General features: G+C 31.7%; 8 protein-coding genes across 8 annotated transcripts in view; 2 read left to right on the plus strand and 6 right to left on the minus strand.

The window, feature by feature from the left end:
- LOTGIDRAFT_107463 (hypothetical protein) overlaps window positions 1-6,527 on the minus strand; it is a gene marked incomplete at both ends in the record, with an annotated part of 6,642 nt that extends 115 nt beyond the window's left edge. The window contains 7 exons of the mRNA XM_009063990.1: window positions 1-10; window positions 839-889; window positions 1,367-1,445; window positions 1,741-1,822; window positions 2,218-2,292; window positions 3,899-4,085; window positions 6,389-6,527. The exon at window positions 1-10 is cut by the window's left edge and continues 115 nt beyond it. Of these exons, the coding sequence (XP_009062238.1) occupies window positions 1-10; window positions 839-889; window positions 1,367-1,445; window positions 1,741-1,822; window positions 2,218-2,292; window positions 3,899-4,085; window positions 6,389-6,527 (623 nt within the window). The remainder of the gene's footprint in view (window positions 11-838; window positions 890-1,366; window positions 1,446-1,740; window positions 1,823-2,217; window positions 2,293-3,898; window positions 4,086-6,388) is intronic.
- A 9,949-nt stretch (window positions 6,528-16,476) lies between these two features.
- Window positions 16,477-20,209, plus strand: LOTGIDRAFT_154793 (hypothetical protein; the record flags this gene model as incomplete). Its single annotated transcript, XM_009063991.1, has 2 exons — window positions 16,477-16,559; window positions 17,251-20,209. The coding sequence occupies 2 exons, from the start codon at window positions 16,477-16,479 to the stop codon at window positions 20,207-20,209; spliced, it is 3,042 nt and encodes a 1,013-aa protein (XP_009062239.1).
- Window positions 20,210-21,055: 846 nt separating this feature from the next.
- On the plus strand, window positions 21,056-22,872 carry LOTGIDRAFT_97242 (hypothetical protein; the record flags this gene model as incomplete). Its single annotated transcript, XM_009063992.1, has 3 exons — window positions 21,056-21,200; window positions 21,801-21,898; window positions 22,627-22,872. Coding segments are annotated over 3 exons (489 nt in total), but the record flags the coding sequence as incomplete, so codon positions are not given.
- Window positions 22,873-27,476: 4,604 nt separating this feature from the next.
- On the minus strand, window positions 27,477-32,899 carry LOTGIDRAFT_154795 (hypothetical protein; the record flags this gene model as incomplete). The annotated part of the gene is made up of 7 exons (XM_009063993.1): window positions 27,477-27,632; window positions 27,885-27,962; window positions 28,344-28,464; window positions 28,789-28,945; window positions 29,858-30,019; window positions 30,431-30,463; window positions 32,716-32,899. The coding sequence occupies 7 exons, from the start codon at window positions 32,897-32,899 to the stop codon at window positions 27,477-27,479; spliced, it is 891 nt and encodes a 296-aa protein (XP_009062241.1).
- A 4,268-nt stretch (window positions 32,900-37,167) lies between these two features.
- Window positions 37,168-57,056, minus strand: LOTGIDRAFT_107445 (hypothetical protein; the record flags this gene model as incomplete). The annotated part of the gene is made up of 9 exons (XM_009063994.1): window positions 37,168-37,260; window positions 39,287-39,328; window positions 39,748-39,854; window positions 40,193-40,304; window positions 40,634-40,690; window positions 41,173-41,212; window positions 41,467-41,636; window positions 43,117-43,259; window positions 56,927-57,056. The coding sequence occupies 9 exons, from the start codon at window positions 57,054-57,056 to the stop codon at window positions 37,168-37,170; spliced, it is 894 nt and encodes a 297-aa protein (XP_009062242.1).
- Window positions 57,057-59,622: 2,566 nt separating this feature from the next.
- Window positions 59,623-67,961, minus strand: LOTGIDRAFT_107140 (hypothetical protein; the record flags this gene model as incomplete). Its single annotated transcript, XM_009063995.1, has 15 exons — window positions 59,623-59,775; window positions 60,204-60,359; window positions 61,668-61,800; window positions 62,017-62,099; window positions 62,716-62,903; window positions 63,412-63,527; window positions 63,907-64,032; window positions 64,192-64,265; window positions 64,549-64,649; window positions 65,052-65,187; window positions 65,749-65,883; window positions 66,207-66,470; window positions 66,954-67,075; window positions 67,349-67,439; window positions 67,704-67,961. 15 exons carry the CDS (start codon window positions 67,959-67,961, stop codon window positions 59,623-59,625), a joined length of 2,136 nt encoding a protein of 711 aa, XP_009062243.1.
- Window positions 67,962-75,213: 7,252 nt separating this feature from the next.
- Window positions 75,214-76,843, minus strand: LOTGIDRAFT_154799 (hypothetical protein; the record flags this gene model as incomplete). The annotated part of the gene is made up of 4 exons (XM_009063996.1): window positions 75,214-75,293; window positions 75,549-75,704; window positions 75,970-76,187; window positions 76,755-76,843. 4 exons carry the CDS (start codon window positions 76,841-76,843, stop codon window positions 75,214-75,216), a joined length of 543 nt encoding a protein of 180 aa, XP_009062244.1.
- A 13,594-nt stretch (window positions 76,844-90,437) lies between these two features.
- On the minus strand, window positions 90,438-109,568 carry LOTGIDRAFT_154800 (hypothetical protein; the record flags this gene model as incomplete). The annotated part of the gene is made up of 7 exons (XM_009063997.1): window positions 90,438-90,814; window positions 93,642-93,812; window positions 96,863-96,924; window positions 98,096-98,157; window positions 98,401-98,541; window positions 103,227-103,491; window positions 109,321-109,568. The coding sequence occupies 7 exons, from the start codon at window positions 109,566-109,568 to the stop codon at window positions 90,438-90,440; spliced, it is 1,326 nt and encodes a 441-aa protein (XP_009062245.1).
- Between the last annotated feature and the right edge of the window lie 34,611 nt (window positions 109,569-144,179).

A 144,179-nucleotide genomic window follows, 5' to 3' on the forward strand; every position in this document is an offset into this window, starting at 1 on the left:
CCAATGTTAGCTACAAATATTATCAATATAATTCAAATTTTTCCATTTTTTTTATTATTTTGAACATTCATGTATACAACATTATCATACACTTGCAGATGTAAAGTCGATTTGATCAATAACCATCTGTTATCCTTGTAAAGAACAGTAGTATCTCTCTTTCTTTATAGCCATTAGTCAGTCTTTCCACAAAATCAACAATTGGATACAAATTTTCTTACTATTCACAATAATCAAGTTCAAATTTCGCTTCATTATAAAAACGAAAAAAGAAAGTGAAAGTAGACTAGATCTTACCATCAACTTCCTGTCTGTTGAGAATATCAGAAGCTACCACATCTACCTCTAGTTCACATGTACTATGTCTTTCTACATCTTCTTCTAAATATAGATCTCTGGAATACAACAAAACTTTGTATTAGAATAAGTCAAAGTACATCTTAAGTTAGTTAAGTTTGTTATTTAACCCTTATTTCCAGCTCTAGCCGTCATGTATTTATTTCATTTTTATATGTTCACAGTTCCAGATAATCTCCGTAAATTAGAAATATGTTGGACTCCTGGTAAATAACTAATAGAGATATCCCTGTACCATAATATCTAACAGAGAAATCTCAGTACTATATATCTAACAGAGAAATCTCAATACTATAAAATCTAACAGAAAAATCTCAATACTATAATATCTAACAGAGAAATCTCAGTACTATAATCTAACAGAGAAATCTCAGTACTGTAAAATCTAACAGAGAAATCTCAATACTATAATATCCAACAGAGAAATAGCTACATGATAATATCTAAAGTTAAAATCCCTGTGTAATAATATCTTACAGACGAAATCCCTCTATCATATATCTTAACAGAGATATCATTAATAACAAAAATCCTCTACCATAATATTTAACAGAGAAAATCTTACTGATCGATCTATAAACCATTATAACAGAGAAATCCCTGTATCATAAAAAACACAGAAAACCTTTACCTACCTGTTAATATTGTAAGGAAGCCAGTGCCGTGAAGTTGGTGTATTGATGGTAGAGTTTTCTAACAAGGAATCAGATGATACAGAGTCAGGTGTATTGCTTACTTCTTCTTCTCCTTCTCCTTCTAAAATAACCAAATATTCTAGAGTTATAACTGAAGTGTGGTAATCATAGACAAAGAGGAGTTGAAGGACACATGCTTCTTTTTTAATGCATTGAGTTAACAGATAACATTGTTGTATGTCAAGTGGGGGATCCAAATCTCCAGGAATCTAATCAATGATTTTTGCTGTTACATCCTGTTGTCTTTAATGTGTTTCCATGTTCATTATAACCTTACATCAGCTATATTCTATTTCATCAAATTGAATAATTACCTTTAATATTTCTGTGACGAAATTTAACAGCCGCTACATTGATCATGTTCATTCCATACAGATTGAAGTCTATAAATAGCTGAAATTTTTTTTTTTTTATAAGATATATATATGACCACAGATGGCTTGTTAAAATATATATAGATATACTACATAGTGTCATAGTACAAACTTTATATATATGCTATATGAGTTTATGTGAAATTCAATCTAATTAAAACAAGATTATAAATTCATTTCATTTTTTGTTATTCAGATATATTTTTATTACTAATTGTAACTATCAATTAACAAGTTTTCTACTACCGTTCCTGAAGCAGGATATCCCTCTCAATGTATATAATATATTTTGATATTTTGATAGTATAACCTACCTGTAATTGATATGGTATATGTGATTCATGAGGTTGAAATGATTTATTCATTACAGCTCCCCCTAAAAGCAGATCAGCAGCTCTGGAAAAATAGAAATAAAATTATTTTGAATATTTGCTTATCTGAATAAGACAATCATTTTAGGTTATAAGTAATAATTCAACAATTTACTCCTTGATTCCTTTTCAGGATTATTTTCCATAAAATAAGGCAGAAATCTTTGTCAACATGAAAAGACCCAAAATCTATTAATGTTGACAAATGTCTGTGCATCACCTGGGTGGATGTAAAGCCAATTAAGAAACATAATAAATGGAATTCTAAAATTCAATCTAAATATTGACTATATATCAAAATCATCTGAATCTGTCTTCCCTTTATCAGCAAATTTGTTCCCTTCAGACAGTATCCAGTATACAGTACCCTTTCTGACACAGTGTCAATTAGCTTCAAAGTTCACAAGACAGCAGACTTACTTTTTAACAGAGAAAGGATTGTACAGATAAATCTTCATAAAGGCTTCTTCTTTATGGTGATATCCATACATTGGTCTGTAATAGAATTTTTATAATTGTAGCACGACAGACAAAGAAAAGAAATATACCACTTGTGCATTTAAAAAGATAGCTTGCCAGGCAAGGTAACATATGCCCACTGGCAGCTGTCAGAAATGATTAAACAGTCTTTAGTGACTACAGGGTTGCACAATATAGCTAATAGAGTGAAAGTCGATAGATCATCATGAAAATCAATAGGGATCATCTTCATAATGACATTGACACACAAAATAAAAATCAAAAGAATCTGTAAAAAATTGTAGCCTGTAGAGTGAGCACGAGTTGCACAATATAGCTAATAGAGAAAAACGTCAAGTCAGACACGATATTTCGGTGAAAAATTATCCGTTCATCACGAAAATCAATAGGGATCATCTTCATAATGACATTGACACACAAAATAAAAATCAAAAGAATCTGTAAAAAATTGTAGCCTGTAGAGTGAGCATGAGTTGCACAATATAACTAATAGAGTAAAACGTCAAGTCAGACACGATATTTCGGTGAAAAATTATCCGTTCATCACGAAAATCAATAGGGATCATCTTCATAATGACATTGACACACAAAATAAAAATTAAAGAATCTGTAAAAAATTGTAGCCTGTAGAGTGAGCACGAGTTGATCGACGGGGTGATTACAATATACGCCCATCTTACGTGTGGGCGTATAAAAAGTGACATTTTGGATTAAGAAGTTATCAAACACCCACAGATCTTACAGAGATTGTAAAGAGGTTTTCTAATTTTTGTATGTGTATGGTACATTCCACTAAAAGTAAGTGTTTTATAACATTACTATTGCAAGAGCTGCTATTGAGAATGGAACGATGCAAATTGTTAACATCAATGGCCCTGATACACACAAACATTTTAGAATACCTCTTTACAATACTATTAAAGAGTACGAAGTTGTTTAAGACTACCACACCTAAGTAATTAATTGAAACAATTTAAACCTCACTATTAACATAAAGAAAATGTTATTGTCTGACAACAGATGGAGATTAATTTTTTTTCCTCAAAAACAAATATGTTTACATCTGTACTATTGAGTTAATGTCATTCAGGTTCATTCCATAATAACCTAAGTTTTAATGAGATTTAGCTAAAGGTACCATCACACTATAGTGATCACCAGTTATGTAATGGTGCGAGAAAATAATAAACTGAGTTGCGGGATGCGGTGGGGAATCATGGCCACTTTCTTCACAATTCACAAATAGTAATTGCTATGGTGTGATAGGTTGCTAATACAATGTTTGCAAAGTGGTTGTTGCTAATAAACTAGTCAATAACAATTCTAATCAAAGCCATTCATATATATAAAGCCTGTAAAGATGTTAGGAAATCAGCTAATAAGTATGTTAGAGTAGGACACTAGTTTAAAAATGTCTCATTTCTAGCTTTGGTAGTTTTGTGGGACTTAACAATATTTGACTTTGTGCATACATGCTATTCAGCACTACAAATAACTACAGTTTTACTTTCTAGAATTTTGATCAGAACATGAATAGTCTAAACAGATGGCAAAGGATATTGACTTGGTGCTATATAAATATGCCATTTATTGAGAGTAAAAATGAAATTCCAATACTTACATGCCAGATACCAAAGATATCTTAAAAACATGTTGAAAATTAGCCTTTGCCATTCCATTTCCTACATTTAATGCCTTGTCTAGACTTGCTGCAAACTGTTTCATATACCGTTCTTCAGGATGAGTTCCATCAAATGGTACATATAGATATGGAAACACACCATGTACGTGCATGCATGTTTTCTGACCTGAAAATCAAAGAATACCTATCTATGATAAACAAACATTTTCCCAAGACAATATTTTAAAAATAATGTTTTTATCGTGTAAAATGTAAGTAATCAATTTTAATTTAGTCCAAAATAAATTCATCACAAAATTTATTACACGCACTACTTAAATATTCACTGATGCAAAACTAAAATTGTATATGAACCTGTCATAAAAATATTTCAAAATTCAATAGCCATGTTGCTGAATGAATTATAAATTTTCAATAACCAATAATTTAATCAACATATGAACTATATGGAGACAGCTAGTATATAAAAACTAGTATGTAGGATGATATATAGAACACCAGTTTAATATAGATAATTCAATAATTGACACAATATATCTTCCAAGTCCAATGCTCAGAAGATTAGATCAATTAGCCTGTTCTTTTATAAGAGATAGAGATGTTCAATTATTCATTTTCAGAAATAGTTAAGACTGCAGTGTAATGGAGAAAAATGCTTCACTTTTGAAACGATAAACCAACTTTAGTGTCTTTTTTTTCAATGTTTTTTTTATAGCACCAAGATCACTCTTCGACTAGTTTTAACTTGGATTTCACTAGGTGCAACATTTGTGGTAGAGATAAATTTCTACTTAAATTAGTCAACAATTAATAGACAGACAGTTCCAGAGAAATTTCAAAATGTAGTTTCTTACTAGTAGTATCTTAATATGGAAGTTTTCCTGAGTTATATAATGTAATCTGTTAGTATTCTTATTATTCTCAATAAGTAAAAGACTATAAAAATACTGTTGACCGACTATTGAAGTCTAGCTAACAATATATAAACTATATACAATATACACATTGTCATACACTTGTTCAAATACAACTATTGATTTTACTTTACACACAGTTCATTATTATCTTTTATCATTAACACTTTTAAAGAGAGGGATGATGATATGGTTGATTTACCAATCTTTTTTCATTTTCAATTTGAACACATTATTTTCATAATTGAGGCGATTGTTATTTTCATATTTTTCAAATTTTGGACACAGTATGTTTATTATTGACATGTTTGATATTTCAATGTTTCAAATTTTTTGAGTGTTATTCTCATTTTGGATACATTATTTTTATAATTGGATGCATTTTTTTCCAAATCGGACATGATTGATATTTCATATTGGACGTGTTTGTTATTTTCACTTGGACAAATTATTTCCTAGAATAGTATTGGTTACTAACATTGAGTACTCGAAGATGCTGATGTACAGGATGTGTTCTGTTAACTATTTGTGTATCAAAAGTCAGTCTTATTAAAGAGATTGAAGTAAAATATCGGGTATGCGTCCCTTGAATTTGATGTTCTATGTATTAGAACTTAGATAAAAAAAAGACTGATCTAAGTTTGAATCAAATATTGATAAGTTCTATTATTCATAAAAAAAAAAACATTTTTGTACCATCTTTTAAAAAGGAATAATAGATCAAAGAAACAATTTAGTAACATCTCTATTCCTTTAAAACATGTACTGTAGACCCAAAGAACCGAATAATCGCTTATCGATTCACCTCATAAAAAGATGTGGTCCAATGAAACATGTATATGATAAACAAAGTATAACATGATGTTCACAGTGCTAATTATTGACTGGTTTATTTAAATTATTAATAGGTACTAATATTTTTAAATATTATTGAGCCGTGCAATAATAGAGACTAATAACCCTGCTAGGTACATAACCCTGAAACAAATAGACTAAAACATCCGTAATATTGATTTTTTAAATACATATATCGAACTCTTTATATGTTACTATGTCATTATTATTTGTCATCTTGATTATCTTTTGTTGTAAAAACATCATTTGTTAAGCCTGAAGGCAAGGTTATTGAAAATAAATAGAAGATCAGAATAGAATTCTGCAGAGTTACAGATAATGTCACAGTATAGTCTAATATGATTGTAAACTTGTAGCAAGTAAAAACTTATTGGCCAAAAACTTACAAAAGTAAAAGTTTGTCATAGACTGTCAAATTCAAAAGAATTTTAAACAATCTATTTGGAATGATACAAGCCTTGAAAAAAAACAAACTTTGAATACTTTTATGGGGATCCCTTCTTTATACACAGCATAATATCATGGCATTAGCATTGAAGGTTCCTCCTTTCTACAATGGCATATATGCCCCATAGCATTGCATTAGCAGGGGTTTCTCCTTATTACGAAGCTTATTTGCTCCTCAGCATAGCCTTGGCATTGAAGAAATTTGTTGGAATATTTTAAAATTTCACAAAGAAGGAAAAGGAAAGTAGTTTACCTGCAGGTGTTGATCCAAATATCCTTAATATTGGAACTTTCTTGACCTCTGTCCCTCTGAACTCTGACCGGGTGACATCTAGTCCAGGAATAGGCGTGGCTAAATAATGATCTGTTGTCACTATGCGCAAGGAAAACATGTTGAAATATCAGTCACTGATTGGTTAACAACCAAATAATAATTCTATACTACATTTTTGCATCTGAAAAATATAAAAAAAACACATCAATATAGCTTTGGTCAAAGAGTCAATATATTTTTATGATGAATCGTAATATATAAGATTCTAAGCTATGTTATCTTCACAATGTCAAGTTTTTATGCACTTTGGCTAATTACTAATACCTTGACTTCAATAGACAACTTTCTTGTATTACAAATTTTTTTTGAATGCAGTGATTTGAGTGGATTGTAAAATATAAAATACAGGAATTTACAGGTCTTAAAAGAAAATCTGTAATCACTCAGCCTAATGTTTACTGTCTTTATGATGTGAGCTCTAAATGGCTTTATTTGTGTACAATCCAATCTAATCTATACATTGTATGACACATGAATGTTGGCTTCAAGGTATAAGCTAAAGGGCACAATAGCTTTACATTATGAAGATGAAGCAATGTGGGCTCATATGATTGGTAGGCTATTTTTTGGACCAAACGTACTTTAGTCTCAGAAACTCGAATTTTTAAGCTGAGCCAATAAGTAATAGTGTTCACAGCTCACAGTCGAAATTTGAGCCTTCAAATCCATGTGTGTCCAGAATTATCTGCGTTTGAATGTTAAAATGACGATGCATCAATTTAAGATACTCTGTGATATATAGAAAAGACATATATAGAAATAATGAGTAAAATTCATAGTTTGAAGTATTTTTAAAGGAATTATGTGATTTTTTTTACATTTCTAGTACTTTTGAAAACTAATTAACAAATTAGTTACAAGTACTTAAAAGCTTTTAAAAACTTTAATTATAGATTTTGAAAAAAATAAACCATAAGTACTAAAGATCCGAAACCCAAATCAAGATCTGAAATCTATTTGTTCCAAACTCTTACTGCTGCAATTTGGATAACACCTCTGCCAATCATAAAAAAAACATAAACAAAATAAAATCATAATGAAAACAATGGGACAAGTTGCTAGACACATTCATCTTGCCATTAACATTTCTGATTGACACATTTACAGATATGAAAAAAAATCCAAAAATTCATTGCCCCTAGAAAATACCCATAATAGAAACGAAATAATTATGAAAAGAGACAAGACAACATAATGTCAAGGACACACTAAAAAAGTAACAATTATAAATAGGTCAGTTAAGGTGACCCACATATAAACAATGTCAGGTAAAGGTATGGCTTTATCTACCTGTTACAGAGAGATAAGTTTTAATGTTATATATAAACACTGTTTCACAGTATGTAAACCCATAGACTGATGATTATCATATTAAACAACTTCATGACAACTATTTACAACCATGTTTCAACAATTTACATTATAGCAATTTGGTAACTACTGACAACAATGTTTCAATAATTTGAATTATGTCAACTATTTACAACAATGTTTCAACTTTTTCCCCAAATTACATAATGGGAATTACTTAAAGGGACAATCTGCTTTTTTTTGTAGGTTGAAATTTGTTTTTGCTCAAATTTGTGAATACTATACACAATCCTTTAAGGACTAATATGGAGGTCAGAGCCGATGTTTATCATTTTCATTTTTCCCTATGAAATTCTTTTCCCATCTCAATATTGTCTTATTATCATTGTGGTTCTATAAAATTAGCGCTGGGTATCGTCAATGCCGCGATGCGAATCGTGATACAAGGGTCACGATAGAATACATACCGTAATATGGATGAAAATTAACATTATATCTTAAAAGATTCTATATATATTAATTCATAACTTTATAACTGCGATATTTGGTAATATAGTTGATAGAAGTGGTTAGAGTCTACTGTCTAATAAAAAGTTTCTAACAATTTCAGTGAAAAAAATGTTTTATCACAAGCTAACTTATAAATATCCCCACTTTTTAATGGAATGAGAGGTAGCATCAAGTATCGATACATGACCTCACGATACGATATGCGTATCGCACTACTACAAATCCTGGAAAGAAATGCTTAAGCAGCGACAAATATTTGATTCTTCAAAACATTCTCATTTGAAAGGTATTCAACTGCCATGCTTCTGTACATTTCAGAGACAAACCACCCAAGTTCAGGTTACATCCCAATTACATGTATTCCCACTCAATATTTATCTATATCGCAGATACTAAACTGTCTGTATCATGTGACATGACTCTCATCAAATGTCAACTGGTGTCAATCAGTTTAAATCCATGAATGAAATAAAACTTGAGATACTATTAATTATTCATGGGTCTCTTTCACTATAACAATTACTCTAGACTTTGAAGTCTATGTTAGAAGTCGTACAAATTTCCATTTCAACACACTAGCTTCAATATAATAAACACTGCTTTAACCCTGTGAAAGTGCCTTCTGTTGAAGAGTAACTTGTTTCCTTTCAACCAACCTAATCTCTAGTATTCTACTATTACAGAGCACCTGATACCACTGTATGACTATGATATAAAATTAGTCAATCTTTTCAGATAATCAAATTTGTTTCTCAATACAACCTAATATTTTTTTTCAAGGGGAAAAGATAACATTTATCTGTCTGAGTGTAAGTCTCATATACTTACAGTTTTAACCAGTATAAAATATTGACATGGTCTTTCCTTGCTTAATCATGTCACGGGAGAGCATAATACCTTGCTTTATATACAAGTATTAAGTCTAATTCTTACTCCCACAGTGCTGTTTTTATATCACTTCCTGTCATGATGACATGACATCATTCAAAACAGTGCCAGACGTCATATTTCACACATTTGTCATGACCTTTATTGATGTTCCATCTTTTTTACTATCTAATTCCTTTTATGGAATAAACAATATAATGACCAAATTATGATGCTAGCTAGACATAGGTTTAAAACCATTTATTTTCATTATGAATTATGATTTTTATAAATTTTGATAAAGTTTTAAATTAAAAGGTTGCATTTTTCAACCTTTTATACTGCTGTATAGTCTGAAGTCTTTATATAATACTTTCAAATAATAAAAGTTTGCTGCATGTGTATCGAAACCAGTAGAAGTCTAAGAGTGGAGTTAATACATGATGAACACTGTCACTCTGTCAATATTTAGTAGGAAAAGCTATCTCCTAAAGTTTATTGTATTGTGATAGACAGGTATGATCTGAATTAAAGTGTGCTAATTTTCTTGTCTGGAATAACTGACAGCTGTCTATCAAAACAGTTTATAGTAGGATTTTTTTCAATGATTGATTGCATCAATAGTTCTAGGTTTTTTGAAGGTAACAGTGAGTCGTCTTCTAAAACTGCCGTGCATTGAAAAATGTACAATATTCGACTCATCGAACTTCATCTACAATAAGAGACGCATAAATAATATATTCCATTCATCAGTTAGTCCAGAAAACCCCTTATTTTGAAATGAATTTGAAACCCAAGTAATACTTTTTTTATTTCTTTATAATTTTTGTCATGAAAAACCTGAAAAATATCCCAAAAATCACAAATGATAAAAAATTCTTGAATCACATAAAAGAACTCAATCCAATGTGATTGGAAATATAATTCAAATCAATGGCCTAACCTTCACAATCAGAATTTAAATTTTTAAGAAATTACCTTTTCATTGAATTTTTACCTTTTCTCACAGAACATTTTTCCTTAATATTCCACAAACAAATAACACAGACCTGACAAAATCAAATATCACAACATCTTGCTCTCACCTGCATTTGAAACTTTAATAGATAAGTAAGAAATGGGGTCAATATATATCTTAAAGACAGCTGATAGGAAGATTTCACTATCTATTGGTTTGTACTCGTTTCGCTCTGACATGTCCTACTATGAAGGAAGGTAACTTCTATCTGACCACAATGAATTTCCTTTTTTTCTGTCATGTAAAAGTTTTAGAACTAATATTTTCAAATGCATGAACATTTGTTTAAGAATGTCTTCCATTTAAAATATAAGATTTTAATGATTTTAAATTTTCTCACACTTCAATCATCGAATTTTGTTTTGACTTTCAAACTGAAAATTCATGATTTCACTTAATAAAATTTTTATAGGTTTACATTTCAATTTGATGCCAAAATAATCAACAAAATGTGATTCTGGAAAATAATTTGGTCAGACAATTAACAAATATGTCTGTACACATCACAATATCAAGCTTATAATCCAAAGACATACAAGATAACTCTGCTTGACAACATTGTGATAATATATCGAAATAATCTGAATAAAGCAAAATTTCAATATTTTGATACATTGAATTAAAAAATCATTTTAATTAAATGAATAAAGGTACCAAATATCAAAATTCTAAACATTATAAATATATATATAGTCCCATCATTCATATACATAGTCTGACAAATTCAATAGAAAGATCAATTTACATTGCCACTATCTTTCAGAACAAGTAAGTGCTTTTAGTTCAAATTTTTCACAAACTTATCTCGAAATTATGACATTTCAAAACTTAAATACCGATAGCAGAAATTTACTGGCTAAACAGAACTTGAACAAGAAAAATCAATACCTATATTACGGTCATAAAAATCAGTAGTAAATAATATTATATGTGTATGATTGTGAGAATAGGTCCACATTTCAATATAGAAACAGATATACTATATAAACAATTGATAGATAAACTAGAAAATAGTCATCCAAACAATCATCATAATATGTAAATGGAAGTAAAAAAGGAGTGGATTTTTTTCCTGCCTGATTGGTTTAATGATGATGGGCAATGCCATGCAAAGTAAAGCATGGGACATTTACAGTTATCCAAGGGTCTTTAAAGTGCATAGCCAATTGGATGTCTAAATTCCTATATTCCGAATCAAATTAAATCTCAAAGTACATCTGTGTCCATTCTTGCCTTGACCTTAGAACTAAAGGTCAATTCATCAGATACATTAATCAATCAAGTAACAGACATGATTTGAATGAAGACAATCTGAATTCTAGAAAATTGACCATCTAATATATAGCGTCAACTGCCATTTGATAATCTGAAAAGATCCTGAATCTTTCAATACTGGTAATTTGAAAAAATACCAATAATCAAAAATTTTTACTTGACAGACAGAAATGAAATGAATTGAGTTTTTCGTCCTACACTAGGCAGCAAGAGAACTCCACAGACAGGAATTTTGGACAAAAGAATACGAGCTGAACACACCATTCAAACTAAACATGGCCTTTTTTATAAAAAAAAAAAAAAATCTTTAATGATTTAGATTCAAGATGTATTATCTATAACAGTAGAAGTTTTACTAGAACAATAAAAACAGTCAATAGTTCAAACAATGGTTCTATTACTATCTATTATTATGCTGGAACTAGAATGATAAGCTTATAATACGTTAACAGAGACCTTCCACAGTTCTTTCAAGTAAGATCAATGCCTTGTCAATTTAACAAATCAGCTTTAGATATTTTTTCAAAACTTTTCTAGATTTTCAGCTCAGAACTGGGATAAGAAACAATTCTTTGATTCTAACAAGAGGTTAGTCAAGTGTAGAAGGGTAAGAGCACTTGATCACCTATCTTCAATAAGTTTAAGAGACAGATAAACCATTTTGGAGGGTTGATTTGAGTCTTCAGAAGTACGGTACTAGAAATGCACTAAAATCACATAATTCTTATTTCTATACATGTTTTTTCCCTATATGACAGTGTCTCAAGACAAGACTTTCAAACGCGGATAATTCTGGACATACATGGATTTGAAGGCTCAAATTTTGACGGTAAGCTTTTAACACTATTACTGATTGGCTTAGCTAAAACATTCCCGTTTTAACACTTGAACTACATAACATGATTTTATGATGTCTTAATAATTGTATTAGTTATGACTAATTGTCCAATTATCTACCGGCAGATCAGATAAAAGATAGCTTGCCAGGCAAGGTAATATACGCCCACTGGCAGCTTTGATTTTGAATAAAAATATTTAGCAGTACAGTAACAATCGCCAGTATGAAATATTCAACATTCAGTCATACACTTCTTTTGAACTCTTTAGCGCAATACTAATATTGAGTATGAGTTATTGCCCTTGTTCTTGAAAATGTGTTCAATTTTTAGCTGGTGAAAACTCTAAAAGGCAAATATTCAATCTTCAGCTAAATTTGAAAGCATTTTCAAGAACAAGGGCAATAGCTCATACTAAATATTTTTCGATTCTTCTGATTTTCAATAGGGTTCATCCTTGGGTGATTACAAACACTCATGCCAAGTTTCGTTGAAATCCATCAAGAATTGTCCCTTCTGGAATGTTTACGAGGTAAAAATTGAACGCGTTTTCAAGAACAAGGGCAATAACTTATACTAAATATTTTTTGGTTCTTCTGATTTTCAATAGGGTTCATCCTTGAGTGGTTACGAACACTCATACCATGTTTAGTCAAAAACCGTCATTTCATATGGGGCGTATAAAAAGGAAATCAAAGCTTTCAGGTTGGGGAAAATTCTTAAATATGCCACAGCAAAATGTGTCAATCACCAAAGATGATTATGAAAGTCATGGCAATCTTGGTGTAACCAAAAACATGCTCATTTTTTGTTGTCCCCATTTGGTTAAGTTTCTCACTCAATCACATTCTCATAAAAAGATTGTATCAAGTCTATAGTTATTTTCAAAGCCATATTCCAATGAATAGTTTTATTTCAAGAATGGTTGCTGCATCAGTGATTTATTTTATAACATTAAAAATCTAAATATCCCCGGCAATAACTTTGTCAACATGATTTAGTGTATTGAAATCCCACTTTTCCATTTAATGCAAATAAAAAACAACATAGTTTTATCTTGTCAAGTTTCTGTCACAACTAGAATGACTTTAAAAGGTAATGCTACGAAAAAAAAAATATATAGAGTTTTAGTCCTTCAAGTTTCTGAAAGCTATAGAATTAAGTCTTTCAGTCAAGTCACATCACATCCTTATACTAATTTTATTGACTAATGAGTACCAATTAACTAGTTCATTAACTAATTATCCACAACTTCAAAACATAAGTCATCAATTGATGTGATCAATACAAGTATCTATCGTATTAACAGATTATTGATTTGTCACATTTCTCAAAATCAAATTCATGTTTTATTACAAGTGGTTATTTAACTAGAAATAAATGTTTGTTTTCTAATTCAGCTGTGACAAATTAAAATGCTGTAAAATAGTTTGCTGTCATGTAGACTTGATTTGAATAGACAGGAATTAAATTTCAATATAGTGATTGACCAACTCTTACGATCTTTTTATGTTAAGTTTTTGTGAATAAGTCCCCTAGGCAGTATAATATTAACTATAATATATAATTTTTGAAGGGGCACATTCACCATTCATTTGAACAATCGTACCTTAGTCTCAGAAATAGATTTTAGTTAGCTAAGCCAATCAGTAATAGTGTTCACAACTCATCATTGAAATTTGAGCATTTAAATCCATGTGTGTCCAGAATTATCTGTGTTAGAAAGTTAAAAAGACAAAAGAGAAATTCCTAATTTAAGATATTTTTGAATGATTTATGCAATTTCCGTACAATTTCTAGTACTGGTACTTCTGAAGACTATTTACACATATAGTAATTTAATATATTCAAGACACAAATCAAGCCCCGAAAATAGCGAATCTGCCCCTTTCATTTAAATAATAAAGATAACACCTGACCTGTTAAATACACTAGGAAAATACCATATCTATTTTAGATAGATAGAATTTTAAAAAATCAATCAAGTGTAATCAATAGTCAATACCTGATAGACAGCCTATACATATTGACCTAGACAAAAATGACTGTTGCCTTGTATTGTCCACAGCTGCTCAATTCAACATTGACTTATTATAATAGTTATGGTACCGATTTTCTGAATGAATAATTTTGTGTGACAAATCAATAAACTAGCTTATTTAAACTAAAATAATTATATCTAACTGTCAAATTATGCATCCTATAAAACTAGATTTCCTCAACAAACACAAGTACATCTTCGGCTGTACACCTCAACCAGTCAACATAGCCACCATCTTGGCCCAAGATGGAATGGGCCAAGAGTTGGCATAAGACCAGATTGTGTACCTTGCAGGTGAGTTTCTTAATTGCATTGTAAATGATCACCAACTGGCTACCTGACTAAGCTATCCAACTATCCTTAATATACCACCTAATCACATACTGGTAAATGTCAATCAAACGATGTTCAGTCAACTCGTCAACAGTTAACCCAGCGACAAACCTGGATATATCTCAGCAACAACCAATTAGAAGACAACTCATCTACGCATGTTAAAGTTAACGTTTTGTTTATATTTATTAAAAATAAACTGATAAAGAATCTACTGTTCGTTGAACCTCTGTAGGCCTACATTCCTCTGCATAATATACATTAGCTTGGATAAGCTTATTTACCAATAACTGCACAAGTGTGTAATATAAAGCTCAATTTATTCTTTCACAAAAAGAAGTCCTTTTCAGGCAGTATGATCTATCGTTCGGAGTACTGGTACAAACCAAAAAGTAAAAGAAGAATAACTTCAGAAACACCCAAACTGGACCAGGCAGAATGGCGCCACCTTCAATCATTGCTTCTCTTAAACAGATTTAAAAAATGTTTTTGTCACCTAATGTATCTATTGATGGGTTAGTTGACAGTTTTAAACTAGTTGTGGAATCAGCGTATGTTATTGTTTCAACAAATCCGTATATTTAATTATAATAGATACCTACTAAATTAGAGGAGAGTTAATAAAAGTAATTAAATTTTTATTACTGTGTAAATCTTTAGGCAGCGTATATATGTAATGTATCACGTAAATAAGGCAACACATGTTTTGATAGATTTAATTGATACAGCATCACATAAATCTCTCAATTATTCAATCAACACAGGCAGGTAGATAATCAGACCCAGTAACCTGTGATGGGAATAGGAATCGATTGCTTCTGATCATATGATAAACTTTTCTGTTGATGAGTTCTCTGATAAAACTTTGTTGTCAATGTCGTCTGGTATTCAATCCAAATTATCACTGACTTTGGCGACTAAGCTACCATTGCTAAAAAGCTAACCACCTAGTAGACCACTGCCGAACTTGCAACCAATTAGGCTATACACTACCAGTAAGGCAATGATCTACAATATTAAGCCACCTAGCAGACGACACCCTACTTGCAGTCTACTAGGCTGTTCTACTACCATTCCTACAGTACTAATCCACCCAGCAGAGTGATGTAATATTCATAAGGATTTAGTCATCACGTTACATAATATTGGTGACAAAACAATAATCATTTGGCCTATATAATGCTGACCAAAAAGCAACATGAAAAGTAGTTAATGATGACATTGATAAAAAATCTCATTTCCAAATATTTTAAATTAAAAGTGAAAAAAATATTCCTAGACTTTCATTTTCTGACCCAATTGACCTACACATTGTTATTTAAAGCCATATGTTTCTATGTAATTTTGATATTAGTCATTTTGAGTGAATTGGAATATGATAGTAGAAGAGATTCATGTGATTGAATTTAAATGTAATAGACAATTTTTCATTCATTACTTTCTCAGTCTGTCAAATTTGTTATTTTATGACAGTGTCAGTACCTAAGATTAAAAAATAAGACAGAACCAGTTACAATATCAACTGTTAGTACCCTATATAAGGATGACCTAGCCCAATGCAATGTGTTCATTCTTTATCAGAGACGTCAGGTTTAATTTAGGATTAAACAATTAATGCAGACTTCTCCACAACAGATAAGAGAAAACAAGACTCATTTCTCATTTTGATGGGTCATATTTCATTTTACTATAACTGGTCGCCTCAGATCACAGCTAATATCGCATCATCTACGGGTTAAAATTACATAAAATATACATAAATACATACCACGAAGTCACTTGCATCGATCAATTATTGTGTGAAACGTATTAGAAGATGAAAACATCAAAAATTGTCAATAAAATATCGTATAACAGGTTCACTTCCCAAGCAGGTCAACTAACACCATCTACCGGAAAGTAAACAGCCTAAGGGCAAATAAAATGTAGTTGTCTCCCTTATACTGTAACTCACGGAATCTACTTATGTAGTCGTTTATGATTACGAGTCAAGTCGCTGTTGATTTCTGTAGGCATAATGGAATCATGACGGGAAAGCTTATCCTCTCCAAAATGAATTATCTATCATATTTGCAAATTTTGCATACTACATACTCGAGGCTATATCTTATTAAGTAACTGTCAAAATGGGTAGCCTACTGGGCATGATAATCTTGACAGAAAAGCGCGGGAAACGGACGTGGCACCCTACAAACCTTCGTGTCACATAAATAATTATTCGTTTAGAACACTTGAAGAATTGATGGTAAGAAGCAACAAATCTCTTGTGTATATCATGTTTCTGAAGAATACGAAAAGATTGCACATACATTGGCTAGCTTAGAACCAGGCCTGGAACTAGGCTCCCTGAGAACGACTGTGAACCACATCAGACAGTTTGAAGACCTAACCGATTTCATAACCACACCAACTAATCCTAAATTAATCTGACAAATAAACCTGATAAGATTCAGCAATGTTCTGAACTGACTATCTGTAAGCCTAAGAGTCTGTTTGGCATTTTTGATGTGCATCGCAGTATTATAGTGAAGGCCTCGGCTGTAACCCATCTCCAAATCTCAATCTTAAATGTGTATGGATTTGTTTTCAGGATGATGACAGACTTATCTGTACCAAATACTTTCATTGAACAAGCTGATAACACAATTCCTGTTGACCTATCTCTCACAGCTGAAAACTTAGAAATGGGCGATTGGTATACGTACTTGTATATGGAACAAGAAGCACATAAGTTGGCACATCAGGACTATCACGTGGCACTTAATACTCAATGCGTTGTGTGTCATTCCCTTTTCTCCACAAAGACGATTGCAAGAGAACATTTTGATGATCATCACGGAGGACAATTATTTGAATGTCGTTTCTGTCGCTTGACTTTTGTCCTGGAATGTAACCTTCAGCAACATAATGAATTGCATCATAGTATCAAGCTCAACAATTGTTCTGGGATTCTTCCTGAAAAAGGCTTAAAGGCTTCACCGCTAGAGGAAATTGTGGAAAGTCTCATTGACGATGCAGTAGATACCACTTTAAAGCGAAATAATGGAATTTTAAATCAAAAGGGAATGTCTTTAGAAGAAATTGATTGTAATAATAATTGTGTAAACGAAATGGAATTTAACGTTACAGTTACGAATGAACAAATGAATGCTTCAGAAACCACCCGCGGCAACGAAGATCGAGCCCCAAATGATCAATGTGAAAATGAACCAGTCATTTCAACCGTTGTAACAGAGGAAAGAGAATTAAAATTTAAGGAGAACCAACTAAAAATGGCAGGAAAAGAATCTAAACATTGTGGGAATATTCACTACAGAAGTCTTTACATTCAAAGACACAGTAAAAATCTCAAAAAACTTAAAGATGTCATACTGAAACGTTCTTCAGCTGAGAGAAGGGATACTATATCTATAGGCTTGCAAGGGGAGAATGGCAAAACTGGTAAGAATACCCAAAACACAAATGTGGCTCAAACTGGAATCAAGGAAACGATTCTCGAAAGCATTAAAACAACTGATCGTAATGCCAATAAACTCGAACAAGACGAAAGGGGGACAGAACCATCAACTTTTGGGAGTAGATCTGTAGCTACTATTGAAGTAGGAATCAAATCCCAAAAGACTCCCAATGATGACAAGATCCTAACAAAGAAACAGATAGAAAACGAACACCCCGAGAACAAAAAAGAGAATGTGACTGTAGAAAGCACGCCTTCCCCAGAAACTATAAGTGCAGATGCTTTTGTAAGACAGGGTACCAAAGGACCCCTTGACAAAGACATGGTCAAAGACTCAACAGTTTCAAGAGAGTCTAATTCTGAAGATGGTCGACTATGGTGTATACACTGTAATATCTCATTCAAGACTACCCAAACCTTGCGAAAACATACTTTATATTCCTTATTTCACAAAATGAACACAAACGAAGAACCTTTGGAAAGAGAAATCTGCTACGACTGTGCATCAACATTTGCCAACAAGAAGAATCTTCTTAAGCACAAACGACTCACATGTTACTTCCGAAATAAAAATCGGGAAACATCTCACCAAATCCATTTACCCGAGGTATGTGATGTTGACAGGAATGTCCATTTTACTGAGACTCCAGAGAAACCAACATCAGACACAAAAACCTCAGCGTGGAAGCTTATAGAGATGAATAAAATTAAGGATGAACCTTGTAAAAGGAATAAGAGACAGAACAATACTTCTGTTCAGCCTACCAATTCGGTGGAGAATCTTGCCAAATGGGACAAGAATCCACCCTGTGGGAAAAACAGTGACCATGATAATACTCATATTCAAAACAATGATCGAACGGCAAAGAATATCGTAGATTATATTCCAAAAGCTAATGTAACTGAAGGTCAAGTTTCTGGATCTAAACCATCACATGAAACGCTTCACGATTCATTATTAATTGGTCAGTCTGTTATCATGATAGAAGATCGTAAGCAAACAGTCCAAAATCATATAGGCCTACCTACAGAAGCTGTACCCGAATATTATGAAAAGGGAGTTATGGACTTCAACGCAGACACAACAATCGAACCTGGAACAAGTTCCTTTGACGATTCGACAATAACATTGGATTCAAACCTTTCAATTAAACTTTCAGGTATTGCAGGCCAGACGAAAACCACCAACAAGAAACAGAAGTACACTCCAACAGCGTGTGACGGTTGTGGTTCAACATTTTCTTCGCGCAAAAGTTGTAAAAGACATATTTTGAACAGTTGTCCGTTCTATAGAAGAGTAAGAAAACTAAACCCCGAAAACAATGAGCAAGTTATCAAAATAGTAGACCCAAGAAAATCAACGAAGCGTCCCTCCTGTGGTATAGCATCAGCCTCAGCGGAGAAGATGCCAAAGTTGCAGATAACTTGCAAAGATTGTGGGAAACGGTTTTCTCACAAAAGCAAATACCGAAAGCACGCAAGAAAACACAGAGACCTTCCTAAGCTCCTATCAGAGTTTTCAAAAGAAGCTAGTCTTGCAAATATGCCCTCAATAAAAGGGCATGATACATTGGTGACGAAACAAAACGATTCTTGCAATAAAGCGTCTGTTATCCTCAAAAAAATCTTTCAATGCTCCAAATGCTGTCGATATTTTCTTACAGAATATGCATTGAAAATACACTGGGAGAGATTTTGCTGCAGCAACAAGATCCATTGTCCTGCTTCGACTCCATCATTCATTGTGCCCAAAAATGCCAACAGTTTATTTGAATATAGTAAATTTCATGTTACGGTCAAGTGCTGCATTTGTTTGAAGTTATTTGCAACTAGAACGGAGTGCTATCGACATTTGTCAACTACCCATAGATTGAGTAGAAGGAAGGCGATTGCGTTAGAAAGAGAGTACCTCGGGCAACAAATTCGGCTTAATTACGATCTCATGATGAACAAGAAAAGGAGCAGTGTATCGGGTGCCAATATCATTCCAGCTGTAAATTTGGGCCTGCGTTGGAAATTGGAGGCAATTGATTTCTCAGATGCTGCTCTCGGGATTAATCCATATAATCTCAATCGTCAAGGTTTAGTTTAGATTACATAATATATAGATTCGTCTAATCTGAAAGCTACCACTGCTTGTATCATTTTAGCAGGTTTTCGTCAATGACTACAGATAACTAGATCACAGCTGTATTATGATCTATATGTGAGCATTTGAAATGATCGGAAATGAACACGTGTTACTATTTATGTGGATTGTGGAAATGACTAAGAGAAATTTTTTAAACGTGGAAAATCCTTGTTGCAGATCAGATTCGTAGAAATCTTGAAAAAGAAGCCACATTCAACAAGTTTACGTAGCAAATAGGCTATATTACAATATATTCAATTATTTTATTCCTATATTTTTGGTTATTATGAAAGCCTTTAAAAAAAAATTGCCATTGGCATAATTTTTGTTTTGTTGCAAAGTTTGTTTTAATGTGTACGAATTTGTTGATAATTTATGTTGTGTTATCTTATTTAGTGATTATATTAAATTATTTATTGAAACACCAACATGTTCAGTGCAGATCAACACATTGGCAATATAGTCCTGAGTGGCGTAGCAGAGTATTCATTGGAAGGGGGGGGGGGGCTAGGCCTAGCCGCGTTGGAGGGTCAGGGAAAATTTGGAAGGCGGAGAATGCATCTAACGCGATATAGGTAGTGAAAGTAGAATAATTTTTCATTAATATGGTTACAAATTTCTATATAAAACTCTATGGTTCCGTCCTATCTCTTCTGAATCAGAAGTTAGGGAAATTAGGCTGATCAGTTTGCTTAAAGAACGTCTTGTTAATCGCGTCTAATGGGGAGAGTTGTCTACCTTATCTCAAGGTGAAGCATGGACGTTATATGTTGTCATTGATTATGTAAAAAGTGAATTTACTTCATCATGGGGATATTGTGGTCCAAAACGTCTAAGGGGTTGAAGAATGTCAACGCTTACCACCGAGCACATAAGGTTGTAAATCAAGAAAAACCGAAAATTGCACCAAGACATCCCAGAACTAAGAAACTGTTAGAAGAGTTTGCAACAGGTTTGTTTTTTGGTTTGGTCGACTCCGACACTTCACAATCACATTCACATACATAATTATATTTCATTTAATGTGTAATTGGAATAAGAAAAGACATACTTGTTAATTATAGTCTAAGCAGAAAGGTGAACATTTACTCTCCGACTACAATGTTTTGGCGATCTTTTCTGTAACAATTGAAAAATCAATTGTAAAATACTATTGAGACTTGCACTTAGTAGAGTCTTTGATTGTCTTTTGGTTGATGAAAATGTTAACCCTAGGAGAAGTTCTTATTTGTAAACATGATATTAGGGAGGGAAGAGTAAAAATAAAATGTAATGTAAAATCAATGAACCTAAATTTCTATGAACCTGAGACATTCTAACTAAGACAAATTATGTACAGTGGAAAGTGTTATTTTGAAAATGTATGAAATAAGAAAAAATATTTCATTTCATAAGTTCAATTTAGTGAGTTCAGTTTAGTTTATAGTAGTTAAAAACTATCCTTGACTCTTTCAAGTATTCTTTTTGGAACTGTGCATATCACAGCACAAGCACCTGGTTCTTTAACATAACAATGATTTTATAATAGTAGTATTATGTTTATAAATTTCAGAAAACCCTCAGATTTTAAATGACCAGCAGGTAAAAAATGTTGGTTTATTGGAGAAGTTAAAAGATGTAAAGGTTGATTCATATGGCCCACCTGCTGAGGTACCGTAAATTTTTCTGAATAGATAACCTTTTTTCTATAATAGAAATAGACAACAGGATAAGAATGTTGTTACTCAAATAGCCTGCTTTGGTGAGCCTGCTTTGGTGTCTGCAGACTCTTGCATGAGACTTAGTACTTGGGCTGGGTATCCATTACCAAATTGTGATTGATTAAAGAAATTGAGAAACCCTGTAAATACTAAATCAAAAACATGCCAGATTCTTAATTTCATGGGTTATTCTTGCTTTGATTGGTTAATATAGTTTACTGTGGGTAAGACATGTGCTGAAGGGAACTTCTGTTGAAGAGATTACTACTTGTTAACTGTGAAGAAACAAGTGATTATGAAATTTGATAATCAACAATCGAAATTATAAATTCATAGCAATGATAATCGATTTTTTGATTATTTTACCCTGCCCTACTTAGTACCTACTGAAGTTTGATATAGTAGTACGTAGTCTCAGGGCAGAGAAAGTTAAAAGCACTCATCCACAATGTTTCATATATGCTAAAGTCACAAGTTCCTCACAAGTTATGAAGTGGTTTAAATTTACTTTTACCAGCTGCTAGAGTTCAGGATTTTGTATTCACTTTACTGAACTTGTCTGCAATATGAGACAATATCTGTTAACGAATGTTAACTTGTCATCTACAACCACCCTGTATTATAAAATATGTTTCACAAGTTTTACATGTTTTTCAATTGCTGTACATTTCATTTCAGATCAAATCGGCTCGAAAATTACCTGAAACTAGAAGTGCACTAAAAGATTATGAATATGGCATAAGAGAACCGGATAAAATTCCTGAAGGAAAAGTTACTTTAAGACTAGTGCATAAAATGCTCATTGCTTACCAAGTATCCCCAGATGAACAAACTATTTCGAAACTTTCCAAAGAATATAAATTGGATGAGAAAACTTTACAGCAAGTTTTGGTTCATTTTAAGGCAATGAATTTACATATACCTGCAAAGTATTTAGAAAAGGACCCCAAAATGTTGGAAGCTTTTAATCAAGGGAATGTTTTACCATTAGACAAGTCAGACTCTGTTTCAGAACGTTTGAAACTGACACAAAATATGAACCGAGAGATCTCAAACGATCAAAATACTAAGTGATATAGATCTATTTAGGTTTATAAAGTGCATTTATTTGGATTGTGTGATATATGTTCTTTTGTGAACCAAGAAAAAATTGAATAGTGAAAAAGGAATCCTAACATTAGCTAAACTGGATCCCTGTATCACTTAATGCTCCAGGGTAAAGCTTTACATTGAATGGCAAACAGTTTTAAGCATCTGAAAAAAAAAACACAAAAATCTACAAACTGATAAAATCATGCTCACATGCTGCCAATATCATTCATTCTGATGTTACAAATGCAGATAGTAGACTGTCTTAATATAATAATGATAGTGATATAACAGTGCAAGGCAAAGTCTTTTACTGTATCAACAAATTTGGTATCAAAATCATAAACGGGTGTTTATTGCATGTCAAATTTCTTTCTAGTTTTGGATCCTTTATCATAGAAAAGGGAAGGATTCTAATTTTGTGGTGTGGAAGTATATGCAAATATGACAAAACCTTTACAAATGTAATGCATTTTATGTATAATAAATTTGAAAATATATTTTATGATGTACATTTCATTAAGATTTGTGTAGATGTCAGACTGTAGTTCTATCTATGGGAGCCAGTTTATATCATGATGCTTGGTTACATTGAATAACGGTTCATCGTTGATAACTTCTTATGGAAGTGGGCATAAAAAAGCGTTTTATTCGTCACTATTCCAATCTATCTGGCTGTAAATGGGTACAGAAATACCAGTACCCAACAGTTAGCTGAGGACCAGGTGGTATCTGACCCAATTGGCTGTCCCAATTGTTCAGGCACCTAATATCCTGTATCACAGCCATTCATTAAAATATGAACAATGGATATTTTTTCAGTTTCAGCACTTCTGGACAGCTAAACACTGCAAAGATTGAGATATGTTTTATATTTTTATTCTTCATTAAGTGATATATCTTATACATCTGACGTTACTGGCTACCTCTCAATTTATTAACCAATCACAGAAGCCCTTTTCTGTTGTTTCAATGTCCTGATTCTAATACTGAACATTTTAAATCCCTAAATAGTCTAGAGTTCAAAGGTCAGGTTCAAAATACCTTTTATAAATTCACTGTACTTTGCTTTCAGAATTTAGGATGAATTAATTGCATATCTTAAGCTTTTCCATATTTGAAATTCCAATATTCTAACAAATCCATCACCTTAATCTAGAAGCTGCTCAAATTTTTGCCTTCACCAATAATTGAATTCCACTAATGTAATTTCAAGCCTGACCTATGAAATAAAATATCCTAGAGAACAATATATATATATATAATAGAAGAAATAGTGAGAGATTAAATGAATATAGCTAGATCTAGGTATGCATAATACTGGTGTATATCTTCTTAGTTTATTGACTCAATCTAGACTTGCTGGAGACATTTCCTGAAAATTATTGGGTAAATATCATGCAGAACATTAAATCTTGGAAAACTGGAAACTTAAATAAAATCTGATCAAGATCTAGTTCCAAAATTTAGTCTATATCTCCAGCTTTTGACTTTATTTTACTTTTTGCTCATCATCAAATGTTGGAAATTTAATCTCAGCAATTTCCCAGATCATCACTGCATTGCACATAAACTTTACAAATATACACCAATACAGTATAATTTTTAATCAAGATTATTTTTGATTCTTGCTACCTCTATTCACAGAAACAGATTTTAACAATAATAAGCACTTTCATCATGCAATTATGACAAATATTTTACTATATACACTTTTATACACAATTCATCTTATTACCAGAAAAACCTGCCAAAATTTACCACATATTCTTAATTCTTCAAGACGTTTCTTTTTTATTTGGCATGTTCAGTTGTTTAAATGAAGAATTGTTGAAGGTTCAACTTTCAGAGCTGTAACTTAATCAAATCTGATGATTATTCTTTGCCATTTTCATAATTTCATAAATTTTTACCTTTTTATGGGACATGAGGGCAATTACACACAGTTGAATTTCCTTAGCCAGCCCTTAAACCAATTTATCATATCAGAAAAGAAGTTATCATTCTATTGTTGAGAAGCCTGATGTAAATTTCTCTCGTGTAATTACCCTCTACTAATACCAGATTAAGATCAAATATAATCAATGAGTTTAATATGTAGTTTGGAATGTCGGTTGATGAGATTATGAGTTGATATTCTGTCTGAGAGATATTTAGCAATAAACATCAGAACTATCACGTTTTAAGAAGATCCTATGACTATTATTTCACAATAAATTCAACAAAGTTTTATATAAAGGGACAGATTTGCCATTTTCCGAGGTGATTTGGGTCTTGAATATATGTAAATAGACTTCAGAAGTACTATAACTTTCTATTTCTGTAGAAAAGAGTTGTCTTTTTAACTTTCAAATGCGGACAATTCTGTACACACATGGATTTAAAGGTTTAAATGGTGAGCTGTGGACACTATTATTGATTAGTTTAGCTCAAAAAAATTCTGTTTCTGACTGTAAAGTAAGATTGGTCTTACGGAGAGCAAAGCTGTCCCTTTAAGTATTTTTTTTATATATATGAAATTGCAACTTTTGACTTGCTACATCTATAATAATGAGTTGTCGAATCTTGTCAAAACAGCTAGAGAAATAGAAATGTCACATAAAACAATTTTGAATCAAAGACTAAAGAGTCATATAATAAGTCAATGTTAAGTAAATCTTGTAATGTGTTATATATATATCATGGAAAATCAATTTGCATAGAGACCAAAAATTCATTGATTGATCAAATAATAAAGATACAATAATCAGCTGTATAATGATGTAAATCAAAACAAAAATTTGATATTTTATTAAGTAATATTTTTTGAAGAAGCAACAGTTTCAAGGCTATTTATAAAATGTTTTTTTTTAGGATTATAACTTTTCAACAAGAATTAGAAGTAAGTTAAACCCTGTGTCAGTGCATTACATTAAAATCCAAATGTTACTAAATCACTCTATTAAAAGTATTTCTTGTCACCACCTAACATCATAGAACAATACACTAATCTGACTAAATTACTTCACACTAATTTCTTAATTCATTATCAATATACTCCTTTATGTTCAAAATGAGCTAAACTAGCCAAAATGCTACATAAGTTGTGGCCTACAGATATAGTAGAAAGTGAATTAGCAGTATTTATCCCTATTGAAAGTGAATGTTGAATATACCCCTATACTCTTGTTTCTAACACAAATAATAATAATAATAGCTTATATATTACAATAAGTACAAGTATTCATGATCTATTTACAAATTACACATTATTTCATGTAAAGGGATATCTTTTAGGACAACACACTAGGACTTTGATTCATATTTTCTCACTATATAAACTTTGTAGTCTATTTTCTCATATATGTCAGTTACATCTAACTTTGATTCTTTGTAAAAATTGGACCCATTAACTGTCCTCAGACAAGAGTCTACAAGTAGTAACCTGGCAACCATGATATTCATATGCAAATGATATGCAAATTAAGGATTCAAACAAAAACTTTTGGCATTATTTTCCAGCAAGTATTTCAAAATTTGATTCATAATTATAGCAATGTACATGCAGTTTACATATTCACATGTTAGGTTTACATTTTTTTTAATCCATCTCACAATTAGTACTTCTTGTGTCTATAAGAACAGATATAGTCATTACATATGCGCATATATTAACATAAATTATATTAATGTGAGAGAGCTGTGATAATATACTATTGTTACTATCTACACAATGGATCCAAAGGATGTTAACAAAATGTGCAAGATATATAATACAACTTAACAAGTGAATAGATTATAGGAATAATAATTCAAATTGCATCCCAACTTTATAATGTGATTATAATTCAAATTTCTCGTAAACCTAATCATTGGTGGAATTTTAACCAAACAGTGTGTAGGATTTTGTATTTTGAATTCTTCTCTTGGTCTGCTTCTTCGTGTAGTTCAGCAGAATAACATAACATTGATGAATTTCTGAAAAGATCCAGATATTAAAATATTATGTTAGAGTTCAAAATACATTCTCTTAAAACATTCCCTGACTTCCTAGGCAAAAGGTGCCAATTGATTTGTCACAGATTCCCTATAAATAAAATAATGTTTTTTTGGTAGCTTCATATATCTACGCCAAGAGATAGCTATCACTTCTAACATGGAGTATAAGACAGTTTGATTAAAAAACATACTACATTTTCTTTGCTAGGCTCTTAAGGGATGTAGTTTGCTATATCAGATAGTTTAAGATATTTTAATTAATTGAAGATGTAGGCAATAAATTCTTAAAGAAATGAATGCAAGAAACCATGAAAGTTCCATGCTAAGAACATCAAAGAAAGGCAATAAATTAATTATCTATATATGAACTTTGGCTTTTAACATGGTGAAAATTGTCAATAAATAGCGACCCAAATGAAAGAGTCAATTATATATATATTCACCTATTTCAATAGCTTTCCTCACAAGGCTCCAAATGGATCATTGATATTTTGTTGTTGAGTAGGTGGTCTAGGTTGTTGGAATCCCATGGGTTGTTGCATTCCATAAGCTGGTGGCTGCATGCCCATCCCAACTCCCATTCCCATATTAGGCATGCCCATTGGCTGCTGCATACCCTGAAAAAGAGACAGTCATGACATATAGTTTGTAGACTTAGAATTGTTTAATAAATATTAACTAACAATTTTTTTTTCTGTAACTGTCTTCATGGTAATCTAACATGTTTTCCATCACACTCCTGTTCCAATGAAGTTATTTTAAAACCAATCAAAGCATGTATTGTAGGACCATTTTCATGTCAGTCAAAAGACTAAAAAGAGTCTGTTTTTTGCTTGAAAGCTGAAAACAAGAGACTGAATTCTACATACCATCATTGGTTGTCCCATTTGCATTCCTTGTGCACCATATCCCATTCTGGGTTGTGCCATTTGACCTGGGCCTCCCATCTACAAATATAAAGATAAATTACCCAACAGGGCAAAAAAAGAAATTTGTCGCTTACAAAGAATATCACTATTATTATTTGACACGGTTTTCTCCGGAATGTGTTTGCTGAAAATATCCTTGACTGACTATCAGTGAGTGCTTATCATGACAAAGTCTAAAATAAAGTTTCAAACAGCAATTTGGGATCAATTATTCTTGCCATACTCTATAAAAGCAAAACTAAAAATTCAGGAGTTGATGGAAGAAAGTTAAATGTTCTAAACAAGCTCCATCAAAAGCTGATAAAAATCCCATAACAGTAATGAAATAGTAGATATACCAATAAACACAATTTGATTGGGGAGTATAAAGTATTAGGTACATAGTACATCAAGACATACCATATTTTGTTGTTGTTGAAATTGTGGGTTCCATGTTGGGCCAGTAGATGTTGGTCGTGGGGCAAAGTTGGTACCTCCTGTTAATTTCTGTTCTCCTTTAGGTTGCCACTGGTGATCAGTTCTAAGACAAAATAAGATTTTTATTATACATGACTTTTTTTAATTCAAGATATTATAATGAAAGGTTCTCTCGGTTTATATTATTCTAAAGAATAACTTGTGATGGAATGGCTCTGTTTGCAATAAAAAATTTATGATAAAATTTGAAAATCTAACACATGGGGCCAATTTTAATCTTAAAAATTTTTGAGGAACAGAACCCAGGGCTTCTTTCTTTATAATAGATTCATCATGGTCCACTCCAGTAAACAGATATAAAGCATGAACAACTTGACTTGGTTAATTTACAAAATATTCAGGATAATACATAGCAGCAATAACTTACTTTTTAATTTGGCTGTTACTTCCTTTAATATTGAGATTACCAGCTAACTGAACTAGACTAGCATCTAAATCTTTTGCAAGCCCAGCTGATTGTTTTTGTTGATTTTGAGGTGTATTTGTTGATAAGGGTTGTAACACATCACCAAATGCATCAAAACCTACAACATAATACAAGAAATTAATAATACTTCATGACTATGTCAACAAAGTGTTAAGAAAATTTGAGAATAATTTTCATTATATCAATATATATGCTAATCATTCAATTTTGTTTTCAGATTTCAGATAAAAGATATTTATCAATTATGAAATTATCTCCCTTGATGATATTTTTTTCAACATAGACACTACTCAATAATAAGAAACACTGAACAGAGTGAATGAAAGTGCATGCATACATAGCAATGGCTGACAAAAATGTGTGTACTCTGAAATAAACACATACATACATATATATATATATATACATACATACATACATGTGACTTAAAAACAAGATTTGGGTCAACATGGTGATTGGGATAAGGATTAAAAAAAAAACATTAAATAAAGATTATCTGAAAATAAACTGTAATATCATTTACAAAATATAAATTCACTCAGATGTTGTTAAAAATAAAATTCATCTTTTTCTAACTATGCTATACTATTATAAAAAATAATTTGTGCTTCAATGATAAAATTGAAACAATCAAAATCTACTTGCCAAAACCCAGTGTCTAAATCAAATGTCTAAAAACTTTTTAAAACCAATAAAATGTTCTTGATTGAACAATAGGTGCATCAGAGATATAAACCTTGGATGTCTATTAAGGGGTATACTAATACTCCACCACCTGTCTATCAATTTTGACGTTTTAAATGATGGTTTTGATAGGAATATATCATGATAAGTTAAATATGTTTTAGGAAATTCTCAACAGAGCATGCATTACGTACCAATGACATAAATGTTTTAATTTATAAATGCAAATGATTAAGGACACAAGATAAAGACAAAGAATTTTGGACATCTAAATTCTACGAAATAAATACGCTGAATAAATTTCAATTATTGTCTCTGTTGTCACCTGTTCCTCCCATGTCACTAGTTGGATGACTTGATCCCAATGATCCTAATGAACCAAGTTGCCCAAGGTCTCCTAGACCTCCTCCTAGCCCAGTCATAGCAGGGCTATGTCTCCCTAGACTAGGTGATCCCATCGCTGGACTCATGTGGCCCATTTGTGGAACTTTAGAAGCAAGAAGAAAAAGATAATAGTAAATAAGAAACTGTATAGTTGATTCCAATATATGCACTCCCAGGTAAATTTAAAACAAAACGAAGACCAATCTCTCATGCTCAGAGCTAGAATCATTGGAACATACAATTTACATCAAAATAAAATTCGTATTAAGAAGTGCATAAATATCCTTCACATTGCAAAATATGTAACAATACTAAAATTTTCAAAAGTGTTAAAATAAGCATGTTATGTTTTAACAAGGGATTTCTATAATAAAGAAAAAAATTAGTAATTGAAATAGCGATGAAAAGTAATTAAAAAAAGGAATAACTATGTCATAAATTTTTTTTCAAAAAACTAAGAAAATATTTTAATTCCGTAAAATCTAAAAAGTTCTGTATGAGGCTGATCTCTCACCTGGACTTGGTGGTAAATTATAATCATGGAATCCTAAAACAAAGTTTTGAATTAGAAACTTGGATAAATAATTTGGGCATTATCAATTGTTAATATACAGGTTTAGACAGAAGTTATGTTATTTCATATATCCCTACTTTACTTTCTTTATGAGGCGTGATGTAATGCTTAATTATATATTTATTGCATTAGACAGTAGTTTATTTAACCAATATTTACACAAATTCAATCTTCTCAATAAATACATATTAATCTCTCAATGACAAATTTATATGTCAATTCTTTAGAGCTTTAATTCATGGCACATTATTTTGTGAGCAAAAGTACATATTGATCGAAGGATGAATATAAAACTAACCAAACTATTTATTTGTAAATGTTTACAAAATGGTCTAGTGTCATAATATCACATGAAATTAAATGAAATTTGGATAAATTTGGATTTTGACAGTTTGTAATTACATATGATACCAAATAACTATGTATGTATATATCAATTATTTCATTATCTGAAAAAGAAAGTTGCTTGTACCAGGGCTGTCGATTTGTTTGTATTTTTTCGACCAGTTCTAATATACATTACAAATTTTCATCTTTAAAGGTATACTACCTCTTAGGATGATCAAAAAACTGAAATTCTAATACTTGGTTAAAATGAGTCTTTGTTCATCAATGGACTTACCTGTTGTCAAAACTATACAAAAGAATCCCTCTATAATCTAATAAATCCATAAAACTAAGTAATAATTCAGTAAATTAAGTAATTGTGAAGCAAGCTTTTTTTTCAATAATTACTTAGTTTAATGGATATATTAGTCTTATAAAGAGATTCCATTCTTTAGGCATAACACCTGGTAAGTCCAACTGATGAATATGTACTCTCATTGACCAAGTTTGAGACTTTAAATTTGATGTCCATTCAATGAGGTAGTACCTTTCAACTAAGACCTAAATATGAGATATTCTTGTGGATATTTAAATTGTCATCACAAAATTCCTGAATTTGAAGTTACTTAAATGATTGACAAAATGCAACAGCCCTGGTAGATTCTATATAATACATGGATGATTATCATGCTATATATGAACACTGAACACTCACACATCACACTGAGATTGAGTGGTATGATCAACAGATCATTAATATAGAGACCACTTTTTCTCATTAAATGAACAAATATTGTCATCGATAGTTTTCTTTTTATCAACAGATCACCCCACCAGCATTTCATTTCATACTATCATCATTTTTTTTCTGATTTTTGGAACAAATTCCTGTTTACAAATAAAGTTTCTCTTTCGTGATGTTGCAATTAACGAGACAAGGAAATGAAAGCTTTAGGGAAGTATGCAGCTTAACTTTACTTCACTATAACCATCTCATTTTGTTATAGCCATAATAGTGCTTTTGTTTGATGTCTAACTAATAGGATGATGAATACAGTCTTCAATCTATGTAGATAAACTAAAACATATTAAGGAACATATTGTGAATATCTATGAAATGAAACTGAACTGAAATAGAGTTTAACATCCAATTCTTCTACATGTACATTCATATATAAATGATATAGACATCTATGGAATGAAATGAAGTTTTACATCCTAAAGAACTCTAGGTAAATCATATGAACTGAAGTACAACTAAAGGTAAATAATAATATAAATTTTTACACCCCACTGTTCAGAAGGAGGTGAATCAATTAAATAATTGAAGGTATATGGAGATATACAAGGTGAAGTTATATAGATATATATATATATCATTCGCTAATAGTAACAGCTATATCAAAAGCATTTCCTCTTGTTTTCAGATGTAGGTAAGCATGATAAGCCTAATTGGGAAATTCTCTACGCTTATGTCTTTGAATCTATTTTCTTGTGTACAATAAATATTGGCTAGGCTATTATCTAGGTATCACAGATATCTGCTTTTCTTTTCATTTTTGTTGCCAAACAGGAAAATAAAGGTAAATGATATATCAAATAACCAATTAACCAATTAAGTTTGAATTGTTTATGAAGATATTTCATATTTTAAAGCTAATTTTAAAATCTCCAATATGAAGGCATTCGTAATTGCAGATTTCCAAAGATTTTGTTATATGATACTGCAAAATTTAACGAGAATAGTGCCGCTAAATTTTCCCTTTAATATCAAAGATCAATCAGAAATCAATATTTTCTCAAGTAAAGTGTATAGAAATTCAGCAGATATCTATGATTGAATACATTTTCTATGTTCTAACACCACATAAAGATAAGATATAAATGAGACCCAATACCTGTAGCTGGGGAGGAAGAAGGACTTGTCCCAAAAATACTACCCATAGCTCCGTGTGAAGCCATCCCCATTCCCATTGGAGATGCACCAGAGATGTCCATAGCAGGCGACATGCCAGCACTTCTCCCCATAGGAGAACCAACTGGCATATCAAATCCTGGAGACATCCCTGATGACATGCCCATTGGGGATGCCCCAGGAATATCTAGAGCTGGAGAAATTCCAGAAGACAAGCCCAGAATGTCCTGATTCTGAGAAGATCCAATTTTATGAGAAAATTTAGGGTCATACGGGTCAAGAGGAGATTCCAAATCAACAGCTGCTTAGAAGAAAGAATAAATACAAGGGTTTTATTTCAAGCTGAAATGATTAAAGCTACCATGATAATCTAAAAACTTGTTAACAAAATGGTTCTTAGAAAGTCTTAATTCCCAAACTTTAAAGTAAGAAAATCAAATGGTAAAAGGATTCAAAACGGAACTAAAAGAATACTTGTTTATTTCAGTCAAAGACTGAGAAACAAAAGTGAAAACTTAAACTTAATCAGTTAAAAAATAAAGAGTTAGCTTGTTCTCGGGATAAAAAACTAAAAACGAACTTAAAACAAAATATTTTGTAAATTCATATTGCATGGTAGCTTTGAGCAAATAACTCAGCAGTATATTATTTGTTGCTAATAGGTTAGTGCTGATTATAATAATTTGAAGCTGGATTACAGGACAAAACCTGTCCTATACATACTCTTCTCTGGTGATTTTTGTGGTTCCAGTACTGGGAAATTATTACTGGTAGCGTAGAATGGGTCTAAGGTTCAAAAAAGCAACAAACAATAATTACAATAGTAATAAAATCATGTACAATATCAAACAGTTTTATAGACTCAAACAGAAACATTATTTAGTTAGTTAGTTATATGATGATGATCAATTCATGTACTAGTAATGGAAAAGATTATTTTTGTGGCAAAATAATTCTTGCAAAAATTTTGTTCCTGCAAAATTTTGAGCTTCTTCAAAAGTTTGCTGGTTAAACTCTCAAAAGCCTAAAGAAGAATGAGAAAAGTACTGAATTGACCATTAAAGAATTGTTATAAAGCATGTACATGCATGTGCAATACCTTGAGTGTTAGGTGTTGGACCCATAGTTGGTGGTCCCATAGTAGTAGTTGTCAATGAAACATCTAAACCTGCTATTAGTAAGAGAAGAAAAAACATGCATCAACCATGCCACCCAAAAACAGATTCCAAAAAAGGAAATAGTCAAAAGTAAGGACACTTTAGTAAAAGAAAGAAATTTTAAAATTCAAAAAGTTTTCATTTAAGGCAACAAAACTTGAAAGTATGTTGAAAGAAGGACAATTTTTTTTTTAAATGAATTCATGACATCTTTAACAAATAGAAGAAACAATCTTTTCTGAAAGACCTTTGATCTTGGAAAATTAATGAAACTACAGATCGATATAAAAAACCAACATGATTTAATAGAATTTTTCTAAAAAATGAAGATGACTTTTGGAATCTGCTTAAATGAAAAAAGTTATAAGCCAATATTAATTCCCATAATCCAAATGTAAGATTAAGAAGAAATAAGTTCACTGTTATTATTTTATCTTATACCAATATTGTGTCATATAAATATTGTTTGACTTTCTGAAGGCCAAGAGAAATTACAGTTTTACATCTTACTATTTTCCACTTGTAATGTTGGGCTTTATAGACTGGCAACTCTAGTGTGCAATGTTAGCCGTTTCCAGCCCTTTTTAATCTTAATAAAATTAATTCTAAATTTGCTTTTTATAAAGTTCATAACATAGTAATAGTAATAACATTCTGTACAATATCTATCAAAAGATACATTTTTGTTTATTTTATGAAATTGATTATTGGTTAGTAGAAGTGAGAAAATGTAAAGAAAGTGATTTTAGTTTGAGGTTGGATAAAAATTAGTTTAAAAGGAAGAGGGAAGAAGGGAAGGGAACTGTAATAAAATGGGATGGCTAGATTAGGCTATTTGGCATTTAAATATTGTGTAGTTGAGTTAAAGATATTTCTAAACACCATAAAAAACAAACAATCTAATTTAATTTGAGGTAAAATGAAAGGTTATTGAAAATCAACCAGGAGTTTGGATCAGAACTACATAAAAATAATGTAGATTGTATGTTTTAAAGATTTGAAATGTGTACACATATCTATGTTTGTATGGAGAAATTTATATTTGTATGTCGGGACACGTTACAATTTCAGATAGTCAGTGATTTTACCGATCAGATTTCTTAGATACACAATTAATACCAACATTTTTTAAAAAATATTTTGGCTTTGGGTATTCTTGCAAGAGTGGAGAGGAAGTAGGATTTGTGGGGGTTTTGGTGTTGTGTTCATGTGAAATCAAACAATCGTTTATCAATATCAAAAAATACTGATCAAAATATCCACAATATTATGAGAAAAAACCCTTCATATTGGCCATAATTCATAGAGAAGTAGGCCTAAATCTGTGCTTTAAAATATATCAATACTTATCAACTACTATGAGGCCCAACACTTTAGAATATCCCAAGACCAAGTGCAAATCTACTTTTTAGATCCTAAACAATATATTTCATTAAATTAAAACCAAAGCTAAATAAACATATCCAAAGCCGTCCAATAAGCAGAGAAATAGAGAGAAGGGAAATAATTCTTAATCCATAGTAACAAGAGAAGACAACTCTAATGAACTAACCTGATGAAGGTGTTGATGTGTTGTTGAAAGCTTTAGCAAAGTCTGCATCTGTTGTAAAACTATTTTGAGCAGCTGAAACATATAAGAGAACATAGAATTTTTTTTTTTCATACCACTTCAAACTTTACTATGAATGAAAGATTAAGAAAGCCCTTCATGTTGATCTCAATGAATCCTAACTATAATTTTAAACCATGTTAGAATAATTCTCAGTAAAAATGTTTGGAAATGAAAGCTGAATATCAATTGATATGTAGCCCTGTTGACGTTAGTCAATTATCAGTGAAGTCACATGACATTTACCATTGTAGAATCATATGATTTCATAGACTACTATCATTTCACACAATTCTTTTTTTAAGCCAAAAATTCACTTATGTAATTATATTCAAATGTGTTCTTACATGCAGAGACATTACCATTTGTTGCCCAGCTGTTTGTTGCCGCAGGTTGTGCAGGTTGTCCACCAAACGGATTATTATTGGAATAAGCTGTTGCCATGACATTTTGCACACTCTCCATAAATGGATTACCAGTCATATTTAACAGATCGTCACTGGGTCTACCACTGGCAGACGTTGCGTTATTCTGTTGGTTGACACTAGTAGGAGAATTTGGTCCAAATAAATCGATGCTCCCTTGTTTCTGAGTGGATGCTGGGGGAGTGAAAGGGTTATTTTGAGGGGGAGAGGATGAAGAAACTGGAGAATTTGAAGTTGTTAATTCCTGCACTCTTTGTTCCTGAAGATAAAAATAATTTACAATACATTCAACGCATATTGTTTTGAAACTTTCCAATTTCTATGAATCTATGAAATAAAAGGAAAGAAACAACCATTTTTTACAAGGGTGACATCTTAGGTTCACAAGGATCCTTTATACCAGGTGGTCCTTAGTTACACATCTTTATAATTCCCGAATTATCTGTACCAATATACAGTTGGTTTGACAGGAATTATGACTTATTAAAGAGCACCTAGATTAAAACCCATGACAACCATTTGGACTTAAAAATCAACTGATGTCATTTCAACACCCTCATCGGCTGTGCAACAGCCATGCAGTTTTTTACTTTATTGGAAAAATATAAGACCAAGGGATTCTTAACACACAGATTAAGTAAATTTGAGAACATGATAAGGTGAAATTTGATATATACCTTTAATTGTTGTAATCTGTTGTTTTCCTCTTCTAAAATTCTCTTCTTCTCTTCATCACTGACTTTAACAGTACTGTTACTAGATATGGTGTTTAATGCTGTGGAAAAACCAGCTGGCCTGAAAATATAGTTACAGTAACTTTGATTCAATTTTACTATTTAATCACAGTTACTGTTAACTTAATTTGAATATAAGCTTCAAAAAAATACTGACAATCTTAGAGTGACTTTGGAATTTTGAACGAGAATGTCATCAATTTGAATGAAATCAACCTCTGTAAAAACAAATTTCAAAGTTAAAATCTGTGCTCATGTTTATATCTTTATCAACACAGTCATTCTTAGACTAACAATATTTTGAATATTTGCAATTCTTGTGAAAATAATCAGTAAAATTTGATATACCACCTAGACTGACATTCTACATGCAATTCTAAAAAGGTTAAATTAATCTTTTGAAATCACTGAATTCTGCTAAAAAATTGAATTAAAAAAAATCTTGAATGTACCCAGTTCATAATCCATTGACCCCCAAAGACGTTTAATAATATCCTAATAAAAAGTTACTTACATAGCATTATTACCAGGAGGTGAGCCAGCTTTCTTTCCTTCTAACTGAGCTAAATGTTGTTCTAAAGCATCCAAGAGACTAGCTGGAGCCTGGAATAACATCATTATCATAATAAATACATGTTTAATATCATCAATACATTTACTGATAAAATCTTATATCATCAAAATGAAAATTAGACAAAAACATAATTAAACTTTTATAACACAAATAAAGAGAAAAATATAACTATAAACCAAAATCAAAACATTTTTTAAATGATTGTTAACTTATTTTTGGGGTAAATTTTCTATATTACCAGATTTTATAGAATATTTGTAAGCAGTTGTTTAAGACTAATATTAAGGCATAACATTAATTAAAGGTCATTCTAGCTAGCTTTCTTCATTAATAGTCTATTCTAATGAGCCAAGCTTTCATGCTTGATTTTTTATATACATTAGTAATATGATATCAATATTGATTATTTATGATTTCAAGTTGTTCTATTTCGAATATTTTAAATTGCCTAAATTTCTATGGAAAGATTGTTCATAGCAACACACGTTAATCATTTTTTGACAAATAAGCTCACAAAATGGTTACCATATATCAACGGCAACAAAAACCAACCAGGTATAAGTTTCGACTTATTGGCAGATTTATTTGAAGAAATATAACCAGAAATAGCTATCTAGTAGCCTTTTTATAACAAAGTTCCATTAAAAACCAATAATATAATAAAATTAATCAATGATAAACTGAATTCTAAAATAAAATTAAAGCAAAAATGAATCAAAGAATAATGAAAACCACACACCATTTGGTTAATACATTAAACAAGGGTCTTGTCAATGATCATGAAAGTAATGAAAAGTATGTCTTACAACAGGCACAGTATTGAGCAACACCAGACAAAGCCATATAAAAAATCCAGGGTACTGTTTCTAAAATGTTACCATTAATTTCTTCTTAAGGTATTCTACACTGAGGACAAATTCTTGTATTGCAAACTTATTTTGTGAAACAGGACACTGATTCTTTTTTGAGAGAATATAAGAACATAGTTTCATGAGTTTTGAGGGAACTGTCTAAGGAATGGTTTCTCAAGAAAATTAAATGTGGAAATTCACATAGAGAAATACTATACGACAAAATATATAGTTGCATTTTGTGTAAAAGGCTACCATGGTCTTATTCAGCTTAAAATAAACTTTGTTATTTAATAATATTAGTGATACTGTCAATTAGAATCAGTTCATCTATTGAAGCCATTAGAATATACCCCTTCCTTAATAATAAAAGTTAAGATAAGTGATGATAATTTTAAGAATTATTGGTTAGTAAAAAGGGTTTAGGGCAATTTTAAGCAGAACTGTATGTGACTGACTGACTAACTTACTCCATTTTGGCCTTGTTTCATACCCTAAGGAGAAAATCAAAATTTACAGAATTTGAGCAAAACACAAATAATCTAGATCTAAATTTTAGCATAATAAAGTTGCTAGTCTAAAAATATTATAATCATGCGTATTATAAATTATTTGTAAATTAGAAAAAAAGCAGCATGCAAAAGTATGTAGTAAATACAATATGGGCCAAATAAAAAAGATAGCTTAGCTTTAAAAAATAAAAAGTCTAGGAGAATAATCAGACTGACATAGAAGAAAATTTACAGAAACGAAAATAAAAATTGCATAACATGCTACGGAATCATTTTGAACTAATTCTGAAAAAATTAATAAAGGCCTGTTAAAAAAAACCCATATCACATGGTGTATTTTGGCAGAATTAGCCATAAACAATCAAGATAAAAGCTTGTCTTATGGTTTGTCAGTCAGCCACATGTATACAACACACAAGAAGGGGAAATTTAGTAGGGTCGTGCTCAGAAAGTTGCATGTTATAAAAGATGAGTAAAATAACATATACAGGGATTTCAATGGAGAACGAAAATTAAGAGATGATGTTATTGAAAGCATCACAAAAATATTAAATTTCATAAACCTCTAGAAAAAGAAAATACAAATAAGAAATATAGCCAATATGAATAATTCTTGAACGTCAATAAATCTATGTCACGATTCAAGAAATACGGCAAACAATAAAAAAATGATGGTATAATTCAAATCTTACCTTGGCTAAATCTGGAATATCACCTTTATCAATACCAACATTCTATCAATAAAGAAAGTTTAGTTTTATAAGGGATATACAATGCTATTCATTTGTTAATGTTACCTATATGAGTATTGGGAAGTTATGTTGCATTATCAAATTTAGAAATAGTATATATCTATACAGGGCTTTTTTTGTATACAGACTGCTACTTAGGAAAAGACAACAGCTAATATGATATCTATGTGCCAATACTATATGACTTTATTTTTCTGTAAAACCTTCTTGACAAATAGGCCACAAAGTATTAAATATAATATGATATTAAATATATTAAAAAAATATGGAAATATAGAACAAGGCGTTTGATCCTTTTTTTATAACTATTTTTAAGTGTACCATTTTCTCACGCAAAATGACCAACTCTATGCAATAGACGGCTACGGGACGGCTGTTATAACAAAGATATCATGACTTACTTCTGCCACTCGTAAGAATTCTGAGACTTTATCCATTCTGACTAAAAATCTTTTATATATCTCTAACCCTTCTTTACATTGTTTCTTATTCATATCAAAATATTTTTCTGAAAAAAAAAAAAAATTGATATTACCAGATATACTTAAATAACCATTTGAACTAGATACATTTACAAATTTGAAACATGAATTTTTTAAAAATGTATTTACCCTGTATTCAAATATACTCATAGTTTGGTATTTTAAAGCACCTTTGCGACTCTTATTTAATAATACAGAAAAAATGTGAATACTATCTTATATTCACTTGAGTGGAATCCACCTTTAAAAGGTTAAAGTGCAGATTATCTGTATATGTGAGAAAAGGTGTATCCCCACGTGTGTAATTTCGATGTAATTAGTTAAAAGAGTGAAAATAATTCCCAAGGAAGAAATTTATACATACCTAGTAAATTAATAATACCATCATTATAACAAGCAAATAATCGAATTAAATCTTTAAATAACAATAAAAATGCTGCATTCATTACACCATTAGTTAATTCATTAGGGGATGTCTGAAATTCAAAAATATAGGCAAACATGAATAATGTGCAAATGCACTTTAGCATCTCTTTCCGAGAGTCCACATAAACACTATTTTTGTTTCGTGTATTTATCCCATGATAGTTTATATACCCATTTGTTTTTTGTACAATTAATTCTACAAACTTTTTGTAAAGCTATTCAAAAAAAAAAAATTTCTATTATGTAAGTATACTGTTATTCATTGTAATACTAATGTGATTCGGAGTTGAAATACCTTTTATTTTATGAATAATGAATAATTTTTGGTCTTGATGTCAGTTGAAAAGGTGTAGACATTGCCTAAGAGTAAACTACTTACATCAAATTCTATAAGAGTATCTATTTGTTGTTGTAAACAGGGTAATGCTTTTAATAACTGAAATACAATAGTTATACCATTAATGTATAAGAATAACTTAAAAACATATTTTCATTTTCTCAAATAATCTTACAATCAGTTGAATTATTGTTTCTTATCGTAAGACCACACACGATCAAATTTAATCTTCATTTTTTTCAGACATTCATTTTTCGTTACATCTGGCTTCTTACAAATAAATTCTCTGTGAATCAGAAATGTTGCTAAGCAACTCCAGGTATTTTTGTGCAAAATTTATGAACAAACAATAGAACTCCTGAATTCTTTATCAACTAACTATTTGTCCAGAACTGTGACGTGTAAGCTTATGACTTCCACGATATTTAATCTTGAGTCTAGACTCATACCATGTTCTTAGCTGCTAAGCAACTAGAATTTATGTTAAAAGAATGATGACAACTAGAAACAACTTGAATGATTATTTGTTTGATTAACAGCAACAGTCCTTTCAAAGTAAGTTATATCAACAAAATACATACTTTTTCTGTGTTCATAGTTCTTAATAATCCATCATCTTTCCTGTAATAAAGGGTAGGAAATAATGTTATAAAATTTGGTCTCAATCCACAGTCCCACTCATATTTGATTGGATAAAAATAACATTAGAACGGGACTGTTGTAGAATACTTGTAAGATTACAATGGAGAGGAAAATATCAGTAAAATATCTAATTCATATTTCATATTTCTTCATATTTTGCATCCTATTTTCACTATGATCTTTTAAGCCTATTGTGCGTGATTTATTTCTTTAGAAAAAGATAGAAAACTCACCCTCGTTTCACTTTACAGAAATCAAAAGCCATCTGTCTATAGGAGAAGGCTTTTTGATTTAAATATTTCGCATATCGTCTAATGGCTGTTGACATATCAAACGCGGTCTTGTCCATAAACCCACCCAGATTAAAGGTACAGTTATTCGAGGCCAGGTATTGTGTAAATCTCTGAAATTCAAAATATAAAGTATGAGTTTGAGAACAGATTTTATAAACCAACAAATCATTAAATTTTTCTACAATGTGTCTTTATTATAGCATAGAAAATAACAATCGCAGGAGCATTGTATCATAATAACTTTTCTAAGGATATTGTATCAATTTCCAAAGTCAAGGACAATCAGATTATATGTTTGGGCTTATCAATAACCATTTTGCTTCTATTCTATTTGTTTTTATTATCTCCTGTCAGTCATCTAAGAGTCGAACATGTGAAAGTGGTTATTAAAGTGCTTTAGAATGTATCAATAATAAGGTACACAGTGTGAACACACCATTTCAAAGCATTCTGGCTAATTATCTACCATCAGTCAGTCATCTTGTGAAATATTGATCGACAACCAATATACTCATCATTTTCAAGGTCAAGGGCAAAATTTTTATGTTTGGGCTTATTGACTCATTTTGCATGCATTCTATTTGTTTTGATTACCATGAGGAAGATAGGTCACGTCGGCAATTATCTACCATCAGTCAGTCATCTTGTGAAATATTGATCGACAACCAATATACTCTTTATTTTCAAGGTCAAGAGCAAATTTATATTCAATCATCAGATATGTTTTGGCTTATCAAAGGCCATTTTGCATCCATTCTATTTGTTTTGATTACCACAAGGAAGATATGTCACATCAGCAATTATCTACCGTCAGTCGTCTTAACATGTGAAATATTGATCGACTGCCAATCAGAGAGGGGAGATAATGATAATAATGATGACTATATCACATGATTACTAAATCAATAGGGTAATATAAACACAATTACTCTACATAGCGGTTATGGTAATTAGTTATATTTTAACAATTTAAATACTAATGCTTTTTGATTGGGTCTTAAAAAGTTTAAAATAGGTAATAATGGGGGACAAAAAAAGAGTGAAAATATATGTAATTGGAATGTAACTTTATTGAGTATACGAAAAATGTCTACTCGTCTAATAGTAGAGCCCAGAAATCAAAAAGGTAATTGAGTGCAACTCAGAAGAGCACGTTTTAGTTCCTATTATGTAGATGATCTTAAAAAAAGGGCACGAGGCATGACTTAAGTGTAATAGATTTTGAAAACTATTAACACTTAAGTAAACTTTACAATTTTATCATTCCAATCACCAAATGGCTTTAAATTGAATAGGCTCCTTCATTTAATAGTTTCTGATTAAAAATGCTTATTCAGTTAATAGACTTCCATTTAATATGGTCATTCAGTTAATAGACTTCCATTTAATATGTTCATTCAGTTAATAGACTTCCATTTAATATGTTCATTCAGTTAATAGACTTCCATTTAATATGTTCATTCAGTTAATAGACTTCCATTTAATATGGTCATTCCGTTAATAGACTTCCATTTAATATGGTCATTCCGTTAAATAAGAATAACTCAATAATAAGTTATAGTTATAACATTATTATATATCATTACTTACCTCATTTCCATAATTCATCAGGTTATGTACACTAATAAGAGATTTGAATACCACAACCCAATTGGGATGTTGAGTACGTTCAATAAGTAAATTAGCCAATTGTGGTATGGATACATTTGGTTCACTCGTACACTGTAATAAATCTGAAATGATATATCAAAACAGAACTTGAATCATGTTGTTACTCAGAGTTTCATGCTATGCGATTTTTGGACAACTGACCTATTTTCAGCCTGCATCCCTATTGAAGTTAGACAAGAAGAATTTATTCTCATGTCTACATTTTGAGACAAGTTCAGAATATTTGTTAAGAGATCATTTTAACAGTGAAAATATTTCATTATTGTAAATCCGAAATGTGAAGATTAAATGAAATGAGTGAAAATTTCACAAGTTGAATAATGCAAACCACACCCCTTATCAATAAATAGATAGGACAGTCAGTGGTCTACTTTATTCAAATAGCTTCTTTTAGGTGGTCTGCCTTAAATGTGTATGGCAGTATTTTGTAAAATTCTGGGGTTAAGCCCTTTCACAAGCTGATAGTGGGTTTATTTAATTAGTTAGTCATTTATTTTCAAATAATTTAAATAAATGACATTATCCTCCAAGTGGTGTTTGTTTTTTTTGGGGAGCATGAGGGGACACAAATAGATAGGACAGCCAGTGGTCCACTTTATTTAAATAGCTTGGTAAGAGGCTGTGACTTGTAATCAATAAAAACATTGCCCCTACTTATATAATACCAGTATTCATGAGCTTTATACTGTGTTTATAAACTTACAGCAAATAACTTGTCACATTTGTAGAATTTTGCACTTTGTGTTAAGGAAGTGAGCATTTATAATGAAAACCCTAACTTTAATGATCATATTCATAAAAACAATTAAGTGTAAGTTGTAAGTTACGTTGTCAATCATTCATTTAGTCAATCACTTTATTATGACAGGTAAAAATAATTGCCTCCCACCTACAATAATGTGTTTTAAAATAGAATGATAATTTCTATGTCAATATCTAGTAATACATTAATCAATATAATTTTAACCAAGATAAACTGTAGATCATTGACTTTAGATATCAACTTCTATATCAGTTAATTCAACTGTAAGAACTACGGATAGCCATGAAAAATTTCTTAATGATACAAGCAGGGCATGCTTATATTTCTAGAACCTGGATGTCAATCTGCTACTGCAATTGTCAACTCAACTCCTTTATGAAGAGCCTGCACCTTATCGGTTGTCTTAACTTTTTATGTGGGGACACCATTGGCTTCAATTTGCATCATTCCCATTACATGTCTGTCTATGACACAGCTATCCTATTAGAAGCTTGTACGACGCCATAGCACGTCTATAATTACAGACATTACAAAAGTTCGAAAACCCTCTTTACAACCCCTTATTAGGTTTAAGAGTCATATCAGCATAATAAGATGCATAATGATATAATATTCAACAAAGTCTAAGGAATTGATAACGCCTTCCTTCAATCTTAGAATTGATAGCACGCTATATAAAATGTGATCAAAGTTTAAAGATAAATTGAACATCATTGATTTTAGATTTGGTAATGTTGGTATCGACAATAGAGTATAATTCAATAGTAGGCCCACAACTTCAATAGAACAACAGATATCAGTCAAATGAGAAAAACTTAGACAGGACGGTGGCATTAACCTACAGTCAATGTATCTTTAAAATTCACACACTGTAATACACAAGGCCTCTGTTTATGCAGATGACTAGCAGAAGCTTTTTTTAGAGGTGATAAACTGAAAAACACATCCAGTCTGCACTATAAGAGCCCATAGAGCAAGTGCTTTGAATTTTTTAATAGTCTCCTGAAAAATCTAATGTCCCAAAATGATAAAAAAAAGTTATCGTAATATTCAATAAGCTTAATAAATAAACACTGTACTGGCGGACAAGTAGCTCAAAGCAAAACAGTTGCCTGGCATTGTCAGCCTTGATTAGCTAGAACGTGCAGAAAAACAGGATCGTAAAACTGTTATATCACTTTATTTTATTTACATCGTAACAATTCTTCGACCAAGGTGACCTTGTTCCTGAAATTCCAATAATTTCTATTGTCTAAATAAAAGCCAGGAACGATATTGAGACACATGTTTAATTTGATTACTGTGTACCACGGAAGTCAGTTATCGTCTAGCACTGTTCAACTGACCAGAGGAATTGCTAGCAAATTGTCATCTTTATTTAATTTTCTTCCCCTAAGAGACATTAAGTTAAGACATTGACTAATATTTTTTGAGGAATTTAAATTTTTCAGAACTCAACGCTTAAAATCTTGTCAGATTTCCTTAGCTCATTTTGGTGGCAAGACATGAAATTCAATTGACATGGGATATGACCCGATATTTGATATAAATCAAATATGTGCTTTTCAAGGTTCTGAGACAGACAAGGAAAAGCTCTAGGTTCAAAAATTAAATGCTATGAAACCAACTGTCAAAATATCTATCAAAAGATAGCAAAAGGTCCGCAAACTAAATATGAACATTTATTGCTTTTATCTGGCTTCAAACTTCACTTTCATCAAACAAATCTTCTCAACAAGAAGATCAAATATAAAAATATCAACTGTTGACATTTAAAACTTTTTAACTTTTAAAGACATTTTATAATCTCAAAGTTAACATCTTCTGGTTTATTGAAAGGTCAAAGTTTAAAGAAAAAAATATTGAGTTAATGACAATTCTTAGACACAATAAAATCCTCTCTAAAAATCTGTTATCATCAAAGGGAATGTTTGATAAAATAATACTGAAATTTTTACTGATTAAAGTAAGGTGTAAGTAAGTGGTGTCAATTTGATGCTAAATTCCCTGGAGCTTTCTTCCTCAACAAATCCATGACATTAAATTAATCAGTGTTTTATAAACTCAAATCTCTAACATGCTTTCACTATTGATGATTTGTCCAAAGCAAAGTTACAGTAACATAACCTATATTTGCTGCGCATAAATAATTTAAGAAGTTGCAATTATCAATATTAAATCAATAGTACATTCGTAATATCTAAACCTTGAACACTGTAGTTTAATTCAAAGAGAAAGAAAATTGCACTGCATATAAAACAGTTGAAATGTTGAAATATTACATGGTTCAAATAAAGCTATATTGTATCAATTTATCAATATTTTCTGATTAAAAACCTTTTAAAACATTTGTAATATCAAATATAACATGTTGCATAAATAACAAAACAATATTCAATAGTATGCTGTGCTCCACTTATTTTAATAACTTTTTGGTTGATTTGAGATGATGAATAAAACTTCATGAGTGTTGAAATGAAATCTTTACATACCATACAGTACTTAGTTTAAAGGGACATTTTGGAGGGTGGGGGGGGTGGGGGGATTTGAGTATATATAAATATATATATAAATAAATATATGTAAATAGCCTTCATAAGTACTTGAAATAATTCCTTCCAAATTTCTTTTCATTTTGTTTTATGTCTTTTTTATATATTGCAGTTCTAAAGGAAAGACGATTTGTCTTTTTTACTTTCGAACGCAGATAATTCTGGACACACATGAATTTGAAAGGCTTGAATTTCAATGGTGAGCTGTGAACATGAATATTGGCTTAGCTGAAAATAATTTCTATTTCTGAGACTAAAGTTATGATTTGTCTACTGCTACTGTATCTTTAAAATATTTAAAAAATGATAAAATAAGTTCTGTTTACTCAAGTGATCAGCGTAAAAAGATTTGATCTGTTTAGATAATATAAACCAAATGCATAAAATTGTGTCACACATTCAATTGGGTTTTATATTACATTTATTTCAGTCATTTCATATTACACACTTCTAAGAAGTATACAGATAGAACAATTGAATAGCTGAATGGGGAATAGCAAATAAGGAGAGATTTAACCTATTTTCATAACCTGGGCATTACAGATTCACTTTCCCATCATGATTTGAATCCAACCCACATCACTAATCAAAATCAACAATTATCTCATTTAGACAAAATATATTTAAATTATCTGATTTCTTGTTTTCATTTTCTTTGACGCTAATTACCTATCAAATATAAAAGAAAGAAAACGCATGTCAAGGTTGAAAATTGTGATTTTTTTTAAAGCCGTCCATTTGAATCTCAAGAATGACAAATGGGAAACTAGTCAATACTGAAATTCTGTAAGTGATCTTTCCTTGATTTCAGTACAGAAAATCAACGATCAGACTCGAGACATACTAATAGGATTTTGAGAAGAAGAAGAATTCTGACAAAGAAATACACCTCGTTTCCTCCTCTAATTGGCATCAAATACAGTCTCAGACAACTTACTATGTTTATAAAAAAACTTGTTAAGAAAGTCCGACTTGTATCTCAATAGAAATTCATTAAAGCCACCAAAACCGGGTCTTGCTTTAGATTTTTTTTGTAAGACTTGCCTATCCAACAAAAACCAGATTTTATCATTCAATTATTTTTCAAGGTCAAATAAAATTTAATCTTACATCATGTATTCAAGACACAAGCAGAATTATAAATATCGTTATCAAATTAACAATTGCTTGGGAACATTCTTGATTTTATTGACAATAATTTGAATCTGCACACCCGATTTGAGAAAATTCCCAGTAAATCAAATTCCCAGTAAATATGCATTGGAGTCAGAATTTACAGAAAAAGAATTTTTTAGCGAAGTCAATCCAACATAAAGCTAAAATGAGCATAAAAGTACTTCTTGGCAATATTACTCCTATAATATATGTCGTAATACCAGTATTTCACTCTAGTATGAAAGTACTTCTTAGTAGTATAACAAGTCTATTCTTCTCCCAATCAATCATATTGATAAACAGATCTCTACAAGTGCTGCTTTTAACTCCAGGAATTGACGAGCCACAAACATTTCATCAATAAATAAAGTCCAATATAGACTGGAGGCCATTCATAAAGCTTGGCTTATATTCATTAGAGTACTTTATATCATAATATACCTGCTAAACATGAAATGTATTTACATCATGAGACCTTCTGGAACAGTAGTGCTGTTTATCTTTTATTATGTGAGTTCGTTAAATTACCTACAAGTTTTAATTAAGACATTAAATTATAATTAAGAAATAACATTAACGTACAAATTATTCAATAGAAACACCAGCCAACAACTGTATGTGCTGTGGTAAAGCATGTTGTTTACTAAAAATTGCAAGTGTATCATAACACAATCTATTTCAGTAGATACATTGAAACCTGCACCTTAATTCCAGGCTCAAATGAAAAAGAGTGAGCACCTAATTAACTCGCAAATTATACCTTAGTCTCAGAAATGAGAATTTTATATCAAAGTTGACCAGAAATAGTATAAACAGCTCACCATCACTATTTGATCCTTCAAATTCAAAGGAATTATGCGATTTTCGTGCAGTTCTTATAGTTCCGAAGACTATGTACATATATTCAAGGCCCAAATTAACACCTAACCATGGCCTTTAACTATTGACGAAGACGATCACTGTAACAAGTTCTTTAAAGTTTTGTAAAAATAATATACAAAACTTCTATTATCCTCAAAGGAAAGCTAGTTTTGAAATATTGTTTGATTTTCCAATATGAACCAAATAAGAGGTTTAATATCATGCAACAAAGAGGCCAAGCTTTGTCTGGTATCCTTTTCAGTTAATTTAACAAATATCTTATTGGTTTTTAAACCTTGGAAGGAAGACAATGATGTATACAATATCAATATCAACTATAAGAGTACCAATATCAGATTGTTGACATTTGTTGAGTTTTGCTTCAGGGAACCAGTCATAATATCAAAGATCATCAGAAACGTGAAGAGCTTAAATTATAATCAGACTAAGGTCAATAAATTCAGACAGTTTTCAACAGTTACATGTAAAGTACCATTTCAACTAAGACTAATAGTAATTACTTAAAAGTCTACTGATCGGTTAATTGGCAATAATAATAATTCCAGATTTACCACTGTAATGCAAGCAATATTAACAGCTGTTGGCAAATAATTGCACTTATTTGACTGAGACAAATAAAAATTGTATTTTTGAGTTTGAATTACAAATTTTGATTTCATAAACAAACAATAAGTAAAATATAAAACAAAATCAAAATCTTTGATATATTATGCGATCAAAGACAATAAAAGATTAGATAGTGCAGAGAAAGAAATATTAAGAGTGGGTCATTTGTCAAATTGCCATAATAGATTTAAGAAGACACATGCAATGGTCTGATATAATGAATGAATCCATACCAATATCATTTATTGTAGCCCAGAAATTACGATTTCTATTTCAATGTATATATCTGACCTGAATTGAAGAAGAAGAATAAACGATTGGCTAGCAACTAATCTGATTGTAGAAAAGAACACGCTCAATTCCTCTATCATGGTCACCTTTCTTTCTTACATTCATCTAATCAATATCAACAGAAATACTTTCTTTCACATTTTCACTTGTTAATATTAGACCTTGGAATATTGGTTATTTCAACTTTTTTTTCACATTACAACTTTTTGATTATGGTTAAATATAAATGTTCTTAGACTACAAATGTGAACAACTGAACATGAGCCATTTACAAGCTGCCTGCATGAACACATCTAATTGACATTATCAGTTGTAATTTTAAATACATACATATTAAAAGCTCAATGATCTATATTATTATTTTTTCATATTAGATTAATAAAACAGACAAGGATAAAATAAGGGAATTTGGAGTTATAATTGGGGTTGACAGTGAAAATAGTTCGAATTCAGGAAAGTGAATATAGAAAACCCTTGGTTATAAGGAAAAGGAAAGTTTCAACTTTCAACCATTATTTGATGAAAAACTTTCCTGGTTTACAAATCAATTTGATAAGGAAATGTTTATAATAGATGATAAACACCAGTATATATATGATTAATTTTATCATCAACTTGATAGTTAAAATGGTCTATTCTAACTTTCATTCTGTGTTATAGAGTCTCTATAGTATATAACTACATAACAACTGATTTTTTAGTTACAATTTAATATAAATTTCAAACAATTAAGATTAGAGATCTGAAGCCCTGATCTGAATCTGAACAAGCATATTACTATATTAATGCATTCCAATTGAGCTGTCTGTTAAAATAGTGCCAAAATATAGGCTAATGGGCTCTGTAACCAAGCAGGACAAGAAGATGCAGCAATGTTTTTTTCAAACTAATATACAGGCTGGCAAGTATCTATCACCTAATGGTCTTTCAGTTAGTTGTGGGGGGGTGTAGCTGTAGCAAGACCTATTGGGACAGTCTGTATGTCTGTCAGGTTCAGCTGGCTCATTTTCCCAGGCTATATGAATACCGGGTTGGCCCTGATAGCCAAGCTTCCGGCTGCTTGGGCTGTCCAATATTCTGTATCAATGCATTTGAGTAAATGCGTAGAAATTGACTAAAGTAACCGGAAAACCGAACTATCATGCCACATTTAACTAGGCCCTAAAAATAGGTATAGATTAAATCAGATTACTATTTAAATAAGTACATTTCAATTTCAATGTGCAAAGTAGATAACCATATAATATTTTATGGTGATAAATCTGTGACATCTTTTCTAACAAATGTTCTCTAACAAACATCCACTTCTCAATGAATAGTGAAATCACATTTGATGTGATGTAAATTTAATTTTCAAAGTGCAAAATTGTCAAAACATGATAGATTTTTTTAGTGGAACAGCACCAAGACTTTCCATTACTAGGCCCTGAAATAAACACTTTGAAAATATGACAGCTAATCAACCTGATAAACAGGACATAGTTAATCACTTTGATTCTGTAAGATCAATAACTTTACACTATAATAAAACTGTTATTGACATGTGAATATATCATTAATGGTTATGAAACGGAACAACTACCTATAAAAATACACGGTGAACACAAATGAAATAAAATTATTATTCAATCAAACAAACAAACATTTAGTGAACGATAAGGGAGAATATTAGGGATCTATTAACAGTTTTAATAAAACTGTAAACACCATGCAGTGAGCAATGAGTAAAATTTTCGGAAAAATAACTGCAACAGTTGCGTGCTTGTTCCTTGTAATATTCAACTAATTACTATAGTAGTTAAATTTGAGCTAAACATAAACTATGAAAAATTAACATTTCGTGACAGATATCTCTATGTGTAGACATGTGAATGTTCAAATATTCAGAATATTTGCATAAACCTATCAGCTAAAATAAATATCACACGTTTTTCTATGTCTGTAAAAATGAATCGTCAACCATCAAACAAACTATAAGGTGCTGTACACTTTTATCTTCTTTGATATCAGTCAAAAATTGTCCACTTAGATCTTGGTACAGTGAAAAACCCATTAAAAATTATAAATTTTTGTATCTACAGATTAAAAACATCATTTCTTCTGATAGTTTCTAAATTTCAGGTTGGTGGGGGCTGCCATATGATATGATATATAATATGACATGATATATGCATGGAAATATGCCAGATTGGGACGTAGATCCAATCATAGATATGATGAAAGAAATGTAACCAAAGATATGGCTGGCATGTAACATTATAAACAAGCCACTCTTTGTGCAGATTGGGTCCTCCACAAGTTGTAATTTTCTTTTTATTAAAGGACATTGTTCACCCTTTTCTGGTGTTGATTTGGGTCTTGAATATGTGTAGATATTCTTCAGAAGTACTAGAGCTGCACAACAATCACATTATCCCTTCAAATATACTTCAAACTAGGATTCAAAGGCTCATATTTTGACGGTGAGCTGTGAACACAATAACTGATTAGCTTAGCTAATAGTTTATGAGACTGAGGTACGATTGGTCAAATGGATGGCGAACAAGTCTCTTTAACTTGGTCACTTTTAATACTGACCATTTCTTGAACTGAATTTCAAGTTCAGTAGTTGTGACTGCCCATCACTTTGAACATCACCTCTATAAGAAAGTCTCTATGCATCAAGAGTATACTGTCAGTATATTTATTCTTCTATTTCATAAAATATCAAATTATTCAATAACTATTTTTTTAAGTCATGATGACAGCTTGCACATTTATTCAAATAGATTCTTTTAAGATATGAAACCTTCATTTTATCATGACTTGTTTCTATTTCCTACAGAAATCTTTTACAAATCTCCTTACTAAACTATCTTGACATTTAAAAGTGTTAAAACGAAGTGAGTTGAGATTAAATTGATTGTGATATTGATTGATTTTACTGATTGATTCTATTGATAATCAATATAAACCTCTCTTAGATTGTCTTACTTTCTCTCAACATGTCCTACATGAACAATTCACTATTGTTAAATCTGCTTCAACATTGTCAAATCTCACTATTGCAACAGGAATTGTTTGCCTATTTCACAAGACACTTAACATTGGTCAATACTATTTCAATACAGATTCAATATCAATTATAAAGGTGTGGGCACACAAGCAGTCTTGATCGGAGCCTTTTGTCTTGAGTAAAATTTCGTGTGTGCCCGTGCTTCCACAATAATAAAATTATTGTGTCGCCGACAGGATTTGTAATATTAAACAAGTTTGATACTTGTCTCCGATAGTTTCATCGTCTGCAAGACAGACTCTTATCATCTAATCAGATTCCTTTTCCTTTCAATTGCATGCTCTGCATGTGATTATCGACAAGGAAAGCGACTGTCTGGAGATTTTTGTCTCCTCTAGTGCCAGTCGTTGAAACTCAAGGACAAAAGTCTCTGACCAAGACCTTTAGCTGGATGCTCTCCTTTCAAAACACATGGTGTAGTGAGTGAGTCAGTTACTAGCAATTATGGATGTTGTCTAAATCAGAAGAGATCTAACTGGTTATTCAACAAAAAGTTTAATTGTTTAATTGGTGAAGAAACACAACATTCAATAACCTACAGATCAAGAATAAGAAAATTAGTGTACAACTTGATATTTATTCTTATTTACTTAATGTTTAAGAATAGATATACCATACAAAGACAAAAATATCTTTTTTTTTGGCAAGGGAGACCAATCTGTTCATAATCAATAATCTGATTTCTAAATATAACCCAAAAAATACATGTTCACAAAAAATATTTTCACAGCTTGCTCTTATTTCCATCTTGAATTAGTAGATATGTGAAAAATATCAGCCTTGTTAAGAAATCAATCAATCAATGGCTTCAATTCTAATAAATCCTTGTGTCCTAAATAAGAAAATATTAACCTTACAATGCCCATGACAATCAATTTTTTCAACAAAAAAATAGCCAGTAGCAGTTAAAAAGTACAACAATGTCAGGTCATGACCTAATGTACTAAGAACAGTAAAATGTCAAAAAGATGGACAGGTTAGGTCAATTGATAGACAATGTGATAACAAAAACAGCCGACTCAGCAGGAACAAAATAAAAGAAAATAACTCGTTCAGTGAGGTATATACCTTGTAAGGAAATATAAATTCATATCAGATGAATTTTATAAAGTGAAACTAACTGACTCATCAGGTAATTTCATCTCTATATTTGTGAAATTGGACAGTGTTTTGAGGCAAAAACACAGGAACATAAAATAAAGTACTGCAAAAATGTTTCCTTTTTGGCTGACTTTTTTCATGCTAAGATTGAAGTCCAAAAAGATTGGGCTGAAGCTGCTATACTCAATTTCACTTCACTCTATTTCATACTAACATTTCTAGCTGTTTTTCTATTTACTAAAAGTGGAATCTAGAAGCCCACATGCAATTAACCATTTTTCAAATGCAATAATATGGCAAAATGCCTGAGATTAAATAGAGTAAAATCTCAACTTATAGAAGAGAAGGAATGGGGAATTCTGTCAAGTTAATGAGAAGGAGATAAAAAGCTTGAAAAGGTTATAAAAAAACTGGCACTGCATGTTAAGTGGTTCCAGATTAACTATAAATAGATCGAGTCAGTTCTATAATTAGATGATATATGGCCTGGTAGTCAGTGGGTTATTTTCACCAGCTGCAAGTCGTGACCTGAACTAGGCATACTAACTCACTATTTTCCTCTTTTTATTATGAAATATGAATGAATCACCACATCAAGCATTCACCTTTCTATAGAGAATTCTATTTGGGGGTGACTGAAACAATGGCAATATTAATCATCTTACTTGTATTTAAAGGGGAAAAGTAATCTAAATAATTCAATTTAATGGTGTCACAAGAGAGGCAGGGCATGCCCACTCTTAGGGAGCACTTGAATTCACTCTGTGATTAGTTTTTGCATCTACAACAACTCAATAACTCATAGTCTTGAATGTTACTTAACATTAACACATAGAATCACCATAATCTAACAAACCTACTCTCTCTACCAGAATTGATGATAGGTATTAGACAATTCTATATACACAGATTACAGGTGCTCGGAAGTAGGATATTTATTCTGACCATTTTAATGGCTAATAGTTTTCCAACAGCTGATCAAAAGAATAATTAGTCATTTATACAATACTTTGGACTCTCAACTGTCAAATGGTAAGCTACATGGGTTTGATAAAGATCTTCAGAATGACTACATATATAATCAGTGAGCCTACTTGCTAAAATAAAAGTGTAAAGTCAAGTAATAATTATGATAATGATGTCACATAGTAGATAATATGACACTGATAAAAGCAGTGGAAGATAACGAGAGATCAGATAGTCTAAATAGTCATTTACCTCCGTCAGTTAACTGACGTAAATAGTAAAGTCATGATGTAAAGTGATAGAAAAACAGCTGATTTTATACTAATCATAAGTCATTAACTAGGCTTAAAACTACATTCTAGTCATCTGTTATCAGATAGTATAAGTGCTTTTAAATTTGATATGATTTAGTTTAAGCTTATTATATCATTTTCAGTACATTCTTTCTATATACAATACATTTATCTAACAACTACATCCACGCTCTGTTTTAATATTTTGTATTGTTGTACATAATGCAATATTGTATATGTTCTGAAAAGACACTTTCTGAAACACTGGCTGTGGCATCAGAATTTTTCTAAACTCGATAAGGGTTCTAACCCACAGCACCTTAACACCTCGCAGATGACATATTCAAATCGCTACTGACTAGCTATTCCACTGGATTTTTTAAGTACACAGCCACATCCATCTTATTTCATTAATTACACATGTCTGAGACAGTAGTTACTATCAAGTTAAATAATTAAGCTAAATAGACCAATCAATCCCATCCAATCAAAGACAATATTTCTTTCTCTCTGATATACCAAGATATAATTATTGAAATCAAAATTCAAAACCAACATTTGGAATGCAATGCTCATGTCAGGATTGAAATTTTTGTGTTTATTTACATATTAGTGTTTTGATCATGACAATTTTCCATATGAAACAATTATAGGGATCAAAAGTTTTGACTCAAAACCACCATATATACAAAGCTTAGATGAAAAAGTCAGTCAAGACTGGCATAGGGTAAAAATTTTCCATTATCTAAATGTCAAGCTTGATCTGCTATGGAATATCACTTTAGTCTTACATCAATTCCACAAATCATACTTCAGATATATAACTTACTGAATCTAATTTCTCAGTAAAGAAATAGTGTGTATATTTTGATAGGAAACAGAATCTAATTGATCGGTCATATCAGCTTAGAAATCAATAAACCTACCAACATTGTGTTATTGTTACAATTATATTTCTTCAAGTATCAAGATCAGAGTAGCCAAAATAGAGTCAGTTTTATCAACAAAAGCTTGCATGAACATAGTCGAATAAGCTTTAGTCAGATAATTCTGTGTAAGCAAACTCTGTTTTTTTGGGCTATTTTCTTTCTTATATCATAACCCACTTTCTTCATCCTTAAGCTTATAAAAAGGACTACCGGTACCATTAATATTCCTTAAAATTAAATATCAATTGAATACACTGCCAGATATAAAACAAAGATATCCTTATTCCAATCAGTGTGCAAACTTGTCAGGTGGCTCACCATTATAAGATTTTTTTTTTCAGACAAATAAATAGAAGATAAAGACATCAAAAAAATGAGACCATTACTAAATAATTTTATACAATTTGAAGGATGGGCAATCAAACACACCCAAAATCCTGCTTTAGCCATAATGTTATCTAGTAGTAGAATTTTACTACTGCTATACCAAATCAGCTGGCTGTCTTATATATGAACAAATTCTTAACAAACTTATCATAATTAGCATTAGATTCATTTAAGAATCAATTCAAACGCATTAAGTTATGAAAAAGCTTTAATGTACGCCTATTTGAGTTGATGTTAGGTAATTTATGTGCTCAATTCATAACTAGTTTGAATTTTCTTTAACACACATGCATTGCCATTATTCAACGTTTGGTTCTTGAAACTTTATAGACCTATTAAGAAGGGGGCGGTAACACATTAAACAACAGGGACCTTCACTTGGTGGCACAACCCCTATTCAAATTGTACATAATTCTAAGGTCAATTCAAGCTAAGCACAATACTTGATAATGACCAATCATAAATTGTAATTAACATTCAAATTGTGACATTTTTATTTGACATAGATGTTTCATCATCATCTAAATATCTGAAAACATGCATCTTAGACTTAGTTGGTCTATTCAATTTGCTCAATGAGATGACAGTTTAGCAGATTCATAATTTATGTCAAGAACTGTCCTTTTTAAAACCCAGGTTTTATGGCATCGATGAAATGCACAAGACTTAGATTAGGTTCAGTATTTAGCTGAAATATTTTTGTGCTGTTTTCAAGGAATGACAAAGCTGAAATTCAACAGAATACTCACAATCGAGATGCTTTTTCTTCGGTCCAATAATCTCTTCTGTGGTGGCTTTACACACAACTTTCGCTAAACCCTGACCGGCAACGCTGAATTTCGCCGCTTGAAAGCGGTCCATCATACTTTGGGTCGACATTTTGACAGATTTGCTAACTGATCTTTAGAATTTATCGCCAGGCCCAACAATTTAGGGCCCAGGAGACTCAATAATTCTGTGACACCTATCGGCAAAAAGGGGTGTTGATCTCCTCAACAATCCAATATGGCGGTGTTCGAGGCCGAATATTTTTGATCACGTGATATGGGAGCATCCATTGTAATAGAATCTGTCATAAATTTGTGGTCAGCCAGACTTCGCTGAACTCAGTAAGACCAATAATCATTAAAAAATAAACTATGTGAATAAACAGAAAAATATTTTACACGAAAAAATTAATTAATTGAACTCATCAGAAACATGAAAAGCAATATTTGCCTAAAATATCATTCAGGATATTTATTTTATCTCATGAGTAATCTACATCTATCAGTAATCAATTTTAATTTAATTCTAAAATAAATTATAAAGTTCGGAAAAATGACAATTTCAATTACAACCCAGTTCGAGTGTTATATTATCTGAGTTTTTAGATCAAACTTTCAATCTCAATGTCAGAGATGGCTTAAGGGAAGGAAAATTCAGAGATAGGAAGGAAAGAGACATGACTTACAGCCATATGACCAAGTTTCAATTAAAATAGAGCATTGAAACAAGGTTACACCCAAATTTATTGATTTTGTATTGGGGAAGGTTATGATATATTTTATGTATGTTAAACATTGTAGAATAAGTTAAAAGTTCATTATAAGTGTTTTAAGGTAATAAAAGAAACCAGGGGCACTTCAAGTGGAGTTATAAAAAGTTGTAAATATGATGTCTATAGTAAATCATTTAGCAAGATATATAATAGCCTGATATTGGAAAATCTGAAATTCAGTCAGTTAGGCCTCTTTATATGTGCTATCTCACACAGGTCTAATCTATATTGCGATGTTTGTAGTAAATCATTTAGAAATCTATAATTTGATGTTTGTAGTAAATTATTTAGAAATCTATAATTTGATGTTTGTAGTAAATCATCTAGAAGCCTATAATTTGATGTTTGTAGTAAATCATTTAGAAATCTATAATTTGATGTTTGTAATAAATAATTTAGAAATCTATAATTTGATGTTTGTAGTAAATCATTTAGAAATCTATAATTTGATGTTTGTAATAAATAATTTAGAAATCTATAATTTGATGTTTGTAGTAAATCATTTAGAAATCTATAATTTGATGTTTGTAGTAAATAATTTAGAAGTCTATAATTTGATGTTTGTTGTAAATCATTTAGAAGTCTATAATTTGATGTTTGTAGTAAATCATTTAGAAATCTATAATTTGATGTTTGTAGTAAATAATTTAGAAGTCTATAATTTGATGTTTGTTGTAAATCATTTAGAAATCTATAATTTGATGTTTGTAGTAAATAATTTAGAAGTCTATAATTTGATGTTTGTAATAACTCATTCAGAAATCTATAATTTGAGGTTTGAAGTAAATCATTAAGATATGTATGATTTCACTATTCTGAAACACATAATGGCACCCTGTGATTGTGTTTGTCAATTATAGCTCCCATTGTAGGTAAATGAGATAATTTAATATTTCCGAAAATTTCAAGACCATATTTAATCATGAATTCTTTAAGTCTCAGGTTTTTTTTTGAAAATAAGCCCACATATAGGGCATACAAACTACATATAGTTCTTACATAGAAACAACACAAATAGACATAGTTTGATATTTTAGAAATGATTTTCTGGACCTTGTGGACTAATGAAGACGGAAATGTGATTTGAAGGCTAAGTTGAAATATTATAGCCCTTTTTTTTCAATTCCACTGATCAAGTGTAGGTAGCGAGGGTCATGTGTGTTATTTCCATGCAAGAAACTATGTAGTTTTGTAGGAGGTATAGGGACATCAAACCAAAATTATGTACATTACAACTCCATTCCCAAATATAATATAATTAGGTTACAAAACTTATAAATTTTGAAAAGAAAACAATTTTGATTTCTACCAATTTTATTGGCTACTGACTAGAGTAATCACAAAATCTACAATAAATGCCATTTTAACATAAAAATATAGAATCTTTAAAAATATAAAAATATCAGCTTTATGAACAACATTTTGTGGTATTTAATCAAATATGACATTTATCTAAGTCAAAATAATGATCTGCATAGTAATGAATAGTGATAATTCTTCAGCTGATAGAACTCATAGTTCATTATGAAAATTTATAATATTTTCATATCAAGTCAAATATGTGCACTATGCAACAAAGTAAATTTAAACAATTTAAAACCAATAAATTGAAAACAAAACATGAAATTGTAATATTCAAACCATTATAAAACGTAAAGCTTTGTACCTTAAAGTAGCACAACCCTCTTATCAATCAACCCAAAAATAACCAAATCCTTATTTGACAAAAATCCTTTTTGATGTCATTTCATAATAAAAATTTTAAAAGTAACATGATTTCATGTTGATGTTTGATGAAAATCCTAACATATCATGGTTAATAATTCTTAAACAAGGCAAAAATCACCAGGAACCCTGTTTGAAAATCTTCTAGACTATTTCACCACAAGGACCCTTCTTGTATGGTTATTTCAACAGTTTATAAACCCTAAAAGTTTTATTAGAAAAGACCAGTTTGAAATATTTGGTGAATTTAGGTGAACCATGGCGAATCTCATCACAGAATCTTGGTACAGCACTATTGACCAATCCTGGTTCCATTTTACCTTGCACAGGAATCTGAAATATAAAAAAAAAACAATACAGAACATTCTATATAAAATATTGGCCACGTAGGAATAAACAATAAAAGTTACTGCAATCATCCTGGAAAAAGTTTTTTTTATCTATTAGACATTTAACACCAAACCCCATTTGCAAAATGGCAACAGGTATTCTGGAAAAAGTGAACATGCAATGCCCTGTCTTATGATTAGTCAACCTCAATACATTCATGATATGAAAAATCCTTTAGCAACATTTATGGTAAGAGATCACATTAAGTAGCTGAACACAATTTTATGGTTATCTACTACTGGTTTTTATTGTAAACATTTCAACAATTTACATTGTAACCATCAGGTGATGATAGAACACATAAAACTGTGTCTCGTATTTAACATAATATTGACAATCCAACCCTGATGTTAAAATATAAAATTACCTACCATGCCATTATTTAGATCTATAATATCTGGTGTCGAACAAGAATCAGTTTTATATGATAAACATATACTATCTTCTAATATAATATAATCTGTTTGATACTTCTTTAATATCGTATACACCTCTACTGGTTCACGTTTACCATACATCTGATAGATCTATAAACAATATAATACAAGGTTCAATATCTCATACATCTGATAGATCTAGAAATAATATAATACAAGGTTCGATATCTCATACATCTGATAATTCTATAAACAATATAATACAAGGTTCAATATCTCATACATCTGATAAATCTAGAAACAATATAATACAAGGTTCAATATCTCATACATCTGATAGATCTAGAAATAATATAATACAAGGTTCAATATCTCATACATCTGATAATTCTATAAACAATATAATACAAGGTTCAATATCTCATACATCTGATAGATCTAGAAATAATATAATACAAGGTTCAATATCTCATACATCTGATAGATCTAGAAACAATATAATACAAGGTTCAATATCTCATACATCTGATAGATCTAGAAATAATATAATACAAGGTTCAATATCTCATACATCTGATAGATCTAGAAACTTATTATACAAGGTTCAATATCTCATACATCTGATAGATCTAGAAATAATATAATACAAGGTTCAATATCTCATACATCTGATAAATCTAGAAACAATATAATACAAGATTCAATATCTCATACATCTGATAAATCTAGAAACGATATAATACAAGGTTCAATATCTCATACATCTGATAGATCTATAAACAATATAATACAAGGTTCAATATCTCATACATCTGATAATTCTAGAAACAAGATAATACAAGATTCAATATCTAATACATCTGATAAATCTAGAAACAATATAATACAAGGTTCAATATCTCATACATCTGATAAATCTAAAAACAATATAATACAAGGTTCAATATCTCATACATCTGATAAATCTAGAAACAATATAATACAAGGTTCAATATCTCATACATCTGATAATTCTATAAACAATATAATACAAGGTTCAATATCTCATACATCTGATAAATCTAAAAACAATATAATACAAGATTCAATATCTCATACATCTGATAAATCTAGAAACAATATACATGTAATAACAAGTCAATGACTTAATATGTCTCATACATGCAATATATACAAATTTTAGGCATTAAATACGAAATCACATTGTAATTCAAGTTAAATGAGATCGTCTTCAAGATATTAACCTTCAAAGCATTGAAGTTGCGGAATTTCTGCTCTTCACAGTTTGCTTGTCAGACATCATCATGCTATAAGATTGGATAAATTTATCAAGCACTTTCAACAGTTTTGAGTCAGCATCAATCACAATGTTCATGAAACTTAAACAGATTGCATTTTCACAGAAAACCTGAAATTTCATCTTCAAATCTTCAAATAAAACACTGATAATCTTCTTACCCATTTAGTTTTTTCTCTAAGTTGTTTATCTTCATAATGTGGATGATTAGTTACAGGTCGCCCTGAACATAGTTTAACACCAGCTAATAACTGCATACTGCCAGAAAACGCTGCTATAGGCTTGGTACTCTTTCTGTGGCAAAAACAAAAGTGCATTTTCTTATACTTGGAATATCCAGAAAACACTGCCTTAAGATAAGTTCTCTCTCTGTGGAGAACATAATGTGGAGATATAATTGTCAAACTGAATTTCAGTGAAAAAAAATAACCTTTCTTTGATCCTAGTTGTGAACAATGAGAATAGTTTGTCTAAAAAACAATTTGAATATATTAAAATAAAAAGCCTTACTTGATCCATTCCATAAGTTCTACAGTATCAGGATCCCAGAATTCTCTCAAATCTTCCATTTCTTTCTGGATTGTTGGCATCCACTGAAATAACAAAATATAATGGAGATTTAGATATATGTACATGTATTAATCCCTGGCTCATGAAGAGAGACAATACTATACAGTATGCAATAAGGACAATTTTGCTAATAAGTTTCAAAGCCAATATCAATATAACCAAATTCAGATATTGCTTATAATATGATATCAATAGAATGATCTACACCCTAATCTAAAAACATACACCATCTTCACTTCTACATGTTAGTAATAAAGAAATGAAAATTGGTGGCTTTTATCAGCAGATGAAGCAAATATCTAAGTATATTGAATACTATATTAGATAAAGTATAAACTTACCAAATATATAAGAACGCCTATAGTAAGACAACTGACTGTAATTCTGATGACATTTATCTGAAATTGGAATAAAGGGTTCTAGAAACAGAAAAATATGATCAATTTGATATTTTTCTTCTAATACTTCCTTTTCTTTATAAAGATAATGCAGATCAAGTTTCAGAAAGTGCCAAAAGCAGAACAATTGCTGATTTCTCACACTTTTAGAGCACATCTTGTTGGGCTGAGACAGGACACTGTTTGAAGTGTTGGTTATATCATTATACATTAACATTTCAGCATTCAGAATACTTTTTACAAATCTTAATAAATGTAAAAAATATTCAAATATACAAACCAATTTTTCATTTGATGTAAAGAATAAAACTGTTTTATAGAGATGTTTGCCTCCAACTAGGAAACCAGCGAAAACACACATATAGGGTGTCCATAGATACTTCATCCTCATAGTGGTTATAGCTAATATACCAAACATTGTCGCTTGAACTGAAAAAATACAAAATACAGGTATTTAGGTATCTGTCAAATATTAATTGGATTACAATTTCGTATCTTTTTCTGTTTTCTGTTATTTTTGCTTATTATCAGGGATGCAGTATAATATTGGTATATTATATATAGTATAGTATATAGATACTCAAAACTGACCAATGGCACAACTGTCCAAAATATACTGCTCCTGATTGGGCATATAAACACAGATAATGACATTCAATTTCTATCCAAATTAAGGCTGAGAAAATTAGTTCAAGTAGTTTTTCCAATATTCATCATTCATATATCATGATATAAGCATATACAAAGTAAGAAAACATTAGCATTAGCTGTAATCAACGATAACCGTGTTATCACTGTATATATGTTCTTCCTATGTGTTTCCTGGTTATATTTGTATCAGAGATCTCTTTTGCTGTACAATGAATTGCCCTTATAGGGATAATAAAGTTATATATTCAAATTGTGTAGAATTGTTGCTATATATGAAGAGTTATACCTGTATGAAAAGCTAACTCTGGTCTATAAGATAATAAACTATCTTTAGTTTCTGGTGTAAATAATCTCTTCTCCGTATTAGAACTGGAAGAAATTAAAAATATACTACAAAAATAGCTTATTTTCACCCACAGCTAACTGACAAGAGTCAATTTTGCTATTAGCAAATTTAACAAATATTGACAGAAATTCAATTTTTCCCTGTGAATTGAGTCCTGGAGTGCTAGTAGGGCTTACTTTTTACATAGACAAAAATAGTCAACAGAGTTCACTAATATCACAGTGTTGTCATATCATCTTCAGTGTGGTTGTAAATGAGTGTGGTTCATTATGGAAAGACTAAGGGACAAATAACTGGTGACCTGTGTAGTGTATGAATATTGACTAAGAATAAAATGACAGTATGACATACCAGACATGTGGGGACCTGCACCTCGAACAGAATGACAGAATATATACTTACCTCCATCTTATAAAAACAGTGAGTATTAGTAACAGTAACAATACAGTATGTACTATAGTGTATAAAGGAAAGACAACTCCTGATGTTAGACTAGTATAAAAACTCCATGATAACATATTAAATATATCTAGACATAAATATAATCTTGAATCAAAATCTCTGAAAATAGAAAAATTACAGGAATAAAAGGCAATGATTAATGGTTTTAGCAGAGCCAATATAGTTAACAACTTAAAAGAAACAAGGAATAAAAACTATGCAAATGATGTCATAAGGGTAGATCATGCAAAGACTACTCAAAGAAATATATTGTATTACCTTGGATTTCCGTATCCCATTTTATTGATGAGAAATTTAAATATGTGTTCATCAGCATCTACTTGTAGAAACCACTATAAAATATACAAGGTTACATGATCATTCTTATGTTTATGTCAAATTAACAACACTTAAACCAGAATAAAGTTTAATACCAAATTGGTTTCTATCAAAGTGTTCAGAAGTAAGAAATAATAAGGGTGCTGCTTCATTAATTGAAGAAGAATTTAGTGTCCAATCATGTAAATTGGCAAATTGCTAAATTCAAATCAAGTTTCAAGAATAAGGTCCTTGGAGTTCTGAAATTTATTCGGTTACCCCTTGCAGTGGGTAATGAAGGAAATTTAAAAATTTTACCTTTAAAATAAAATGAAAAATAAAAGTTAACGATAAAACCAGTAAACTATAACCAATAACTCTTAATAATTTCACTGTAACTGAACTTTGAGATGGTTTATCTCCCTGAAATATATCAATTTATCCTGTGATATACATATTGTATGTAAAACTCGTACAATTAGTCAAATATTCAATTTCCAAACTAGTTAATTAAAGTTTGGAATCATATTTCAAAATTCCATTATTTGCACATTCATCGATTCAAACAATCTTCAAGTTTGAACAGTCACAACAATAAGTTTTGTAAAAAGGTTTTTCTTGTCTATGTATGTGTATTATTGAAACTTTGAGCTTCTATTTACATCATTTCATCCAAAATCTCTTGGTCCTTTGATTCCAGAAAAATACCATTGGGTTCAATAAAATCAAACAAATTATTGGAAAAATACTATAAGCTGTAAGTGTGTTAGATGCACATAAACAGGCCAGAAAATCTCTTTCCACACAAAAAGAAAAGAGACCTACCTTGATAAAGATAACAATATAAAAAGATAACAAGAAACTGAACCATAATCCACCCAATAACATAGTATTATAATATTGTAAATAGAACACAGTAAACAATGATAACAACTGCATAAACAGTACTCGCTGGATCTAAAACAGACAAAATTCAATTACTTAAAAGCAAGGGGCTTATTCTTCTTAATCAGTGGGGAGGAAACTTGCATACAGTTGTAGTCTGTAACACAAAGATTTGTAGAAAACTCATTTGACTCTAAAATCTAAATTTGTGAAAGAAGTGGAAGATAAAAAAGGAATGTATGATCAAAGACAAAAAGGGTGCCATAAAATTGTGGTCTAAAGCCAAATCATCAATCAATGTGGTCCAAGGGAGGTAACTTACATACAGTTGTTGTCTGTAGTCACAAATGTTTTTAATACATCATTTGACTTTTACTTTGAAGACTACATTTATTTAAGGTGTTGTAGATGATCAAGGAAAAGATGTGGTCTAAAGGAGAAAATTCACTGATAGTTGCAGTCTCTAGCCACATGCATTTTGTACTCTTCAATTAAGCTTTTAGTGTTTATAATGACCATATCCAAAAATAAAAACAAGCACCTTTCCCTAAACAAGTATCAAATGTTATATACTTATGTCATAGCAAATATCTGAGTTAAAAACCATTAAATAATAAAATATGAATCCATTACCTTAAATGAAGGAATAAAATCTAGGACCCAGACACCAAATAAAGAGATAAGTTGTAATAACATAATAAATTGATTAAACTGCCAACAGATACAGAATAAAAACGTACTTGAACCAATAAATAACAGACTGATTCTCTGAAAAATGCAAGTTAACATGGTGTTAGATGTAGGTTAGAGTGCACATGATGTCTATTGTTGTCCTAATACTGCAGAATCAATTCCTATTCCTATTTATAACTTTCTTACAAATACCATTTTTCTTCTCAATATTAGAATTTTGTTGTGTATGCAATGTAATTCAATGTAATTCTTGTGAACATGGAAGAATACTGCAAAGGGCTTTCTATTCACATTTCTTGCTTCATACAAATAGCATATCTTTGTGCTGATCAGTCAGTTATTCTGAGTAAAACTAGGGGACAGGGGTTGATACAAATTGTTCTGGTTCACGCTTTTACCTCTCCTATTCTTGAAATGTTTTTCTTAAAGAAATATGAAATGGCTGCAATCTGTACCCATAGAAATGGAAGAGCGAAACATTCTCTAAGAGGTGTGGTAAATTCAACTCTGGTTGTATTTTCTTTATTGATGGCATAAAATATGGCTGCCAAGACGCCAGCCAACCAATTATCAGCTAACATCCAAGCCATACAAAATATTCCACCAATCAAAACAGCTTGTAGATTGAATACAGAATAAACATAGAAAAATATTGGTGGTGACTGAAGAAGAAACAGAGAGTATATTATGCCTATTTTGGCTACTATTCAAAACATGAGCAGTCCATGTTATTAATAGGGCAACTATGTAGTTATAACCCAGTCTCAAAGATAGTTTGACATGCAAGGTAATATACGCCCACTGGCAGCTTTGATTTTAAATAAAAAATATTTGGCAGTACAGTAACAATTACCCTTATGAAATATTCTACCCTAAGTTATACATTTTTTTAACTTTTTGAGGCGATGCTGAATTATATTACCAAGTTTCGTCAAAATCTGTCAAAAATGCCCTAATCCCAAACCCCCACCCCCCCTTCCATTTCACATGGATGTATAAAAAAGGTAGGTAGCTCATGCTAATGTTAAGAGTCATCTCAGGATGAGCACCACCATCTTTATTGGACTATTTATGCTACCTTACCTATCAAAATTGTTCCATAAGATGTACAAAATAAATTGTAGTGTTTAAAACTTTCCTGTTACCTGTATTGCTAAGAATTTATAGAGTGAAGCAAGGATAACTTCTTGGTATATGTTCATTCGTTGTAGTATATTTATAGTAGAGGGATATTCTGTGTGATTATCCCTTACTAGAGATTGTACACCTAAAAATATAAAACATATCATAGATTAGGTTCTTAGAATCATAGTTCAGCCAGTATATATATATATATATTAAAAAAAATAAATTTCACTGCCACAAAAACAAAAATAAAAAAACAACTTAGTTAAGAAAAGATGATTATAAAAGTCCTCTCTTCATTATTTCAGTTGGTCCATCTATAAATGGATTGCAAATAAACTCAAAGTTTCATTCTTATAAATATTGATATCTCTTTAGTCTCTTGAAATACATTTTAAATAAGGTACATCCTCACCTTGAGAAATAGATTTAGACTGTATTAATTGTTTGTAGTAAGAATAAAATAAACCAGATTCAGTTCGAAACGAGATTTCTCTTTCCACTTCCTAAAATTTTAAGATTCAACATAAGATTATAAAAGTCATACATTTTACTTTTCAGGAAGGAAAGTCTGACTGCTGGTTCACATGCAATCAAATAGATAAAGCCTGCAAACGAAGTCTATGGCCTGCACATTTCCGATAACTAAGTTGTGGACGCACTAGGTAAGGAGGTGATAAGGTCAAATTTGATTGGATTCAATATGATTGTGACGATATTTTGATTAATGAAAAGTATAATACCAAAACATCCTGACAAGACATCCTTACCTTGATATTGGTAAACCACAGAGTATTTTCATGTAGAGTTCTCATGTACCAGGAGTGGGCTGCACCACAGAACATCATGACTATTAAGCCCAGTAAACAGTTAAAAATGGTGAACTTAGACACTGGCTCTGTAGGTGTTATAACTGGCTTCTTAACCTGTTTATTGTATAAGTTTGACACATACGCCTCATATTCTGTTTTGGAGACTGAGCCAGTGGTTTTTCTCTTTCGAACATGGTCTCCTTTGGCATCTCCCATATTTTTCTGTAATTTCTGAAAGAAAATGAAAAAACATATTAACTCTGACAAAAGCAAAAGAAAAATAATTGAAAAAATAAATTGAAACAGAAAAATATAAACTTTCAAAGGCAGATAAAATACCAAAAAGACAGAAAAGACTTTTGAAGCAAATCTACAATAGAATAAGACAGATAAGAATTTCTGTTTAAATATTTCTTATTTATTAAACCAAATTTCATTTGAGTTTTGGCTTCTTTGACATGTGTTCTTCACTTTTTGATGCCTTGGCTTATACTATTAGTTATATTTTAACATCTGATGCAGTAGGCCTATTGGTAAATATCTAAAGTAAAGAAAAAATAATTGGGTCATATCATTACAGAAAATTGTATTTCAAGGGTAACATCTATGTGGGCCTTCAGTCATAGGATGAATATAAACAAAGTATTGATTGATGTCTGTCTGTTTGTAGAGGGTGGGGGTTTGTAAATAAGAGACACCGACCAGTCTGAAGTTTTTTGCCGATCAAAACGTGTCAGAAAGAAATACAGTATAATGATTATGCAGATCTGCAATGGCAACAGGGCGCTTTTATAAAAGCCTCTTTAGGGAAACATTTCCTACAAATCATTTGTTAGGCTATTTAAAACAAAAATTACCTTTATGTTTTAAAATCTCCAAGTTGTCAAAATTTTGAGTTACAAGAGTTATCCCGCAAAAACAAATAAAGTCCCACCTGGTGAGCAGGTTAGGTTTTAAGGAGAAGTTCACTGCTTCTGACAAAGTGTTTTCAGACCACAAAAGTTTCTTACCTTACATGGAGTTATTTCCCATGGATCAATCATCAGAGTACACCGCCAAACTATTCGAAAAAAGTCGAATTGATTCAAATATACGCCAAATCTTACGAAAAATAACCACTTGCTTTGTCAGGTGAGTAACTGTCCGAAAGCAGAATTACCTGGTTTCTTATATTCTTGGAACCATAGGAAAGGCATTGCGGATAAGTAGGTCCAGATACAGTGCCAAATTGGTTGGGAAAAGTATTCTTTTCCTCAATAATGTGTGTGTATTATAATAAGTAGGCCTACTGAAAAATAGTAAGGCCAATGTTGGTTCTGTTCGCAAACGCGGAAGTGCTGGTGTGCGCATACATCCAACCCTCTCCTATTCCATGTTCATCGACGTATGTGGCAAAGCTAACTCATATTTTCGAAACCATTGGGATTCTATATGCTCAGAAAAAAATTAGACGCTTTTTTCTCGAGCAAATATGAAATGGTGCTGCACTTTTATTATAGAAGCGAATAACGTGCCAAAACATATATGATTAAATTCTCCACTATAATTACCCTTCTGTCAGGTTTATAACATGTGAACTAATATTATTCATTTTTATCACCGGGTCGTGATTCATTAGAACCGATCCTATTGATCACATGCATGACAAATGTTCTGACAACCCGTCGGCCATGTTCGCATTTTTTAAAAATCCGATTTTCGTATTTCCTCTCACATGGAGGTCTCGCCCCTCTCCGCCCATATCAATCTCACCCCTTTATAATTCTATGTTCACTGCAGTTAATTTAGCGGTTTATATCAGGCCATATTTTCCGAACGTGTCAAAAATACAAGATTTGGTCCCATATCTTTTATTTATTTTACATCCTTTCTTCATTGTCAGTTTTAACTTCGTCAGGGAAAAACGTTTCAAATCCCTAGATCCTCACACCTTCATTATGCAAGAACGTGCAATTAGGGAGAAGATAAGATAGACTGCGAGGGCGTTTGGGGAAATAACAGCGGGCACCTGCTCAAACATCTATAGTTGGTGGTCAATAATGATGAATAGATGGTTTATATGTACTACTGTATACAACACATTGAATACAGATATCGATACATGTATCAAATTTGTAAAATTATGTTTAATGATATGAAAAAAAATCAAAAGAATTAATCAAGACATGCCGGGCTCTTCCATGAAAATATAATGCCTACCTATATCGCTCTATAATTGATGTATTGAGCACCATTTTAAGAGTATGGTATTTTTATATCGCTCTACAATTGATGTATTGAGCACTATTTTTACAGTGGTATATCTATATCGCTCTACAATTGATGTATTGAGTACTATTTTAACAGTGGTATTTCTATATCACTCTACAATTGATGTATTGAGCACCATTTTAAGAGTATGGTATTTTTATATCGCTCTACAATTGATGTATTGAGCATTATATTAACAGTGGTATTTCTATATCGCTCTACAATTGATGTATTCAGCACTATTTTAACAGTGGTATTTCTATATAGCTCTACAATTGATGTATTGAACACTATTTTAACAGTGGTATTTCTATATCGCTCTACAATTGATGTATTCAGCACTATTTTAACAGTGGTATTTCTATATAGCTCTACAATTGATGTATTGAGCACTTTTTTAACAGTGGTATTTCTATATCACTCTACAATCGATGTATTGAGCACCATTTTAAGAGTATGGTATTTTTATATCGCTCTACAATTGATGTATTCAGCACTATTTTAACAGAGGTATTTCTATATCGCTCTACAATTGATGTATTCAGCACTATTTTAACAGTGGTATTTCTATATCGCTCTATAATTGATGGATTGAGCTCTATTTTAACAGTGGTATTTCCATATCGCTCTACAATTGATGGATTGAGCACTATTTTAACAATTGTATTTCTATATCGCGATGAACATTTCTATTTCGCTCTATAATTGATATATTCAGCACTATTTTAACAGTGGTCTTTCTATATAGCTCTATAATTGATGTATTCAGCACTATTTTAACAGTGGTAATTCTATATCGCTGTATAATTGATGTATTCAGCACTATTTTAACAATTGTATTTCTATATCGCGGTGAATATTTCTATTTCGCTCTATATTTGATGTATTCAGCACTATTTTAACAATTGTATTTCTATATCGCGATGAACATTTCTATTTCGCTCTATATTTGATGTATTCAGCACTATTTTAACAATGAAAATATTGTATTATTTTAATAAATTATTGCTTTTTATAAGTTGAAACGTGTCTACTGTATTTGTTTTTATATTTACCCCAAAATAATAAATATTAAAAACTATATTTCTGTCAATTTGAATAGTTTGATCCAACTTTGAAAGCGGACGTTAGTGAAAACATTACACCCTCGCCACGCCCAGATAAATTAATAGTTCCGTTTTAAAATTAATTTTCATCAAGAAAAGTGAGAGCCAATTAAAAGGTGACATTAAATTTGACATGACTGAAATTCCAACTTGTTATTCCTCGACATGTTTCCTACTCGTACAAAGTTTGTTTTCTTTTTTATTCGAAACTTTGACATCTTTTGAAGCTAATATTTAATTATTTTACATCATTATTAAACGATTTGACACCACGTCAGTTAAACACCCAAAATCTTTGATCTTTTTGTCTCATCTTATTTTCTTAATCAATTTAAAGACTTTAAGAGAGTTTGTTAGAAACTTATTTAATTTTATTCAATTCATCTTGTTTGTTATTTTTATGACACTAAATTCCCCTTACTATTCACAAGCACGTGTTTATGCAAATTAGTTTGTGTAAAATAGTTCGAGTTTGTCAGCGGAGGTAGATTAAGACGGATTACAAACAAATGGTGTAATAATACAAACGATTGACATCTGTCACGAGTCTTTAGATTTAAAGTTTTGGAGAAAAATATCACATTCATACATTTCTTCTATAACACAAAAGCAAATAAACTGTGACATTTATCCAATATTTTGATTTTTTTTTCTTTTTCAATTTTTATATCTAAAGTTTTCTTTCTTGTTGGGCCTATACTTACAAAGGGATGTGATATTCCTTTAATCTGATAAATTAATTGTTAATTTCTAACGAGAACATATCATCAATTTATTGTTGTTTAGCAGAGCTCAATCCATAACAGTTGCAAAAATTCAAAATATAAAAAACCAAATCGTTTATTAAAATAAGGCATTTAGAATCCAAATCTTGCAAGATACAACATCAGAGAGAGCATAATCCAATTTATAATATTATACATATGTATCTAGCTTGAAGGCTGAAAATTTCTAAACCCAAGTTCTCCTTTCGAAAAAACAAAAGCTGAAAATCAAAAGGTGGTAATCTAAAACAATGCTCTTCCTTTGTAAATCTCAAATCCAATATAGTTTAAAATATAGAGTTTGTTTTTTACATTGAAACTTCAACAGAAAAACACTATTTTATTGTTTTAAAATCATTTAACCCTTTGATGTACTTTCAATGGTTGTATTCCTTGAAATACTGCAAGATAACCACAAATTTAAAGGATGCTGAAAGTCCCACCAAGATATGATTTTTATCTTTACCACAATTTTTACCTTCAACTTTGGATCATATTCCTGATGATGATATATTCTGTGACTCATGTCAAGTTTTGGAGAAGATTGTGCACATAGTTAAATTATATCAAAGTGGTTTATCATTCATTTTTCTTTAAAACTTGCGTCATTGCACCATCGTAGTCGCAACATCAAGTTTTTCTTTTATCAGAAATTTAGATTTGATAAGTATTATATTCTTGTCGGACAATTCATTTTTCTTCAACAGAAAATTAGATTTGAAAAGTATATTTTTTTTTATAATGGTACACAGAGAACTAAGCTTTCAAATTACAGAATTTAATGAATTTTTGTTTCAAAGTTGCTGCTTGCATTTAAGATTTGTAACAGAATGTACAATATAGATGGTTAGATTGAAAAGCAAATCCCCAAATACAACCTTATCATTACCATAGATATATTCAAGTTAAAAAAGATGAAATGCTTTGATGTAGGCTTTGGGTGTTTCATATTAATATTGGCGATAAGGCTCTGTTTAAACGGTCAAATAATTGTAGTCAAACATTAAAGAAAGCGGTTTAAGGAGAAATTCATTAGACTTTGACAATCGACAAGGAAAGTTTGAGGAGGGGATAAAAACACCCTCTACATATATATTGTTCCTCTTTCAAACTTCTAACGACTCTTTTTGTTCTCTTTTTAAATCCCCAAACATTAAAAAGATAAGATAGGGGACTGTCTATAAAAAAGGAGTAAGACCTAAATCAGAAATGACTCCTGGATGAAAAGATTTCTAAGGCAAAAGGTCGAAGCGATGCCGTGATTAAAGAATATTTTGGGCAAAAATGTAAAATAAGCCAGTTAAGAAGATGGAGGAACCCTCTATCTAATACAAGTAAACAAAATATAACTATGTCTTTGCCCCATACACCGATATATAGCGGTACATCAAAGGAATATGTAGCCAAAATCTCTTTGAAGTCGCCGACAAGGTATATTATTCAATATAATCTAATATATTTAATAAGAAATAAAGGTATCTAACTTTGCTTGTTTTGTCCTCAATACACGTGAGGTATCTTACCATTTCTCTCCTTGAAGATTTGGTGGGGGCGGAGAAGTTTTACTCTTCATTATTAAGGTAGAAAACGTCTGAATAAGCGCGGGTAAATGAGTGCTGGTATTTAGCGGTAAAATGAAAGAGGGAAAGTGGGCGCTGTCCACTACATATTTCTTATTGATATCAAGATGAGGAGCGTTCTGTTTGTTTTGAAGATGATTCATAGCTGATATTATGTGATCTGGAATGAACTATTTTCATGGTATACCTTATGTTATATTATGCTGTTTGCATCTTTTTTTTTTAGTCAAAAATAGAATTGTTATTTAAAATGAAACAAGGAGCCATCAAAATTCACCTATGCTTTCTTTTATGAATATTCTCACTTTATTAAAGTGTTTTGTCTATCGAGAGTAGTGAGCGATCTGAATTGTGAATAATATTTTTGTGTGTGTAAAAAAAAGAAACATTTCAACTAAGAAACATATCTTCATCTGTTTCCTGGTCCATCTTTTGTGCAGTTATGGTTGAACACTCCACTCCTCCATGCTTTAAGCTACAACTTTAAAGAGCCCACACATCTATAAAACATCACTGTACTTCAACCTTCAAATTTTTTTCATCAAAATGCATAATTGCATATCTATTTTATATGCATTAAGAACACATTGTAATTTCAAGGATTAGAATTTATATTTGTATGGCCTAATGTGGCACGCGCTTTGAACTCATCACTTTTCATTGATAAAAAAAATGAAGTCGAGATTATCCAGACACTATGTAAACAGATTAAAGATTTGAAAGTGAACTGCTGTTGACATATAGAATATAAATATAATGATAAAAAGAACAAGGTATATTCGGTTTATCTTCTTTTGCCATTTTAATGTGCATCTTTGAAGGATCGGTCATGAAGTTAAATTATATCCTGAATAGAAGTTATCAGATATGTTCGTTGTGTAACATACCCTGAAGTGGAAATAAAACAACATGAAAAGCAGAGTACACGTACACTCTTTATGTCTACGAAGGTACATTTGATCCAAACTAATCGTTAACAGTTATACCAGTAACAGTGGCGTTTCTAGGAAACATCAGTATCAGGTGAGGGGGGCGAGCAGGGGCCTCAAACTAGATGGTCAGAGAGCATTCCTTCAATATGTAAAATCATAACAAAGTTCTAATGAGCAAGTAATCCGAATCATCCAGACAGATCTGCCAAACGTTTATCCAGCCTCTTGTCTACCTTTCAAGGATTGTTTCAATAAAGATCTGTACATGCAAAACAATTCCAGTATCCAAAAAATCTCGTCCAAAGCAATGATAACTAATTGCACTTTTACAAACTTGTTTCCTTCTATCAATGTTGTAGATAGGTTTAGGCTTATTTTTTAAGTTAACACAACGGGTTGTGCGAAAGGTTTGTTATTTACTGAGTAGGTAACACGTGAAGTCATCTTTCTTATTGCAATAAGAGCCGACTTTGTAGATTCAGGTGCTTATAATGTTACGACCACTATCCCCCCCCCCCCCCTTCCAGCCCTACCCCTCGAAAAAGATAAACACAATGGATAAACCAAAATAGTTTATTATAGTCAAATTTAAATTGCATTTCTCTAAACACTGATCTAATAGCCGCAATCTTTCCTTGTACATCACAAACGTTTTCCTGCTTCCTGACAAATTGCGTTTGTGTCTTGTTCATCTATACCTCTGCACTATCTCAATGCCTTAGTGTCCATCAAATTGAGCCATAACAGACTCCACACCACTGACGATTATGTTTGTCGTCGAAATGCTGATCACGTTGAATCCATACCACATGGTAAATCAGTTGATATTGTACCATTTACTCCTCTGTTTTGAGACATCGTCCAAAAAATCGTCGGAATGATTTGAAAATTACCCTCTTAGGTTTGATCGTTTGAACTGAAAAAAACAAACAAACAAATTATTCAATGTTAAATGAATGATATTAAATCGGTCAACTCGTCTACATGTCAACCCGTCTACTTGCCACCGTACATGTCAACTGGTCTACAGAGTGAAATGACTCGTCTACTTCCTACAGGGGACTCGCCTACAAATCAGCATAGGCTACACAATTTGCTTGAAGTAAAAAATTAGTATCTATAATCAATGTTACTTGATAATATAAACTGTGCTCAATTTTAATAGCCTTACTTTCTTGATCACATTTAACCACATCTTCAGTTTGAGTGGCCTTATTTTCTTGTCGAACCATTTCACTTGGTAATATATCACCAGTTCCTCCAAGGCGAGAGTCGGCATTATTCCTTAGAACATGGTGGACATTAAATTGTATTTCTGGTACCCCATCTGTAAAAAAAAGATTGAATTATAGAGTGGAATGGAGTTTTACTTCTTAATTTTCTCTTCCTGATTGAAATGAAATGTATTAAGAAGCATCAGCACCAAACGGGCTATATAGCTCCATCTTCCTGATTGAGTTAAACGAAGACTTTCAAAGCGATACAGTATTTACATGTGATATACAGGCACATGCAATGTTAGCATGTGATTTCTTCGAACCCCTTCCTACCCAAAAATATTCTAAAACACCACTGACAACCTCAATGCTTACCTTCATATTTGGAGATCTTTGACACCCCAAAGAACTTCAGGAATCTTTCCACGAATCCAGATTCATTTTGTACATCTGTATTACATGGTTTGTCGTCAAGAAACCCGAAGAACTCCTTTTCGTAGTTCCGGTATTCCTCAACCGTCATGGGCGGTATGGTATACTCCGGTATCTCTCCAAAACAATAGGGCGGTCTCGGCATATACTTCTTAGACATCCTGGAATAGAATAGAATTGGTTTATTATATTTTAGGTTTTTACTTGAATTGTACAGTTTTTCAATACAAAACCTTGACCCAGGTCGACTGTTTATTCTTAACATTTCATGGGGCTGTACTATTATCAGATTGTAATTATTAATAAAAAAGATGATCACGAGCAACAGATGGTAATTGGAGGTATTTTTTCTGTCTTCAGGTTTTCCCAAATAGACTAAATCTAGCAATTGATCGGATTCTCCTATTATAGATTTTGCCACTAGACGTCGTCCGTCTCCTTCAGATTTCGTTCAGTTTGAAGGAATTCAAGAATACGCATACGAAATGCATAAAGTGCCAAATTTGTCATTTTCACCAATGATTTACAAATATGTTCCAAATAACATATATATATTGCCGGTATGTTTTCGATAGATTTCATGTTCTCAAACAATTTGTTAATTTGATTAAAAACGCAATTCAACTATGATTTTAATCTAGCGTGGCTACAGTTCGCTGTAATGATAAAAGCAATCGTTCTACCTGTAGTTTTTTGATAAATTTGTTCAGTTTGTGTAAAATTCTCACCTGAAAATCCAGCTAAATTCGTTAAAATTCTGAGAGAAATTTATGAAAGCGTCCTTTAAGCAACCATAAATATCTGCTTGTGACGTCATACTATTATATTATGTATTTTAATTGTTAACGTCATAATAAAGGCAAAATTAAGAATTTGTTCGACCAAAACCACCCCACCCTACCCCTTTTTTTTAGCTTAAATTACATTTTATGAATTACACCCACTTTGCATTATCTATCATTTTTGGACACAGTTTTCACCTCAAAGTCAAAATTAACATTGAAATTCACACGTAAAAGCACTATAAAGCATAATATTATTGATTGAGAAAATATATCATTTATTGAGATTTCATTTTTTTGGAAATCTTTTTATGTACTGTAGCGAGCAAATGCCCCTTCAGTATCCCACTGGTGTCGCACTTATTTGAGCACCCACCATATTTGGCGCTGATTTTTTGAAACATATTGTGTTAGTTACTTCCCTCGTGGGTATAGGGGTATAAAGTATAAAGTTTTTATAAGTTTAGTGTAGGTGTAATTAATTTCTCTTAGAAATTCAACCAGAATGTTTTTGTATTATTCAAATCTTTCATAAATTCATAACGATTTAGTGATCAAAACATAATTATCATAGTGGCAACAATATTCTTCTCTGATATTTTGGATTAGGAAGATTATGGATTTTCATTTCTTATCTTCTATATTATTAAATTATATCACAAATTCCCAAAAAGGGGAAACCAATTAAAACTATATTATTGTACTGATATTTGACGTTTCGGCTTACTGACTTTTTCAGACGTGACAACCATCAAACAGTTTGAGTATTCTAAACTTTAAATAGTTAGTAAAATAACGGAATAAGATGTGATCGAGATCTATTTTGGGTGTTTCTGAAGAAGGCAGTAAGCCGGAACGTCAAATAACAGGACAATAATATAGTTCTATATTATTATTTAAACTAACCGCCAGGGGCGTTTTAAAAAACAACCCCGAGCCAGCCTCTTTTCTGGGGCATACTACGTTCCCGTGCCTGTGCTTTCGTTACTTTACTTAACTACAATGTTACAAAATATAAAATTCCTAACGGGAAAGAAAGAAAGAGGATTCAACTGATCCATACATTTCGATCGTTACTTTACTTAACTACAATGTTACAAAATATAAAATTCCTAACGGGAAAGAAAGAAAGAGGATTCAACTGATCCATACATTTCGATGCAATCGTTCTACAAATAGTTTTACGATAAATTTGTTCTGTTTGTGTAAAATACTCACCTTAAAATCCAGAAAATTCCGTAAAATTCTCAGAGAAATTCTTTATAGCGTCTTTTAAGCAACCATAAATATCTGCTTGTGACGTCATACTACTATATTATGTATTTTAATTGTTAACGTCATTGTAAAGTCAAAATTAAGAATTTGCTCAAACCCTATTCCTCTTTCATTGGAGGCTCCAAATAAAGGAGAAAAATTGTGGAGGGGGTGGGGGATAAAGAAAAAGGCAATGTGGAAGAAGGAAGCTATTAGCACTTTTGGAAATTCTTCTGTCACAACTAGGCTATATAGAACTACACAAAACGGATGTTTATTTGTGGAAACAAGCATTATTTCGTTATAGTGATATTTTAAGATTACTCTTTCAAACTGCAAGAATGCAGGTATAAAAATATTCTTTCGTCCTTTTGGGGTTAAGGATACAACGTTGTAATCATGTTCCTGATTGGACAAGATAAACGCTTTGAATCAATGAAATGATGTTAATGTACATTTCAACCATGGTGACATTGAATCTTTGACGAACTTTTGTTGGCTTTTGAATGTTTGTCTTAGAGTCTGAATGATAATGGCTATGTGGGTAGATTTTTTGTTATTGTGTTTTATCTCAGTGTTTCTGTAATTAATAAGCGGCGATTTTTTGGGCATACTGAGAACTCCGGCCATCCGACGCGTTTCCGGGGACGAATATTTTTTTCAGTTAAAAGAACAAGCTGGAAAAGCATTCTCACGATAAGTTTCACATTGGGATCGAGATGCTAGGAAACTCATTGGTCCGAGAGTCTAAAGCTGTCCACCCCTGGAGAGACATGGTTGGTTGGTAGGTGACAAGTTAACGTTCGCTTCCAGTGGATGCTGATATCGCAAACTAGTTGGTAGTCGTAGTAGTTGGTAGTTAGATCGTTCCTGTACAGACTACGCCCCGATTTCAAAGTTTTTTTTAAACGATAATTTAATAAGTAATAATAATTTAAAGTACATGCGTTATTGCACAATATCGCTCCGGACAAGACCTAAAACATACAATTCTTGGCAACTTTGTGCTTGAATATAGTCAATTGTTTGGAGTGTAACTCTTGGCAGTGTCCGTAAAGCTGAATCAGCCACAGTATTAACTGGAACGAATCCTATATAATGGATACACTTTTCGGTCCTAGATTCAAACTAACCAGGGATAATATATGAACGAAGCGGAGTAATTTTGTCGAGTCAAATAAACTATAATATTAAAGTAGCTGGTTTACAAAGGCATTGTTATTGACAGGTTGGTCTCAAGTACTCTCAAAATGTAATAACATACACTGTTGACACAATCAGGGTAAGACTAATATTCTCTCCCGAATTCTTACATGAAACGAAACTATATAAAATTGATGTCAAAATCTTTTTGATCCCGAAGAAATAAAATGGGTGTTCTTTATGTTTCTTTCTTTAATTTCCTCTTTTATTCTTTGTATATTAAATTTCTTACATAAACTTATTTGATTAGGCATTTCAATTTTTCTCTTCGCCATTCTTTCATTTCAGAATATATTTTCTAATCACAAGACTTGAAAGAAAGCTACACTATATTTTAGACTGTAATTTTATGGTCTCTCGATGAGCCACCCTGGGAGATAATATATACTGACATAGCTTATGGAGATTTTTCTAGAATTCTGTTATGATTTCCGGTATGGACCAAACGGCATTACCTGAAAGTTCTGCTATCTCTCTGCAGCATATCACGGTAATGAATGACAGACTATTATTTACCTGAACTATGTCAATATTGTCTGGTAATATAAAATACAAGAAATTACATTATGACCTTCGGTCAAGGCTACAGATATACTGAAGTTCGAATTAAATGAACGCCATGGGTATCATAATATGTTAAATCATTCAATACCTATCTGAAAGTAACGCTCTGAAACCTTGGACGGAAGTACAACAATCCAGAGTCATTAACTTCTTGTGATCAATACAAAACAACTTCTACTTCCCCTTTTCCTATATATTTTTCAAGATATATTTTGAATACGACATCTCACACTAATGTATTTATTATGCGTTCCGTTAACGTTTTGTTTTTGGGTTGTCTTTTCAGAGGTTTTCATTTCCTAAATTCGCCTGGCAGTTGAATGTTTTTCGATAATAAACCATGATTTTATTATGATATTCGTTCTAATAGTCTGCAATATCAGTTACCTTGAAGAACACGTTCATTTGTCATCTATCAACAACAACCTTATATGCGATATCAGTTAGCTGGGAGCTGACGTTGACTTTCATTATACAGCAACTAGTTAAACTGCGATATTAGCTAACTGGAAGCGGAAGTTAAATTGTCAACTGCAAACCAACCAACAATGATGTTCTCCATGTTTCCTCGTCTCTGATTGTGATGAACAGTATATAGCCTCTGAGATGACATGAGATGAATATTTTCTCACATTGGTATCAACTAGGTCAAATTGTCTTCATAAATATGGACGAAGATCACCCAACACCGAGGCTTGAAACTCGTCACCTGCATCTTAATTGGGTCAATTGACGAGAAGCTGGAGCGTAAATTTATTCTCAAGTTAAATTATGTCAACCTTGCTTCCTATCTTATTATTTGTCTATCTTCTCTAACTCTGATAATCTCCCTTTAATCTCCTTGGTGATCATCACCATAGTGTTCAGAATACTGTCCTCCATTTTAATTTACCTTCACGACAGGAGAACACCTCACAAAATCTACTTAGATATTCTCAAGTTTATGTTACCCTCTTAAAAACATCATAGTGATAATTCTGATAGCCAAACTCGTATTACTGCGGGTCGGGTTCACATGACAACGTTATTTCGACCTACAAGCATAGACGATGTAACTTCTGCTTCGCCGCCATTTTGTTTCAGTTTTCTGTTAAGTGTGCTTTTTCGTCGTTCGTCTGAATAAAATCATTGAAATCGGCGACGCACCTACTTGATTTGTTTTGAGCAGCAAAAAAAGAAATTAAATCTTGTACGACGAGATTAGGTATAGTCTACATGTAGTTTCATACATGTTTTAAACCAGTTTCAACTTTGACATTTAGTTTGCAAGTTAAACTGTGCAGATATGCATGCGGTCTGCTACTCCATGAAGGATTATCGACCATGGGCGACCATTGGGTTATGTCACCGACAATGGTACGGCTATGGTCGAATAAGTCAATCCCCGTATCTTCAAGGAATTTTTTTTAAAATTTGACTAATATCTTTGACACTTCCTCAAATTATGCGCTTCCGGGAGAACTAGTTTTTTTTCTGGTTTGAGTTGTTTATGGTCGCAGTCGGGGGTAGGCTACCTTTTCATATCAACATTGAATGTTGAATGAATATTTGTTTTATGTAGGCCTAGTCTTATTGTTTGCTTGTTTTGGCTTAGTTCCCTTATTATTGATCCCAGGGACCCTTCTTACTTTGACTATAGATGGCGTCATTTATCACTACTAAAAATGGCCTAAGCTTTTTAGTAGATGCTCAAAGAAAACTCCCCAAACATTCAGATTGGAATCGTACTGCGTGTCATAGAACTAGTTAAAAGTCTACTCAGACGTAGAAAAAAGGATTGTAAAAATATCTGAAAGAAAATCACATTCAGAACTCCCATTTCCGGTTTCAGTGAGTACAAGCTCGCTAGCTGACATTCTGGCAATCCTAGAGCGTGATTTTACTAAATACATTATCAACGAAACGCCATTTCTAAAATTCTCTCTTAAAGACTCAATCGTTAGAAAAACTATTATAACGTGACACTCGTCTTATTTGTTTCAAATTCTTCAAATTCGCGTTCGTCACCTGTGTTTGTCAATTTCGTGACGTCACATCACGCGCTGTAATCCCATATTGCACACCGGCCACACAAAAAGTGATGACGCAATATTGTTGACAACCGACGGGCAATAACAATTTATAAACAGTCGTACGGGACAATAAAGTTGCATTAGAGGGATTTTACATGTCATACGCATTGTTACTACAACTATACTCACTCTTTTCAACCATTTAATTCATTTTCAATCAAACACCTTCAAGTATCTGAACAATGTTGGTCATGTAACCTCTCGAGTTGAAAAGGATCTGTAATAAAATGTTGAATTGGACATGTAAATATTTTTAAATTGTCATTTCTCGCATGATTGAAAATGCTTCAGGTTGAATGACGAATTATTGCCGTAAATTAAATATAGAAAAGTATATAATTAAAAGAACTGATAGCCTACATCGAAATGGGACAAAACATGCAATGCCATGCAAACAGGCATCATGACCTAATGTCACGTCTCAATGAACTGATAATCCACCAAACCCAGACAATAGGGCAACTGCCACTGCACTTAACGGGTCTTATCCAAGGGATGATCATATTGGTATAAGCAAAATTTGGTCGGATCAAGAGCAATACTTTTGTTGTTTAGGCCTAGCCTACATATTCAATATGTTGGCGAAACACAGAATGCGTTGCGATATCGTACATTTCCCAACCACTCTATTGAAGACTTGCTATTTTGATAGTGTAGCATCTGTTCCATATATGAAATCTAAACATCGAAGATTGCAGAGCGAGAGTTATGGATGGACCATCTCGGTAGAGTATAGGGCCCACCCAAATGGTTTGAATATTCAGCATGACAACCAAATAATCCCATTCGTTGTAACTTATAATCAGACGGCAGCAAAAACATCAATTATTATCAAAAATCATTACAAAAGAATCCGAACGTGTAAACCAAGCGGCTCCTCTCCCTGGTCGGCACCACCAGCTATAGCTGGATTCCAAAATAAATGAAAATCGCTCAACAACATTCCGCTCAAGTCTAAATTCTGTTTTATGAATATGTGTATTCAGGTTCTTTTTTCGTTATTTTATTATAAATGCTATATTCATCGAATTATACTACCTATAGAGAAGCTGCAAAGTCTCCATAATAACCAAAGGTGATGAACCGTGAAATTAGTGAGTTATTATAATTTGCTTACTTTCTTTTAATTCTTTATCAATATTTACCTTGTCGGCATTGATCACACGGCTAAGGTGGAATAAATATTCAGTGTAGGGGAGAGGCGGGGAATAATTAACGTTGGTAGGGGAGAGGCGGGGTTCATTGAACATCAATATTTGTCTGCGGGTAGTAATTTGATTGAGATTGATCGGTGTATCATTACATTGAACACTGATTATCACAGAGGGACGGATGTTATCCTCTCTTCCCTATTATTCACTAATTTGATCTTGATTGGGGGGAAATTGAGGACACTTGAGAAATAACTAGACGCTCAAACAATCTTTCATCAATGACTGAAAGCTGATTTAATTCCTTTAACCTCACACATTGCTCTTTTTAAATTTCTGAATGTCAACAACATTGATTATGAATATATCTATGCAGCGTTTTGAACATATAATTTTTTAAACTGATATTTAATGCTGACTAGCAGTTTAATAACGGCTGATCTATTTTATAATTAATATATTACATGATTGTCCGTCATCGAGTTCTAGAAATTTCAGAAAGTGTGAGTGGATATACTCTGCCTTTAAATAGATCGTTAAATTCAATTTAACGTCAAACTTTGAGTTTTTGGACAGCATTAACGATTTCTTAGACTGCTTTTCTTGCAAATACAACGGAAAGGTAATAAATGAAAGAGGCAAATGAACCCTTGCTGGATCTAGAAAAATGTAACACCTCCCTCTACATATCGACATGTAGTCTCAGGCCGCAGTTTGTACTAGCTGTTGTCGACCATCTGTATGTGTTTACTGTTTTATTTTTTCTCATATGATGCAGGGTGTGAACCTGTATTTAGAAATAGACGAGGACGGTATTAAAAGTTAGATGACAGCAACATTCAGCCAGCCACCTGATCAAATACGCCGACTCGATACAGTTCACACTACAACCAGTTTTTGTTTTAACTCTTAATTTGCCCAAATTGACAAGAACTGAGAGAAAATCTCACACCGAGTTCCTTTTGCACATAGTTAGACGCGTTTGATACTTTGATTCGCTCGTAGTTTGTGTACTTCATCATTTACCTCGCCCCTAACACCCTACCGTACAGTTTACATGGCCAGAGTGCCCTTATTCCAAACTCCGCCAAATTGCACGTGCCTGTTGGCGCGATAAATCTTTTAATCCAGTAATCGTGGTATTTGGTGAATGAATACCACCTGTATGTGTTTTAAGATTAAGATGGGTAATTATTGTGTGTATATATAGTAGGTAAAATACATTCTGTTTACCCGAGTTAACTTAGTGTCATTCAAAAAATCTTCAAGTGTCCTTAATGCCCTTTAAATTATGTCTTTTACCTATACAATATTTTTTTATGTAAGATTTTTTCATCTTTAGAAAGAACTTTGATGATGTTCATTTCAGTTTTCTTGCTATTTTGTGAAGAATGCAACAGGCCACTCTTTTAAAACTTGATATAGAAATGACACTGCTGATGCAGTTTTTATTTGTAATTGAAAATTCACTGGAAGGTATTACAAGACACTTGATTTCACATTTTCCAAAAAATTGATATTAGGCAATTTCTGATCATTAACTCAATTTTAAAAATTATCATAGCATGCATCATTACTTAGGCCATTTGCCAAGTCGTATCATTATGTCATCAAAGTTTGAAACCAATCGCCACTGAAATTATCCACAATGTTCATCTTGGCTATCGCCTCATCAATAATTCAATATGACATCCCGTAGAGGTGCAATACCGACCCGGCGACAAATTGCCTCGATTAGTTTTTGATCTTGAAATGTGACCACTTAATCCCGATTAAATCTGAAGAGGCTTAATAATAATTTAAAGTGGTTATTTAACGGTGATTTGAAGGGTTAAAACCACCCACTTAATCACTGAGCAATAACAAAGGGGTTAAATAGTTACGTAGGCCACAATAGAAGGGAAAACATTGCTGCCGGGCACTTGTCTGTATAATGGCAGTGAAAGAAAGTCTTTACCTCTCCCAACGTTAATCGGTATAGGCCAATCCAAACAAACTTAACTAGGCTTTTGAAGAGACGAATGGAGTGCTAATTGAGAAAGAATAGCAAATGAATTAGCTAGTATATGCTAATTTACTCAGTTATGTCCCCTTGATCGGAAAATTTCACACTTTGGTGTCAGGCAGGGTTCAATATTGTCACCCCACGTTTTCAATTAAAGTGTTAACGTAATTGGTAACTTAATTAATTTGTTTCTTTTCCCCAACAATTAAAAGGCATTTCTTTAAAAAATTAATTCCAAATGCGTAATTGATGGTCGTTGATAATTTTGGCCAAATAATTCGTGGGAATGAATACATAATTAATCCTTTGTAACAGTTAGTTCAACTTTCTTTTCAAAGAACATGTATAATTTTTAAAGCAAATTTACGAGAGATTCGCCATTTACATATTGAGAACGTGGTTATTGGGTTTAAATAATATACTACAAATTCAAATGCATATGCAAAAGCTTCTAGATATCTGACTTTTATTTCGATTGGACAACAGTGTTGTTCCACTATGCCTACTATACCGAATGGTTAAAAAATGCACACATAGAGATAAGAAAAGTCAAAGGTATTCAGTTACAAGTGTATATTTTTGTTTTCATGAAAAACATTTTGAAATTCACTCGACGAGCAGCATGCTTGGTCGTTTAGTCAACATAAACTTGCTTAATGTCACCAGTTTTGCTATAAAAACTTCTGTGAATTGGAAAAGAAAATAAAGATATCATGCAGAAGGGTGACGGATAGGGGTGAAACCTGATCCCCATCATATTGTCAATAATCTTAAATAAATACAATGGACGAAGAGGACTTGGTTTTTCTCAGGTAGCAGAGTTTCTTATAAAAACAAACTTAACTGGTAAGAACACGTTAGTTACATTGTATCATTTTGTAAGCAAGTTCTAAGCGATGGGACCACACACGTAACGACTAAATGAAACGAACCTAACTACATGTAGCGATTGTGGAGGTCTAGAGAAAATGTCTCTTAACTTTCGGAGCCACCTTTATACACGATACTTGTCGGGTAAACTGTGAAAAGGACACTGAGTTGTTATTTCGACCTGAAGGGTCCTCAATCTTACATTCCTACTTCAATTCATTCAAAATAGATTTATTTATAGACTCCGTACAGCGCCTGATGTAGTTCATTGACGTCATGCAAGGGCCATATGAATATGATATCATAACATGACCAACTAGAGACCGACTACTCCTGACAGTTTTCTGTGAGCAGGGCCTAGTTTCAAACTCATTAGGTAATCGGAAATACACAACTATTAACTCAGCAAAGTTTAAGTGCGTGAGTCGTACCCTGAAGTTTTCAATAGTAGTTTAACCAGAATCAAGTTTTCGATTATGAAAGGTTTAGAAGGACATTTTATATAACAGCCTGTTGTAATCCCATCAGGGCGACCTGTATATTTTTCACGTCAACCCATCCAGCTTGCATTACTGAAAGGGGCAAACTGTATTGTAAAATACGAAGGTACCAGTGCTATTTCGACCTACCCGAACCCCAGTTCTAGTGTGTAAGCGTCATCCTGCACGAGATAGAATCTTACTCCAACTCATTCCGTCATTAATCTAAAGTTGGTACAATGCTTTCTTCCCCTTTACGGCATTAATCGTGGACATTGAGTGCTGTGACCAACGCAAAAAAAAAAACACCAAAAAACCAACAATCCTTTGCCAAAGCTTCATAATACTTCCTTATACAGATCAACGAGACCCAAGATCTAACAGCCCCGTGTCCCGAACCGCAGTGATTTTATTTCACGCTATATCTAATGTCAGGTAAAAATGAATGAAGAGGTGCAGGGAACAAATAAACTATTAGTACAAGTTTTACACGTGGTCTCACACCAACTAATCCATGATAAAACATACCCAGATCAATGCTGGCCTGAAACCATAAAAAACTGTTGATAGACGTGATAGTTGTAGCAAATGAGTGTCTAATGAACTTCAAAATATTCCCCTTTCGTTTGTTTACGTTTTTATTTTCCTCGCTTCACACCTAGATCCTTATTTCTGCACCTTTCAAGATCAATCCCGGTATTTTCCTGGGAAAATATGACCACGAAAGATCCCAAAGAGACCTACGTGAAGATAGAATAGTACATTTTGTGTGAATAAGCGGGTTTGATATTGGTGGTCCACTCTATTCCCATCAAATGAATTTTATGCACATAGAATAAAATTTACCATGTATAGTTGATCCAGTGTACTGGTGAAAGTACAGTCTTGGTCGGATAGTTCTGCAAATGGCATTTTTGTTTTCCAGAAAGAATTTTAAACAAAATGCATCAACGCTGATAATACCCTTCCAGGGAAGATACACAAGTATAGAAGGCACTAGTAAACGACCCCAATATTGCATAATAGAATCTCACATCTTGGTATTTGGACCTTTATCAACAACTTCATCTGGAAGGTCTTCGATGGTGGTACGTTATAGGATATAACCAAACACGTACGACCTGTTTTTTTTAACTGAGAAAAACACAAAATTATGATTTTTAAAATAGGAATTTATTCTTTAACAATATTTTTTCATATTATCAGCATATTGAGACCATAAATAAAACGATAGCCTCGACATTTTCTAAATAACAACTAAACTTAAATATATACATGTACATTAACATTATACTATACATACATATATTACAATGATATACAGCTTTGGAATGCTAGCACAATAATAAGCGCAATTTAAAAATCTATAGGTTTAATTAGCTTGCAATTTGAACTAAAAATCGAACCTACAATTCCTTAAAGCATAAAAACATTTCAATTTAAATCTTAATATCCAGACTTGAGGTATTTTGCCATAATTCTGGTATTTTTGGCATACACAAATCATCTATTTTCGGCTTTCAGTAACCGGATCGTTAATATCATAGCAATAAAGAATAAGACTAAAACGCTTTGTTTTATATTTAGCGACTTTAAATGAGGTAAAATGACAAATTCCTGAAACAATATATTAGTTTTGGCAAAAATTGTAAAAACTGCAAAGCGTTATTAGAAATTTCAATCATTTGACAATATGTTAGCGATAGTAAAATATATTTTGAATCCAGAATGCACACACTGTGAAAATTATTGACAAAAAATATACACAAATTCATGAATATTGTTTATTTGAAAATCAAAACAATGCGTTCATGGTATGAGAGATCTAACAAAATTTAACAAAAGGAATATTGAATTTGTGTCTAACTCAGACTAGTATATTTCCAGCATATCATATATTTCTAAGATAATCTTTGATTCTAACATTGAACTAACGGCAGTCTTGTTGATCAAGTGTAGCTAGTGAAATACACACTGGACAATTTGTGTGGTAGTTTAAAGTATAACACAGGGCTACTAACTGTTCTGTTTACCTTGAAACACCTGTGTCAACTGACTAACTTTTTACCTGGCTAACACTCTGCCTGTGATATTACTACCTCTGATACAAGCCGAGCTGATACATTCCCGTTAACCCTTGTACGACCAAACATCCTCCCACACCTTCTCATTAAAATAAAGATTTACATTATCAAAAGCTGAGATTCTTTAGATTATTGCTTATTGTAAAAAAATCTAAAATTCATTGCTCATTTAAATGATTTGGCAAAAAATTGAAAAAATATCAAGACTCGTTTGCATTAAGGAGAATGTTTTCAAATTCATAAAATACATGCATTTAACTTTGCTATACGAAAAGCGAGATTTTGTTATTGCTTTGTTTTGCACAATATTAAATTTGCTATAGTTTGCGTTTTCCGAGCATCCACTCTCTCATTGCTTATTCATTTTTTATATACATTTTTTAATTCACTTCAAATTTCAGAAAAGAATTAATAAGACAAAAAAAAATCATAATTGATTTGAGATTCTGCTAAGATCTTAGGAATTCTAGATAAATGATAATGAGATTTCTTCCTCCAATGAGTTATAAATAAAGAATAATAACATTTCTCTATACTCGGTGAATATCGCTTATGACGTAATTTGGACAGCAATCCAAAAAACGCGGTCTATTGCAAAATTATCAATGGATATTACAATTAGTCTATAGGCGTCTTTGGGAAGCAATGATTTCATTTGCTTTGACTTCAAGTATATAAACATCAAAGTTCTAACAATAATACAAGTTATTTCACTCAAAATTGACCAGTGGTTCAAATTTTCACAGTAGTTTATGCATTCGAATATAAATACTATAGAACTATACGACAAAACTAAGCCAGATATTTTGGACTGCGAAGATGTGAACACGAAAACATGTCTCTGCAATCAAGGGTTAAACTGGATTGATAATTTCAAATTCTTGGACGTTCATTCAGTAACTTATGCCCTTAGTTCGTGTCTTAACCTCGTTTAGCCTTCTGCTCTAATTTCACACCTGCATTTTCCGCTCTTTATGACAGAAGAGCTTTAAAAGGGGCGTTACTCATACATGATAGAATGTTCGAGACAAATTCAGTGTGTTTGTATTCTCCCGTACATTTCCTTAACTAAAACTTTGCAAAGTAGAAAGACTTTAAAGATAATTTAGCTAACATTTTGTTTAATATATATACAAGAAAAGACATATACACAACAATCATAAGTTAAGAAGCAAGTTTCACTGTCCCAGCCAGAAGCTAAAAGTTTTGCTGAATGGTAGCTTAACTTCATACAGAGCATTCATTTATAACATCTCCAGCATAATTTGCTACCATTCCATTTAAAGCTTAAGATATAAAATGTGAACTATGATTAACGTTCGTATTTGTAAACAATGTCTTTGAACTAGTTTCTGAATTACGATTGGGAAATCTTTGCTATTTATTTAGTCACTTCCGGTTCCCATCGGAGGACCACCGCATGGGTTCATCCGTCACATTTCATCTGTTTAACATTCATTTGAACCTTTCCTCCATTTTCGCAATTTTAAATATTTCCAATACGTTCTTGCCGACCTTTTCAACTAAATAAAACATTTTCCTTAACTATCTCTAATTTGTCTGGTCACGTCGTAATATTTCGTCTCTGGATACATATATTTGGTTACGTATTTTATTACGGTAGACAATTTGAATGAATCACCGACAGCATTGGAGACAGACGATATTAAACTGTCCTCTCAACACAACACACCTTGTCAATTCGCCTGCCATTTCAGTAATAAAGGAATAATGAGTAGAAATTGACTGTAGTTGATATGTTTTTTTAGTTCGAGTATAAATGGATCGTGGTGAGGGGTTAAATGGTGACATTAACTGCCATCATCGTCTCTTTTCAGCCACCATTTTATCATCTCAAAGGAAGCACTGATGCAAAACGCCCTGCAGTTTCTGTATCACAGTTTTAGTCAAGATAGGTTTGTTGTCACCTCAGGCGACGTTTCACGTTCATAATGGAGGCGGTGTTAAGGGACTCCAGTTCGTTCGAGCGCTATCACGTGCCGTACTGTAGGTAGAGATATCACAAGGATGTTCGTAAGAGGCCTGAGACACAACACTAGAAGCTGATGGGACGGGTGGGATACTCGTCACTGTCGTAGTGGATGATGGGAAGGAATAGGGTGCAGTGGTGCGGAGATAAGGCATTGCACAATTTTGATTTGGAGATAAATTTCCAACTGCACCGCTCATCCACATTCCATAATTGCCTTGACTACTGCTTGGATTGCTTGGTAACATGCTATGGCTACCAGCCGACATATGTGCCCAGTTTTCTGTTAGGTTTAACATTGGTAAATTCGAGCCCATATCCCGAGAGAAATTACCTGAAAAACATAAAAGTAAAAATCGATAAATTCTCATGTCTAACTAATCGTCATTTAATGTTCAACGATAACTACCCATAATTCTACTTAAAAATGGTGTCGAAATTGCCTGGAAGGACCACACGCAATGCCCGGATACACCTCAGCTGGAAAGGAGGGGGTGTTTTGTTGTGGATATTTTTCTCGTAGCATGAATGAATGAGGATAGAATGATAAAATAATGTTCCCAGATGAGCTGCAGGGGTTAAGTTCTGTCTCATTCATTCTATTGTGGTTCAAAATCAATGAAATTAATCAGGAGAAAAACATATTGATCGCCATTTTAATCATTAAACAATGATGACTAGTACAACTCATTTGATTTTATGTTGTTTGCTGAGGTTAGCATTTTACATTAATCAACCTTTCATTCAAACTGGTGCCGCACACAAAGAATGGCGGATATTTAAAATCGTATCAATTATCATACCTAGCGATCGTCATAATTTATCGCTGCAAGTAAGGCTCCCTGGGGATACACGCATACAGACTTTACAGGGATTCTGAGGAATAAACAACGTGACAGCAAGAACAATTCTGCTGACACAGACATTAATACTGTTTCCCTTTTTACACATACTAGAAGTTCTTCTAACGAAATGGCGAAGATATTGTGTTTGTCAATGCTGTTTTCAATGTTCTGTTATTTTGAAAATATAGAATTCCAGGGCCTCCATTATCTTTTATGGTCTCATAAATTAAAATTATTTTAAAATTACAAAAATATTTTTCCCTTGTTTGAAACAAATTTAGAACTATTGAGTTAGCACATAATCGCAACTTAATAAGGTTGTATATGAAATTTAATCCATCGGGTTTCATAATAATGAGCAATTAGTAACAGTCAATCGTGAGAAATTCAAACAAATAAAGTCGAGATTAATATTAACTTGTGAAAAACTCCATAGGTTGTGACATCGACCGACCGATACAAAATGTTACCAACTTGTAGCTACATCAACGCTTAGAATATTCAATCATTTAGAAACAAAGTAGTCAGTTTTTTAAAAACGTGTCAGAACGCCAAACGTAAGTCTCAAAATTGTTGGTAAGTGTTTCTGTACAGAACAAGTTCTGAATATTTACAGAGCCATATCGCGTCAGTAGAGTGACGTGACATTTACCGCGCCAAAGAGCACGTGATGATTCCCGCCACTCCGTAACGACCATGACGTGGTTAAACCTGTTCACGTCACGTAAAATGTTAACGGTGAAATGGTCAGGCAGACTTAGAGAGGTGGGAGACGAGAAAATCGCAAATTCTTTTGTTTTTTACAGTTTAAGTAAGAGTAACTGACTTTAAAGACGTATGAAATCCAGGTCTTGTTACTTATTGTTTCGTTTCATTATCAATCTACAGTTACACTTTTGTACAAACCAAAATGGCTGAATGGTTAATTCGAAGAAAGAATTTCAAATTTGTGAAAGAGGATTAAAAGTTTGTAATCCTATTGTTTCGTTTCGTGGTCCAATGTGAGCGATGGCGATCAATTTATATAGTGACCACTCACGACAATAGAAGTTGTGTTTCTATTTTAGTAAGCTATATTGTTGAAATTTGGCTTTTCAGTTTCTTACAGCTAGCCTACCTTTAGTCAAATTATATAGTGACGATTCGTTAAGTCAATAATAATAATACTAGTTCAATGCAATATATATTAAGTCTTTGATTGATAAGATTAATGGAGGTCAGAGAGATGGAAGTTTATATTCTATTGTATGCATATTGAGCTTATGAAATGAATAAAATTATACGTCAGCTAATCGGGGGTATAGCACAAAACGGATTTATTAAGCTAAAAGGGGCCGTGAAAAAAATCTTTTTATGATATATATGACTAGAAATTAGGATAAATAGGCCACTCGGACAGAAATGTGTCATTGAGTGTGGACATTGAACTGGTCATTTTAGGTAGATTAAATGAGGTATTTATGACACTGAGTTATTTTTAGACTGAAACAGTCACAGGTTTGTCTGAATGGTCAATATTTGTAAACAGGAGATTAAATTTCAAATATCTTGAGAATTTTGTTGAAAATGTACTCTCACATTATAACTCTCGACTTTTTACGTTTTGATTTTACAAATTTCGAATGATGAGGAGAATGAGAACCATTAATTAGCAATTGAAGCAAAAGTTGCACTGATTTTTCATTATTTCCCCATTTTTTGCCCAATCCTACCTTAGTCTCAGAAACGGGAAGTTAGTCAAGCCAATTAGTAATAGTTACCACAGCTAATCTGAGCCTTCAAAGTCATGAGTGTCCAGAATTATCCGTGTTTTAAAGTTAAAAAGAAGAGTCGTCTTTTCTTGAGACACTGTCATATATAGAAAAGACATCTTTAGAAATAGGAAAAGAAATTCTTAGCATGAGATATTTTTGAAGGAATGGTGCATTTGTACATTTCTAGTACTTCTGAAGACTATTTACATAATATATTCAGGACGCAGAAACCACCCAAAATGGCGCATCTGTCTCTTTAAGAGAGACTGCTTATACTACTAACCATTTAGATTACCGATGAAGAACAGAAAAATGCTGAATCTCATGATACGCGTACTTATTTTATGTCTACCACCTCGACGGCCTGTGACTTTCAGATAACGATTTGTATAAGTACACATGCAGTTTAGCCTTGAGATTTTTAAGTACTGATGCACCTGTTGCCATTTAAAAAGACTTTTCGGTCTGTAAATCTTGATTTTAAGTGTATAGGTACTTTTTACCTTGTGATTACTAACATTCAACTACCCGTGTTGCCATTTATTAAGAAAAGACGACTTACCTGGAGGTGATCGTCGTTGGTAAGGATGAGAATAAGGTGAGGGTCGTGGATTCCGTAATGAGAGTCGATCACAGCCATGAGGATTAGACAAACCGAGGGGGTTGGTGAATTGATGAGCTGGGGGTGGGACTAGAGCATGACTTCCTGGAGGTAAATACCATGTACCCGTTACTGAAAAGTACAACATACCATATTAAATACATAATTACAAACATATTATACCATGCAGACTTCTGAACTTATTCAGGTGTATTTAATGATTTAAGCAAGGCATTTGATACAATTGATTGAATTTCGACTCTTTTTCTATTCTAACATACCAGTTAAAATTTACTTCTAATTTGAGAACGATCCGTGATGGACATTAATTGTTTTGAACTAGTTGACACCTATTAAATGATTTCTGCAAGAAATATGATGTAATTCGATTTAGTCTAGTGGTTTGTTTTAATGATATGTAAGATCAATACATCACATATCGACTGATGTTTTGGTTCATGATTAACTTGTTAGTTCATAGACACTCTAAAGATCATTGTAATTTTGCTACTATAACGTTCAAAACGGTTCTGCATTTTATTTCAATACAATTATATATATTTCTGCTCGAGTTATGTTAATGTTTATGTGTTTCTAATCGGATTAATGTTTAATTTATGTTTCATATAATTGACAATATCATAAACATCTAACCTTAGTGCAATATATAAGCAATTTCGTGAAAATTAAACACATTTTTCCCATGATTTTTTTGAGCAAAAACATGTCTTCCCGAGGTTTAAAGCACAACTACAAAGACTTTTATTTCATTTTTATGTTGGATTTTTATTGAAACTTTTTTCTAACTTGTCGTAAATTCTAATGTTGTAACGCATATATAATATAATCGAGTTTTATGGCTAGAAATTTGTTTAAAATTTATGTCCCCTTTCGTGCCAGTAGATCGACTACGTTAATCCCTTTGGGTGATTTATTTTAATATATGCATGAATTTACATTATATTGCATGGCTCATTACAAGTGAACTGTGGGGAGTTTTAAATTGAGCGTACTGAGCGTCTGATTTTGGATTAATAGGATTAGATGTCTATTAAACTAGGATTAAATCTTGCTGAGTACTTTATATATATTTCAATATGCAATAGGAGTCTGATATTCAACTTTAAGGCTATTATAATACTTAGTGTCTACACTATTTGACGAGGTTTACATTTTCTATGGACATCAAAGTGAACAATATTTGACTTAGTTTATCCCTTGGTATTCCTTTATAATATTTCTTATGATTAATCGACATGATTACGCTCTAACGAAAGATGTCCTTTTTTGGTTCAGAGACTATACTGTTTTTATTTACCCCATGCTTTGCTTAAGCTTAGGCCAATGGCAACTACAGGCAGCACCATCTTGTAGTACTGATAAACTGATAGAATAAACCAACAAGCTACTTGGCCAACTGTTAACAGTCAAAGATTACAGAATGATCTAAGACTTCAATCCAAACAAGTCTAGATAATTTATGTGAAGCTTGTACAGTATTATCAAGATTTCAACCCTCCATTACGTGACGAATGGTAGTAAATTTCATACTGAGACACCCCCTGTATCATTATTAGTTACAATAACTAACAGTCCATCATAGGTTCAGATAACAGTTATGCATTGTTATGTATTGTACTATACTATACTATACTATGTATTTTACATGAATTCTTATTTTGAAAGAGCAATTCCAGAAGACGGAATCCCGGTCTATCCTAAAGAAAATTGTTGATAGATTTATGTATCATCAAAACAGATTTTTATAATTCCATTTGATGTGACATTAGCAGACGTTCTTTTGATTTTGCTGTTCTTAATCAAACAACTGATCATGATCGTCAAGACAATTTTTACGAAACATAGAAAACATGTGCTCTCAAAGCGACGCCCGACCTTAGAGCGATAAGCGACCCCATGTTAATATAAATTGACGGATATTTAATAATTTCACACTATATGATAAACGATGATATAATATCTACTACACACTTTACAATACATGGATTATCAGTTGTTATACATAGAAATATAGGAATGGCGTCGATAAACATAGGTCAATATTGAACTTCCTGCTGGCTACATTAAAATTTCCGAATTCAAATATCCAGCCACGAATTAAAGAGTTTGCATGAATTTAGGGGGCGACTGGCTTAATGAGATAAATGTCACCAAGGTAGCCCCTATTCTAGTTATTATTAATATTATTTCCAACCTCTTGAAAGTTATTGGATTGTACCCATTTTAAAGACGAATCATTATTAGGAATTGTAGGGTGTGAAATTGCGGTAAAGCAAATTGTACGAAAGCACAGGCACAGGCATGTCTCCAAGACAATGCCCTCAAAATATTATAGAATATATCAATTGCACTATGTAGTAGACTAACTTAAAACCATAAACTTGAAGTGCATTACACACCTTACTATAGAAGTGCAACACTTGATATACATTGAAAAAAGTATTATTCTTTGTCCATCAGATTTGAGACCACCTTGAAAGAATATTTAAAACATATAAAATTTTATAAGTTTTTAATGTGTCTAATAAGAATACCACACAAATACCTCCAATATTAAATTGTTTTTGAAACAATTTAAAATCTATAAAATATTTATAATCATGTTCAGTATTATAGTTATTAATCCTTTTCTCATACAAACTGGCAATTATTGGCGTCAAATACGAGATTTAATAATTCTCTAGTAATTCTTGACGTCGTTAAAACATTAACATGGAATATTTCAAAGACATCCTCGATAAGTTATGGAGTAAATTAAATATTTTATGATATTTTAATGTGTTTATTTATATTGTAGTAGATTATATAGAGTAACTAAAATCAATCCGATAATATCGATTTGAGATCAGTATTGATTGGGTCAACTTGACAGTATCTTAGAAATTGGAATTATGCCTACCGGACAAGGGGAAGTGTAGCCTACCATCAATAAATCTTTTCTCGTGCAATAATGTGTTTTATTTTATTTTGATGTAAATTTTGTTTTTAATTAATTCAGTAATTTGACTATACTTTTTATCACAATTTGTTAGTCGCTTGCAAACTTGAATTCTTAGTTGGCTCTTAAGTGTCTATTGTTGTTTTGCTCAATTTTTTGCCAACCGATCTGGTTTAATTTTGAACTAACTTCAAATATTAGATAAAGGAGAAAATGTACTTACAATGTGAAAATGTTCTTTGGTCATTCATTAAAGGATCATCTATAAATTCTCGTTGTTCGGGTCTGAAATTAAAACAAAACGAAACATTAATCTTAAATGTATGCAAACCCAAAACTGTTGGTTTGTATATTTGGCATTGATAAATTTAACAGGGATTGCCAGTAAACCAATCTTGAAAAACATTTGATATTCTCTCGATGCCCAACATAATAAACCTCTATTGCCATATTGAATTGCATTATAGGCCCCTGTCCCTACATGTCTGTGTATGTATACAAATATTACTAAAAGATGATTACTTAATAAAAGGGAATAGAACACTCCTGGACAATTATTTACTCTAGAATTGTACTTATATTGTCCACAAATATTCCTTTGATCAAATTAAGAGACGAAATTCTTAATTAAAAAGGCCACTACTGATGTATTGGATTGCATAAAAGCTACATCATGTCAAATTATACGTATCTCTAAAACCATCAAAATGTAGATATGATTTATGTTTTCAACAGAGATGAGATCATTATTTGAGGACTTCTCAAATGACAGAAATGTCTTTAATGATAGTGACTAGTCATGTTAAAGGATAACTTGCTAATCCTTAAAAATCCTTAAAAAACTACAAGACACTTCTACCAGTCTTCACAACATTTCATTATGGTTTTAAAGATAAATAAGATGTCAGAATCACAAAAACTGGGTGAAATTTTACCCCGAGAAAATTAAAACCGACCCTGTATCACATAACGCCAGCTTAATCCACAGTCAAAAGTAATTTCATATAATTTCATATAAAATTTCGTTTTGATGTTTTTTATTCCAAAACTTGCTAAAACCGAACTGATTAAAATTTGGGATTTTGAAATTGATTTTGTACGTTGAAATAAAGAAGATAAGAGTATTGTATTGTGGTTAAATTATATGTCATTATTTAGGAAATATATATGATTAAGCCTCCATTAAGCTGTCTCTATCTACCTGTCATCGCTACCGAGACACGAAAAGATACCTTACAAAAATCTTTCTTGTCGTGAAATCAAGCGGAAACGAAACGAAACTAAAAGATACTTGCGTTTATTTTCAACAGTTCACTTAACTCTGTCAAGACTTCATTAAAATGCAATAAAATTTGTCAAATTAAAATGAATGTTGAGGTTTAATTTGAGGAGACTAACAAGATTAAGACATTTTAAGGTTTCAACAAATTAAATAATTACAAGGGACATCACTCACCTTTCTTTGGCATCTAAAAAGGCTTTGGCAAATGGATTATGTTTGATTTTTAAAGATGTTATCTGAAAGCAAAATACAAAATTAAAATCTTCTGAAATGAGCAAAAAAATTCTTATTGTTTCAGACAATAATATAAGAAAACTTTGAATGAAATGGCAAAATATACATGTAATAATTATGCATAGATTGATGCAAACCTATGAATAAAAGTTGCAGTGTAGACACTGGTAATCTTCCAATAACGCCTTGTAGCCTTAATGTACGTACGGCTGGCAGTACAACAGAAAAAAAATCTTAGAACTTACCTCTTCATTTTGGTAAGCTGTGACTGCAATGAATTGTGTTTCAGGGAAGCTAAATGTCATGATACTTTTTTTCTGTGTTCTGGAGTTGACTCTAACGATATGAATTCTTGGTTCGTATTTATGAAGGGAATTTAACATAATCTGAAAGTAAAGAAATATAATTATGTATATTATATAAATAAAAATAAATAATAAAAGAATTGTGATAAAAAATATAAACATATGAATTTGATAAATAAATTTGAAAAATTAAGTATATTCTATAAACGAAATTGAGATGAAAAACAAACTCCACAAAATGAACAAAGCTCTACCATTAAGTAGAATCTAGGCCATATGTTGCCGTTTAGTTTTGAAGGACCCTTAAACAAATTAACCTTGTCAACAAATATAGGGGCCAGTGAACGGAAACTAATTCGAAAAATTGAAATAAAAAACTTTCAAAAAAGTACCGCATGTCATACAAGTGTTTGAGTACATAGTGACTGAGACTCTCAATTCAATTAGGGCATAATGACTAGGTGGACCACAGGACTTAAAATTATCCCTAAAATTAACTCGAAATATGATAGTATTAAGAAGAAAAATAGAATAATTAAAAAGGCATACTTGAAAAAAATTGGTCAAAGCAAATGATGTTATCTAGGCGATGTTTAGAGAAAAGGGATTCGGTTGGGTTCTTATTAACAATACTGTTATATGCTTAGTTATTATAGACCCCAATGTCGAACACTTGTCTTTATTCAGGTAGTTTCAACTTGGACATCAAAGAGAGAAGTAACCAATGAAAAACCAGTAAAACGGTGTATATGAGTTATAAGTGGGGTATATTGATAAAATAACGACTGTACAAGTGGGCCGTTATCAATAAATATGGCCTCAGAACACGTTACTTATTAACTTTCTTTTCTATATATTATTACACTTTCGTTAACCAGATAGTGAATAATGCATCTTGGTGAAATTATAATGTCCAAGATAATTGACCTCAAATTGTAAAAAAAGATTTCCATAGGGAATTGGGATTGGGATTTTGAAATGCTGGGGCAACTTCTCAAGACAACCAAACAATTAATAAGTTGAATTAAGCAAGAAAATGAATTGAGTAAATTTATAATAAAAATAGAAGTTATATCGACTTTATAACCTGTATATCAATATTAGATAAAAGGCTTGGAATTTACTGAAGTAGAGAGTCAACACTTGGCAAATGAGATTAATGGGATTACAATAGGCTTTTGGAGAGTTCCCATTTTCTGATCTTAGAAACTATAAAATAAAATTGCAATTATGAAAACGTTGTATGTGTTAAACCTTATAGAAAAGACCAATATTGATCTATTCAGATCCGGCATTCTATATTCCAATTGACCGACAGAAAATTGGTCATCATTGCAAATGCCTGAAGATGTCTGCTAAGTGTTCAAGTATTTTAAAAAATTATCAATTGTATCCGTTTTAGATGGTCACTTGTAACCTTGACACAATGGCAGTTTTAGTTAGTCGAAATGGATCACTCGGACAAATCTTAAAAACAAATTTGATTGAATGAAACAGATTGTGCATGGCATACCGGCAGTTTTACCAGAATGGATAACTTGGTCAAAGTTCAAAACAATTTATTTGATCCATGTATAGTTCAGTCTCTAATGCTAAAGCATCTACTGGACATTATTCTCATAAAATCAATTACAGAATCATTGTTTATCTTGCCACATAAACACTAACGAGTAGATTAACTAATATTGGTGGATTGACCATCGAATAACGAAGACAGCCATGTTTGAGATGATGTAAGAATTTCCTACTTTAGTCAGTTTTCATGTCGGTTTAACTCTCAGTTATACAGGGTTGAACGATTTAACGGTTTATTCTAACTCCATAAACCACGTTCAACTAATATCCAACATATTTGACCGAGGTGAAAATTTAACTTGGTTCGACATAACTTTAGTTTTTATTGACTTTTGACTAATAGTTAGTGTTATATTCAATTTGAGCTGTTTTTCTTGTTTTAACGCTTCTCTACTTGGTGTGAAAATTACAGATTCAAACTTGTTCAGATTTGTGTTGTATTTTATACGTTGAGTCATATCACAATTTCGACCTCATAATCTAACATGCAGCGAATTGACCAGACTGATATCAAACTAAGTTTGAAATTAAACAAATAAGAATTTAGCGATGCTTGTCAATATGAATATATATGCATATAGATGAATCTGGTAATCTTGGCAGATTGAGATATGCCACAATAGAAGGCTATCAACACACAATGTATTTAAAACGATTCCAACTAAGGCTATCATTGCCATAAAATAAATCAAAATTTGAATTCGAGTTCTAAAGTCTTAACCAAATAAGGGCGAAATTAGAAAGTGCCAGTCACTTGGATTCAAAATTCAAAACTGACCAATGAGAAGCATATCAGTTTTCTGTTCTATCAGTTAGTTATTTTATAAGAAATATTTGATTAATCCATACGGAAATCATTGTCCATTGTGAATTGTTCTAGAGTTGTGGCGTTCGTCAACAAAAAAGTGTCCACCATATACAACCATATCAGTGAAAAGTGTATTTTTACAAGCAAAACCTGTAGTTTTTTCTCATTCCTCTGATATCTTTTTGCCGATTTTGTTGACAAATGATAACCCTAGGTGTCTCGGTGGAATTTCACTAACGTAAAGCGTGGACACCAGTTTGACCGCAAAGCCATGGCCAACATAAACTAACAAATTGTTGGTGGGTCATTGAGGTACATTTGAAAATATCACGAGAGTTTAGGAAACACAATTTCAAAAATCATTTAAGGAGGCGAGAATCAAGGGTGAATATTCTGTTTAAAAAACTCTTGACAATTAAAAATATTGCTTAGTAAGTCAGCATTCTCATTGAAAATTGATAGAAATTTATCTGTTGAAGAATAGGAAGAATTCTTATGATTGACCTTAGGGAATCACATTTCGCCTCTGTCTTCACAATTAATTTTTGAAATTCACACATTATTTTGACTCGCACTGACAATCTCAAGGAAACCTATTTTCTATGAATGAAAAATTTAAATTTAGAAGCTTACTTTAAAATAAATATTAATTTAATAAAATATACTAGAACTATAAAGCCCTGGTATGACGTGGCCCAGTTTTTAAATATTGAATTTAAAGGGTTGAAATAGAAAGTAAACCTAACTCTTTATACCGACATTTTTACCTTTGTCATCCTTTCAATAAAATATTCTGTTATTTGTGTATAAAAATTTAATGAATGCAGCTGAAAGAAGAGCTGAGTAAAATCTTTTAACTGTGATTACAAATTAATGATCGCTTTGATTTTGCATATTATCCCAGATCAAAGGTTTGAAATTTTGAAACATTTTTTTTATATAAGAAATAAGGATGATGTGTATGTAAACTCCCATTTTAAATTTCATCAAAGATATACGTTTGAGATTCCAGTCAAGATAGACTGCAGAGGCTCTTCTCCAATTTTTATGCCTATTTTCATGATTTTTTAGCCTAGTTTATCCTTGTGATGTCAAATTCCCGAAAGAAAACATCAACAGACACAGGTGAAATAAACAGATTGTGTAATATTTGCACATGAAATGCACGATGAAATGTAATCGATTTTGCCACCTGATATTTTAATTTAAATGTTATTGATCGAGTCTACTCTATAAATAGACATGAATATCAAGTCAGTAATCAATACGAGGTTTTTTTTACTGACGTGTGGAAATCGATCGTTGAGCTTATTTTTACAATTAAAACCAAACAATATCGACTATAGTAAATTGTCTTTCGTTTTCATTTTTATGCAAAAATTTTCATGAACCGATCTCTTTAAAAATTAATAATATTTTCGGTAAACGAAATTTTTTTTAAAATTAGCATTTAAACTGGCAAAGAAGATGCATTCTTTGATTTACCATTGGTTCTGTGAAAGCCAATTTATCAAATTAGCATCTAACACCCCGTCTCTGTTAAAACAACAAAACCAAATTAATTCGTTCACACTACGAGTCTTTCGTTTTTATAAATAATTGTGATGCCAATGCTGCTAATTATTTTCTAACCTCTTTTAAATTCCTGTGAATCATGAATATTAAGTTCAAACAAATCTACTATTAAAATATTAATTTAAAGAACATTGAAAGGAACGCAAAACTAATTCCGCTTAGAATTTTAAACTTTCTCTCTGAAATTGATTCAATTTAATCATCACAAAATTTCTAAATGTCCCTCTGAAGTCAAACAGCGTATGACATAATCTAAACCGCAAATATCCATGAATCATTATGTCGTTTTTTTTTTTTTTATATTTTCGTCATTTTTTAGATTATGTACGTAATCCTTCAGTGGGTCTCTTGCTCGTGCAATTGGTACCAATAGAAACATGGCGGAAATATCTATTCATAATAAACTCACTTCCGACCAGTCAATATACGTAATTTGTACTGATATACCCTGCTTGTTTACGGAAAATACATGACTTAATATTTTCAAACGAGTACACTTCTATTCTGTTTGTTTGCTCTTTTTACTCTTTTGAATAGACTAACACGATATATTTTTCAATATTTTTGATTGACAATGGATTAACAAAGTTACATGATAAAATTTCATCGACAATTTCAATTTTAAATTGATTTATAAAATTTGTTGTTTGAAAATATCTATGTACAATTTTATCTACAAGAATATTGGAATATTTTCATCAATAAATAAATAAACTTATTTTGTACACTGTTTTTGATTTGTGAATTAATTCAAATTTCGTTTTCGGTCTGTAATGCTGTAATGTATATAAATAAAAGAGTTTCTTACCTGTCCGCCACCATTTAATTTATTCGTCAATTTCACTTTACTGAATGATAAAGGCTCTTTCATCCAATGCGCTCCAAAATTAGGGGAATCGGGGTGGATATATACACAGTTAGGGGCAGCTGGTTCAGCCTTGCCGCCGGGCACCCAGTCTCCGTTCACATACTTCCATCGGTGGTTATCAACTTGTACGAAATCCAAGAGTAAGGTGTACATGGCGTTAGGATCCACTCCTGATACAGAGACTCTAAACACTGGAAACATTCGCCTGAAAATACAAAATGATTTATAATAAATTTTCATATTTTTTTCACAATTTTTCAATTTGAAAATATATTAAAAAAGATAAAATTGCCGAAAAGTATATCAACGTCTAAATTCGTTGTGCACTTCTGAAAAAAATTACAAGATATCAAAATAATATGTAAATTTTAAAAATAATTCTAAAACATTTATTATACACGATAAATATATTTTTCGAATGTAATTAGTCTAGATTTGTAAATATAATAACAGCAATTAACAAATATTGATTTTTTAAACATTTTTTGATGTTCTATGATGCACATGTAATGATTATGTTTATGGTAATTTTTGAAATTCAAATTAAAAATCAGACTTGTTACATTTTTAATTATGCAATCAAATACATAACTTATGTAACTTCTGAGAGATAATATCTATATTATAACATATGTTTTTTCACAGTGATTGCTCAACTGCACAAATTAACTCATTTTTTCCAAATCATTGCATTTTTAACTGTGCTTTTTTCAATAAAAAAAAGTAACATTGTATAACATTCAAATTAACCCTAATCATATGCAAATTTATTCAATATTATCAATATAAAATACCAATATTTGCAAATATCTATATAAATATCTAATGCTTTTCATGCACATCATTTGCGTCAATTTTTAGAATATAAATATACGTTTTTCTTTTGCTCAGTAACATCATTTAACAATATTATTTTGTATATCATTCTGTATAATTTTGTATTTATGTATATCATTTGTATTCAATTGTATCCCTGAAAATATTTATTTATATCTATGTGTGTGTTTTTTTTGTATACATTTTTATCATTCTGTATAATTTTGTATAAATGTGTATCATTTGTATTCAATTATATCCCTGAACATATTTATTTGTATCTATATTTGAGTTATTTTGTACACATTTGTATCATTATGTATAATTTTCTTTTATGTGTATCATTTGGTATAATTAATTTTGTATCTGCATAATTTGTATCTTACGATTTATAGATGTATATATATATTCACGTATTATTTTGTATCTATAAAAGTATCCCCATGCAATATTCTGTATCCAAATTATCATTGTGTCTGTGTGCCAGACTATATAACTAAACAATGTAAATGGAAACATTTTGGTAAAATCAGTGTTTACATCGTCAATAATAAGATGTGAATGTATTTAAAAATTACCAATTATTTATTCTTTCCCGTTAATCCATGTCCTTGTTTACTTTACAGTTGGTTTATATTTTGTAGGTTTAGACTAAAATCCAGATTGAGCCATTGTATGATGATGTAAATTGTTAATTCCATCCAATTTTTAAGCAGATCTCTTTATCTGTGACCGCGATCAGTTCTGTACATGGGAGTTTTTATGAATTTCTTCACTCTGAATATTGTATTGTTTTTTACCGTGTAAAGTAAATACTCGTGATTTTTTGTGATAACGTTCAGTGTAAATGTTATATCACAAACAAGATATGTTGCAGCTTATGGTTATTCAATATTCTAATATTTCAAGAAACCCAAGCTGCAGATTTAAATTGCAATAAGTACCTAAAAGACTAATAAAATGGATAATAGTACAGACCATCTTGAAACTTTGATAAACATTTTGAATTTTGTTTTCAAGCATGCTCTACACATTTATCCTTGCTACAATATCCTACTTTTACAGTCGGTTCAAAGTTCAAATGACCACCAGATTAACCCAAATCTCCTTTTAATCCAAAAACACTGTGAACAAATTTGGTGTTATTTGATTTGTGCTAGATCGATGGATGAGATATTGGGCTGTATTTGTTTAGTTTGAATAGATCGATAGTAAGTTAATGAAGGGAGGCGAGGTAGTAATTTAAATAATGATATAGTTTTAATCACGAGGTATTAAAGAAAATAATGTTAAAATGTGTATATTAACATTTTAATAACCGCCAGTTTAGTGTTTTATCACCCACCACCCGTGTCACAGTGCTGTAGGTAGACCGACCTTTATTGCTCTAAGATAGGCATCGGCTATAGACGGCCATATTGAATAGCCCTTCAACTAAACGTTTTAATATCCTTTTTAATTGAAGAGTGATAATAGTGGGAATCGTAAAATTTCAACCTAAATAAAGAAAGAAACGATAAAATAATGATCTCAGCGGCTCAAATTTCATACCACATCGTAGGTTTATGGTCCTTTTTGTTCAAAAACCGTAAAAAGAGTAAAGGAAGAAGCTATAAATTTGATGTCGAAACTATATTTATGAAATAAATTTGAATATTTTCATAGCAGACAAAATATCAAACACTTTACAATAATAGTATTTCATGTTCTATTTTTCAATACATTTTGTCAAAATCTTGAAATTCGACGCCTAATTTATTAACATTCCGAGGTAACGGTTTGAAGATTTCAGACTATTTATTTTAGTTTTCTATCAATTCAATAAAAATGTAATTAATTGTATATAAAGAAATTGTCACGGATAGTTATCATGTCGGTTTTGGCACATTTGATAAGATAATTTCTATGTTAAATAATAAGAGGCCTGAACTGAATATCTTTATTTTATTAACAATACCAATGATTTACTGGGTTTCGATTTTTCTGTTTCATATTCATATTTACAGATTTACCTTCATAAATGTGTAAATGTGTCCGACTGTCTTGAAAACAGAAAACATGATGCCATTATTATCATGCCGAAAATTATTGAAACAACTTTTAGATCTTCTTATGTGCCTTCTATTACCTGTTTTAGTAATAGGGCGTATTTCAGTATTATTTTTAAAGTTATATATCGTAATATGCACTGTTGTTGTCTTGCACCTACTATTTCAGGCCTCGATATCAGTAACTCAGTCATTTCAAATATGTTGATAATATATTGCTTTTCAGTCCCGTATGTAAAAAAATTTACTATAAATTACATAGGATGTAAGTTAGACCATGTGTTCGTGAGTTTTTATAATCATTAAATCTATGGTAATAAAAGAAATGTTGATTTAAATAAAATTCTACATGTTCTTGATACCATATTCAATCCTTTCTCATAATTATTACCCAGTTTTTATATCACAATCTTGAGAAATAACACGTGTATACAATACGATGTTTTTATGATATTGAGAAGCCTGTTGTTTATTACCTATTGGATTTAGGTCATATAATTATAATGCACGTACATTGACCTAAATAAATAAAGTAGGTCGTGTGGAAACCAGACAGTATTGAGAATCACTGACGAATCAAACTAAACCCTAATTTACACTCTCGTTTCAAACTTTGTATGTAAAAAGGACAATAATTCAGGATCAATGATATATCAATCTATATTCAAACCCTAATTAATCTGTGTATGCAAAGAGGCCAATAATTCTCTGTTCAAATGAACCAACGTCACCAACTTGCAAGTGGCACAATAGCCGTTCTCTGTGGTCTGCATGGTTAGCCGATGTCATGTTGTCATAGTTAGATAGATAGCATGATTGTTAATGCCAGCCTTTAAACTTAAAATGATTATTTTGTAACTAATTTTGATTCTTTGATGTTATTATTGAAAAAATACTCCAATCAGCATTGAATATCAGATACTGAATTACAGTACATATCAGTTTAGTGTTATATCAAATCTTTTCAAACTACACATTTCTCTGCACATGGGCGAGATGACTCTACAATGACTTGACCAAAAATGTCAGATTAGTCAGATCTGTTGTAAAAGAGGGGAGGATATTCTCTGATTTTTAACTAACAAGTATTGTGGTTTAAAACAAAAACCCAGAAAAATCTCCAACTGTTTTGAAGTTTGATAAAAACGTTATTTCATTCATGTGGTTTATAAATAGTTAGATATAACTATAAGTATGACAATGTCTATTGTTTTCTTTCTATTTATTTGGTCTTTTCATTCCATTTTCTTTTAATTTAAAGCTGCACAAATTGCACCACATCAACTCTTACATGCATCACAATAGACGTATTTACTGTGTTTTATACAATTTCTGAATGTTTGTGGTTTATAGAAATAATTGGTTTTTATGAGTTATTTATTTAAAAAAATTAGTAATATTCAAAAAATAACGTCATAGTTTATTATTTGATTACATGCCAATGTAAGTGATTGAAGATTTTTCAATAACATATTTATTCCATTAAATTAACATTTAATTTCTATAAAATTTATCAAAAAATAATCAACAATAAATGTACTTTGTGGTCATTATAACCAGTTGTTTCAATGGCGGAAACTGGACATGATTTTGTGGTAAAAACATGCTAGTTTAAATATAAAATGGATCAAAAGAAAGCAAGCATTGTGGGTGACCTAATTTACGTTATGCTTTATTTAACTTATATATCAGTCTTTATCTTGTATCTTGGGCCCTTATAGTATTAATTCATATTCTCGACTAAAGCTAACATAATTAAAAATGCTACAGTTGGAGGTTTGTCAAAAATTCCAATGCAGAAAATGCCGTAGAAGGTTGGAAGTGGAAATGGTAAACTGTAGCATAGGTTTTGATCATAAGCTAACGCTATTAGCAAATACATTACATTGTAACCTACTGTAAGAAAGGTCCACATGTCATATATTATGTCCTTTAACATATAAGTCTATCATTTGCTATCTTTGTGGATTATTACGGGTAAAATTAGAGAGAATGGATGTGTAGATATACTCTAGATATTAAATGATGTCGTGCTTATATTCTGCTCATTGAATGCTTTAATCATCGTGTTATGTTCCTGATCAAGTATGTTTCATGTCAGATATTTTAGCCCAAAAATATCTTTATTTTGAATAACAGTTGATGTTTATCTATGGTGAAGTTTTAAGTCCTAATGAAATTGGTGTCGTTTCAAGATCTAACTTCAGTATTTTAAACTGAGGTTTAGTCATTTACCAGCCAAATGAAGTTTTACATCCAAATGAATTGGTTCTCAGATCAGAATAAAGTATTTATAACTCAAGAAGATTTACAAGTATATCTATGTAATTTATGTAATGTACCAGACAAATTGTTGTGTCAATACTTAGCTCAGTGTTCACTTGACACTCTAGAACAATATCTGGATGTGAACATACATAAATTATCTCCCTTTTCTACCTCTTCAACATTTTCAACAAGTCTCGTTGGAGGTCTTCATACAAGATTTAGGCCAAATCCTTAACATGTTATATCTTCAATTTAAAGCATAAGATTATAATAAGAGAAGTAATCTATATCTCTGTATTTTTAATCGCGGTGCTGATTCAGCCAATATTCTATGGCTCTGTAGACTAATGTCAAAAAAGATTTTTAAGGGAGAGGAAAGAACCTCATCAATGTACCATCAGTTATTAAATTAACCATGAAAAGACGAGAATAGCCTGCCCCATACAGTTTTTTTTAAATACAAATTGTCTTTACATCTCTTATAAAACTCTATAATATACGAGATTATGTTATGAGTTATTATGCCTGTTTATGTAAAGTTGCTCGTAACTACTCGTAAATGGATGAAAAATTTTCCGGGTATATTGATACTCATGTAAAAAATGTCAATTGAAAAAATGATGAAGTCATCGGCTTTGTGACAGCCATGTTTCAAGTGAAATTTCAAATTAAGTGTTTAGATATGAACGTTTTAATCAATATACTTTGTGGATTAAGGGCACCTGTTGGATTGTATATGGACTCTCCATGGTGAGACATAAACGGTGTCATTCAGGGTCTTACTTTGAGGAAGAAAATTTGAAATTTCCACTCAAACAATTCGAGTCCAAGATGTCGGACGGTAATATTATTAACATAATGTAATTGAAGCATGAAAAAAAGAAAAGGTAGTTGAGACTCACCTGCCGTTCTTCGTAACGATCATTTCGTTCGTATATTCCTTAAATTTCTCCCATAACGGTCTGTCTTCCAATTTGACAGTCAATTGTCGCTCCGTGGGGTCACCTTTTTCACTCCCCATCGTCATCTCGGTATCGACGGCACTCAATAGATGGTTAATATCAACTTGATTGGATTTCATGTCGGTTAATTCAGGGCTCGTAGCACCACGATCGCCTGATAAATCACACGTTTGCGTCGAATCTAACATGGGAAACGAAGTGTCCACAAATACCGTGTTTTTCTCCAGTGTGACAGCAATAGTAGAATACAGAGGAGTAGGAACGTTCGTTACTATATAGCAAACTGACGAGGTTACATTTGTTTACAAACTTGTAATTCAAGTACCCTCGAATCATGGGACGTCTTCCCTTGTCTGTCACTTATCACTCCTGTATCGACCAATCAGGTGACGTTACAGTGAAGTAGGCGGGGCTTATTACAGTTGCGTTAACGCTGATTGGTCAAAACATCTAATTGAGAAATCCTCTACCTGAAAATAAACAAGATACAATTAAATCAATGTAAATCTTGAGTTTCTTGAATATTTATCAAATGTCACTTATTTTTACATTAAAAAACTCTTGAATATTTAGAGTGTTTCATAGACCGTGTCGAAAAGAATAATCTATTGAAAATAAATCAGAGGACTGCAGCTCGAGGAACGGGATGGGATTTGACAGGCTGAAGACTCAGTAGTTGACGGCGGGGGTAGAAACGTGAAGACAAGTCGGTAGCGGGGATCACTGCTATGAAATATGGTAGCATATTTCACTCTATGTAATTGTTATAATTCTAAACGCTGGTATTTACCCAAAACCTCGGTTTTCAGAAAGAAAAATAAAGATTTAGTAAAGATAATCTATTAACAAAACACCTAAATAGATCTACCGCAGTAAGAAATGAAACTGAAATATTGATATCGGTAGAAAAAAATCTTTTAAAAATAACTTGGCTTATTGTAGAATAAAATTTTGTAAAATCTGGTTTGATTTTCTTTCTACAGTTTTGGTAAGAATTTTAATGTTTTTCTTAAATGTTTAATATATCTAAAAATATGATTTCGAATCATCTACAATTCATTCCACTGTGACATGAATTTGGGATTTTTCCGTCATAGTATGGTTTATTTTGGTCACCAAAAATTGAAAATATTGCGGGTAATATACATTCTAAAATAGAAATTACTTCGATAAATATTTGTGTGTGCCAACGATTATTCTCTTTTTTCAGTCCACCCAAATAAAATAATTAGTACCATTACGTCTGTATAATTTGAGTTAATTTTAATTTCCAAACCAAATCAAGAGTTGAGATTATTTCTTACAGAGAATACAGGTAGCCAGAAATTGAGTTGAAATTTGATTGAGAAGACGATATATAGCTAAATAAACACACGGGGAGCAGAATAAGTAAAAAGATATTGTTACTGCAGTAGACTGGTTGTCTCCAATTATTTCTACCTTTTCTCTCCTAATTAACCCTAAAACTACCGCTTCAGATTAAAATAACATCCATTCAAAATAGATTAAAAAACAAAAGCAGCAAAGAAAATATTTTGTTTCTCAATAATTGGAAGTAAGTTGGGGTCAAATAGAACATCATTGTCACGTGCGGTTCGCGACATGGCGGCAAATCTCACGCTCCTCTAGCGAAGTTAAGAGACAAGACCTGGCACCTTTTCGTCATCTCAACCTTCTGTAGTTTAACAGAAAATTGTGAATATTGTCGAATTTTCACTTTTAATTGTTATTTATTTACTCAAATGTTGCTAAAATCAAAACAACCAATCTCGAAAATCACCACATTGACCGGATGTCAAAATCTTAAACTTAATAGGTTCAGATAGCTGCGGTTTAAACGTCACTGAATATGCTACTATAATAAAATAAAACGTAGGTACTATCATCGAATTATAAATAGGGTCGTGTTTTACAGATTCAACGTCAAACATTTAAAAACGATATGCCTGTCATAAATGTAGGACGTCCGACAAGTACAGTTGTTTATGTGACGGATTAGCATAAGACTAGCTTGTTTCCGAAACCCTATTTATATTCTGTAAAAATTATTTGTATAAAAAAAATAAGGTATTTTTAAATCGTTGTTTATGAATTAATATATAGGCTTAACAGAAAGTCGTTTTTTTTTTATTATTTTACTCTTTCTTACAATAACTTTTTAAATATACTTTTTTTTATTTTACATGGGTCAGAATTACATATACCTATATAAAATATCTTTTGTTAGATTTTTAGTAATATTTGAATCGGCTTCAAAATATAAATAGATATTGCTACCATAAAAAGGTAAAATAATTGTGTTTATGTGTCGAATAAGGTATTTCTGAAATCCACAATTAAACTACACATATAGCACCAAATCACAATTAAACTGCGACACCTATTGACGAGATATTTAATCTGATTACCTCGTTCTTAACCTGCAAATTGTTGATAGGATATTTGCCAAATTTAATTACAGGTCAAAGGTTAACAAGCATATTGTTTCTTAATTTAATGACATCGTACAATTTGTGTCGTGCAGGTTAAGTGTTTTATGTGTAATACGTCACTGAATATTGTGTATCGCTTTATAATTAATTATACAATACAAATTTCGTCAAATATTTCCCTGTGTCAGATCACCGTTTCTCAATGCGGAATATATTACCTGCACCTCAATCTATAAATTGATATTTTCATAAATCGATATAGAATATATTTTCAGGCATACATAGACTAGAATTTATAAGAACATCACATGTACATGATGAATATCCTAAATGGAAATTATCATATATATATTATATAGAAAAGATCGTAAATTTATACACTACACTACAGACAGATTTGATTCTAAATTACATCATAAAAACTTCAATTTTTGTTTCGTACAAAACGAGTGAAGCACTCAAATACGTTTATATATTCGATACATTCGTACTAAGTATAGCATAGACCACCATGCAGAAAGCCTTTTTTATTATAAAACATACATTTTGAATAAATTATAATATATAGCGGTATTTTGTTTATAGTCATTAAGATCAAAAACACCGACAATAAACAGGTAAACAATACAGGTGAACAAGGAATAATAAATGCATTAATTATAAATATGCTCTGGATAATTTCTGTTTCTTGTTAATAAACATTAAAATCGTGTTAGAGACTTCTAATATTGATCTACGATATTTTACCTTTAAAATACAACTGGATTTTTATTTTGCTTCGTTATTGATTTTATAATAGTCGTCGTCGTTAGTGGAAATAAGTACAGACTTGTGGAATGAAAAATTCACTTTAATCGAGACACAGAAAAGACAGACGTAAAATTGTTTTTTTTTTCAAAAGCTCAATAATATGAAGCAAATTATGACTCATTTCCAAACTTCGCAAGCCCAGTAAAGGGAAAATAATTTTCGACATAAAACTCAACTTTAGATATATAATTATTTGAAATAAGTATTTTTATTATACCCATAATGTCATATTCAGAAGATTTTTTTTACACGTATGTAGAGATTAAAACCAATTCATCAGTTCAAATCACATACACAGAATCACAATATAATAACATACATTAAATAGTGCATATACACAAACGCGATCATTTGAATTTCTATATTTTGTTATAAAATTGACATCTATTTGACATAGATTTGAGGTAATTCACATGTAAATAAATCAATAAACAAACCAATAAAACATTGTATATACTTACAACAGTGATATATTGTCTTAGTTTATATTCCAATTACCTCCCTTCCTGAAATAATTTCATCTGTTACATCTCTTATATCCTTTGATCTTTATCGCCATTTAATTCAATTAATTAATTTATTAATCGTCTAATTAATCAAAACATTTCGTTTCCAGATGTTAATTGTCACAAATTCGTTTAGATTTTAGAACTTCTGTGTTTAAAATCGCAGAACTTAATTTGTTAAGGGTATGTAAATTTTGAAAAATACTAAATTCAAATAAAAAGAAAATTATGAAATGGGGGAGTATATAAATATTGAAAAATAATATATTCTAAATTTGGATGAAAAGAAAATTTATGATATAAGAGTTATCTTTAAATCATTTTGAGAACTAAAAGAAAATGTTTAAAATACAATTTAGAAATTATCAATATTGTAAAGGTTATACGTTTACGATGTAGTAACAAATTTAAATCTTCTATACATACAGAAAAATACTGTGTCATTTTCAAGTTAGAGTAAGCCTTTATTTTTTTAAATATATTGCGAAAAATTTCACAAAACACGAGTAAGTTTGCTAATGTTAAATTATTAATAAGCTGACAAAAATTTTTGGACCATAAATTAACCATAGCCCTATTTTTCACAGCAATTTGAAAATTTTCGATAAAAAGCAATGACAAGCATATCAACCCTCAGTCGACCTCGGTATTGTAAACAAGCCACGCCCCCAGCAGGGAATTAAATACATCTGTTTAAAAAGCTGCATTATATTTTGATATTGGGCTCTTGTTATTTTCCTAGCACGTTCTCGTCAAATTTAAACAGAGAACTTTTATAATTTATAATAGTTTAACGGTTCATTTTTTTTAAGGTGATTTTTTTTTCTTCCGAAATTATTATTTATTTTCTTTACACACCATGACCTGTTACCTTCTCCTTTCTTCATAATTTTCATATTCATTTTCACCCTAACCATCATTAATTGACAAAGAAATGTAAAGAAAGAACTGATTAGCATTTAGGTTCTTAATTTTCTCATAATAGAAAAGGATACATTTAAATGTGTGCATTGAACATAGGCTACCCAAGAAACTATCATTTGTTTTTTTATTCATTGTATGTACAGTACCTAATATTTTTCGATCCCGACAGAGGAAAGGATAATACCTTTGGATCCAACCCGGTTACCCTGTGAAAGATGCAGATCAGAATTCTTTCATATGGGGCCCTCATTTTTGAAAATTCGTTAAATCATTATTAAGTAGTCCATAATTTAATGATGAGGATATAGTTCCCGAGTGAATTCCTAATATCATAAACATACTTTCAAAATTTTATTTGATTGCAAATTTCTGTTTTACTTTCGATTAGCCTAATAAAAATGTATGTCAGGCGTGCTTGAAGTGGTGCTAAATCGACAAAAATAAAGACAAGTCGAACGTAGACACGAGGTGGTTATTTAAAATAAACAGTAAAGTATCAATAGTTTTAACCAGTAATTATTGTAAATGGGAAGATTAATTAAATGAGATTTAATGATCACAAAAAGATACAGACCACTCGACAGAAGATACAGTTACTAGGAAGCATTAGGCAAGGGGGCCACAGGGAATTCTTTCACCAGCCAGTGCCCTTTATTGAATATTAACTTTCAATCACCATAATCACTATGTTAAATGATGAAAAATTTTAATGTGCGGCGCAAAGCCTCTTTTCTAGCCCCCACCCCATGTAGAAACGTCACTGGCCGGAGTATTATTCCAAGTATGGATTTTTACGCCCTACTTTTTCTGTTTCTGATTGGACTAATGAAGATGGACAAATTCATGCATTGTAAAATGAGGAATTGTTCACGACAGCATCACCAAAAATCCAAAGGTACGATCTCCATTAAGAATATGGAAACATAAATAGTTTTAAAGGAGTATTCAGAAATGTCCAAATGGCTGTTAATCTAGGTACATTGGTATTAAATTGTTTGTTTGTTGTAAGTTTTATTTTTTTTATTTCATGAGAAAAAGACCACGTTAGAACAGGGAGGTTGGCATTTCAAAAAGCAATGTAGGCAACAGTATCCAAAGCAATTATTACGTTTTAAAATGCCTACGTCTTTATACCCGGATTCTACGTTTAAACTATTTTCTACTCCACAAGGGTCGATTTGTTGATCTTCTGCCAGTTCAAAACTAATTAACCCGCGAGTCTTTTCAGCAGTGAATGACACCTTACAAAAGTAAAAGTATAAATTAGGGGCATCCAGTGTAGAAATTCGTCTCGGTGTAGAAAAGAAGAGAAATTTTAATTTGTTTGAGTAGATACAGTAAGTAAAACATGATATTACAAATTAAACAATCGCCATCTTGTCCACACACAAATCTCAGAATGCAGACGACAATTCAGCCGCCATCTTTGTTTAATGGCGTTAATCCGATCTGGTTAAATAGTCCCAACTGCTACTTTTCTACAGTTAATACTGCCTTATTGTCGCCTAATTCCCCTTCTTCAAACCTCCATTCAATTTCTTACCAGTTTTTTGTGGATCAAGAGGGAACCTGACTCGAGATCTTTACACCGTGAGTAGAGGTCGCGGGCACCAGAGTTCATCTGAGTCCACCACTAACAGTAAAACTGTCGCTTTCATGGCGTCAGTAAGCTGTTCTAGATACGTTTTGATCAAAGAATCCCTGTTTTAATTGGGGATGGGACCAATTTGTAACAATTATTTTCAGAAGATAGTGCGTTTGTAAAGGTCAATAAAACTGTAACTCCCAAGACTTAACCTGAAGAATACAGGTCTGAGGGATTCGGTATGACCATAGAACTGTAATATTATATTATAGTTCTATGGTATGACCAACTTTATCAATTTAGACAGCCCGTGCCCAAGTTGTAAGGGAATGTGTTGTTGAAAATATGTATGGATTGGAAAATCGAATTAGTAAGTAGTTGACGCTACCGTTCTGTTGAATTTCATTGCATTATTTAATTGCAACACAGCAAATTTTCATGGACCAGAATCAGACGTATTTCTTCATTACAATGTAATGGTCGTCTTTAAACTTCAGCCTATGAAATCAGATACAAATGTATATCAAATGATATGCTTCCTTTCCTATTCAACGATAATAGAATAGAGCAAAGACATGTCCATCTGGTGCAAAACCTACAAAATATTCTACTGTCTTATATTTGGAACAGTAAATCACCAGAATCATTAATGACGTCATCAAATATGATACCGCCTTTCATGTCGTCTACTTAACATGGATTATGTCCCTTGGTCAGAATTAATGGCGGGTTTACCCGAACTGATCTTTGTTGTCCAATAAAGTTTACAATAATCTTTGTAGTTATCTTAATATAGTGGACGATCATTAACAGGAATGTGTTATATTCGCCATACTTTACGATTTGTTCTACAGTATTTATGGCAATTATAAATGCCCATATTGACTTTAAAATACCGAGTCAGTTATATCAGGTTAATCTCTTAGAATTAAAAGTACATGTAGATAATACTGACATGAACATTCTGGCTCGCGAGGCAAACCGGACCATTCTGAGATTGTGTTGGTCAGCTCGATGTAAGCATGTCAAAGTATAGCGTACAATGTATATTTGTTACTCGTGTTGATTCCAGTGGCGGCGCCAGCCTCTCGAGACTGGGGTACAAACTGGGGGCAGACACACTCAATGATGGTGGGGTAGGTGGGTGGGGTTCGGAGGACAAGTGTCGAATTAGAAAATGTAGCATCTGTGGAGTCTTCATAGTCGTAAACCTCTCACAGAGTGTCCGAGATGCTTCTCTCTCTCTCTCTCTCTCTCTCTCTCTCTCTCTCTCAAAAAAAAATCTGAACATGTTTCGGGTAAAAACGTGTAAAAATCACATTTCTAAATTTGTTAATAATAAAGTGGGGGTACGATTTGGGGTACAAATGCCCCCCCCCCCCTCTCACCTGAAAGCTCAACATAAGCTTAACATCAATTGCATCTTAAAAAATAGGGGCGGTTTTCCATTTAGTGATAATTGAGAACAGTAATCAGATTCGGCAGGTCGTGTATAGGATAGACACTAAATCAGACAACCTATGGACAACAAGAACAGGTCGACTTTCAGCATTCAGATCGATACCCGATCAATATGTTTCTATTTCGACCTTTCAATAATTTCTATATAAATCTCCCCTCACGATACCTGACTATTAAATTATAGATAACATTTACTCTACAACCAACAATATCACGTGATGTCAATGTAACCGGAAGTGGGATTAGTTCTACAAGAGAGAATATTCTAAGAAGTAGGTCACGTACGTCAGTGCCATCGTGTCATCTTCCTATAACAATATTCGCTTTTTTCTCATAAATATTCATGACTTGTAGCTATTTTTACGATGGATTTCAAGGTTATATTGTAGAACCAATTAGATATTTTATGTGGCCATGTTTCTTATTTGATCATTAAAACTTTGAGAACAAGAATTAAGACCGGGACCTTAGTATTGAATTTATGCTAAACACGTGTCTCCCTTATCATGATCGTCTTTTCACAGATAGTTGCGCAATTACAGGAATAACTGTACATTTTTGAACATGAGTCCATCTCCACTAATCATTTGACTTTCCTGATTTCATATCCTACTTAGTTGTTCGAGGTTTTTTTAATTTTATGTCCATTCTAAAAAGGTAGTACATGTATTCCTCTAAAAACATAAAACGCAGCCGCCTTTTTTTACAAATACCGGGCAAGACCTTTCACACGTAGGATTGAAAATCATCAACGTACCTTTAGAAATGGAATAATCCACAAATGCATAAAATATTGCTATAGGTAGGCTATTCAGAATTATTACACCACAAGTTATATACATGAATATGGCTATGTTTTTGAAATATGAAGTTGTATATTGTTTTTGATGTAAGATGTACCAGGGTAATGTAATATCCATGCGTTAAAACGACCAGCTTGAAAGAGAATGATTTTTTGTAAAAACGTGGCAAGTCAGAGCTGAACTGATGTCGGTGATGATTGAGGTATTCATGTTAACCTGGTAGAAACTGTCACTAGACCGTTACTACCGCATAAGTCGTATGGTAGTCATCTCTGATACCATTTTATATTTGTGAGTCTTTCCATGGATTATTTGGTATTAGGGGGCGAAAGCCGACACGGGACCGACTCTCGACAGCACTGACACAGGCATTAGAGATGTTCACCCGGGAAAACAGCACCATTCTACACAGCATGCATTAGATACTACAGGATAAGTCGTACGGTAGTCTTCTCTGATAACATGTCATTTTCTTCACCCATAGGTTATTGGCATATTATTACCCAAACTTTATCAACCTCGAGTGTCGTATTGGAGATGTTATGGGTGTCGTTTCTATGAATCATCGGGTGGAAGGTTCGAATAGGGGAGGATCGAATTGTCATGCATTTAAGAACTAAATGAAATAATTTTGAAACTGGAAGTGGGGGTGGAGAAGATTCGCCACTAACGTGTGATATAACTGTTCAATCAGACTGCCTTCATTCCAGTAGAATTAATGATTATCGCTTGTGTCAGAGTGAACATGAATGGCGCTTAACCCAAAGGATGAATGGTGGCCTTGAAGGCACTATTGAGGACAAAATAGTAGTAACATATATACAAAATACCAAACATAACATATTGATGTTTACTAATAATCTATTTATAGAACAAAGTAAACAAATATTCCATATTTCAAACTTTAAAATAAACAAATAAACAATCCTTACAACCAATAGTTACAATTCGTGCTTGTCTGTGAAAATATCTTCACGAATAACTAATAAGTCTTTGTGCTACCTTTCAATGATAAACTAGATTTGAATAAGATTGTTTTTCAAATTAATTACAAAATCTGAAATTCATTCACTCATTGATATTTTTAGATTATTCACAATTTCCCAATTCTAGAACTTAGACTAGTCTATATTAACACAGTGTTGGCATCAACCAAAAATATTTTCTGAATCCCAAATATACTGCGGGGTAAAATAGAACGAGTATTAATCTTGTACCAGTGATTAATATTGCTTTTTCAAACACCATAACCACGTAGAAGCTACATTGCTATCCTCATTAGTTTTGCATAAAATACAATCAGTATAAATCAGTACAATAGTAACAAGTGGTTAGAGAGGATTATTATAATCTTCAGTACAACATGACACACCAAGGTGCGAATTGACTTCAAGTGATACAATGTATCTTTCTCTAGATGGACGTAACATCCCGGTCAGCTCAGGTATGATTGTATTGGTTGGTACCCGTCAGAACGATTTGAACAATATCTATAGGTACCTGTATCCTATTCAAAACTTTATGAATTAAAAATCGTTAAAACTGATCTCGTCATACTCCACGAAAAGCTCATTGAGAAGGTTAAACTGGAATTCAGTTTCCGCAAATGTTTTTACGCAAATCATACACCAACTGTAATAACCCGTTGTAACATGTTTGCAGCATCAAGAGGTACCGTACCAAAAAAAACCAGATTCGTCATTAGTTTCGTTTTTGGGCCCAACTTTTTTCCTAACTAAGTGGGTATATAAGATGCATTATTGTTAAAGTGCATTTATAACGTGAAAATTCTCTTTCTCAAGAATTCATTGATTCTGGGCACTGTCAAGTAACGCCCTCAAGATTCTGTATTCAGTACATTTGTCAAGTCAATTTATCAAAGTTTCCAAAGTTTGGGACTAAAGATATGGGGTTTGCATGAAAAGAGCCAAAATACAACGCAATGTATAGATATCAACAATTGGGAAAGACTCTTCAATCGAAATACATGTACTTCTGGACCACCCAAGTTGAAACTTAGGCCCTATGACGTTTCAATTTTAATTTTTAAATGTTCAACCATTGAGCGTATTGTTACCAGGAAAGTGTTATGAATCAGCCCTTGTTACCGACCCTTGTTACGTCCAATGTCTAAACCATCAATTAGTAGAATAGGGGCAGGTGAATTTGTACAGTTGAAACGGGCAATTAACAAATGTCAAAATCGGAGAAAACAAGCGCAAGACACTCAACTGAAGAAAACACAAACGCAACACAATAAAATCTTCTATTCAAAACGCATGACTAATGACAGCGTTGAGTTTTCATTTCTAAAATAGTAACGGGGCATTATTGATATAATATACATTACAAGCCGACTATTCTTTAGAAAATATCCCAACAAAATACAAGTACTTGAATCTTTTGTGAAAGTGTCTAATGATCTGCAAAACATTGTTTGGTTTACCACGAGGAAAAATGGCGAGTTGAAAACGGCTCGAGTTAAAACTTCACCAAATTTCACGATCGGTAAATATTCTTTTAATTAGTGTAGAAATTGGTTTTGGTGACAGTTGGAGAAGTAAAGACCACCACCCAAATATGTTCAAGGATTTTCTTCTTCGTACTAAATCAATGATTCATTTTCCCCTCCCAAGTCCTCGATGAACTCGGGTACCTTATAGTACATGCTCCGTTCAGGTGCAGGACAGGGACGACTCAAGACAAAATACAGGAGTGCGAGGTGAATGGAAACAACACTAATCTTTTGTAAATCGGAAGGAAAAAAGAAACAACCAAAGGGTTCAAGGATAATAACTTAGTTCCACTTAGGATCATTTCTATCAGGTGGTCCTTAGTCAAATCTCAAATGCGAAAAGATGTACTGTCAATAACGTACAAAAGTAAACGTCAAATACGGCAAGATGTACAGCCAATAACGTACAAAAGTAAACGTCAAATACGGCAAGATGTAGATCAATAGCGCACAGATAGTAGTAAAATACGGCAAATAGTCAATAACGCACAAATATTGAACGCCAAATACGGCAAGAGGTCCATAGCGGACAAATAGTAAAAGTTAAATACGGCAAGAACTAGTCAATACACGCATGTAAATGACAAACACAGTAGATACAGATCAATATCAAACAAACAGTATACGTCAAATAAGGTAAGATGTACGACCAATAACGCAAAGTAGTTAACTTCAAATGCGGCTACATGTAGGCTAATAACGTACAAACAGTACACGTCGATATACAAAAAGTAAACGTCAAATGCAACAAGATGTGCGGCCAATCAAATCAATAGCATCTTGTGGACAATGTAATAATTACTCGTAAAAAGGGTAACGTCAAACGCAGCACTGAATCAGTAACACAAAACGTTTGTCACTATATAAGCGTGTAGGCCGTATACTTAACGATTACAAACAACTAATTAGAAAAGTTTCAAGTGGAAAAAAACGTAAATGTTGACATTAAAAACTGACATGACAACTAAAGAATATTATATAGATAATATTGACATAACAATATCATTAATAGGTCCTTATTATTCCCCTTTATTGACAGAATCATTACACGTGAGCACGAGAAACAGTTCCCTTTACAACGTTACGCTTTCTCACGAGGTAAAAAGAAACAAATCTCGATAATTTAGGAATTTGAATGGCGGGGTAAAAGGGTGCTAATTATGGGAAGTGTTGAATGGTAAATATACCAAGAAAAATATAGACATAGAAAAGAAAAGCCTGTGTAAATTGTGTAGAAATTTTGATTGTAATGTCAGTGTTAAATTACTTCATCAAGTTTGATGTTCCATCCACCAACTCGCCCACAGTATACACATTTCTTGACTTATTTCTTCACCATGAACAATCAGAATAGCGACAAATCGGATACAATCAAGCTAAAACCAGACAAAAACTACTGTAAGTTTACACCTTGGGTCTCGAATACAAACATTCGAAACCGATTGACCTGGGACTAAAAGAATTTCGGACATCCATCTGGAGCACATCTTACCGTTCATGTTCAATAGTAATTGTCAAATTAGTTAAAACAATTGACGAACTCTAGCAATCTTGCATAGGTCCGTATTCAAACCAATTTGTTTTGCATTTGTACATATAATGAAATGATTTTCTGGTCCTTTAAAGTTCTCTGAGAACATATTTAGTTTGACGTACGATTGGGATAACGAAGAACATCTTTATGTATATTAGGTATATAGTAGGTTTTGGCAAAGGGCTTACGAGCGTTTAGGATCAAGAAAAGCAGGGCTATGACACAAGTGGGTTTTCGCCAAGGAGACCCTTCTTAACCATATTTATTTGTATGATTTGTGAACATTCTACATCTGGATTATGTATTTCTTGAAACATAGGGTGATTTCGCCAAGGGGACTTGGATTGATATACGTGATTTGTGAATTTTCTACATCCGTATTTCTGAACACATAGGATATGTGCGTTTTCAATTTGTAATAAAAATAACAGATTATTTCTTGTATTATTCTTATAATACTTTCAAATTTGTTCGAGATGTTTGAAAAAGCTGGAAATGTGACTCGATAAATGGAGAAATGACGAGTGAATTTTGAAGTAGTTTTTCTACAAATTGTAAATATCATTAGAGTTTAATTACAATATTTTCTCTCCATACATCTCGCTTCGTGTCCCACAAACGGTGGTACTTGTTTGTCAACTTATTGTTAAGACGGTTACCGCGAACAATTAAAAACAAACTCGGCCCGTCACTTAAATCAATAATTAAGGTGAAATTCGTCTAAGTGGTTTAATGTTTGATTGGATGAAGCAGATCATCTGGTGATGTGTTCCTTTTGTCTTTGAACCAGTCCATTTGAAGTCTCCGAGAGAATTCACTTCGATCAAACACCATTAAGTTTGGAAAATTACAAGGTGAATGCATGAAAGTTTTTTTTGCCAAACCCATGTTTCAATGAATCATTTTGTCTAAATTTAAGTTCAGCATTGAATAGACAAAACACAAAGCAATATAATCAATTAAAATTTTGGGATACATTACACAGTGTCTTACCATTGCCCTATTTGTGATTTTGATTTCGACTATTGATGGCCTATCTTAGTCCAGTTCTTGTAAGTGCCGAGTAACACGTTGAAAATGTTCTTCATTTGGTATCTGACATTAAGAACGACTCTGATTTTTTGAGTATTGTTTTTCAAATTTCTAAAATTTGCTTACCCCTTTGGTTACCTCATGGTACATTCTCATATTACGACAGCAAAATAATTTAATCTATTTATAATAACATTCTCTGTCGCCCACTGCAGACTAATAATTCCAAATTATTGCGAATGTCAGTTTGGCTTTCTAAATAATGGTAAACGAGATAGGACAGGTAGAAATAGCTGGTCGTCAATATGGCGACATATTACTTACTTGTGCGACTTGTCGGTACATTTCATAGACCATATCATAGATTCATCTTTACAATTCTTTAATTTGTTGTGACTAACGACATTAAACTGGAATTAGTATGACAGGAGACGCACGTGTCTCTCCACATGTGGCCTTTCCGCCATTTTAAACACGTGGAATGAAAAAGGAGTTGACGGTTTAAGAGGGCGATGCTGGATGATAGATAATAGATCGTATTATATTGTCATTTCTTACATTGATACGATCAAAATAAAAACTCGCTATACAATAGCATTAGATATAAATCCATTTCGTTTTGATTGTTCTTTTCTTTTGGACTCGAACCGCAACGTCGTCGGCAAATCGACTGTCTGGTCGTTACGACTGATGATGACTGCTAATGAAAAACAGAGGTTATGCAAGTACAGGATATTTTAAAATAAACTCTTAATTCCACAATAGCGATTAGCGATGGGTTATAATGATGTAGAAATAAATTTTGTCCTTGTATAATATACTTAATGGCATAAAAAGAACCACGATACCACATCAATTAAAATATTCACTGGCACGGCAGTTTTGATTTTCAGGCTCAATATCTCTATTTCACTGTTGATGATATCAATCATAATTCATAATTAGATGAGCGAAAGATCCAGTTATAGATACGCAGATTAGTTCACGTATGATTCTTATTTAACAAGTTATCGCCCTTGATCAGTTAATTTAGTTTTATGTATCCATATGGAGTTTTTAAATGTTTTACTATTGAAGTTTCAATTTGCGCATATGTCGAGAATTTATATTGTTGTTACTGTGTAGAACGGTGACTTCAACTGATGGTAAATCAATATCATTCATTAATTTTATTTTTATTATTTAATAAAAGGAAAGGCTGCAAAACACGCACAAAATACTAATTGTCTATTTTTTCAATTTAAATCAATACTTCAAAATAACTCATCACATAAATTAATCAAATGCATAAGCAAAATAAAGTCTGTTTTACTGAAATACAAAATGTCATGTTTAAAGATTATTATAACCAAATTATAGACGAACTAAAAGTTGGAAGCTGAAAAGTGACATGCCTAACTGAAACAGATATTTGAAATTTGAATGTGCATGATATAAAAAAGCAACAAGTTGTAATCTGCTAAAGAGTCAAATATTAGAAATGGAAGATAATTGAAACAGAGAAGATCATTAATGATGTTGAATCTGTTAATTGGACAGGAGAACACCACTTTCGTTATCAGAAAATGTCTCCCTAACGTCGAGTGTCGTAGTTAGAAAGTAACCAATTAATATCTTATTTTTTCACTTTTTTGGAAACTAGCAAAAAGATATTTCTTTATATAACAGTTTGGCCTTTAATTCTAAATCCAACCCCTTGTTGACTGAAATGTATCTACATTATATTTATTGTAGTTCTATATTAATATATTAATCTTTTGAGACGATACTTGAGCTCGAAGATGATAAATCGTTCAGATTGAAAGAATTCCTTAAGCCCCAAATCATAGTTTGATACTCGAGATTGAAAAATAATTGGCGTAAAACCAACATAGGATGATATTTTGGCGTTTTTAAATCCCGGGTGAAAAATGAGCCGATTAAAAAAGGTGATTTATAACCTTAGTTACCATGTTGACAAATTATTATCACCATAACAACACATTGTCATTATTTACCGGAAGTGCATCATCTTTTTTGGAAATTGAATATAGATTTTAATCATGATAACGGAAATGAGATTCTTCGAGAAAATAGATTTTCGTTAAATTTGAAGGTTTGTTTTGAATTTTTGACAGGAGAGAAAAGTGACCAGTCATATTTGTAAGCAGAAGTTCCGGTTGGTTGCCCCGGAGACGAGGTCTGATATGTCTCGTGAGATAACATCAGTGACGAGAATATAAGACAAGATAAAAGTAAAATATCTTGCGAGATGAGGCCTTGCTTTCAAACGAGGCTTCGTGTCTAGGGACGTATACAATGAAACGGTAGATTATGAAGATAGTGGGTCGCTGGTCGAAACGGAGTCAGGGCAGAGAGAATGCTTTGGGTGGTCTTTAATGATATACGCTACTATATAAATAATATTGTTACGACTTTTATGACATCTGATATAACGCATGGTCATATTTATGAACTCACCTGTTGGAATTGATAACATAGGCGTAGGCTATACGGGATCGAAGGGGAGAAAATAGCCGACTGGAAAATCTGTTTACAAAGATAATTCCCAGTTCGGACAATGGCAATTCTTTTTTCTACTTCAAATGGTAATAGAACCTATTTTCCATAAAAATCATAAATTGCTTGTCTGTGTCGTTTGACCATTTACAACTTTCTGTAAAACATATTGGGTAATTTGGAAATTTCTTGAAATTTACATATGATAAGAAATATATAGTAGCGCAGACTGCAGAGTGAGCATGATTATCGCCAATTCCTGTTAATATGGCTGTTTGCAAGTAATATAAGAGCATACCTATATAATTGATAATAAATTTTTTTAAAATGTCTCACAATCGGAATATTTATCGTTATATACTTCTAAAATTCATTTTGAAATAAGTTTTGATCCTATTTTTTTTTATTTCTTCGCTTATTTGGTCAGCAAATCGTTGGAATTGCATATTAACCTGATTTGCCAACCAGGGTGTCAACTTGACAAACGCAGACATTTCAGTTACATATTTTAAGAACCGATATCCTTTAAAGGTTTAGAGTAAAAAGATAAAAATTAAATATTTTCTATTTGATCACACTAAAATCAAAGTGGAAAATTGTTTCAAGTTAATCATTTTATCTTTCTGTTTATCGCCGCTTTTATTTTTTTTTAACGTCCTCAAATCTCGAACGATATTTTTTCAAAAGACAAACTTTTTGTGTCATCTTTTCTTTTGTTTTTTGGCCAGGTCTCTACCTTTTTACTGTCAATCAAATTTCTAAGCGATGACATTCGTTCCTTGGGTTATTTCAGGTCAATTTGAAAGGTCATGAGCTGAAATTAAGAAAGGTTAAACCTTGGCGGTTTAAGTGGTCGGTGTCAACGTATTTGCATCCTAGTGATAATTGTCCGCTTTCTATGAAATTCTGATTAAACATCGACAATTAAACACTGATTTTGGTCTTTGATTAGAATTTGGTGACCGCTCTGGTTTGTATTGGTGTTGTTTGACCCTGGGGTAGCCTAGCTGACTGACCGACTGGACATTACCAACCCTATTATTACGCTAGTTGCAATTACTGATGCCCGAGGATATTATTGAAAACTCAACCTCGACAGTTTCTTGTCGATAAGCTGGGAGAGATAAGGCTGACTCAAAACTAAGATGGTCGCTGTTGCAAAAATATACAAAATGAACATTTCATTGGGCACAACTGGACACAAATTTATGCATAACAATTACTTTAATAAAGAAACGTCGCAAGGCATTTTATTAAAGTAATTGTTATCCATATAATTGTGTTCAGTTTATCAAGTAAAGATGGAATAACCTTGGTCGAAGAGTCACAAGTTAATTATTAAAGTAAATGTTATCCATATAATTGTGTTCAGTTTATCAAGTAAAGATGGAATAACCTTGGTCGAAGAGTCACAAGTTATTTATTAAAGTAGTTGTTATCCACATAATCGTGTCCAGTTATTTATAACCCAATTTTTATTACTTAATATCAAGATCCTCATGGCAAAACATATAGACATTCTTTCAAATTGTCTGAATAGTTCAAAGGAAATCGCTTAATATAATATTTTTAACACATTTACATGACTTCTATGAAATTGATTTTGAGGTTTATTAGATGTATCAATTCTTGATTCTCCGAAATTTGTCTGTACTTCAAAACCATTTTATGGTAGAAAGCTTTGATTTTTTTTGCACCGAAAACCCACCTGTGCTTGATGACGTCACAAGCTAACATTTAAACAGGAAATGGAGGAGTCAATCCGTGCTCTGATTGGTTGTTTCATATATCAAATAAACGTCAAATTTCGACAGTAAGAATCGTATAAATATTGTTGCCAGATTCTACTACAGTGCTCCGAATTTTTGACATTTTGGTTTGCATTTTTAGAATTTTTTTTCACACCATTTAATTATACACCCAACTTTGACTGGTTACAGAGAATGTAACACAATTTACAAAATGGAGAAAAAACTTTTATTTCCATGGTGGTATTAGGTTGAATGGCGAATATTATGAAAGATGGTGGTAATGATCTGTATTAACACGACAGATTTTATCCATAATACAGCATCGCTGCCTGGAAATATATTCTTTAAACATAAATGAGAAAGTTGGTAAAATAAAAGTTATCAACAATCCCTGGGCATTCAAGATCTAACCGAATGACAATTCGAAGTGTTAGTGGAAAGAGTTAAGTTTTATGGCTGTAGTGACAATTTTAGGGCAAAAACATCAATCAATCAGTTTCGACCCATTGCAATTTATTACAAAGGCGGGTGTGTGTTTACTGCATAATCTGTGAGATCTTGGCAGATTCACAGTTGATAAACTAATTTTTTGGTTTTTTAATTTATTCAACAGTTGAATAATTTTTCGATTATTTATCAGAATTATTTTTAAACTTTTGTGAAAGTAACCAGAAGTCACAAAAATGGCGTCGGTATAGTCAGGCACGGAGTTGACGAGGCTTGATCCATTCCAAAAGTAACCAACAGCCAGCAGAAACAAAATGGCTTCAATATATACTGAGTTTTTCTTTAAAAAAGTAGTCAGTCGTCACGAAAAACAAAGTGGCGTCAGTTTTGTCAGATATTGATCTATTCAGAAAGTAGCCAACAATCTGCAAAAACAAAATGGCGTAAGTATAGTCAGATATTAATTTTACTAAGTGAACTATTCCGAAAGTAACCAACCATCTACAAAAACAAGATAGCTCAGATAGTAAGATAATAGTTAAGCAAGAAAAACAAAAAGGCTCAGATAGTCAGATATTGAGTTCAGCAAGATAAACAAAATGGCGTCGGTATAGTCAGACACTAAGTTAACTAAGTTTGATCTATTTTGTAATTAAAGATTCCATAAGATGGTGTGAAAATAACAGTATGGAAATGTCAATAGGTCAAGAGAACAATTGTTAAGACACCGTTAACTTTATTCTGAAACTAAATCATGTTTAAATTAGGCGGTCAGTTACAACCATAGAGTGTACCCAATAACATTAAAGTACCGAAAGTCTGGAGAATCACTTGAAACGGAGTTTAACGTTCTTTTCTATTCCAGATTGTACTAGTGAAGACAGGCAACTGCATACAATGTACAGTGGAGGAATTCTGTCTCGATTTCCAACTACCGATGCTGCTTTAACCAGTCAGGCTTTTTAGCTCTCAGTCTTGGTTGCCCAATCCATACAACTCTTGTTCTATATCAATCATTAATTTCTATTTACTTCAAATGCGATTGCTTCAAATTCTTTTAAATATGTCGAAGAATAAGTAATGCTCTTGACATGTTGTTTCAGAAATCCTATTCTAGTTTACTAAACTATTTCCCCACAGTTGCAATTCCAAATATTTCACCTATGGCATCATAGAGTAGTCCCAATCTGATAATTGACATATGCATTACACACATTTATACATTTGGCAGTAATTAAAAACCTTCCTGTCCAATATGACAATCACACCAACACCTTCAAAAGTTTTTAAGGACTTTTGATATTCAAACACTGTATCATTACTTGCCCTTTTGGACCCCAAAGTCCCTCATTATTCTTTGATGTAAGATGACTTTTGGGAGGTAGACGCCTTCCTAATCCTCCGTATTATCACTGCTATTTTTCATGATTTAAAATCGAGATTTAGTTTCGTATCAATGATTGACGGCTAACAGTTGATAAAAGGTATATGTATAAAAAAATTTCGCATAAAGCTTACCACAAAGATATGATTCCTGAAATAGATGCCTCAAAATATAGGAGATGGTCCGTTGAAGACTCAAGTTTAAAATTTCTCATCGAATACTCATTCATTAAATTGCATCTGTGCCACCCAATGCTATCTAATATGCTGTCTATTGTATTTTCCTATCTTGACTATATATACATTCTGTCTTACATGTCTTTATCCTGACTATATTCATGTTCTGTCGTGTATGTTCTTATCTTTACTATATTTATATTCTGTCTTGTATGTCCTTATCCTGACTATATTTACATTATGTCTTGTATGTTCCTATCCTGACTATATTTATATTCTGTCGTGTATATTCTTATTCTGACTATATTTATATTCTGTCTTGTATGTCCTTATCTTGACTAGATTTATATTCTTTCGTGTATGTCCTTATCCTGACTATATCTATATTCTGTCTTGTATGTTGTTATCTTGACTATATTTATATTCTGTCTTGTATGTTGTTATCCTGACTATATTTACATTCTGTCTTGTATGTCCTTATCCTGACTATATTTATATTCTGTCTTGTATGTCCTTATCCTGACTATATTTACATTCTGTCGTGTATGTTCTTATCTTGACTATATTTATATTCTGTCGTGTATGTACTTATCTTGACTATATCTATATTCTGTCGTGTATGTCCTTATCTTGACTATATTTATATTCTGTCGTGTATGTACTTATCCTGACTATATTTATATTCTGTCTTGTATGTACTTATCCTGACTATATTTATATTCTGTCTTGTATGTTGTTATCTTGACTATAATTACATTCTGTCGTGTATGTCCTTATCCTGACTATATTTATATTCTCCCTTGTATGTACTTATCCCGACTATGTTTATATTCTGTCTTGTATGTTGTTACCTTGACTATAATTACATTCTGTCATGTATGTACTTATCCTGACTATATTTATATTCTGTCTTGTATGTTCTTATCCTGACTATATTTATATTCTGTCTTGTATGTCCTTATCCTGACTATATTTATATTCTGTCTTGTATGTTGTTATCCTGACTATATTTATATTCTGTCTTGTATGTCCTTATCTTGACTATATTTATATTCTGTCTTGTATGTCCTTATCCTGACTATATTTATATTCTGTCGTGTATGTTCTTATCTTGACTATATTTATATCCTGTCTTGTATGTTTCTATCCTGACTATATTTATATCCTGTCTTGTATGTTCTTATCCCGACAATATTTATATTCTGTATTGTATTCCCCTATTTTGACCTTATGCATATGAAGTCATGGATGTTTATACCATACTATACTTGTATTGTATGTTAACGGCGATTTTTTTTGTATAACACGTACTGTTTTGGTTATATCGAATTCATATCCATCTTTATGCAAATGTGTACAGAGGCTGTGCAAGTATTTTGGTATGGAAGCCTAGAATATCCCTTGGAATATCATTTTGTGACAGAATCCGTCAACGGATTTCTTAGTTACAAATTTCAAGGCCGGATTGCCGGCGTGTTGTTTTATTCTTGTGGGGTGACATTCTATTATGCTTATCAAGATGAAATACGAACAAGAACTTGTCAGCTACGGTGGTCCAGCGTGACCAATTATATATGAAATATAGCGATATTATCGGGTCATTATAAGTCGGTGTTTTTCACTATGTTATGGTTAATGTACCTTGTAAAGAGATGTATCGTCATTATGTCATTGAATGTCTTAAAGACAGATTAGGACTTGGCGACCACGATCTAAGCATGGATAGATCGAAAATGATGATTTTATGAGTAAATATGACTGGAATTTTGACCTACCTGATTGATGATGGAGCAAAATTGCTGTGTCATGATTTTTTTTTTTTCGGTTTGGAGACTTTAGCGAATTCTGTGGGGTTGCAAAGGTTTTTGCCTTCTCATAACAGTCAAATATTACTATGCAACAACACAGCAATGAAATACAATGCATTAGGAAGAGGACACAGTTCGTGGAAATCAGCCGATGCCATTTAGCGGAAGGAATTTTAATACTAATAATAATAATGACGATATTCAATATTCGCAGCAATTCAATTTTCTTGGAATTTCAAAGAAATTTTCTGCTTATAAAGGCAACGGTTTATTCTGTTTATCATGGGGAGAAAGGGGGGGGGGGCGTCCCTAGATATAACCGAGCAGTCACTTTGTGGCTTTTTTGGACGCTCATCTTTTTTCCTTATAGCTAAAAATTCTACATGTATATTAATCATTTTATAGACGTATTCATCTAGAAGGAGCTGATTGATGAAAAATGAGAAATTTTGAAAATTATAAACGATTTTCAACACCATTTCACAAATACAAAATATTGTGAGGTAAATTATCTACATCATTACCCATGATTTATATAGTTTACATTCTGACGGAAAAAAGGTAAGCTATTTTCAAGCCTAATGACTATTGGTTTTATATGCAAATATCCCTATTTCAGCTAAATGTTGGTCTAAATATATTATAAACAGTCGGAAAATCTTTGGATAAAAAAGTTCTTACGATTTTGAATTAGTACCTTCATCAAATCTCTATTGACGATTGTAGTATATAATCCTTCAATGATATATTAGAAGCACAAGTTATACATAAATAAAACAATGTTTCTATAGTATAGACATTTCGGGTTTAGTGACGTCATTAAACCTGCATCCTATAACATATTTTTACGGCTCTCTTAAAGCTTAATGTTTGGCTTGTAATTTACCTACAGAAGTCTAGTACTACTTTGGTAGTAGACCTACCTTTAAATCATTACACAATCATACACGATAAATATTAAAATAACAAAAACAGACGTAAGTTAATCCATGGAGATCATTTCTTATATTGAAATGAATTGTTAGAATATAGAATTATATTTTTATAACTTTATTCTGTTTAACAAGTTAAACCCGGGGTCAGGAGAGAAAAACAACCAACACAAAACATCGACGAAATATCAACATTTTTCACAGTCATTAATTTGTAAATAGATGCCAATTGGAAGGTTGAAAATTACATGAAATTTGAGAGGAAGAGAATATACTTTGGAGGCGTCTTTATAACACATTTCTGAAGAATATGAGAAAGATATATCATCAACTCAGCATGAAAAAATTAAAAATTATAAAATGTCACAAAATCTCAGTATGTTTTTAACGTGAAATATACCGTTTCTGACTGTGTCATTCTCGAAAATTGGATCCTTGTCAGCCAACCTTACCCCTATTTTTATTTAATGATAATCATTGAATTAGCAATTCTGATAGTAATAAAGTGATTATTTAGTTTTAACTGTGAAGGGTCAAAGAAGGAAAAAAAGATCTAAAAGCTGTAAGAAAGAAAGTTTTGCCAGATGCTAATGCTTGATCTAAATATATTACGCATGATATATGAACGAATTTAATGAAAATATTCTAATTTGTATTAAAATCATATTTTTCAAATTTTAATTAACAACAGTAAAAACAAAGTTCTATGAAATTATAATTGAATTTTTTTTGCACGTAATATACTTTAGTATTATCTGAACCAGAAATTTCAAATTGCAATAAATAACAATGTATTAGACAATAGGCACTTTTTCTGAAAAACGGCAAAAATGATATCCAATTAGAAAAAGTTTTTAAATCTGTCAGTTTAGCAGACAACAAATTTAATGAATCGACCCACAAGTTGACCCCTGTATCGACCCCCACTGGGTAATGATCTAGGAACATTGAAAGGTAAAATATTGCATTAGATACAGGTATTCTTTAAGATGTATCATTAACCATTACGATCTTTAAATACGAACATTTTACACGTCAAAAAACACAATTGTATACTCCGTAGTTTTTTTTCTGTTAAAACTGCGTTATGATATCTATATTTTATGAAGAAAGAAATGTAGTTAAAAGTTTTCTATTGTGATATTCGTACCAGGATCATATATTGTTAAATGATAATGTATTGTAATAGTGTGCAAGTCAAATTCTATTCAAGCATTCTTTTTTTGCGTCTTGTATGATCGAAGATAGTCGTTTGTTGATATGTCTTTCACATATTAACATTGATACTCAGTTAATAAATAAATAATATGTATGTTACATCCATAAAACGAAGGTATTTCACAGAGGTAGTATATCATCAGATTTGATTAAATGAATTGATCTGTGCTAAAACTGATTGAGGACAGTCACAAAAGTCTTAATTATAAATTCTATATAGGCCTAATAAACTGAACTGAAAGACTATATCATAAATTAAAGTTCTGTGAACTGGCTTTTATTCTATCTACCTCTTAAATTTGTAAGTTTAACTTAATTCTGTTTTAACAGCTTGATGTATTGTCTTGACTAATATTTTCCATTCAAAATCAACCAAGCTTATAATCAAATTTAATTCTAAGTTTGATTACTAGCTAAATTACAAAATTTTAAGTTATGTTTTAGTATTAAAATTGTTTTATGGGGATCATACGAGTTTATTTTAAAGACGATTTACTTCCGGCAATGAAAAATGTTTAAACCACTTAGACATAATACTGGTCTTTATTTTCACGCATATCGTAACCATGAACCGTAATACAATTACAGTATATAACTCATTCATGACTTTAAACACTTGCACAATTTAAAAATAAAATAAAGGGAACAAACCCTGCATTTCATGGAATTTGAAATAGTATTCTTTTAATGTTATTAAATTTTTACAAAGAAAAAATGCATTTTTCTATCTCCACTGGATCTCACAACTAAATGCAATGGATCTCACAACAAAAAACAACGGAATCTTCTAACAATAAATATTCTAATGATTAAAAAGGTTTTTTTTTGTATTTTTCTTATTCATGGACATTATGCCCTCGCTATGCAGATTTATAGTCACATGTTCTTTACAACTGTCCATTTTCCAACACAATCACATACCAGGATATTCTAGATTAATTTTTCTAAAAACCCATAATGCGTATTTTCCTACCTGCATAACGTTCTTAGAACTTGTAAAAATCGTCCGAATTGTCATTTTAATTGCAAGTTAGTAATAATTCAAGATTATGCAATATGTCAAACAACTACCTTAATGCAAACTTTGAAGAAAATTTTGTCATATTCTTTGAATATCTAAAGGGTTTCATATTTGAATATTTTTTAATTTCATGCAATTTCGATCAAGTGCGGCGAGTCATGCAATTTTTATTATACCTGCATGGCGATGAGTAAACTAATTATGCAATGACAACTTTAAATCATTTTTAAGATTAAAAACTTGAATTATTGGTTAAAACAAATAAAATTATCGAATTCGAGTTGACAGAATAAAGAAAAAAATTAATCGAACCAATATATAAATCTAAACAATTATTCAAATAATCGAAGAACCGGGGCAACGGTATAAACAAGAGTACGCTAAGCGTATATTCTCATAATTATTCTTCAAAATATCACTTTTTTATATATCTCATCAGACATAATATTCCAGCCATAAAATTAACATATATGTTCAATTCGTTTTTATCTTTCTGCACGTATTTAATTAACGAGTTGAAATGTTGCATAAAGAGGCTGCAAAGCTCCATTAAATTTCATTTTCATATTATATAAGAACCAGGCTAGTTATAGCAATAATCGAACTCATATGCCTAATAAGTCTGATTTATCTCGAAAAAAACAATATAGGTCGAAATGTCAATATCATCGAAGAAGTACTGTCAATAACAAGGGGAAACGTGGATGAAATTAAAGGGAAATTGGATTTAATTGTTTCAAAGTTAAAACCGACAGGACATAAAGTTAAATCGATCAGATTTGTAAAATTTTTGTTTTCATTTATCAATCACATTGGACCCCTGCAAAGTCAGAAAAATGGTCCGTTGGTGAATGTTCTCCTGTTCTTCTTTTGACGAGTTTCTCGTTTTCTCGTGACTAAAACGCTACATATTATGCGCCTTTCTATATTTTCAATGACATTGATTTACAAACCATATTTGAACCCCTGCTGCTGATGAAATAAATGGTTTCTGGTACATTGAATTTTGAAAAGTTTTAAAAAATAAACCTCGATGAATTAATCGTGATTGGCGTCGCTATAAAGATGTACAATTCCCTTCTTTCTGTGTGATTAAGTAAAAACTAACATTCTATACCAAAAAGTTATGTTTAGAAATATGCCTAATATCATGCCAGCTAAACTGTTTGATTTTCAATTTGAAAAATGATACGGGTAGTAATTTCCTAGTCTGAATTCCTTTCATATTTGTTTTCTTTACCGATGTTTTGTGTAAGGGGTCAACTATCATTCCAGAAAATGTTCTTTACGTCGGCAAATCGTAGTTGTTATCAAATTCACGAATGTAGTAGCATCGAATCAGCAACGGATCTCTGATTATCTGATTATATAACTCAGTTTGACAATGTCAAAATTTGTTTGTGAACACTTCACAGACAACAGTTTTCATCTGATTTTAAATAAATATGATGTGATCATTTAAATGGACTTGATTTTGGTTGATTTCGAATTTGACAATTTTTAATAAACTGTGTTTGAGTTATTGCCCTTGACGTAGGAAATATGCTTCAAAATTTGTTTGTGAACACTAGAGTTTAATACACTTAAATTATCAAAATTGTGGTTTGTGAACGCGATAGATGCGACAGTTTGTGTCAGAATTTTATGAAATTTTGTGTATTGGTTGAAATCAATAATATTTTAAGATTGACATAGATTGACAACTGGCCTCGATATACTGAAAATTCATCATGGAAGTGGGCGTATCTTGTTAGGCAACCACTTGTTTATGATAGATTTTAAGGTGCGATCACACTAGCGCGAAATTCGGACCGGACAACGAATTTGCGAGCAGATGGATATAATAGTTAAGACATCCGTTCACACCACACCGGATCGAATTCGTTCCATACACCGAATTCGGGTAAATGGCAATCTGACCCTTTTTTCGTTCCGGGGAATAAAATCGTGACCGTCAAACTTATGTCACAGCAGAAATGGCGACAGGGATTGAAAGAGTGGAGATGCTGATTTTGGTTGCTAATATAAAAAATTATAACGATGTGAAAATGAAAGGCGATGTTGGAGGGATTTTGCAGAGCGGACTTGATTCCTTATTGGTAACTTCAATTTCTAAATTTAGCGGTCTAGCCTTTCCTACCGAGAAGAAGGCCTAGCTGGAATCACTGCTACTATCATTCATTGTTTTAAAGCGTTGATTGTTTCCGTGCAGTAAGAGTCAGCAGAAGACTTAAACCATTTGCACGAGCAAAATAAGAACGCACAAAGATCACGTGACACACAAGTCCGATTTCGGTGCAGGTGTGAATGCAATGCACGGAAAACGTTTTAGTCCCCGAATTCGCTTTGCTGTCCGGAAGGAATTTCGTGCCAGTGTGAACGTACCTTTAGTTCAGATATTATTGATTTCTGCATCATTTCTGAAGGTTTATCGATTTCTGCATTATATATTCATTATTTAAAGAACAGAATTACTTAATTAAAATTCATTGCTTTTAAATGTACAACTTAAACTATTACACGAAATTAACACATTAAAATGTTGGATGTTAAAGGCAAAATTTTTAAAAATCAACAACAATAAATCTTCGTGTTTTGAAAGCGCATATAAAAGAATTGGTTTGTGTTCCTAGGGCTCGTATGCGTTTCTTGTTCAAATCATAAATCAAATAATATTTTATAAAGACAAATTGTCTCCCTCAAAATGCCATGACCTATTTAAAACAAATCCTAGTTACCTCCCCTGATATTCTTTAGAACGCAAGTACTGCCGTAATCGAATTGAATAATGGTAGCTTGGCTTATAGATACACATTTTTCTTACTCACTGATTAAAAAAATTCTTTTTATGCACTGGAAAGAGTATATGTACTTAATTTTGTCGTGTTGGGTCAATCAAAATAATGTTGGGTATCGTTTGGTTTAATTATTTCCTGATCTTAACATTATCGTCTTCTTTTTTAATATGGTCTTATATCTCAGTATATTTTATGCTTGAATCTAGTTTAATATTCACTGCAGGGTGAAAACATAACGTTACTATGATTATGATTCGAAATATAACGTTACTATGATTCGAAACATAACTTCACCGTGATTCAAAACATAACGTCACTTGATATAGAACGATTTCAAATCTTCGATAGAGCCTATATTACATATCATATTATATGCAGCATAACGTCAATATGCTTTGAAATGTGTCAATAAACACGAAGTTTGAATTTCGAAAGATATAAAGATATAAAGATCATCGTTATTCAAATTCATTCTAAATGCAAGAAGAAGAAAGAGAGTGAATTTTCTTGTTTTTTTTTTTCGTTTGGTGTCCACTCGGAGAAATATTTTTCAGACGAAGGACAAACGTACTAGTCTGATGGAGTATACCCCTTCATTAAAAATTAACAAGATTTTGTACGATTCCTTTCAGATAACGAGTTTTTTATGTCAGAAAAACACAGATGAGACAGGTTTCAATAAGTGGTCAATACCATTCAATAGTTCTATTTATCTCGAGACATTTAGAACGTGATTTTAAACAAGGTTTATTTTGATGTAGAAAACTTGTTAGAGACCTGTGATTATTCTGGTTACTATGGTAACATCAGACCTGTCAATCATATCATGTTAATGAGAAAAATACCACCACGTGACACTCTCCTCGTTCTTCAATTCCTTTTCATTTTAAAATAACAGTCAATATTCAACTTACAACTAAAACAAAATTTTACTAAAAATGGACAACCTTCGGCTACTATTTCGTTTCAAAAACAATTTTACAATTTTAACATGAAAATAAACACGAGTTTTTAAAAGAAGTACAAAAAGTGCCTAATACTGAATGTTTACTGTTTATTAGACACAAAAATTCAAAGGAACAGTTCAAAAATTGTAAATTGTAGCAATTTTCTCTTTATATTATGTCAATAAAAACGTTTCGAAAAACAGCTTGCATACATATTTGAGTAATTAATATTCATATTTAATTATCTATTCTTTATAATTTTCTGTGTTTTTTTGTCCAATTTGAAATAATAGCAAAAGCAACAAAGACAATTTCATGTAATATTAAAAATTATTAAAACAAAACAAACGACATGCCTACCTACACATAATACAGCATATGTCACTCATATTACAGGAAAAATTCAACACAGTTACAAAATGGTGATATACAAAATAAATTGTAAATTTCACAAATAAATTTCATTTTTTACAACATCGTGAAATTGAATGGTTTAAAAAGCAATATTTTGAAAGAAATTCTCAACTCTTTGATTTTTTAATTTTTTAATAAAAATGTAATTTAAGCCATGGCCATCGTGTTTATACATTGTTTTATTAATAATATATGTAGAATTTCACGATATTTTGTTATCTTCTCATGTTGCAGTGAGACTGTCGAATTTCGTTAGAACGAAAATATTGAAGATTTTGATTTAATACAGGCTTATCACGAGAAATTTGAATCCAAAATTTGTAAAATGTTGATGTAGATCGAATAATTAAAATTTTAAATTTTACAATTTTGCAAATTTACTACATTTCATCGATTATTCTCTGGCATTTTGTTCAAAAAATTAAATTCGTTTACGGATTTTGTATACATGTAAACTTTGTAAAATTATGCAAGTACTTTTCGATAATAATTTTCTGCAAATTAACCAGTATACTTTATTATGGTAAATGAATAGTTAACCAATTATATTTTTAAAAATTTCTAGAGTAAAGTAAATATTCATATTATATTTGTGAACAACCAGAAATAGTTTAATTACAATTTCACGTAAAACTTGATGCACTGTATGTTTGTATCAATCATTTTGTTCGTCGCCATATTTGAAAAATTAACATTGAATAAATTAACGCCAATTTGTCCAGAAAATAGATTAATATATTGTTCAATATATCATACTTACCTTCAACAAAATCTGCTATTCGATGTTAAGATATAACTAATGAACAGTGGAAATACTAGTATCTTATTCGTGTACAAATTGAAACCTGTAAACTATACATACATGTCAGCTATTAATACTCACTGCATCTTATATTAGATACACATGTATTAATTAAATCAATGCAAGGGACATAACTCGTTTTCGTGATTTTTAAATCAAGAAGCAGTGAATCGTGAGTCATTAAAGATGCATAATTAAATATGATCTAATGTTGATGAAAAAAATCCCATGTGTAAATTAAAGATTAATAGAATGTATATAAATATGAAATATACCAAGTTGACGGACACAATCAAAGAGTGGTGAAGGGTGGTTCAAGACGTCACATTTCAAGACGCTGAGAATATAAGATAAGCATATTCCGGTGTTTTTCCACGATTTTTTACGATCTTGAAAGTTGCAAACATATTTTTAATAAGCTTTTAATGAACATAATTTCTTGGAAAGTCTTAAGTCGTAATAGCCTACTCGCGCTTTGTCAATATCGCAGTAAGCCTAATGAAAATCAATGAAAGAAATCAATTAGGAATTGAGCTTGTGGAGATATACTAGTATCAGGTTCTTAAATACTCTGAGATCTATCGTATATCATTTTCCAGTGCTATCCATGATGAAAATTTAGTCTCAACTGTCTATGCTCATTCTTAGAAAAAGTCTTCATACCATGTAACATTTACCACCCTGTCGTATTAACACGTGTATCTTGGGTGTTTTCGAAATATCACGATCGTACTTGAAGTTAAAATTGTTATCATAATTTGTCAAAGAATAGCCGTGAACTGATTAAAATACTGAGACCATCTAATTACAGGTGTGTTGGGGCAAACACCGTTACAATCCGGCAGGAAAGCATTCTCGCTCGTTACATAAACTAATTAACATTGCCTCGTATCAACCGGTATTCAAATAATATCAATCGAATTCTAAACATTGGAGAATAACTTTTCAACTATTGGCATGTTGTGAGGTAGAATATTGAAACTATCACAGGTAAGCTTGAGGTAAATCTTTTCATCTTACCGCCAACCTGTTAAAGTCCCTCTTCTGTCCAGGTGCACGCATCGATACGATATTGGCGTGAAAGCACGTCCTGATATTTGCAATGTTCAGAAAACATTCTTTTACAAAAAACAATTTTCCCACCAAAATGTGGTTGTTTTTATGAGGAAGAATTTCAATAGAATAGAGTTATATTTATATCGAGCTAGCGAATTGAAACAGTTTATGAAAATTTCAATTCCCATGAATTGTTTTTAAATTCTAAATGGATTGCTAGTGTAATGATTGGTTCTTATTTCAAATTCAAATATTCATCATGAAATATTTAAAAAAAAATCTAGGATTGAGAACTAGCCTTAAATCAACAATCATTAGAACTATGTTTAATATCAACCTTCATAAGAACTAGGCTTAATATCAACCATCACTAAAACTAGGTTCAAAATCACTAGTCACTAGAATGTGGTTTAAAATCGATCATCATTAGAACCAAGTTTAATATCAACCATCATTAGAACTAGGTTTAATATCAACCATCATTAGAACTAGGTTTAATATCAACCATCATTAGAACTAGGTTTAATATCAACCATCATTAGAACTAGGTTTTATATCAGCCATCATTAGAACTAGGTTTTATATCAGTCATCACTAGAAATTGGTTTGATATCAACCATCATAAGAAATATGTCCAATATCAACCGTCACTAGAACTAGGTTTGATATCAACCATCATAAGAACTAGGATTAATATCAGCCGTCACTAGAACTAGGTTCAAAATGGCTAACAGATACATAAATTTTTGGTGGCCAATTTTTGTTAATACTTAATCCGACAGTTCTGATCTGTGTTTGTCTTGCAAAACGTAGTCCGTAGTCCCTCGGATGATCCAATTGTGTGAGATAAAGATATACATGCAGAAGAAATGTAGATATCCCTCTATATAACTTTTATAAGATATAAGTAAAAAAGTAAAAAAAAAGTTCAAAAGACTTTTGATAACAAAACTTTAAAGAAAATTGCTACAAAAATATTTTCTTATTTAAAGATGTATCAAACAAGTTGATATTTACCGGGTTCTTTAAGAAATAAACAATAATAATAATAAAGTAAATAAGGGGAAATAATTCAACCTTTAGTAAACCCTACACTCTAACATCTAATGGAAAATTAATGAACTTTCGTTAAGACTTTGAATATATCAAAACCTCAAAGCATTATATTGGATGAATGGCGGAGATAAATTTAATAAAATACCAAAACAATTCTATATTGTTCTCTTCAAAGAAACGTCAGTTACCTTTAATCGTTAAGAAATCGAGGAGAAAGTTGACAATTTGTCCCTTGAAAGTCGATTCTACGTGTTGAAATAAAAGTTCAAATTCTTTATCGAGCTGAAGAACGTGTGTAGAAGAGCTAGGTAGATGACGGAAAGGAACATTAGGTATCACCCTCTCTTACCCGTAGAAAGAAAGTTGATTTCTCTTTGATGTTACCGGCGACAGGTAAACAATGTTAGATATGAAGATATAGAGAAGCACGTGCCTAAAGGAAAATAAAATACACCTCAAACGATTTGGTACTATTTACATACGCGGATTAATTTCTTTTATAAGAGAGAGTGCAATGAGATTATCATTCTCGATGGTCTTTGGGTGAATATTAATCTTATAATCGTAGGTGGATAAATACATTTAGATATTTCACGACCAGTACACAAAATAAATCTTAAAAGACCACCCTTGATTTTCCGCTTTCACATAGCCTTTACTGTATAAACGTATGTATATACTACTTATATACCAGTTTTCTTTTCCAATGCTATGCAAGGCTTACCCATTGCACACTGAACCATTTGACCTAGTTATTACATGCGATAGTTATTTTCACAATCTGGTTACACTTTACTTTAATTTCAGAAAACCATAGATGTGGAATGATTCAAAGCTAAAAGGTATATACATGCGACTGTGACTTCACGTTTTCGACTTTTTGGGAGGTGATTTTCAAGAGCTATAGAAGTGGAATGGTGCAACAAGAAGCTAAATGGTACATGCTACGGTGACTTGAGGTTTTCTTAATTGTTTATGAGTATCGGGGACACTGATAACATCAATTTGCACTAGTTCAATTTCAGTCCGATGTATGTAGTTCCTGCAATTCCTTAAAAAATAAGTGTTTTATGACGTCACTAATCACAAAATTTGCTTTATCACATATAGGTCCTTTGCGATTAGTGACGTCATAAAATACTAAGTTTAAGAGTAATTGCAGGTGCCATACGCGACTGATTGAAAATTGGAATGATGTAAATTGGTGTTATAAGTTTAGTGTTCCCGATACATATTTAAAACTTTCGAAAACCTCTTAACTATCTCTTTATGACCTAAATAGGATATAATATTTGTCTGGCTCTGAATAAACGATCAAGGATGGATTCATAAATTTTGTACGGTTACATGGTACGGTACGGTTATTAATACCCCCGTACACGGTTCATACCTGTCAACAAAGTAAGGGCTGATTACCTGCATAAGCTGAAGGTTTACGATTTACATTTTATTAGCTTTTGATGGCTTTCAAAATAATTTTAAAACAATACAGTCTGCATCGAGAGTGTTAACTGATTAAATTGAAAGAATTGTGCTAAAATAGATAAGAGCAATGCCATAAAATGGAGTTCGAATTTCCATTAAAGATATTTGAAATCTTTATCATAAAGGAAAGATCTTTCAAAAATGCAGTACCGTCTGCCTTAAACACAAAAGATCAAAGAGCAATTTCCTGAAATCAAAGCAATATCATTAATTAAGTGATAAGACTGCAAGTTGTTTTCTTCGTCTTACATTTTTTTCTGAATATGGCAATAAATTTTTATAAAAATATATAATCCGAACTCATTGCTCTTGACAATGTCAAAAGTATTCTTAAAACATCCACAAGATGCACAATAGTTTGTTGCAAACCTTTTTCTGTTGGTGGTGTTAAAAGCATCAATTTGCTTTGCTTGAAAATATTTTTTCATTTTATGCCCAAGTCGGTGTCTTCCGTCAGCGGAAAAGTAGGGCGCTAAACTCCATTTCAATTCATTTTTCTCGCCATGATGTTTTCAATCTTCTGCAATGATATTTTATCCTTGCCTTCTCTGACGTCCAAACTGTAATGTCACCAGAATAAGCTAGAGTTGATTTTGTATCAGTATTTACGTATTAGGACCAACAAAACAGAAAACTGCAGTATCCAAACAGACCCCTTCGGCTTCTGAGAGAAAATTATTGGATAAATAATTTAAAAAACTTATGCAACTCAGTGTTCCAATTGACTTTCAGTGACTTTTTAGTCCACATCATGAATGAACTAATGGCATAGTCATCATATTTTATATCTTTTCATCAATTTCGTTATTTCACTTATAATCACTGCCATCTAGCTTTGAGGAAAACAAGGTAGTCCCTGCAACCTCACAATGTATGGCAGAAAGTCCAAATATCTGTCGATGACTAGGACTTTGCCAGGGCAACGATCCTATCACTGATAATCCCTACCAATTGGTACTATAGTTCCATCGTCTCCATTTCTCTTTGAAGTTTGACTGGATTCTTATCTTTATTATGAAGAATATTTACAGGATGTGTAAGTTCTTAAAATTCCAAGACATTAACAAGAAATTAATCCCACTGATAAAATATCTCAGACAGAACTATCGATTTCCAAATTATCGATTATCATCAATATTAATTAATAGTCTCATTAAGACAAGCTAATCGTAAAAACAGACATTTGCTATCTTTTATAGATATTTTTTGTTATTTTATGTTTAATATTTTTCTTGATAAGGAATAATTGGTTATTTTTTGGCTTAATTACAATTAAGATAAACATACTTAATTATCAAACAATGTTGCTAGATTCTCGGTAATCATAAAAATTTAAATTACATTAAACATAGGCTATGATTTTGAAATTTGAAATTTTGATAAGAGACATTCAAGTTGATCCT

This window comes from Lottia gigantea, assembly GCF_000327385.1.
Source record: "Lottia gigantea unplaced genomic scaffold LOTGIsca_6, whole genome shotgun sequence".
NCBI classification, from domain to species: Eukaryota; Metazoa; Mollusca; class Gastropoda; family Lottiidae; genus Lottia; species Lottia gigantea.